This window comes from Lagenorhynchus albirostris, chromosome 5 (genome assembly GCF_949774975.1).
Source record: "Lagenorhynchus albirostris chromosome 5, mLagAlb1.1, whole genome shotgun sequence".
Classification (NCBI taxonomy): domain Eukaryota; kingdom Metazoa; phylum Chordata; class Mammalia; order Artiodactyla; family Delphinidae; genus Lagenorhynchus; species Lagenorhynchus albirostris.
This window is the reverse complement of record NC_083099.1, coordinates 105,725,821-105,869,999: the sequence shown is the minus strand read 5'-3', so window position 1 is coordinate 105,869,999 and position 144,179 is coordinate 105,725,821. Positions and strand designations below refer to the sequence as shown.

General features: G+C 35.4%; 2 protein-coding genes across 3 annotated transcripts; one reads left to right on the top strand and one right to left on the bottom strand.

Moving 5' to 3' along the window:
• Window positions 1-79,420: 79,420 nt before the first annotated feature.
• On the top strand, window positions 79,421-109,233 carry CHMP2B (charged multivesicular body protein 2B). Its single transcript, XM_060149395.1, has 6 exons — window positions 79,421-79,706; window positions 94,995-95,086; window positions 99,975-100,169; window positions 103,898-104,000; window positions 107,233-107,339; window positions 107,536-109,233. Exons 1-6 carry the CDS (start codon window positions 79,673-79,675, stop codon window positions 107,644-107,646), a joined length of 642 nt encoding a protein of 213 aa, XP_060005378.1. The 5' UTR covers window positions 79,421-79,672; the 3' UTR covers window positions 107,647-109,233.
• A 4,697-nt stretch (window positions 109,234-113,930) lies between these two features.
• POU1F1 (POU class 1 homeobox 1) lies at window positions 113,931-128,690 on the bottom strand. Of its 2 annotated transcripts, none has more exons than XM_060149393.1 (6): window positions 128,549-128,690; window positions 125,591-125,740; window positions 118,219-118,443; window positions 116,008-116,172; window positions 115,213-115,273; window positions 113,931-114,141 (listed from the first exon to the last, which is right to left on the bottom strand). In XM_060149393.1, the coding sequence occupies exons 1-6, from the start codon at window positions 128,688-128,690 to the stop codon at window positions 113,931-113,933; spliced, it is 954 nt and encodes a 317-aa protein (XP_060005376.1). The 2 variants fall into 2 exon arrangements, with proteins under 2 accessions (XP_060005376.1, XP_060005377.1); XM_060149394.1 differs by having other exon boundaries at window positions 125,591-125,662.
• Window positions 128,691-144,179: the final 15,489 nt, after the last annotated feature.

The window sequence follows — 144,179 nt, the reverse complement described above, 5'->3', positions numbered from 1 at the left end:
GATCTGCCGTGGGATAAAATTGGCAGGTTGTGCTTGGCTATGGTCACAGGTGCAACATAATTTTGATGGCTTTATCTACAATTCTCTTGAGCATTTTTTTCCACATCATAAAAATCTGGTTCAACTCAGCCTGACAGATGGCTATCTGAGTTGTAGAAATGTGGGAGCCCCTGTATCTCAGGACTAAAAGAGACAAGGGTCACCAGTCTTCCTGGAAACAAAGTCAGTAAGTTGTGACACAAGGAAATTGTTTCTTGGTTTCCTCTTTCTTCCCCCAGGCATGCACTATACAAACCATAATATACGCATCGCCCCCTGCAGTTAATCCCATTATCCTGATTAAGCTTAAATAAGGATGGAAGAACCAGATGAGTTGTAGTAACAAATTCTGGAATTACTTAATTGGGTTTTAAATCATTCTTTGTAACATATGCAGTGGGACATACTCTGTAGGTTCACTGTCACTGAGCTATAAGGGGAACTTGGCTCTGTTCTCCAGGATCAACTGAAAGAGTTGATATTCATGAAATGTTAGGTGAAAGTTACTTTTGAGATATGTGAAGTTTTTATTCAGAATTTGAAACTGGAAATATTCAATCATGAATGTCACAAAATGCTATCACTTTTTTCCTTTCCTATTGCTCCATTTTCTTGTAAATTGTGTTATCCCTTTATATGTTTGGAAATGTAAGACCTACAAAGGTTGATTAGAGAGATGTAATGGCATCGTAGGTAATGAATTATCTTTCAAGAAAGTTCATATTTAAAACCTGGCTGTAATTTTAAGACTGGAGATCTATACAAATTTGTGTGAGTACAAGTTTTTCACAGGTTTTTCTCTTATCACCTATATGGCCATATGTGATCCCACAGAAGAAAACCAACTCTGTGCTCAGCCTTTACTGAAGGGCTGGTAGCACTTTTGTAGTGATGTGCTCTCTGCTTGGAGTGTTCTTTTCCTGCAGCTCCCCAAGGATTTGTCCCTCTTTTGGTTCAGGCTTCTGCTCAAAGGTTACTTTATCAGACTTCCTTGTCACACCCACTTCCACTGCTTCACTTTCCACCCACGCTCTGTTTGAATACGAGGCACATTTTAAGTGAGAGAGTCGTATAGTTAGAAATAAGGGACTAGAGTTTCAGGGTTAGGGCAGAGCTGGAGACACACATGCATGTGCTTTCTTGGTATCCTAAAGGTATTCTGTAAAGCAAAATTGAATGTATTGGGATTTTGTTTGTTTTTTTGGGGTTTTTGCGATACGCGGGCCTCTCACTGCTGTGGCCTCTCCCGTTGCGGAGCACAGACTCCGGACGCGCAGGCTCAGCGGCCAGGGCTCACGGGCCTAGCCGCTCCGCGGCACGGGGGATCTTCCCGGACCGGGGCACGAACCCGTGTCCCCTGCATCGGCAGGCGGACTCTCAACCACTGCGCCACCAGGGAAGCCCTTGTCATTGTTTTTAAACAAATACTTTAGCAACCTAGTTTTGCTTGATTCTCAGAGTATTCTATCATTTGATTAATTATCATTAAGTAAAACTTTCTGCTGAACTCTCTGTGCCTAAACTCAGTATTATTCATTGAATTTGCTGTGGAAAATTTCACTTAATAGAGTTTCCTGCAATATGTTACCATTTTTTTTTCCCCAGCCACCTGTTCTATAAGTTCTGGAAGCTTTTCCTTTTCTTGGCTTAAGACATAAGTCAAACTCGCACCTAGTTAGGTGAATTTAAATGATGAAGTTTGATCAAAGACACATTTTTTTACTTATTTAGTTAAATATAATGTGAGGAGGGGGCAGAACAGCATTATTTTTTTCATAACGCTTTTACGAGCAATGACTTATGAAATCAAGGAGACCTCTAATCAGAACACACAAATATTTCATTTTAGAAAGAAGTACGTTCATCTCTGAGTAACCAGAGGGCAAAAAATCCACTCCAAAAGGCAAGTGAAATAGTAAGCTGACAAAACAGCCACAGCAGTAAGGTGTGGGGAGGGGAGGGCAGCAGCAACAACAGAAAGAACTCCCCGCCATCAGTGAGAACACCTAGAATGCTTGCGGAACTGATCTTTGTTGAACTGCTAACCCTGACCTTCCTCTAACCAGGAGGCCTGCAGGTAGGATGCTAGGACCTACCTACGCTTTAGTATCTAGGCATCTCTATAAACATATCTAGGCATCTATCAAGTCCATCTTTTTCTTGCCCTTTTTTCAAAGAAGAATTAGAGCTGTAAATGATTTTTTTTTTTTTTAATTAGAGGAAACAGGAAGAAAGAAAAAGTGAGGGTCAAAAAAATGAAACCAGAGATGAGGTTAGTACATGAAATACATGTAATAAGATCTGGTGAATTTGATCTAGATGGGCTACAATTTTGCCTCTAAAAGCTCTCGAGAAGCCACACAAAGTGGGAAACATAATAAATTATATGATTTAATGGTCCACAAGATTAAAACAAACTAGCTGCTCAGTACTTTTCCAGGTATGGAGAAAATGTTCCCCATAAATAGGACTTGTGTAATATCACAAATAATGTTCTCTCAAAAACAGACTTAATAATAAATATAAGATATTTTAAAGGGATATTTATTTTAATATGCTGATGATGTGATGAATCATTACAATGAAATCTGCAAATAACCGAAATAAGGGTCTTCCCTGGACAATTTAGTACCATGAGCTGAATGTACCAGAATAGTATTTTTTTCACAGAGCTTTTGGTAATATTGAGCTGTCCTACCTCAAAGTACATCCCTTGAGACGTTTCAGATATTCCAGGCTGCTTGTTATGTGCACACCTCTATTTTTTCACATTCAGTCACACTGAAAGCAAATATGACTTTTTATTTTTATTTTTTTTGCAGTATGCAGGCCTCTCACTGTTGTGGCCTCTCCGGTTGCGGAGCACAGGCTCCGGACACGCAGGCTCAGCGGCCATGGCTTACGGGCCTAGCCGCTCCATGGCATGTGGGATCTTCCCGGACCGGGGCACGAACCCGTGTCCCCTGCATCGGCAGGCGGACTCTCAACCACTGCACCACCAGGGAAGCCCGACAACTACTTTTTAATGACAAGGGTACTAGTGAGGAAACATGCCTTATTAAACATGCTTTTTTGTAAAGTACTTTATTTGAACTTGTAAAACAAATGGGACTTGCTTAAAAGCGACATAATTATATACTAAAGATAAACCATTAACTGACTTTAGTGAATAGTTAAAGCAAACCTGACACATAATTATAAGCATATCAGACAAGTATGAGTTTAGCTTTGAATAATAAGCCTGCTTCACAAAGAGTTTGTAAATATGGTCTAGCCATAGATGACTCCATCAACATGTCATTCCTGCTCTTGAAAAACTGTCTTCTACTTTCCTTTTCTCTTGAATCTGTGTATGTGTCCCCAGAGAATTGAGAACCCACTGTATTTACTCAATATACAGGTATGATCCTACTAGAGTCCTGCAGTTTGGGAGGTGAATACAGGTAAGCCTGCTTTCCTTTTTCTATACTTCCATTCTCTTCTCTCCCCTTTGCTTTTGTAGTCTCTCTTTTCTGCAGCTGCACCTTCTGGACAGGGTGGCACATTTCTACCGAGACTACCTCTCTCTTCTGAGTTTCTCTTTCGCGCTTCTCTTTCCACATATTTGGTCTCTGTCATGCGGTCATTGCGTTTCCTTCTCCTCCTGTGGTCAACTGCCCTGCATTCATCCCTCACTCTTTGTGCCCAGGTGACCCAAGGGGCAAGTTTCAAGGTATTGCTCCCCTGAGTGACTGACCGGTCCCCCACAGACTCCAACTTCCACGTTCAGACTTTTTCATCCTTTGCATTGAAGGAAGTTCTCAACCATGAGAAACTCAGTGTTGGTGGAAAGAAGCCTCTGAATTCTTAGTGAGAGTCACCAAGGAGACAACTGCCCTCTCCCTGGGAATCCAAACAGCTCGACACGTGATACTTTGCTTCTCCATTGGTTTGAAGTGCTCATATCACAGCTACGAGAGGAAAGCAAAGTGACTTTCTATCCCAAGGGCTGTGCAGACATCGGGAAAACTTTGATACTTAACGTCAATTCAATGTGTGTTACACCTGCAACTTTTTAGTTTCAAGAAGTGAATGCTCAAAAACACATGGATGGAAAAAAAAAAACGCTTTCTAGACAATTTTCTCAAGGCAGCATAGGCTTATCATCCACCAGCCTAGAGAATGAATTAACAACATTAATAGTATTTGCAGGAAGAAGCACACTACTGGTCATCTGAGGATATTTTTCTCCCCAAATGGCCATGACAACAAATTTCATGACCTCAGAAACTTCTCTTTCTAGCAATACTGGTATAACGGTTTTCGTTGTAAGAATTAGGCTGTCTTTGAAGTAAATTATCTCCATTAAACAATATGAAAAATGGTGAATTAATATGATATTCTCTCATATATATAGGAAAAATATTGTTCTACTTTTACATTAGTATTAATCACATATATTGGCATCCACTGCACAGAACATTCTACTGCTATATGGTGTCAGAAAGGGAAAAAAGTTAGATCCCTCTATCCCATTATTTCAATTCTGAGCAAAGTTCCCATAAGGAATGTTACTCTTTGAGAGCCAGTCAGGCATGTTGAGATAGTTCCTTCACATTGTCAGATCACATGGGTACTAATTAGTTTACTGAAAGCAAAGTAATTCCATGAATGGAATTATTCTCTTGATCAGATAATTAATTGAAGCTCCCACAGGTAACTGGCACCTGGTGAGCAGCTGACATGCTTGGAAGAGCTAGATCCTATACTCAGGGTAAAGGCCATAAAACAAGCCGGAGAGATATGGTACCGCTACCCCATCAAAAAGCTGAGACCAGCCCAAAAGTGCAATTTAACCCATTATTTTCTTTGATAAATAATATCCAAAATTGATAGATAAGCTAAAAAAAATCACAGTAAAGGATGAACTTTACCAAAGAAACTATGATTAACAGTAACTAACACATATGGTATTTTTTCTTATAAATGCTTTACAAATATGCATTTAATCCTTACAAATTCTTATAAGGCTGATGCATCATTATCATCCCTAGTTTAAAGATGAGGTGAACAAGATGGAGAGAAGTCAAGTAAATTGTCTAGTAAATCATCCAAAGATACACTGCTAGTGAATGGCAAAGGGATATGTGAACTTGGAAGCCTGGATCCAGAATCTGTGCTCTTACTGACTCTACTTTAATTCTTATTTAAAAAACAGAAAACCAAAAGTAAAACCTAATGGGCATAAACTGCACATGATCCTGAACAAACTGTGGTTCTAATGTATTTTGATGTTGACAGAGTTAGGGAGTATTAGTCATTAACAGTAGTAATAGTTCAGTTTACTGAGCAACTACTATGAGTTTAGCATTTTGCCTACATCACTTCTAACAGTAATTTTTCAAAGCAATTAGTTAATCCATATATATATAGATTATATATATCTAAAGTTCTTATATATATAAGAACTTCAGAGAAGTTGAGTCACTTGCTCAAGTTTTTATAGGCAGTGAGTGGCATCACTTGGATTTAAAACCAAGTCTCTCTGGGTCCAAAGACTGCACATATTCTATGCTTGGATTCCTCTCACTTAAGACTGATAAAAACTTATCTGGTGTCTATAGTCCATATAAGTCTTAGCAAAGTGCCACCAATATATATTTGTCAAACACATTTGGAAATAAACATAATGGAACAAGAGGGAAGAGAATGAAAAACAGCATGAAGATTTTAGTTTAAATTGCATTAAGCTTTCGTCAGCATGGACCAATGAACGGATAACTAGAACTTGACCCACCACTCCAATTTTAGCTAATGCCATATTTCTTTAAGAATAACTTCCAGATGCTGGCTTGGGTGTCCATTTTGTTATTTCTGGCAAAGAAAATTCTTTTGCATTTTGCCAGCCTAAGAGAGCAGAATCTATTAATCAGTGCCAGCCATGATTTGTTCTTCCAGCATAAAAGCACATGCCTTTTCTTTGGAATGCTTTTAGTTATAACCATCTTTTTCTCCATTTCTGCCTGCAAGGATGCACATTCATATTTCTACCGTGAACTGTGTCAGGGTTTAGTGCTCATCTGTTAATTCAGTGAATTAATTATCATGAATTGGTAAATGGCATACCCCTTAGGGAACATAATAGTCCTTTTAAGGCAATGGTTCTCGAACTTAGGTATGTAATAGAATTACCTGAAGTGTTAATGAAGCACACAGAGGCTAAGCTTATGGAGGTAACATAGGATCTGGGTCTCTGCATTTTTACTAAGCTACCAAGTGATTCTGATACCAAGAAAAGTTTGAGAACCACTGTCCTGTGGTTCATGTCAGCCTTGCCTTTTTTCTGGTTCTCAAAGCTGAGTCAGTGAAGCTTCCCAGATTCATGTCTCCTTCGCTACCCAGTTTCTGAACTGAAGCAGTAGAGTTTAGCAGACATTGCCCTTGCAGATGCAAATGCCCTCTAAGCTAGTTTCTGAGTCACAGCTTCTCCCTGTCCATGTACCCAGCTCCCAAGCCTAAACTTAGGTTCTTCTGGATATGGGGCCCTTCTTCACTATGCCAGCTCTGTGGCCAGAGTTACACGTTGCTCTGGCCAGTCCCACTGCCTGTGTCCTGAAATGTATCTACTGAAATCCACTTCCAAATAAATATCTCTAAAGCCATTTACCCAGCCTACTTGATTTTTTTCTCAAACTTTGGTTGGTATTTTAGGCAGCCTGAAAGATGGCCCCAATGATTCTATCCTCCCTGAATGTACACCATGGTGTAAATCCTTCATGTAGAGTGTTAGCTGAACTTATTGATTTACTTCTAATGAAAATGGCAGAAGTGATGGGATGTCACTTCTGAGATGAAGTTATGAAAAGACTGGGGCTCCCATCTTGGCAGTGTTTCTCTCCCACTCTCTCTGTTGGATTGCTCACCCTGGAAGCACACAGCTGCCATGTCATGAGGCGGCCTATGGAAAAGCCCACCTGGCAAGAGACCAACTGCCATAAAACAAGTTGTTGGAAGCAATATTATAGACCTTGTGTGAGCACAGAAACCCCAGTGCACGATTTAAGTCAGGAATCAGCACGATTTAAGCTCAATGAGCAGGGCTCACCTCTCATTCTCATTTTATGGAAGGACATGTCCAAAAGAACAAACCATAGTTAACATACAGCAACTACCCACAAAACAAACTGTTGGAAGAAATAAGATAAACCTTATGTGAGTGTAAAAATCTGTTATATGTATCTGCTGAAACTCCTTCTGGCTTGTTCTAAAATATATGTAGCCAACTTCCTGATTTTATACAAAGAGCTTCATTAGTTAAGGGCAAGGAACAGAGAATAAGAAGAGTGAAACACTGTCTTCTTAGGAGTTATTGAAGTTCGTTTGGCACTCATGTGTCTTGGAACAAGAGAGCAACGTTAAAACCGTGACCACACAGAAAGTGCTGTAGAATAAAAATAAAGTATAGCATATTGGGAATTATAATAATTGAGCTACAAATTTAACAGAGCAGGAAAAGAAGTTCCAACGTTGTGATGATATTGCACAGAACCCAACTTGTGGTTATTTCTAAGAAAAATATCTTAAGATTTTTCATATGTAATCAACTTTTTAATCAAGTAAATCTCTAAACCCCCAAAACCTTGCAATTTTTAGACTAACATATTTTAAATGTAATTTTATTCTTTTTTTACTTGTTTATAGGCTTAATTTATTTCTCAACTATCCTTTTCTAGCTTTCAGATATTTAGCAACTAAGCAATCATTTTTATAACAGTCAAAATTGTATTTTTTTCTATGTGTAAAAGCTAAATATTATAAACATGCAATTTCCCATTTCCCGACTGAATCCCACGTGTCTTCTAGAAATCAGAACAAAATTAAGTTTACTTCTAGGTCTTCCCCACTTCTGAATATCAACATACTTCAAGTATTCATCTACTCCAATACTACAAGTATTGAGTAGTGTATCCAACTACTCAATTGTATTGAGTACACTATTGTATCGAAATACTCTATTTGTGAAATACACAATTGTATTGAAATACACTATTTCAAGTGTATCCAACATGAAAATGGTAATAAAATCTTTTGGAGTCACTGAACAACTTCACAAAAGCAAATGGTATGGTTTTGAAAGCTGTTTTAACTTACTGAATCCTCAAGAGCATGTGTGGCCCCCCCAATCTCACCACTCTTAAAATATGGTTTATAGACTCATATTCTCTTCTCACTCATAGATTGGCTTTGTCCTACAAATGAAATAATATTATAAATACTGTTTTGTAATTTTCTTTTTTCCTCTTTAAAAGGTTTATCTCCTATCTTCCCATGTCATTAAATATATTGTATTTTATTCTCTGGATGTCTTATTACTTATGAAACCTATTTCTTACTATTGAATATTTAGTTTGTAATTTTTCAATACAATTAACTCCAGTAAATAGTCTCATGGACAAATTTTTGTGCATATTCAAGATTATTTCTTTAAAATAAGTTCCTAGAAGTGGAATTGATAAACCAAAGGCAGGAATATTTCTGAGTCATTGACATGTATTGCCAAATGATCTCCCAGGAAGCTTTTTAGCACTGTATCTTCTTGCTGACACTGTAGAAGAATGCTCATTTCCTTATTCACTTACCAATGGTGCTTTGTTGTTGATGCTGTATGCTTGTGTGTTTCCTTTGATTTTTGGCTAATTTTATAGTAGAAAATATAATCTAACTGCCCTTTGTTAGTATTCCTTTGGTTATCTGTGATTCTGAACATTGAAAAATTATAAATATTTTTAGTGGTTTCATAATATTTCATCCTAGGGAGGTACCAAAAGTGCTCAGTCATTCCCCATTTTTTCCTTACAGATCCTTCTAAATAATTCCATTAAAAATGCTGCAGGGTCTGTCATACAGAGTGAAGTAAGTCAGAAAGAGAGACAAATACCGTATGCTAACACATATATATGGAATTTAAGAAAAAAAAAAAACTGTCATGAAGAACCTAGGGGTAAGACAGGAATAAAGACTGTGCCCTACTAGACCTACCAGAGAATGGAGTTGAGGATATGGGGAGGGGGAAGGGGAAGGTGTGACAAAGCGAGAGAGAGGCGTGGACATATATACACTACCAAACGTCAGGTAGATAGCTAGTGGGAAGCAGCCACATAGCACAGGGAGATCAGCTCAGTGCTTTGTGACCACCTGGAGGGGTGGGATAGGGAGGGTGGGAGGGAGGGAGACGCAAGAGGGAAGAGATATGGGAACATATGTATATGTATAACTGATTCACTTTGTTATAAAGCAGAAACTAACACACTATTGTAAAGCAATTATACTCCAATAAAGATGTTAAAATAAATAAATAAATAAATAAATGTATGAACAACAACAACAACAAAATGCTGCAAATAGGGCTTCCCTGGTGGCGCAGTGGTTGAAAGTCCTCCTGCCGATGCAGGGGACACGGGTTCGTGTACCGGTCCGGGAAGATCCCACATGCCACGGAGCGGCTGGGCCCGTGAGCCATGGCAGCTGAGCCTGCGTGTCCGGAGCCTGTGCTCCGCAACGGGAGAGGCCACAACAGTGAGAGACCCGTGTACCGCAAAAAAAAAGAAAAAAATGCTGCAAATAATATTTTTGTATATAATAGTAGTTTACACTTCTGTTTACCCTCACGGTAAATTCCCACAGAAATTAGTAGAAGAAATAGTATTGCTACGGTGCTTTGAAGAAAGGCTTTACTAATTTATCAGAATGGGATAGTGTTTGCTGTGGGTTAAATTATGTTAAAAGATATGCTGAAGTCCTAGCCTGGGAACTATGAATGTGAGTTTATTTGGAATTAGAGTTAGATGCTATCAAGTTGAGATGAGGTCATACTGAATTAGGGTGGACTCTAATTCAATGTGATCTGTATCTTTATAAGAAGAGCAGAGACAGACACAGAAGAAAGATGACCATGTAAAGACTGCGGCATAGATTGGAGTCACAGTACCACAAACCAAGGAAGGCCTGGGGCTATCAGAAGCTGGAAGAGAAAAAGAAGGATTCTCTCTTCAAGGGAGCATGACCCTATCAACATCTTGATTTCAGACTTCTATTTTGTAAAACTGTGAGAGAATACATTTATATTGTTTTAAGCCATTCAGTTTGTGGTACTTTGTTATAGCAGCCTGGGCAAATAATATAGCAATATTCTCAAAATATTTGCTAATTTAAAAGATTTGTATTTACCTGTTCTGATTTTCAAAAATATCTGCTAATTTGAATATCAGAATGACATTTAACTGTTTTGATTTTCTTTGAATTTAAAAATTTATGATGTATTCTGGACATTTATGTCTTCTTTTATATATTGTCTCTCAATATTTTTTATATTTCTTCTCTTGTTTATTGTAACTTTAGTGTTCTTTTTCATCAATATATTATGATTATCACTTGTTATCTGTCACATTTACTATACATTTTTTCCTTTAGTTTTTGGTTTGCTATATAACTAAGTGCCTAAATGTATAAAATAAATAGAAATCATTTCATAATGTTTATGAAATATCTTTGCTTCATGAAAATAGATTGTCAAATTACAACTGACAACAACAAAAATATTTTTTGGTTTCCCTTATTTGATGATTCTGGCATGAGATTCTCTGGAAAATTATATCTAAATTCTATTAAAAGTCTAAAAAGAATGGTCTTTTAGGGGAAAGAGAGAATGAAAGGACTGCATATGTGGTTTTACTTTTGTGATGGGTAGGTTAGGGATAAAGAATATTTTTCCTCATCAGAGACCTTCACATTTACAGCAAAAAATATTTATTACTCTCAAATGAGTAATATGGAGTTAAACTTCCATTAAACAAGCAGAATAGGAAGCTGTGTGATTATTAACAAGGTTAAGAAAAATTAACATTTTTATTTCTTAGAAGAATTAACATTTTTATTTCTTAGAAGAAGGAGGAAAGAATGGAAGGGAGAGGGAGTAAAAGAGAATGAGCAAGAAAAGCTCCAGAAAACTTTGAAGAAACGAGTAATAGGAATATTTTTAGATAACAAAATAAGTGTCTTGTGATAAAGAGATGAAACTGAAGGTAAGTTGTACAAGATCTGCAGGAGTTATGATTCTGTCAGAATCCCCTCTCTACGATTAAAGCAAGAGGCCATGATGATAATCACTGTGGGAACCTCTAAGATAAGGATTTATCTCCAAGAATGGCAATAAAAAGCTGACAAGTACAATTTAATTATGATGAAGTAGGTCTTGAATGACTGTAAATCTATCTCTGGGGCCTGTATAAAAATTAAGATGCAGGAGTATATGTTTTAATTTATAGGATTCTTCTTTAGACTGCTTATAAATCAAAAGAATAGCAGAAATTTCAAGGGCAAAACACATGCTCTGATCATTTTCTGAAGACTTCTTGGGTGGGTTAGGTTTTTTCCTTTGATTCTATAAAGTCAGCCAGCCAGAATTCTCATGCTTACATTTTTCTTGTTTGCCTTACTATGTCCATATTACAAGGCCTAATGAATAGATACCATACAACGATATGGTGTAGAATCTTAAGATTTACATGCAATATCTGTGAACAAGGAATCAAGTAGAATCTTGCAAACCTACTTAATACATAGAACCTAACGTGAAATAATATGTGAACATAGGAGCTTTTTTAGTTATAGATAATGGCATAGATATTTATTCTGTGAAACATTCAGTTTTATCTACTTGACTTTCACAATTATAACAAGTAGTCTTAATTATGCCCCCCTTCTCTTAACCAATGCAAAAAAATGATTTCCCTTGATATAAGAAAAATAGAAAAACAATGAATAATTTGTTCTCCCCCTTGTCAAAGGAAAATGTTAATCTATAAATCTAATTATGGCTAATGATTTTTCTTATGTTACATTTGAGATAAATTGCTTGAGTATACATATTATGTTTCAATGTGGGTAAATAGTATAAAAATTGTTACCCAGTCTTTTGCCCAATTCTTATTCTTTGCTCACTCAAACCTTTTAAATAACTTTCCATGGTAACGAAATAACCATGTGACAACAAAGACTAGGTAATGTATTAGTGCAGAAGCTTAGAGAGAGCCTACACGAGAAAAGCAGGACTGGAAGACGAAAGGTATGCAGAAGACTCAGGTTGGGGTGTCTTCCTAGTTCACAATAAATTGAGGATTTATTCTTTCTCCCAATCCCACCTCACCACCCTGCTCTGATATAATGGGATCCTATATTTCTGACCACGGTGATTAAGGCAATGGTTTTCAATCAGGGGACAATTTTGTCCACCAGGAGACATTCGGCTACTAGCACTTAGTGGGTAGAAGCAAGGGATGCAGCTAAACCTCCTATTATACACGGGACAGCCATCCACGATGCGTAGTTAGCTGGCTCAGAATGCCAGTATGCCTAGGTGACAAACCGGATCTAAGGACAAATCAAGCAAGGTCAGGCAAACCTCTTTCTTAAGAGCTTTGATTTTGTTTTTTAAAACTTAAAGATGGGAGAATGAAGCTCAGTTTCCTTGCATGACAGAGCTTGGAATATGGAGTCTCGAAACTGCCTCATATGGAGGCAGTAGAGGGTGAGACTGAAGCCGCCACACAAAAGAAGCAGAGCTGGAAGCAGAAATGTCAGAGCCAGTGCGGGTTTCAGTTCCATTTCTGGCTGCATAGCCCCTAGTTACAATCCAGCTTCTCTCAGTTAGGTTAACCATTTTCTAAATTCTGTATTTAAAGTACCACACTCTTCTTTATAACCTGTCCCTGTGTACCGAGAGTCTAGGGCAAAATGTTGGCCCCAAAGTCACACCACCCAGGGTGGTGGACCTGAATGCCCCCTGTGTTTCCTCTCAATGGGGAAAGCCCTCCCACTGACTAAAGGGTCCTCCAAGCCTTTCATTCCACTGCCTATGCTTATATGGCATAAGGCATCCTCAGAGGGGCAGGGACAGACCATTGTCAGGCTACAGCAATTGTTAAAGTAGCAAATGTGTATGAGTTATGCTCTGTGAAGCTGGCTCCAGACCCTTATAGTTATGAGTCACATTTTTGTAACTCCTAAAAATGAACACTTCTGGTTCCAGCCCCTGCCACTTTGGGGATGCAAGGTGATATTGGAAGGGTTCAATCTGAACCCAGAATCCCCTCATACTTCTTTCTCTCCCGAGTTGGTACTAGGGCCAGACCACAAGTCCCATCTCCCTCAGCTTTCCTGAGGTGTTTATCCATCTCTAAGTTCCTCATACAAACTGAATGGCCTCATCTTAAGGGCCCTGAATACCGTGATTCCAGGCTGTTTTGCTAAGACAAACAAAAGACCCTTTCACACATTCTCTCTAGGGCAAGTTAGCCTGGTCTAGACGGCATAATTATTAAGGACCATAAAGATCTGCTCGAAGGTGAAGGATCTGGACAGTTTCTTTCCTTTCCCTGAAAAAAGCAAACCAATTATTTTCTCATAGGACATCCCATTGATAAGATGCTGTCACAATAAAAGTTCCTATCTCAATACAGTTTCACATTGTACACAGAAAGATAAATTATTAAACAACTGTCTCTACTGCTCTTTACTATAACTTGCTTTTATTAATTTTGTGATTCAGAGAGAATTTTTTCAATAGTGTGTTTAAAATACTGTAAAATCACACTGCTGCTCTTGGAGATTTATGCCTGAGGAAAAACAATACTCCAGGGAAGGTTGGCACACTGACCTGTACCCACCTGCTGCTAGCTATTCTCTTCCCTCCCTCCGTTTCTTCCCTTTCTCCTTTCCTTGCCTCCTCTCCTCCCTCCCTTCCATCCTTCCTTCTTTTCCAAATGATAATCCTAATGAACTGTTATACAAGTCCATATGCTCTCCTGAAATCACTTGTTTTAGAATTCTAACAAATTAAATGAAAATCCACTTAATATTTCCAGTTTAATTGGGCTTATGTGCAATTAGAATAAAAGCACCTATTAGCTGTCAATTAATAAGGAGTTATAATTTTTCTTGTATACTTTATAGCACTTTCCTACCCCAAAAAGAAAAAATAGAAAATGGGAGGGGAAGATTTAATTTCACTTCCACCTAGTCAGTTCCTTACGTGGCTTTATTTCCCCATAACTACCTTCATTTTATTTTTTCTAATTACCATTAAAGATGTTACATTGACATTATAGTTAAAATTTCACATCTTTAATAAAATGCACTGCTCTTGAAAATTCTTTGGTATGGCCAAAACCTTCAAATTTAAGTCCCCTGGTAGCAAGAAACTCCTATATACCAAAAGCACCATTTATTTAAAAAAATATATATTTTTATATCTTACTCATTAATTTAAGAAACCCCATATTTTTATTCAGCTGATATAAAATGCTAGAAGGGTGGGATAGGGAGGGTGGGAGGGAGATGCAAGAGGGAAGAGATATGGGGATATATGTATATGTATAACTGATTCACTTTGTTATAAAGCAGAAACTAACACACCATTGTAAATCAATTATACTCCAATAAAAATGTTAAAAAAAACAAAAAAAGCATTGTTGAATTGTTTCTAAGGCAAGGCAAATTTTACAACACATAGAGTTATTTCTATCTTTGACAAATGGAAATTTTACAAGAAAAATTATTGCTTTTTATGTTCCCTTTCTCAATCCATTTCCACGGGGATTCACTACTTGTGGGAGTTAAAGGTCAAATATACTTGAAATATGCTTGAGAGCTAGAAGTGCTTAGTGGCCCTGAGCAACATGGTTCTAGAATTGATGATGTCAATAACAGTCATGCTGATAAAGTTTCATTTGTGTGTATACACATAAAAGTCTTTAGAGCCACATATGCACACAAATTTTTTTTCTAATGTATCATGTAGTACTCAACCTTAAATGTGTTTTACAGCATCCTCTTCTTCCATCAAAATCCATTTTAAATTTCCTGAGCTGGACTGTAAATCTCCTTTCTCTATGTCCACAGACTATCTCACATTCTAATGCACAAGCTTAACATTTAATAAAAGCCCAAAGTAGAATATAATAAATTGTGAAAGTTTAGAATGAGGTGAACAGGGTCAACCCCACTGCTAACTGGGAGATCATCCATGTTTGTCTTCAACAATCCTCCCGTCTGCAGTATTCACTCTCTTCTCCTTGGAAGCCTCCTTTTCTCTGAATCTCTGTACCTCTGTGCTGCCTCCTAGATTCCTGGATCAGAGAACTCTCAGAAATATAGACCAGCATTCACCAAAGGAGACTAAAGAATCCTGAGATGTGCCTGCCCGTGTTCTCATTTTCCAGTGAAAAGAAGCAGGATAAAAAATAAAGAAGTTGAAACAACCTTGTTCCTTACAATTTATTTCAATGTATTTGTTCATTTACTTAAAAATTACTCAATTTACAAGGGAAGAATTGAAGCTTATACACATGATTTTATTTTGTGAGACAATATCCTGCATATATTTTAAAAATAACTCAAGAATTTTATTTTACTTATTTTTATAGTATATTTTAAGTTAAATGACTCAAATTCAGAGATAGGAAGAGATGGTATATCTATTGGCCTTAGCAGCAGATATATGAATGATTCATATTTTAACGACAATGTATACAAGTCAAATTTTAATTACGATAAAGCCAAAAATAGGCAGTTCTTACCCTCTATTGTTATATAAACAGCAATCCACAATAAATTAAGCTGATAATGAAGAAGCTAATCTCACTGTAACTTACATGCACACACACACACACACACACACACACACACACACACACAGGACTGTAAGAAATAAAGGACCTGAACCAACTGCAGATCAAGGTGATTCATGAAACAGTGTGCTTCCAGAGAACCATTAATTCCAATGGTCCATGAGTGTCTGTGATAGGAACTCTGTAATAGTTGGTAATCCTACCTTGAAGACCAGTAATTATCCTCCTGAGCTGAACATGTCTCTCTTAATTGCCCTTAAGAGTAAGTATGTTACCCTTAGTAGTACAAACAAATGAAATTCTATGGAACTTCTTTTTATTGGCCTATATGAATCAAATAAATGACTTAGAATTTTAGAGTTAAGGCTAACATTTTGAGAATCAAACATCTGAAGTCTTCACATTGATTAATTTTACTTCTGTTTTGGCTCTTTCTTTGAATCAAATTTACCTGTCCTGAATAATTTATTTAAGATCCTACCTGTTTTGTATAAAAAAAGATCCTTCTGAGAATACTTATTAATTGCTGGTTTGTCCTATTACCCTTCCCAGGTGACAAATACATAAGGGACAAGTAACACTTCTGAGGACATTATTTTCTTGGAAGGGACTTCAGCGCTATAATCAAAGCAACAAATTGAATGGTAGGATTTTAAGAGTAAGGGTAGAATGGTAGAAAGATATTTTTGCTGAAGAAACTTTTTTTTATTAAAATTACCTTATATGGACTCCAAGTTACTCTATACTTATTTCTTTGCTTGGTCACAACATCAATATAATACATAATAGATATCTGCTATCTCTGTAAAAGGAACTTAACATAGATATACTTTTTGGAGTAGGATCTTCATATCTAAATTTATTTAGTGTTATTGTATTTCATAGATTTAAATTTACTGTTAATATCTTTCTTCTTGATTTAAAAGCAATTAAATTTGAAGTGGAAATACCTCCTTTTTATTCTAGGTGGAATATATGGACCAAAATTCTTGGGATTAAATCTCAGCCCTTCACATTTTGGCTTTTGAGCCAAAAAGATTCTTGACCTTAAACTCTCCAATGTTCTGTTTTAATAAAAAAAATCCATACAACTTTTAGAGTTTTTGTAAAAATTAAAATGAGACTCTGTATGTTAAATACATTTATAAACAATGAAGATCATAAGTCATCATGTTTTATTATTATAATCAAGAGTTCAAAATTACATCTAGCATATCACTAATTTGTTTTCTTGCTGTTGTTTCTGGAACTATTTCTTAGTTAAGAAACAACTGATCTTCTTAAAAGGTTATTTTTTTTCTCTCTGTAACTTTTTTAATCATACTTTTTATTTTTAGATAATTATAGGATTACAAGGAGTTGTAATAAATAATACAGAGATGTCCTGTGTACCATTTACCTAGTTTCCTCCAATAGTACTATCTTGTAACACAATAGCACAAACTACAACAGGTATTGACTTTGATATAATACACGAGTCTTATTCAGATTCCCCAGTTTTACTTGTCTGTGTGTGTGCACATGCATGTGTGTATATTTAGTTGTATAGAATTTTATCATATCTGGAGCATCATGTATCCACCGCCACATTCAAGAACAGATTCAGAATACATTCAGAACAGTTCCATTGTCACAGGGATCCCTCCTATTGTCCTATCATAACCATGTCTACCTCCTGCCTGCCCCACTACCTTCTCTCCTCCTGGTCCTAATATTTGGGAATTGCTAATCTGTTCTAAATCTCTAAACTGGTGTCTTTTACATAACTTTTATATAAAAGGAATCATACATTATGTAACGTTGGAGATTTGGCCTTTTGCACTAACATTATTCCCTGGACATTCATTCAATTTGTTGTGTCCATAACTATATTTCCTTTTCATGGCTGAGTAGTATTCCATTGTATGGATGTACCACTATTTGTTTAACCATTCACTGATTGAAGGGAACCTTATTTCCAATTTGGGGATATTACAAATAAAGTGGTTATGAACATTTCTGTAAAGTTTTTGGTGTGAACAGAAGTTTTTATTTTTCTGCAATAAATGCCTATGAGTGCATTGGCTGGGCTATATAGTAATTGCAGGTTTAGTTTTACAAGAAAAAAGAAAATTTTCCAGAGTAACTGTACTACTTTGTATCCACAGATGCCTAAGTGGAAACATATGACTGGCATCCCCACCAGCATTTGATATTGTCATTATTTCATATTTTATTTCAGCCATTACATGCACACACACACACACACACCACACATACACAATTATTTATATATACATGAATATATAAATACATATATATATATGTACATATGTTTATTTTAGCTATTCTGATAGGTAGTTAGTGATGTCAAGTTGTGATTTTAATTTGCATTTTCCTGATGCCTAGTGATAGTCAACATTTTTTTATGTGTTTATTTGCCATCTATAAATCCTGTTCAGTGAAATGTCTGTTCATTGATTTTGCCCGTGTTCTAATTGGATTGTTTGTGTTTTTACTGCTGAGTTTTGAGAGCCTTTGTAAATTTCACATTCTAGTCCTTTGTCTGGTATGTGGTTTGCAATTTTTTTTCTTCATAGTCTCATATTTTTTTATTCTCTTAACAGTGTCTTTTGCAAAACAAAATTGTTTTTATTTTTGATGAGGTCCAGTGTATCAGACTTTCCTTTTACAGTTCATGCTTGGATATCAAGTGTAATACCTCTCTACTTAGCTCAGGATACCAAAGATTTTCACCCAATTTTTCTGAAAGTTTTATAGTTTTCAATCTTATGTTTAAGTCTATGGTCCATTTTGATTTAATTTTTGGTATAAGGTATGAGTTTTAGTTTGAGGGTCGTTTCTTTGCCTATGGATGTTCAATTACTCCAGCATCATTTGTTGAAAAGGTTATCCTTCCTTTATTGAATTGTTTCACAGTTTTTCCAAAAATCAGTTTGGCATATTTTTGTGGGTCTATTTCTGGGTTCTCTATCATCTTCATAGATTTATGTGTCTATCCCTCCCTCAGTACCACATAGTCTTGATTTCTGTAGCTATATATTAAGTCTTAAGTCTTAAGTCAGATAGAGTAATTTCTCTCACTTTATTTTTCTTTTCCAAGATTGTTTTAGTTATTCTAGTCCCTGTGCCTTTCCATATATATTTTATTTTATTTTATTTTTTATTTTTATTTTTTTCCTTTTGCGGTACGTGGGCCTCTCACTGTTGTGGCCTCTCCCATTGTGGAGCACAGGCTCCGGACGTGCAGGCTCAGCGGCCACGGCTCATGGGCCCAGCCACTCCGCGGCATGTGGGATCCTCCTGGACCGGGGCACGAACCCACGTCCCCTGCATCGGCAGGCGGACTCTCAACCACTGCGCCACCAGGGAAATCCTCCATATATATTTTAGAATAAGCATGTCTGTGTCTACAAAAAGACGTTGTGATTTTTATAAGAATTGTGTCAAACTTGTAAATCAATTTGGAGATAACTGACATCTTATTATGCTGAATTTTCCAATCCATGAATATGGTATGCCTCTTCATTTATTTAGGACTTCTTGGGATTTCTTTAATTGCATTTTGTAATTTTCATGTACTTTTTTTGAATTTATACCTAATATTTTATTGTCTTTGGAGCAATTGTAAATGATACTGTGTCTTTAATTTTGGCTTTACACACACTCATTGTAGTATATAGAAATATGTGTTGCTCTTGTATCCTATAACTTGCTGAACCACTTGTTACTTCTAGGAGTATTTTTATAGTTGCCTTGGGATTTCTATGTAGACAATCATAGCATTTGCAAATAGAGACAATTTTACTTCTTCTGCCTTTAACTTGTGCCTTTTAATTTCATTTTCTTGCCTCTTCGCAGTGGTTAGAACTTCCAGTACCATGTTGAGTGAGGGATGAAAAGGGACATCCTTGCCTTGTTCACAATCTTAGGGGAAAACATCCAATTTTTCCATTAATTCATTTAAAAATATTTATAGGGCATGAATATGAGTTTTTGTGTTGTTATTTGCATTTCTGAACTAAGTGTCTAAAAGCAAAAGTGACCCTTAAACAGATGAGTTAAATGAAGCCATGGCAAAAATTGGAACAAAAACTTTCACACCCTGAGCTCTAACCAGGTGTTAAAGCAGGTATCAAGGAAAGAAGGTATCATTGTGAATTATAAAGATTCATTTTACAACTTATGGATAGAATAAAAATGCATCTAAATGTATCAATAATATTCTGAGTTTAAATTTAAGATTAGCACCTAAATTATGATGCTCAGACATGTGGTAGTTAAATGGTAGCTGTTAAATAGGAAATACTTATACATATATAGATGTTTATAATTCTAGAATGACAAGGAGATTATACATAGTTTTTCACATGTATCCTCTTGTAAAACACTGAGAATAAAGGTATTTTTTCTGTATCTCTTAACTGAAATTCTATTACAAGATATTCAAATATAGTTCTGCCCAATAGAAAAGAGAAGATTTGTAAAAAGGAGTATTGAGCAGCTTTAGTAGATATACATCCTATCAAAATTTACTAACAAAAGTAATAAATATTCTCAGAAACATCATAGATAGAAACATGTTGGATATCTTTGACATGTACAACCGCATAGCTCTAAAACTTGGAACTTGATGGAGATTGGTGAACTGATTTACTCCGACTCATTTGCAAACATATGTAATTTTCAAATATATGAGTTATCCTTTTGAATTTAAAGAAATATATTTTTAGTATAGCTAAAATTTCCAGAAGTGTAAAATAAAAAATTATGCATATTAGAAATGAGACAGTCACGGTCTCCTGGTTTTCCATTTGAATTGGGCAAATATGGATTTGGTAGGTGGCATGTCTCCTGAAAATAGTGTTACATTTTATAAGAGTGATTAAGTCGTCCAGTGCTCAAAGAGAGAGATAGCATTTTGAAATCAGCCAAGAACTCAAGGAGCCTAGAAAAAGTTGATGAGTGTTCTTAGAAGGATCTTATGAGCAGGTTAGTTTCAATTTTCTGATTACTGCAACAGGGAAAAAGAGACTGCTACTGCCATCTGTTGGTCAAATAAAACATCGTCCACTCAGCTCAGCCGATTACTTTGCTGCTAAGCACAATCTTCCCCCAAAATGCAAAGGATTCTTGCTAACACTGACTGCATTAGTTCTGAAAAACTTATTCTGCTAGAATACCAAAAAAAGGTTACTGTTCAAATAAACTTCTTTCTGTCCTGTGCATTGCACCTTCCTGGTTCTTTCTGTTTAAGAAAGGGGAAATGTTCGTGTTCCAACAAAAATCAAGAGATCTGCAAAAACAGTTTCGCTCAAAAGTAAAGTAAGAGTGATTCACTGTGTTCTCATGTGCGGGGGTGGTGCAGGGGAGAGAGGGAGAGAGGGAGAACAGAAAGAGATGAGCGGTAGAAAAGAAGGGACAACGAAGAGAGAAGCTGTGATATAGCAGATATTCCTGGAATGGGGCACAAGTAGTTTGAAATACCTTTTTTATCATTCTGATGACAGCATTATATTTAGGAAACGACCCTTAGCTAGGATGTAAGAATTCTTGTGCCTTGTTCTCCAAGGTGTGGACCCCAAACTGGGTGCATTAGCATCACTTGCTTGCTTATTAAAAATGCAGAATCTCAGGTTCAATCCAAGAGTCAGAATCTAAGTCAGAAATTGATTTTTCTTAATCAAATTTGCATTTCAAAAAGATTCTCAGATGATTCTTATGCAAATCAAAGGATATTCTGTAAAGTTGGCTCCCATTAATGCATCAAAACAGATTATTTGACATGTTTGTCTACTACATTTATTGATTCTAAAATGCACATGTTTATATTTTAACATCTTTAAAAGTAAAATATGCATTATAATCTATAATATCTGATATTTTAGCTAGCAGAAGGGTTTTTTTCTTTTTTTTGGTACATAATGTAATGATGCACCTTGAAACTGATGGAGTCTTTGATTATGAGAAACACAGTAGGCATCATTTTGTTAAACAGAGAAAGAATCTAGAGGGATGAAGCATAAAGCAGGTAATAATAAAAATAGCTAATATTTCCTGAGCACTTACTACACACTACATATTTTGATAAATATGCATTTTATACTAAATCATAAGAGACACTATAATTGGCCCTATTTTGTACATAGAAGCTAAGACTTCAGTTAAATAAATTTCTATGTCACCATATGGACTACAAATGTAGATTCAGATACAAACTTAGGTCTATCTGATTCCAAATGCTCTTAACCATGAAGGCATAGCTTCTGATAGACTTTTTGTTAGTACAGGAAAGACTAGAAATGGGAAAGAATCTGACATTTTGGTGGGGGCTGGGAGGGGATGTTAAAGGACATGGCAATTTGAGGACCTAGAAATGTAAGAAAGGCATATATCAAAGGGAAGATGATATTCAAAACTGTTGTTATAGAAATAAGTTTCAAAACTCTGAGTATGAGGAACAGAAGAAGAGAACAGGCTGGAGTAGGGGCTGTGAGCCACGCCCATTATATCTCTATCATCAATTGAGTACTTGCTATTTCCCAGGTACCATAACAAGACCTTTACATGCAAGAACCACCATATCAGTACGCCCACTTTAAAGATGAAGAAAGAGATGCTTAGAGGACTTGAGATCTTAATGTTAATGTTGCACAAACAGTAAATGGTAGAGCTGAAAATTCCTAATTTGTATTCACATGATCAACTAGTAGGGGAGGCAGGTAAGCAGGTATGAATGAAGTTGTTTCACCCATAACAAAGGTGACCAGGAAGGTGTCTAGTTTGCATGAAACAGTCTGCTTTATAGTTCTCCCAGGTAAATTATAAATGGGACCCCCATGCACTCTAACAGTTGTCATGGGTTGGACAATAAACCATATGGTCAACCTGGGCAAGTCAAAACAGTGGGTTCCATTCAGGTTACTTAGTGCACCTCAGTCAAGTAAGTGGCTACCAGATACTAAAGTCAGAAAGGCAAACAGAGAAGTATTTTCATGACTTGGCCCAAACCATATGCAACTATGATCTCTAAGAATAACTGCATCCTACAACTAGATCCTCAAGGCAGGGATTCTCTCAGCTGACACCAGTTTAGAAATAAACATTATTTATTACACTATATAAATATTACTAATAATGATGCTGATAATATCTTCCCATTAAAGGTTGCACTCACTGCTGTATAAGCCTCCTCCTGATGACAAATGGCCCACAGATTAAGTCAAGTTATGTATAAATACTACAGCATGCCAACCGAGAATAAAAGTAGCACAACTTCAAAACAATTGTGGCAAAAAGCCATTTCCTATTGTCACTAAGTGTTTTAAAGGTTTTTATAATATACTAAAAACATGCCCACGTGATTTGTGGTTTCACAATATATATCTTCTTTCACAATTGGAAAATTTATTAAATATACAGTCCATCAACTTAATTGCTATGAAAGCCTGACTGAGTCCTGAGCAGAATGAATTCCCTCAGGTGCGCTTAGATCTGTTTGGTTTAGAGGCACTTTAATGCTAGGTGGATGCAGGGATCTCTCTGTTCCAATCCATTGATCTCCGAAAGTCTAGAAACACTTCCTGTATTTTCATGGACAGTATTTCTCCCGTCTTATTTGAATACATAGTGAAGGAATACAGTTACCAAGTGACTTTTTTAATTTATGCATCAGTGGGATGATATTTTTAAAACATAAAAGTAGAGAAATACTAGCACTTTAACGAGTGAGGAAAACTACAGGAAAAAAAAGGAAAGCAATTCAAAATTTTACAGCTGGAAAAAAGTTTATATTTCTAATATTTTGCTTGTGGAATTTTGATTTTGAAACTACAAATAAGGATCTTAGATTTTGTGGCTCTAAATCATTAGGGGTGAAGCATATTGCAAACCCAAACCTCTTTAGTCAATAGAGACAATTTACAATGCTTCATCTTTTCTTCTCAATAGTGCAAATTTTGCTTTACTTAGAGGAATATTCTCGCGCATAGCCTATATAACCACGATCTCAATCACTGTTTTTTTTCTTTTTTGCTTGAAAAGTGGGTAGAGAATATTAGACTAGTAGAAAAGTCAAGGAGGAAAAAAATGCATGATTTGTCTTGAATACTTGTATAATAAAGACTGGGTTACTAACAATTCTCTGGAAATAAAAATAGAATTTGGGTAATAAAATTGTCTAACCTTTTTTTTTTCCTTTGTGCTTACTCTTGTTTCAGTCGCTTATAGGCTGCCGCGTGCAGAGGCCTCACATCTGGCCCTCCAGACCAGAGTTCCCAGTGTGAAACGGCTGCGCTGACACCTCAGCTCAATCTGTGGGCAGAAGCACCCACACGCTGCTCAATTCAAGATGGCGGGGGGCCGTGTGCAGAGACGCTGCACCCAGCCCTGCAATCTGGAGCGTAAGCAGCGCAGCTGCACCTGCCCGATGAGAACTCCGCCCCTCCCCCCCCACAGGAGATCCCTATAAAGCAGCCCCGCCCACGGCCTGTGGGGAGATGAAGCTGCGTGTGCTCTAGAGTGGGAGCTCCCACCTCTCCATTCTCTGATCAGAGAACAAAGCTTTCCTTTGCTTCTGAAAAAAAAAAAAAAAAAAACCTGGGTTACTAAAAAGAATTCCTACCCTTGAACTTCATAGTTGATTTCCTATACTTTCTACTTTCATCACATAACTTTCTTTCCCTTTCTGGATTGTGTGACTAGGATTATTTGCTGGGTTGATTCGTTCATATTCTTATTGTTACAGCCAGCTCTGTATTCCAGGTGTTATTAATATATATTTGTTCTTATTGTTGTAAAAACTGAAATTAAATTAGGAATGATGAGTTATTTTCACAAGGTCATATATAAACAATTAATTACAGCATAGGTCTCTCTGATTAAAAGCCCATAATAAGACCTACCAGTTATTTAAGCCTACCATGTGCCAGGCACTGTATAAATTATCTCAACAAAGCTTCAAATTAGTATCATTTTACACATGAAAAAATTAAGATGCAGAGAAATGAAGTGATATGCTGAAGGCTACAACATAGAGTTTGGATTTGAACTCTTATCTGTGTGGTGCAAAAACTGTACATTTTTTATTATACCAATTTTGTGATAATTGATTAATTAAGCTGTTACATGAAAATACCAACATTAGATGTGCTGTTTCAGGCATTAGATAAGCTAAGGTGTGAAGACTAGTTACCGCTGAAGAAAAAGTGTTACATCTTTAAGGTAGAAAAGATCTAAATATGAGGACTAGTTTAGGCAGATAATAACCATGGAGATCCTATACATGGCCCAACTACTTATAAATGTTGTTGGAAAAGGTAGTTTTGCTTTAGAGAAATCACTGATATGATTTGTATTTCTCCCTGATGAAAAGGAATTTATTCACTTTCTTAGAGCAAAACAAACAAATATCAATTGATATCCTTACCTTTAATCTATTAGGAAATCATACTTATTTGATGCTTATATGACTCATTCCTCAATTTATTCCATTTTATCTTTAGTTTCCCTTTTGGAAAAAAAATTCTTCACAGTAGTTTAAACAATAACAGAACTTTAAAATTTTGAAATTCATCTCTATATGAGACATTTGTTCCCTTATTGTTTTTCCCCTATTTACACATTTTTTTACTCAAAACAATAAGAAAGTCTAGTAATGTGTTTATGGAATAAAAGTAAAAGGGAAAGTTCAGGTAATTATCCTCTGTATATGAATTCCCTCCACATGGAAGTGACAGGCAGAGAAGAGAAGCTGGGTTTTCTATAATGAGTTAACACAGTTGGCTTCATATACCAATTAAAAGCACTGTATAATGGCTCAGGTTTCCTCTCTTTGCCTGTAGCTATAATGAGAAGAAAGAAAAGAAGTTAATTTTACTAGTAAATACTCATGCTTTGCCTAATTTTGAATTGGGCAAAATTCAATTGTTTGAGCACATGGTAGAAATCATGTTTATTTTAGTCCTGAGACCCTAAGATATTTTTCTAGCACATGGTAGGCAGAGACCTCTATTTATGCATTTAGGTCATGTTTTTATTTATGCCTTAGTATTTTTAAAAATACCAGATCAAACTGTAAGCCAATCCATAATGCCTTCTGCATAACTGTGTGGGAGTTAAACCACAAATATTATCTATATTTATGTTGGGCCGCCCCACCCGTTGGCTGTCTTCATAGCCCTGGTTTACTAGGACTGACACTCTTGAGTAGCAGTGGCGCCACATCCATTTGGCACAGCTGTCTACATGGGACCTTCCGTCTGTTGTCTTTCTTTGGCACGAATCAATGAATAGAGTCATGCAAAAGTGTGTTTCTAGTCACTGGGGATGCCTGGCATTGTGATAATGGAGACTGCTCATCTGGCACTCTGTCCTACGGTTTCTGAATTATCTCCTTGCCATTCAGGTTTTTGGCTGGTCTGATAAACATGTGTCAAACTCCCCATACTCGAGAGCAGTGTGCACAGCAGCAGGGGACATGGAGGAGTGTACTTTAGTGGAGAGACGTCACCTCAATCTTCTGGTTGGTAAATTCTCACTGAGCTGCTCAAATAGCCCTTTAGTTTGGGTTTTAAGGGGCATACTTTCTTGGAGTTATAGAGTTGTACTCTGTGGTTTTACATACACTACTCTTAAGTCCCAGATATACTGATGACCCAGTTGTATCACAGTACAACAGTTTCATAGAAGTCTACAGATTTGTGACCTGGAAAAAGATTCAGATGTTTTCAGAGGAGTTACCAGTCAATCACAAATACTTATTATACAAGCTTGCAATGTGCCCACAGTCTTTAAAAGAAGGAGGCAGAGGGGGTGGGAGGGAGAGGGAGAGAAAGAAAAATTAATTGTGGTGACAAGAAAAAAATGAAACTGGCTAAAAGTATGAAAGAACTTTCAGATAATGTAAAGCTACTTTAGGCTTCATAGTCAGGCAAGGTCAAATGCAGCAGGCAGATTGGTACTGGGCATGGAAAGCTGAGCAGGAGTCACACAGGTGGTGAAGTTAAAGGACCATTGACATCATCAACAAATGTTCAGTGGGTATCTGTAATATGCATAGTGCAGGAGATTGTACAAGAAGTGGGGAAACAAAGTGATATAAGACAATCTCTTTACTCAGGATCTTACGATCTAATCAGAAGCACACATTACTAGAAAAACAAATAGTAATTCATGCCGACAAATTATAATGCTAAGGTGGAGATTCTGACAGTAAATGCAACCTAAGGTCAGAAACATGGGATTAGGTGGCCAGGAAAGAATGAGTGAATGAGGTGAAATTTAAAAGCCTCTCTAAAAGGTAAGCTGGTCTCAGATATGCAGAAAATACACCCCAAACATTGTTTTATATCCAACATGCATATTAATTAAACATAAACAAAGTTTGTAACAGGACTAGTGGGAATAAGTGAGAATTAAGGTCAAAGAGCTATGAATCGTAGAGTCATAAATTTAGAAGGGACTAGAATACCACCCAGCTTAAATGTGGCATTCACAACCATGGCTTTCACAACCAGGAAGCTTCTACAAAAACACTTTACAGCATAAGGGGTACTCTGGATTGCACCTGGATTGTGTAGGACTATTCATGCCAGGCTTAATAAAAGTTCATGAATTACTCTCTAAGAGGCAAAGAATCACTGAAAATCACTAAAAGTACTTGAGCAGGGAAGGTATGTATTAAAATATATACGCAGATGATAGGTATTAAAATCTATCAATCAAAATACCAGTTTTCTGATCAATTAGAAGATCTGAGCAAGAGAGATCAATGAGGAGACCTTTGAACTTGTCAAGCCATAAAGTGATATGAATAGGTGAAGGGTGGTGGCAGCAGAAATAGTGAAGTGATGGGTCAGTTGTTAGAATTAAGAGAGGTTGAAGAAAATGCTAGTTTGGTGGGAAACAAACATTGATTTCAGTTTTAGGCATGCTCATTTTGAATTAACAGTGGGACAGGACAGAAATTTAGCATGAAAAATATACAAGATTGACACCTTCCAGGATGCCTATAGATCGAGAGAAGACTCAGTTTGATCACTGAGCGTGGGGTGAGGTCTTCATCCTGCATCACAATGGAAGTTAAGATTGGAAGTATAAAAACAAGTCATAATTATCATGAAATTGAAAAAAATTCTAAATGTTTCTGTTTATAAAACTGACAAGTTGAGCTTTTAATTAATTTTTCTTCCCACATATTCAAAAATGTTTCAGGTCTGTTTTCTGTCCATCAATCTGTGTGGCAATATGCAACCCCAAGATGGAACTGAATCCTTCTGCTGGTCTATTATTTATTGGTAAGCCTCAGATACTCCTAGCAATTCTGCTGCTTTGTTAAATGGAGAGCAGTAGCAGAAGCATTTACATAGACATGTTTCTTCCTTGCAAAACGAAGTGGCCTTAAATTCTACTTTCCCCTCCTACCTCCTGACTTCCAAACACCAGGCAAAAAAAAACAAAAACAAAAAAACCATAAACAGTAGGGTTTCCTTCTATATCTAATTTCTGTGTCCAAATGAATACCAAAAAACTTGATGTGATAGCTGACTAAAGATAAACATAAAGCAAATAAGTGGAGCAATCAATAAACAATATGGTTAAATCCATTCCACGAATACTTTTATTGCACCATATTGAATTAATACAAATGCCTTTGGTACAAAAGCAAAATTATTTATGAAACAATAGAAAATCTGTTCTTGAGTAGAAGAAAAAGCACTGCACATGATTTCAGTGAAAAAAAGAACCAGATGTTACACATACTTTAAAAAAACACAATCCCATATGCAGTTACCCATGAAATATTCAACACATACATAAGTTTAGGGTTTACTGCCTTGATTTCTTTCTTCCCTCTCACCTTCATGCTAATCTTCCACATGTCAGCATTTCTTTGAAATCAGGGTGTGTCACTCAAGTAGAGAATAGAGAGCCAATTGAGGATTGATTCCAGTTAAAATTTTTGTTGAGTGCCCAGGGATGTCCTCATCCATAAAAGGAAGAGGGTGCAGTCACTGCATGTCAAGAATGCAGGCGTGCAGGCATCATGGTACAATTTGCCTTCTGTAGAACCAGAGTGGATAGACCTCTGGAAATGACGTTAATAATTAAGAGATGCCTGTGCAAGCAAAGGGGTTATTTAAATCGTCCAGATTCCTCTACTGCAGAAGAAAGGTCGACTTAAGATTATCAATTTAATTCCCACCACTAAAAGTGACCTATGTTGTCTCGGTTACAAAATCGAACCCTTGATTATGGTATTCCAATTGAAATTAAGTTTATATATGAAAGGTTTTTTTTTTCTTTTTTTAAGATAACACAGAATTGCAAGCAGCCAACTACACCAACCATATGTTTACCATCTCTTTGCTCTCTTTTCAACTGACACAAAAGCCCTAGGAATTTCCTACATTTGGGGTTTTTGTTAGCTCTTCTTTTTAAATTTGCTCTTAGACTTTTGACATTGATTTTATTTTTATTGTTTTTCCACTATTGGATCTGGTATATTATGAAGCCCATAGCCATCATTAGGAAATACACAGATACCATATCACCCATTCAAAAATGCAAACCCTTATGTTCTTATATGCTGGTTTCTCTCTTTATACGTTTAAAAATACTGGTACTATCTCATATGCCCACATTACTTCCAGATTTCTTCCTGAAAGTAAGAGTCAATCATTTGGCAAAGAATCTCAGGACCCCAGATCCTAGAAGTTTCAAAGGGCACTGGAGGCTGACAGTGTGGGTTTTCCCTAGACCAATAGCTAAGCCCCTGTAGGCAAGATTAGATGTCTGGGCTGGAGGAGAAGGTGTTCTAAGCACTCTAATTATTTCACAAATATATCAATCACGAGCTTTCCCTAATATTTTATAAAGCATACATTAGCAGCCAACATCCCTTCCTTCATTCAAAGTAGGTGAGTCACAGATCTAGATATTTGGGATTCATTAATTAACAAAGACAGAAAGACTCCCTGCCCTCCATAGAGCACTTATATCAAAGATAGTGTAAATTTAGAATTGGATATGAATATGGAAATACACATATAATGGTCATATTTTATCATATATATATACATATACTTATATAAATGCTATTTCTCTAGATAGATATATCTATATAAGTAAATACATACATATAAAATGAAAACACACCTATTTATATATATGCATATATGCGGCTGTCTTAACAGAGCATGTATGGTTTATACGCATACTCTTAGAAGGCAAACAGAGACTTGACTACATCTTGTTTGAGAACAAGAGTCATGGCCTTGTCAAATTAATCTGCCTTCTCTAATAAGGAAAAGCATGGCACAGGCAGAGCAAATACTCTCATGACACATGTAGGAGATTTTCCTGAAGTTTTGCCATAACGCTTTTAATCCATTTTAATCCAAAAAATAATTTGAGTTGGACCACAGAAATAGATCCCTCACAAGACAAAATAATGAAGAAAATTAAAAACAGATGGAGAAGAGTGCAAAAAATTCAAACCAGTACATCATCAGATACTATGAACAGAGGTAATGTATAAACTATTCCAATCATCAGGACGGAGCAGAGAGTCGCCTGTAGATAGTATTATACAATACCTGGTGATGTGCCATTTAGTCATCAGATATTCACCACTGGATGTATTACAAAAATGTTTTCCCTGTACAGTAAGAAGAGTTCACGTATTTGGAATTATTGGATTGGCCAAGAAATTCGTTCGGGTTTTTCCTGGAAGATGTTACGGGAAAACCCGAATGAACTTTTTCGCCAACCCAATAACTAAGCTAAGCAGAGGCTTTTTCTTTTAACATTGTCTCCCCTTAGAGAAAAAAAAAAAAAAAAAAAAACACTACAAGAAGGGCATTGAGGAAGGAAATAATTAAAAACTGTTTTGAGTGGGAAATTACCAATCATGATTGTTGATATTAAAAACTATAAGCTCTAATAAGCTTTCTCCTCTTTTCCTCTTTACCTCTCCTTCATCACTTTTAATATATCTTTCTTTCATTCCATACTCAGTCTTATACAGTTTCTCTTAAAAATAAGCCATGATCAGGAAATTCTTTAACTCTTTAAATCTATGCACATTTAAAGAGACAGTGGATGGTGTCAAGTGTAAAGTTGGGAAGAAGACATGTCTGCAAATGCCTGAATAAACGCCCAAGTGGAAACAGAGCCAAAGATTGGCATTTGAAATATCCCAGAGGGCAGAATGGTTGTTATGAGTGGGTTTGGCTATTAGCCTTTCTGCAGAGTACTTAAGTCATAGATGGTGATTTTCATTCAATACCTAGGTTTGAGGTATGAAGCTTTAGAAATGAGATATACCAGCAAGGTAGTCAAGCACGAGGATGGGTAATCTAGTTAGATGACACTTGGATGTCCACTTAGGCAGGAAGACACTGGCCTTGAGGAAGTCAGTCCTTAAAAATGGAAGCCCAAGTCACCAAATGAGTTCGGAGGCAACTCCAGCACCCACGTAAGGAGCAGATCAAGACAAAGCAAAAGTCAGCACCCCAGGGGCACTAAGAAATTAGACAGGCAATGAGAGCATGAATTAAAATAGAAACCAAATCAGAAGCTGAGGGCAGAGACAAGTACAGTTAGGACCTTTGGTAATAGACACTCTGGTGCCAAAAACATCTTCAGAGCAGAAACAACACAGAGAGTTTAAAAACTATGTGAGGTCCAAGTGTCAGCCCTATGAACCATGGTCTCAGGTCAGGTTTGCCACAAATGTAACCAGTGGCACAGGAGAGAGCCTGGGAGGATATCATGATATTAGTTAGTTTGGTACAAAGAGTTCAGAAAATAATACTACCATTGATCAGATTCCATCTATATGTTTGGCACAGTGTCAGATGCTATGCCTACATTTTTTCTAATCCTCACAAGCACTCTTTAAGGTAGGTATTATTAATCCCATCCATACTAATGAAGGATTTAAAGACAAGAAAGGGGCACACTTAAACTTTTAAGTCCAGATTGGTCTAGGAATTAAAGCAGAGTTGACTGCATGGATAGGGATTTCAAGGAGAGGAGGAAAGCGTGGGGAGACAATGAACAGATGGTCTTTTAGCTGATTTTCTGGGAGCATTATCTGTAGTTACCTGCCATATGTAGTAGTCATGAGGGTTTGAATATCTACTCAAAATTATAAGGTGAAACCCTATTATGTGCCAGATAATATCTAGGCATCTGGAATAGTCACGAGTTAGATAGTATACACTCTCCCTGAGTCCATATGCTAGTAGTGGATGCCCAAATGGATTTTCTAAACCAATCATGGAAATCCCATGTCCAATATCTAACCTAGACTGTGGGACATGAGAAGTCAGTTGAGGACATTTGAGGAAGATTTTCTTTCCATAAAAGTTACAATCCTTCCCTTTCATGTGCAAGCACAAAGAAAATAAGCTCAATGTGAAGTTGACACTGAGGATGACAGAATGACAGAGAAAACAGAGGTACCCAAAGACATTATTGAGTATCTGATCATACTATTCTCTGACCTGCTCTGTTTATGGACTTTGGTTATGTGAAATAATTTCCTGACTCCATGTGTAAGCCACCATAAACTGGGGTGTTCTGTAATTTGTAGCTAAAACTTCTCAACCTGATGCACAGACCAGGAACTGAATCAAAGTACCTGTCCTATCAGCTAATTTTAGCAAATAAATTAAGCCTCTGAAGGGACAGAACCAAAGAGTATTATATGGGTTGGGGTGGGGGAGGTAGAGAGACAAAATCCAAAATGTAACAAGTAGAGGAGTAATGTTGAGAGGATAGAAAGAAAATGACCAATGAAAAAGCAAAGCATGAGGTGTGAAAGGCCTTTTCTAAAAAACAAAACAAAAATATAAGGGAAAGAACCAGAATCAAGTACTGAAAAGACAAATCACCAAGTTGCCTTCCCAAAAGATTTTCTGGAATAAAATTTGCTTTTCCCAGAATTCCAGGAGCAGATTTAATACCCATCATTTCAATTTGTCCTTATTAATTTTAAAGATGCAGGTTGTAGAATCTCCTGCCAGAGTCAAATAGCATTGACCTTGATAATTTTCATTACAATGAACTCACTATCTTCTGTGAAGAGCCCTTTCAACCACTGTGATATTTCTACACTTGGCCCCAGTTTCACACTGGAGATATTAACTCAAAGGTAGAGCCAGTGTAGAAAAGGAGAAAATGAATTTGATGAAGAAGACTCTTAGATTTAAATCTCATTTTTTAAAAAATGGGCTTTTTAGTGAAACCAGCTATTATTAATATTGTTTTGTTCTGCTGATTGGCAGTTTTTACAATATTTAACTGAATTCTCAAGCTTAAGTGCAAGTAGTTTTCTTTAAACAGTAAAAAGAAATATTACAAGGAATATGTGCATTTAAAATATCAAAATATCCTTTAAAAGGATTAAACCTGAGAATGTTAGTAAACACTACCATCTACTATAGTAGCAATTAAGTATTACTTATATTTTGCAAGCTTTAAATACTGTTATTTTACAAAGAGCACAGTTTTACATAGAAACAATATAAAATTAAAACAATAGCTCATTGTTAAACTTCCATCTAAGGATACCACACATAATTGAGCTACATTAACTCTCACGAAATAGGACCCTGTGGTGACATCCTGATTACCATTCTCAATTAACACTGCTACATTTTTTAATGCCTATGTTTAATGTCAAAACATTAGAGGCTTACAAGATAAGAAATCTATTAGTGTTTCAAAAATATGTTCCAAACCAGAGAGACTAGAAACAGAATGAAACCATATGTCATTTGCACTAAGGTGATAATTCCAGCAATATGAATTAATCAAGTTTCTCAAGGGAAGGCTATAATTTAAAAAGTCGTAAAGAAATTCAGAACACTAGGCTGAATCAGCTTGTTTAAGATGCAAAACAACAAATCTGAAAAAAATTGAGAAGTATTACACATGGGAGAGAGAACATTTCCATATTTCTAACTGCCATGTGTGTCTATTCAAATCAAACAATGACCTTTCCATGTGTTCTTGTTTATTAATGATGACCCTCACAATACCAGGCAAAACGTTTGCCCTCAGTATATGGTTTTTAAATAAATGAACAGCTTAAAGAAAAAAAAACAGGGGAAAAACCTTCAAAATTTAGGATTATAATGGAAAGAAGCCTGAAGAACTGTAATCTAGATCTGGGTTCTAGTCCTAACTTTGCAGTTATTTATTTTTAGAAACATGTGCAAATTATTTGACACACAATTATTACATCTCTAAATTTACTTAGTGGATTACTAGGTCTCCAAAACTTCCTCCCAACTCTTCATTCTGTCACTAAAACTGTGACTTAGCTTTAAAAAATCAAGCCAATAAAATATCCCAGAAGTTGAGACAAAGAAGTATGGAAAATGGCCAAAAATTAGTAACGGTAAATGATTTGAAAGATTGTGTTTGTTTTTAAGACTGGAACCATCTGAATAAAATTAGATGAAAATGATCCCTTAGGGTCTTAATACATTTAAATAGAAACAACCAATCTAAAATACAAAGAATACAACCTTGAAGAAAAGAAAAAGGTAAATTTCCAAATAGAAGATACTAATATTTAGAAGTTGTTAATTTATACATCCAGTCAAAAAAAATGTATTAAATGTGCTCACCATGCCAGGTACCCTGCTAAGGACAGAGGGTATAAGGATAAAGGAGAGAATCTGTTCTCTAGGAAGTACTAGTCTGACAATGAGTTCACAATATATTCTAGAAATATAATTCTAAGGGTTGAAAAAAATGCCACAAAAAAAGAAGTTCAGACAATAATAGTGTAGTCCTCAGATTAAAATTTATGTATTTTTTAAACATACAAAATTAAAATATAATTATTATTTTCATCTTGGATTTGTTGGGAAAGTCAAATTAATTGAATTGAATATTAATTTTTAAAAATGACAAGTTAAATGAGAAAATAGGCTAAAACAGGACGTTCTCTTGCATTTGACTTAGCAAATGCATAAGCATTCTAAAACACCTCTAGAGAGACCTACAAGATGGTGAAGGAATAAGACGTGGAGATCACCTTCCTCCCCACAAATACATCAGAAATACATCTATATGTGGGACAACTCCTACAGAACACCTACGGAGCGCTGGCAGAAGACCTCAGACTTCCGAAAAAACAAGAAACTCCCCACGTACCTGGGTAGGGCAAAAGAAAAAAGAAAAAGCAGAGACAAAAGAATTGGAACGGGACCTGCACCAGTGGGAGGGAGCTGTGAAGGAGGGAAGGTTTCCACACACTAGGAAGCCCCTTCGCAGGCGGAGACTGCGGGTGGCGGAGGGGGAAAGCTTAGGAGCCGCGGAGGAGAGCGCAGCAACAGGGGTGCAGAGGGCAAAGCAGAGAGATTCCCGCACAGAGGATCGCTGCTGACCAGCACTCACCAGCCCGAGAGGCTTGTCTGCTCACCCGCCGGACCGGGCGGGGGCTGGGAGCTGAGGCTCGGACTTCTGAGGTCAGATACCAGGGAGAGGCCTGGGCTTGGCTGCGTGAACACAGCCTGAAGGGGGCTAGTGCGCCACAGCTAGCCAGGAGGGAGTCTGGGAAAAAAGACTGGACCTGCCTAAGAGGCAAGAGACCATTGTTTCATGGTGCGTGAGGAGAGGGGATTCAGAGCACTGCCTAAACAAGCTCCACAGACAGGCAAGAGCCGTGGCTATCAGTGCGGACCCCAGAGACAGGCATGAAACGCTAAGGCTGCTACTGCAGCCACCAAGAAGCCTGTGTGCGAGCACAAGTCACTAGCCACACCTCCCCTCCCAGGAGCCTGTGCAGCCAGCCACTGCCAGGGTCCCGTGATCCAGGGACAACTTCCCCAGGAGAACACACGGTGCACAAATCCAAAGCTGAACCCCAGGAGCTGTGGGAACAAAGAAGAGAAAGGGAAATAATCTCCTAGCAGCCTCAGGAAGAGTGGATTAAATCTCCATGATCAATTTGATGTACACTGAATACCTGGAGAGACAAAGAATCATACCAAAATATAGGCGGTGGACTTTGGGAGCAACTGTAGACTTGGGGTTTGCTTTCTGCATCTAATTTGTTTCTAGGTTTATGTTTATCTTAGTTTAATATTTAGAGTTTATTATCATTGGGAGATTAGTTTACTGATTTGGTTGCTCTCTTCCTCCTTTTTGTTTTTATGTACAGATACATATGTGGTTTTTTTTCCTTTTTCTCTTTTTGTGAGTGTGTAGGTGTATGCTTCTTTGTGTGATTTGGTCTGTATAGCTTTCCTTTTACCATTTGTCCTAGGGTTCTGTCCGTCTGTTTTTTTGTGTTTTTTTTCTTAGTATAGTTTTTAGAGCTTGCTATCATTGGTGGATTTGTTTTTTTGGTTTGGTTGCTCTCTTCTTTCTTTCTTTTTTCTTTTCTTTTTTTTAATTACTCTTAATTTTTTTAATTTTAATAATTATTTTTTTATTTTAATAACTTTTAAATTTAATTTCTTTCTTTCTTTCTCTTTTTCTCCCTTTTCTTCTGAGCTGTGTGGCTGATATGGTCTTGGTGCTCCTTCCGGGTGTCAGGCCTGTGCCTCTAAGGTGGGAGACCCAAGTTCAGGACACTGATCCACAAGAGACATCCCAGCTCCATGTGATAATAGTGAAAGCTCTCCCAGATATGTCCATCTCAATGCTAAGAGTCAGCTGCACTCAATGCCCAGCAAGCTACAGTGCTGGACACCCTATGCCAAAAAACTAGCAAGACAAGAACACAGCCCCATCCATTAGCAGAGAGGCTGTCTAAAATCATAATAAGGCCACAGACACGCCAGAACACACCACTGGATGTGGTCCTGCCAACCAGAAGGACAATATACACCCACATCTCCAGAACACAGGCACTGGTCCCCTCCATCAGGAAGCCTACACTACCCACTGAACCAAGCTTAGCCACTGGGGGCCAACACCAAAAGCAAAGGGAACTACAAACCTGTAGCCTGTGAAAAGGAGACCCCAAACACAGTAAGTTAAGCAAAATGAGAAGATAGAGAAACACACAGCAGATGGAGGAGCAAGGTAAAAACCCACCAGACTAAACAAATGAAGAGGAAATAGACAGTCTACCTGAAAAAAAATTCAGAGTAATGATAGTAAAGATGATCCAAAATCTTGGAAATAGAATGGAGAAAATACAAGAAACATTTAACAAGGACCTAGAAGAACTAAAGAGCAAACAAACAATGATGAACAACACAATAAAAGAAATTTAAAATTATTTAAATGAATCAATAGCAGAATAACTGAGGCAGAAGAATGGATAAGTCACCTGAACATAAAATAGTGGAAATAACTACTGCAGAGCAGAACAAAGAAAAAATAATGAAAAGAATTGAGGACAGTCTTAGAGACTTCTGGGACAACATTAAACACATCAACATTCAAATTATACAGGTTCCAGAAGAAGAGAAAAAAAAAGGGACTGAGAAAATATTTGACGAGATTATAGTTGAAAACTTCCCTAATATGGGAAAGGAAATAGTCAATCAAGTCCAGGGAGCGCAGAGAGTCCCATTCAGGATAAACCAAAGGAGAAACATGCCAAGACACATATTAATCAAACTATCAAAAATTAAATACAAAGAAAAAATATTAAAAGCAGCAAGGGGAAAACAACAAATAATATACAAGGGAATCCCTATAAGGTTAAAAGCTGATCTATCAGCAGAAACTCTCCAAGCCAGAAAGGAGTGGCAGGAAATATTTAAAGTGATGAAAGGGAAAAATCTACAACAAAGATTACTCTACCCAGCAAGAATCTCATGCAGATTTGACGGAGAAATCAAAACCTTCACAGACAAGCAAAAGCTAAGAGAATTCAGCACCACCAAATGAGCTTTACAACAAATGCTAAAGGAACTTCTCTAGGCAGGAAACACAAGAGAAGGAAAAGACCTACAAAAGCAAACCCAAAACATTTAAGAAAATGGTAATAGGAACATACATATCGATAATTACCTTAAATGTAAATGGATTAAATGCTCCAACCAAAAGACATGGACTGGCTGAATGGTTACAAAAACAAGACCCTTATATGCTGTCTACAAGACACCTACTTCAGACCTAGGGACACATACAGACTGAAAGTGAGGGGATGGAAAAAGATATCCCATGCAAATGGAAATCAAAAGAAAGCTGGAGTAGCAATTCTCACATCAGATAAAATAGAGTTTAAAATAAAGACTATTACAAGAGGCAAAGAAGTACACTACCTAATGATCAAGGGATCAATCCAAGAAGAAGATATAACAATTGTAAATATTTATGCACCCAAAATAGGAGTACCTCAATACATAAGGCAAATGCTAACAGCCATAAAAGGGGAAATCGACAGTAACACAGTCAGAGTAGGGGACTTTAACACCACACATTCACCAATGGACAAATCATCCAAAATGAAAATAAATAGGGAAACACAAGCTTTAAATGATACATTAAACAAGAGGGACTTAATAGATATTTATTATTATTATTTTTAATAATAATATATATATATAATATATTATTAAGGACCTTTCAACCAAAAACAACAGAATACATTTTATTCTCAAGTGCTTATGGAACATTCTCCAGGATAGATCATATCTTGGGTTAAAACTCAAGCCTTGGTAAATTTAAGAAAATTGAAATCGTATCAAGTATCTTTTCTGACCACAACGCTATGAGACTAGATGTCAACTACAGGAAAAAATATGTAAAAAATACAAACACATGGAGGCTAAGCAATACACTACTTAATAACCAAGAGATCACTGAAGAATTCAAAGAAGAAATCAAAAAATACCTAGAAAAAAATGACAATGAAAACACAACAACCCAAAACCTTGGGATGCACAAAAGCAATTCGAAGAGAGACATTTATGGCAATAAAATCCTACCTGAAGAAACAAGAAACACCTCAAATAAACAACCTAAACTTACACCTAAAGCAATTAGAGAAAATAGAACCAAAAAAACCCTCAAAGTTATCAGAAGAAATCATAAAAAACAGATCAGAAATAAATGAAAAAGAAATGAAGGAAAAAATAGCAAGGATCAATAAAAGTAAAAGCTGGTTCTTTGAGAAGATAAACAAAATTGATAAATCATTAGTCAGACTCATCAAGAAAAAAAGGGAGAAGACTCAAATCAATAGAATTAGAAATGAAAAAGGAGAAGTAACAATTGACACTGCAGAAATACAAAGGATTATGAGAGATTACTACAAGCAACTATATGCCAATAAAATGGACAACCTGGAAGAACTAGACAAATGCTTAGAAAAGTACAACGTTCCAAGACTGAACCAGGAAGAAATAGAAAGTATAAACAGACCAATCACAAGCACTGAAATTGAGACTGTGATTAAAAATCTTCCAACAAACTAAAGCCCAGGACCAGATGGCTTCACAGGGGAATTCTATCAAACATTTAGAGAAGAGCTAAAACCTATCATTCTCAAAATCTTCCAGAATATAGCAGAGGGAGGAACACTCCGAAACTCATTCTATGAGGCCACCATCACCCTGATACCAAAACCAGACAAAGATGTCACAAAGAAAGAAATCTACAGGCCAATATCACTGATGAACTTAGATGCAAAAATCCTCAACAAAATACTAGCAAACAGAATCCAACAGCACATTAAAATGATCATACATCATGATCAAGTGGGGTTTATCCCAGCAATGCCAGGATCCTTCACATACTCAAATCAATCAATGTGATGAACACATATTAACAAATCAAAGGAGAAAAACCATATGATAATCTCAGTAGATGCAGAAAAAGCTTTAGAGAAAAGTCAACACCCATTTATGAGAAAAACCCTCCAGAAAGTAGGCATAGAGGGAACTTACCTCAACATGATAAAGGCCATATATAACAAACCCACAGCCAACATTGTTCTCAATGGTGAAAAACTGAAACCATTTCCACAAAGATCAGGACCGAGACAAGGGTGTCCACTCTTATCACTATTATTCAACATAGTTTTGGAGGTTTTAGCCACAGCAATCAGAGAAGAAAAAGAAATAAAAGGAATCCAAATCAGAAAAGAAGTAAAACTGTCACTGTTTTCAGATGCCATGATACTATACATAGAGAAAGATTCTACTAGAAAGCTACTAGAGCTAATCAATGAATTTGGTAAAGTAGCAGGATACAAAATTAATGCACAGAAATCTCTTGTATTCTTACACACTAACAATAAAAGATCAGAAAGAGAAATTAAAGAAACACTCCCATTTACCATTGCAACAAAAAGAATAAAATACCTAGGAATAAACATACATAAGGAGACAAAAGACCTGTATGCAGAAAACTATAAGACACTGATGAAAGAAATGAAAGATGATAGAAATGGAGAAATATACCAAGTTCTTGGATTGGAAGAATCAACATTATGAAAATGACTATACTACCCAAAGCAATCTACAAATTCAATGCAATCCCTATCAAACTACCAATGGCATTTTTCACAGAACCAGAACAAAAAAAATCATAATTTGAATGGAAACACAAAAGACCCCAAATAGCCAAAGCAATCTTGAGAAAGAAATATGGAGCTGGAGAAATCAGGCTCCCTGACTTCAGACTATACTACAAAGCTACAGTAATCAAGACAATATGGTACTAGCACAAAAACAGAAATACAGATCAATGGAACAGGTTAGAAAGCCCAGAGATAAACCCACGCACATATGGTCACCTTATTTTTGATAAAGGAGGCAAGAATATACAATGGAGAAAAGACAGCATCCTCAGTAAGTGGTGCTGGGAAAACTGGACAGCTACATGCAAAAGAATGAAATTAGAACACTCCCTAATACCATACACAAAAATAAACTCAAAATGGATCAAAGACCTAAATATAAGTCCAAACACTATAAAACTCTTAGAGGGAAATACAGGGAGAACACTCTATGACATAAATCATAGCAAGATCTTTTCAGACCCACCCCCTAGAGAAATGGAAATAAAAACAAAAATAAACAAATGGGACCTAATGAAACTTAAAAGATTTTGCACAGCAAAGGAAACCATAAACAAGACCAAAAGACAACCCTCAGAATGAGAGAAATTATTTGCAAATGAAGCAACTGACAAAGGATTAATCTCCAAAATTTACAAGCAGCTCATGCAGGTCAATATCAAAAAAAAAAAACAAACAACCCAATCCAAAAATGGTCAGAAGACCTAAATAGGCATTTCTCCAAAGGAGATATACAGATTGCCAACAATCACATGAAAGAATGCTCAGCATCACTAATCATTAGAGAAATGCAAATCAAAACTACAGTGAGGTATCACCTCACACCAGTCAGAACGGCCATCATCAAAATATCTACAAACAATAAATGCTGGAGAGGGTGTGGAGAAAAGGGAACCCTCTTGCACTGTTGGTGGGAACGTAAATTGTTACAGCCACTATGGAGAACAGTACGGAGGTTCCTTAAAAAAGTAAAAATAGCACTTACATACGACCCAGCAATCCCACTACTGGTTATATACCCAGAGAAAGTCAAAAAGAGTCATGTACCACAATGTTCATTGCAGCTCTATTTACAGTAACCAGGACATGGAAGCAACCTAAGTGTCCATTGACAGATAAATGGATAAAGAAGATGTGGCACATATCTACAATGGAATATTGCTTAACCATAAAAAGACATGAAAATTAGTTATTTGTAGTGAGGTGGATGGACCTAGAGACTGTCATACAGAGTGAAGTAAGTCAGAAAGAGAAAAACAAATAACATATACTAACACATATATATGGAATCTAAAAAAAAAAAAAGAAGGTTCTGAAGAACATAGGGGCAGGACAGGAATGAAGACGCAGATGTAGAGAATGGATTTGAGGACACGGGGAGGGGGAAGGGTAAGCTGGGATGAAGTGAGAACGTGGCATGGACATATATACACTACCAAATACAAAATAGATAGCTAGTGGGAAGTAGCCGCATAGCACCTGGAGATCAGCTCGGTGATTTGTGACCACCTAGAGGGGTGGGAGGGAAACACAAGAGGGAGGAGATATGGGGATATATGTATATGTACAGCTGATTCACTTTGTTATAAAGCAGAAACTAACACACCATTGTAAAGCAATTATACTCCAATAAAGATGTTTAAAAAAATAAATCTATAAGTCATTGTCAGTGCTTGGGGTCTAAGAGAAATTTTTGCTCTCCATCAAAACTGTAGTCCCCTGGAATGTTCATAGGTACTATTTATTTATTTATTTATTTATTTATTTATTTATTTATTTATTTCTGAGTTAAAAGCAGAGTCCCTAGTAAGTGATTTGGAAAAATCCTGAATTAAAACTAAATGTTTCTTTCCTGCGGGAACTTTCAACACTTTTTACAAATGTATAGGCACCATTATTCTCCAAGAAGATAATACAATATTCAGTATTGTCTATGCACATTTCACCACAGAATGTCTTTTTTTTCCTGTGAGCCTAGAGATTCGTGGACTACTTTAAATAATATCAGATTACAAAAAAAATAATAATAATATCAGATTAACCATTTGTATAACAGTTCTTTATGGAAATAGCAATCAGGAGATTGGGTTACAAAAGCCCTTCTCACTAGTACTGCATATTTAGAAGGAGTTCCCTTGTTAAACCATTAACCTGCAGTCTTAGGGTACTCTGATAGAGGAAACTTCTGCCAAGGGAAAAACTTAGAAGAGAAATGGAGCTCAGAGAAGGGAAGTGTTTATGAAGGCCAGATATTGTATGAGAACTTTCAAGTGTCAGATGATATTCCAAGTTCTGGGGATAAGGAAGCTTAAAAGAGCCAGAGAGAGATTGCTAAGCAAACAATCACAGTACCAGAGTGCAAAGTTAGGATAGTGGTGTTCTGGGAGCATGGAGAAAGAACACTCAAAGTCCTCTTAGGAGCTGTCAGAGAAGGATAAGGGAGAAAGGCATTTTTACCTGAATCTTGAAAATTGAGCTGCTGTTAATTAAGTTCATAGGTGGTGACACACATTCCAGGAGTGGTAATAAGCAGGACAAAAGCATGGAACTTTGAAATGATGCATTGGTTGCTTGGGAAAGCAAATGATTTGGTAGACTGCAGGTAGGGTAAGTCATGGAGCTGGAACAGTAATCAGGGATCAGATTAGAAGAGCCTTGTGATATGAGCAAAATAATTTTTGAAAGATTTTAAGCAGGGGAGTGACATAAGAAGACAGGTCTTTGAGAAAAGGCTCCTGGGAACTCTGTGAAAATGAGAATGGGAGAGTGTGAGAATGTGGCAGCAATCACAGTTAGAGGCAACACAACAAGTTGTGAGAAAACCTGAGGATTTAGATTTATGCTAAACAGAAGAGAAGGTGGAGAGAGGACAAAGTTGGGAGCTGTTTAAAGATATTTAGAAGGTTACGACAGGACTTGGTGACATGTTGGCTGCAGATGCCTAGAATGAAGGAGGGATTAAAGATAACAGCTTTGTCATGGGAACTGGGACCCTAATAGAGTGTTTTTCTTCCAAAAAGATCTGATACCATTGCATAGTCCCAATACAAAAGTGAGAAAACTGCACAGTCTTCAGGATAAATAACATATTTGTGGTATTTTCATTCTTATGCCTGTTTGTTCAGATTATAAAAATAAAACAAGCTTACATTAAAATATTTTAAAAATATAATTGCTATAATATTTGAGAATATTTCCTTTCAGGCTTCTTTTCTAAGCATATGGAGAGGGGCAGTGAGTGAGGGTGCATATTTATGACTGTGTGTGGTGGACATCCAGTTTTTATACCATGTGCAGCCTGCATTTCTATTTAATACTCTATCATGAACATCTCCCTATTTGTCTTAGTCTGTTTGGGCTACTATAACAAAAATACCATAGAGTGGGTGGCTTAAATAACAAACATTTATTTCTCCCAGTTTTGGAGGCTGGGGAGTCTGAGATCAAGGTGTCTGCATAATCTGTCTAGTAAGAGCTTGCTTCCTGGTTCATAGACAGCCACCTTCTCCTGTCCTCACATGGTGGATGGGATGAGGGAACTCATGGTGGGGGTTCTTGTATAATGGCACTAATCCCATTGAAGGGGGCTCCACCCTCATAACCTAATCATCTCCTAAAGTCCCCCACCTCTTAATATCATCAATTTGGGGTTTAGGATTTTAGCCTATGAATTTTGGGAGACACAGCATTAAGTCCATAACACCATCATTAGAAATTATTCCTCAGCACCATTAATGTGTTTTTTAATGATATTAAAAAACTATATTAAATTCTGCTTTATAAGTGTCTTACAATTAATTTAATCTTTCCCTCTTTTTTGATATTTAAGTTGTTTCTTTATCTTTTTTTTCATTTAGAAGTTAGTGCCTTGATAAATACTTTTTCACCTAAGTGTTTTTAGATTCTTCTAATAATTTACTTGTCATAGATTCCAAAAGGTGGAATTATTTTGTCAGATGGTATAAACATTTCCAATATTTTATGGATATTGAAAATTGTATTTCAGAAAACTTGAAACATCATGTTACTTATTTAATTAACCATTAACCATATGACTTTTATTTAGTGTATTTAACCTATCCCCAAATTCTATTTTCCAGATATTATACAATTATTTTGATTCTACTGGTTTTAAGTTTTAAAAAGAGTAGCTAGATACTGTATAATTGCTAATCATAGTTCCTTAGAAAATGTATTTTCTTTTTCCTAATATAAACCACATAATTCCTTTATAAATTTAGATTTTTCTAAATTAAAAATGGAAAAATTGATCAAAAACAAAGTTATTTGTCTCTTCTATGTTTAATATATGTTTCTGCTAAAATCAATATTGCCCATGGTAGAAAATTTGGAAAATATGCTAATATCTACAGGAAAAAAATTACTTACAACACTACCATCCAAAAAGAACCATCTCTAATGTGTGTTCCACAATGGTACCTTGGGGATTTTTTTGTTCTCAGATCTGACCCAAGTTTAACAAACGTTTGTTGAATAATGAATAACTTTTAGCTTAATTTTTAATATTTTACATAGATATTTACAATAACTAACATTTATTGATCAATGTACCAACCTTCATTCTAAATGCTACATACAACGCCTCATTTAATACAACAACCCTATTTCGTAAGAACCAGTATAGTGCTCAAATGGTAAATGTAGAGTCTGTGTTTTAAACAGATTAAGTTGCCTGTAAAATGTCACATAATAGCCAACAGTTTAAGCTGTGGCAGGGCTTGCTTCTAACCATTACACAAGCCTGCTCCCTTGACAGGCAGATAAACCACAGTCATTTTATTAGGGTTTATTGTTTTAACACTGCTATTGTTTGTAAATCATTTCTTAAATCCCTGAATGTTTGATTCCCTGGATTTAGTAGCTTTTTAAAAAAAATTTCCATTTGTTGGGTAATTCCAATATTTTACTACTTTAATATTGTGATTTTTATCATTGCAATTAATATTTAGTCTGCTTTCTGAATATTACTTGAGCTTTGATTGTTATCAGTGGAAGTACTAGATCAAGGAAATGATTATTTTTAAGTACTTTACACTCAGAAAGGTTGTTGATGTGCTCATTACAACAATACATGCAGCCCTCAATCTTTTTAGTCACCATATCCTTTTAGATTCTTAAAACTTATTGAGGACCCCAGAGAGGTCACTTTCATTTATGTGAATCAGAGCTATCTATATTTACCATATTAAAAATTAAAACTAGAAAAAACTGTAAACAACAAAACACACATTCCATTAGTTATCAGAGTGATGACTCATCACACACTAAGTAACCTGTAGAAAACTCTCCAGTACACTTGTGAGAGAATGAGCGTGAAAGGGCAAGTGATGTCATGGTGTTATTATGAAAATGCTTTGACCATGTGGTTTTTGTAAGTTCTTGGGGATTCCTAGGGGTCCGTGGATCACTTTTTGATAACCACGGCACTATATCATACTTAGTATTTTAATTTACCATTTTAAAAATCTTTTCATTTTGATGGGCAAAGAACAATATATCATCCTGGTATTAACCTGCATTTACTTGGATCATTGTTATTTGCGCCTCACCTTTTATGATCTTCCCTCCTCATGTTGATATCTTTCCTTGTTTTTCACTTTCACTTTCACGTTGAATCGGAATTGTCCAATTCAAAATCTCTTTACATTTTCCCTTGAAATGTAGACAATAACTCAAATTAGGTTTTCATTTTCTTTCTAGCACGCTGAAGCAAATTTATCTTACTTGTGGTTGACTGTTCTGGCAGACCTTAAGCTCATAAGTCCTCAGAATAAGTCCCCCTGACTTGAATAAGTCCCCCTGACTTCATACAGGCTGCAGCTGATCTGTGTGTGCCCTACAGACCCTTCCAGAAAAAAGAGACCTCTGTCTTGAAACATCAGTAACCTGTTTAACTTCTCCATGTTTGTTATACATAATCTCCCTTAAAATTTACCCAACAGTAAACTTCTCACTTTTTCCTCCTCATTCTGTTGTCACAGGTGCAAAGACAGGAGAAAAGTCATAGGAAAAGAAACAGAAAAGACACTCACAGCTTCACCCACTGCTATTGTGCCACCAAATTTGCTTCTTACTGCTTCACCTATATGGGTCTTCAAACACTTGTTGACAGAATACCTGATATTCTTTAATACCAACTCTTTTGCTATTTAATTTTATTCTTGACTTTAAAAATAATTAATTTCTAAATGATGCCTACACTAATATTTCTAACTATCATCTGTCTACATATTCTGCTTTAACATATAAAATTTGGATTCATTTTAATAGAATATTGCAGAAATAATATTGTTTCAGCTGAAATTGTATTGTCTTGTCTGAATATTAATCATATGTCCTTCTATTGAACATAACTTCCCATGTTTAAAAAAGCTAATTTAATTTTTCCACAATATGGTTGAGTTTATCTCAAAAAAAAATCCCTTGCAGCATTTAGGTTTACAGAAATTATGTCCTGTCAAACTATCTTATAATGGCAGCATTAAATATTGCCCTAAGGAAAAATACAGCTAAAAGTTGACTGAGAAATAATATCTTGGTGCTATGCCACATTAGAATAATTTTTTATTTCCTGGAGATAATAGTTTATGGCTATAATTTGAAAGAGAATCTATATTTGCCCACAAAGTAGAATATTTAAATGGGAAAGTTAAGGAATCATGATGCATTGCTAAATTATGAACTCGACTGCCACCTCCATGCGTTTCTACTCATAAAAGCCCCCTTTCCACTTTGGACTAAATGAAGTGGTTAATAGTTTGGGCAGAGTACTTAGCTTCTGAAAATAGCCTGCAGATAAAGGATGACATTGGTGATAAATATAATATACAACTGACAATTTACATACAGTGCTTGTGCCTACAGTAGTACACGATAATTAGCAAGCACACCTGGCGACTCTATGTATCCTCCCCTCCATCTGTTGCTTCACTTTGAGTTTTAGGCAACTAGAATACTGAGTATTAGGAGTGTTTTTCAATGCTGTGAAATTTAGTTTTAATGCATATATATTATATAATTCAGTAAATAAGTAATATTATTGACTCAAGTACTCAAGAACTTTTCTATATCTGGCATTGGATAGGTTACATGTCAGATATTTGAAAGACATTTCCAGCCTTCATCTGTATATCTAGCATTCCTTTCGATCTTTAAGGATGGCAAAATTAACTCTGGGCATTGTGAAAGCAAGATCATACAAAAGATTACATAGAATAGCTGAAAATAGCCCATACCAGGGAAATGATCTCAATGGCTTAAGAAAAGAAATATTGTCTCTTTTCTGGGATATGAGACCAAACATTTAATCACATCAATGTGATAAACTCAGAAAGCAAAATTATGTTATAGAATAGTCATTAAAATATGGATGATAAGAATCAGACTTCCTGGCTTAAAATCCATATTCTGCTGCTTACTAACCATTTAAACTTGGTCAAGTTTCTTTACCTCTCTTTGTCTTAATTTTTCTCTTTGGCTCAATGTTTAGATTTGTAAAATGAACATAATAATTGTGTATGTAGTGTTGTTATGAAGATTAAAGGAGCTAATATTCATAGACACTTATAACAGTAACTGCCATAGAGTAAATCATGTAAGTGGCTGTTAAATGAATAAAAAGAAATAAACACACTATGCTTCTCTTAACTTGCTCATTTTAGCCCTGAAACTGTGAAAGATGCCCAAAGATTTGCTTGTGCTAATCAATCATGAAATTCTTATTGCTCTCATATTATTCTCTTAAAAATTATTTTAGTAAATGTTAATAATATCATGCCAGAATGGATTCAGTTGACTTCTATCTGCATTTTATCATGAATAAAATATAATGTTTTCACTTGAAAGATAGGATATCTATTTTCATACTGACCATTGCTCTTTGGCAGTGTTCCAAATGAGACATGTTAATTAGTATAATAACGAACTGTGCTTAGTCAATGTACCCCTACATTTTTTTAAATCTCAGACAGTCTTGTATCGCATGTGAATATTTTTAATTGAACAAGAGACCATAACTAAAACCCTGGAGGTATAGATTAGATAATTAGTCACAGTTTGCTCTTTGCTGATCCCAATAGAAATTAGCTGAATCTAAACCACTAATGATCGACACTATAATATGAGAGTAAATAGTGGTCCTATTACTCTTTATTTGCTGATATAGTCCTTTTAAAAATGTTTAAAAATAATTTTTTTTATATCTTGGTCTGAATATCTTTAATTTTAGGACGGACGATTTTACCACATAGTTGTAATTAGCGGTAAAATAGTAATGCGACATGGACAAAAAATTGCTCAACTCCCTCCTATTTTTGGTATAAGTTCTAAAATATAAGGCAAACAGTGAAGGAAACTATCTTTTGTTTCCTTTCCTGCTTTTAAAAGCTTAATATCATTAATATTCTTTAATATTCAAATAATCTTTCTAATATCATAAAGTTAGAAAATAATACCCTATTTAATCTATGTTATATCTGTATAATTTATAATAAATATAAATAAAACACAAATAAAATTCTACAGTTGTAGACAAAGTCTAGCTGTTTTGTTGCTCGTATAACTGTCATTTAAATACCTGCAGTCAAACCTCAGTAAATTTCTCAAAAAGTGGGAGATTTGAGCAAATTAAGCTTCTCAATAATTTATTAAGAATAGCTCCTGTCCCAGTTAGCTTTTGCTATGTTACAAAGCACCCATAAAAGATAGTGGTTTAAAACACCCACCATTTATCATTTTTCACGAGTCTACAGGTTGGCTGTGTGGTCCAGCTGATCCGGGTCAGACTTGACTGATCTTAATGGCTGGGTACTGGCCGTCTGGACTAGCCTAGCATACATGTCTGGATGTTGATCAGGTGACATCTGGGGACAACAAGGATAACTGGACCATTCTCTCATCACATAGCAGTTTAGCCTAGGCTTGTTCACATGACAGTAAAGAGTGAGAAAGGGAAGAAGTACACAAGGTCTCTTGAAGCTTGGATTCAGAACCAGTACATCACTCTGCCAAATTCTGTTGGCCACAGCAAGTTACAAGGTCAGCCCAGATTCAAAGAATGGAGGAATAACTCCATCTCTTAAAGGGAGTAGCTGCAAAGAACTATGGTCATTTCTGCAATTTACCACAGACACTCGGGGTAATTTAGTAATAAATCATATTTTTTTCTTTAACTGAGCTGAGGCCCGATCTAAGTACAATGTTCACATCATGAGCCCTGTAATTAACGAACTGAAGTTTGTTTCCAATTTTTTTTTTTTTTGCCTCTGAGGAGGTCTCTATATAATATTAACAAGGAGATGGGAAGCATGAAAAAAACAGCTAGTCCATTTGGCCTCAGAAAGCCCTGAATATTTTAGCCATGGTTCAACTAAACTATTTGATGGTTGATTCACAAGAAAACATTTCCAGGCTAAAGCTTCTTGATCTCATGTCAACAAGTCAAATTCCTACCCTTTCTTTACTTTAAATTAACTGAATGGGAGTAGCCATTACAATGGTGAACAAAGTTGTATTCATTTAAAAATACTTATTCTATCAAACCCCAGTTGAATTGGCCTCCCTAACTTCAGCATAATAGTGTAACATAAAGTTAGTATTTCAGCTATGCACCTATGATATTGTTAACTGAAAACGTATCTGTAACAATCTGAAGTTTGTGTTTTTCTGTTCCAAGCACCACAGTCCTGCCTGGGGTTTGCAATGGAGGCCACCTGATTCCTGTTTCTTTGTGAAAAAGTCTTCCAACCTGGATCCTGCTAAAGGTGGCAGAAAGGATTAGTTAAGAAGAATTTACATGATATATGTAACGTTAGCACAGATTACACGCACACGTGCGTAAACATGTATCTGTCTTTGCTGCATAACTGACAGGATCTTTGACACCGTCTTTCACCCATGTTTTTCCCCCTCCCATACGTCCTATCTCAATTAATGGCATCACTTTCTGTTTTGTTACTTAAGCCAGAAATGGAAATCCTTCTTGACGTCTCCTCTCATTTATTCCCTGTCTATAATGAATAACCAAGTCATACAGATTCGAATTCCTTGATACCTCTGCCATCTGACTCCACCTCACCATTCTTCACAGCGACTGTGTAACTTCAAGCCTCACTGAGTCTTACTTAGGTTCCTGCAACTGTGTCCTGACACATCTCCTTAAAATCAGTCTCCTTTCCTCCCACACATTGCCTGCTCTGCTGCTGAAGTGAACTCCCTAAACATAATTCTATTTATGTCATTCACCTACCTAAAGTCATACAGTGACAATTCATGGCCTTAAGGATAAAAGCCAAACCCACATATGCATGGAAAAAGATTTTAAAGCACAACTCCTTCTGTATTTAACTAAGTTCTTACTACAAGGTCTAAAACAAGGCAACAGGTACTATGTGCTGCCACATTCCAAAAAGGAGGTGGTGCACTTTCTAGATGGAGTGATTGAGAGAGTTGCAAAATCTGATTTGCAACCCTCCACCTATCACCCACTTCTCGGCTGAAGTTGCAGGGAAATTTTAAAGTGGTTTAACAGACACCTCCCTCCACACTCAGACACACACACACATATGCACGTGCACTCCCAAGCACTGGGTGAGGGAAAGGTGGTTCTTTCCTCTTGACCTAAGCTGAGTGGCAGAGTCTTTAAGAGAAACACTTGGCCACTGAAATTTGCTAGGTACAGAAGCCGGTACCGGAACCATATCTGAAAAAGTCCAGAGAGCATGGACTGGACGGCACCATAAAGAGGCTACGATGGGAGCAAACTTAATTAAAGGCAGAAGAAAGGGATCTGTTCCTCCTTGACTTGTGGTCAAGAGGTGCTCTGTGTTCAGGCTGAAGCCCTTTTAAATGTTACATAGATGACTGCCTGGTGGATCAGGGACCCCAACAGAGGGATGGCCCTCTGCGTGTCCAGGGTCCTGAAGGAGCAATCATAAGTAGAATGGACTGTTCGAGGCCAGCATTTCCCACATTAAAGGTACTGTAATCAGAGGCCCCCAGCAAGGCATGTACCTGAGGAACCCAGGGATAATCAGGGAGTATCAGTATGAGCAAACATTCCCAGGCATCGTCACTAGATGACACCTGTGCCTGTCAGTACGCTTTTCTATTTCTTACACCTTCCCAATTCTAGTCATTAACCCTGCAGTGGGCCAGAATAGCCCAGGGATGAATCAGGAAAACAAGGTGATCCTTGCCCTAGATAAGCAAGGTGATCCTTATGAGACAGAGCAAGGTGATCCTTACTCTGGACAAACTCTCCTTACCTTTGGCAAAGAAACTGGAGTTGGTATTGTGAAAAGTGGGAATGGGAGATAGAGGTGGATTTGGGGATCAGGTAAAGATAACACAACAATTTTCCCTTATGCAAACTTTCTTTCCCAGGAACTGACTTTAAACTTTTCTACAGAATGTATTTATATACAATATCCAAAGACATACAAAAACTTGATGACATACCTTTGCAGCATTTGGTTTCTTCTTTATAGAACTAACCTCTTCTTAGCCACAGATACACTATGTATTTGAACAGATAATATAAAATGCCTTAATGTGTCTCTCAGAAAGGGAAAGAAAACATCGAAACCTCAAAAGTTTCCTCAATGGTAACAAATAAATGTTCATAAAATTTAATGAACTCTCTGGTTAAAGGAATTTAAGAAGCTGGGGAGGGGCTTCCCTTGTGGCGCAGTGGTAGAAAGTCCGCCTGCCGATGCAGGGGACACGGGTTCGTACCCCGGTCCGGGAGTTTCCCACATGCCGCGGAAAGGCTGGGCTCGTGAGCCATGGCCGCTGAGCCTGCGCATCCGGAGCCTGTGCTCTGCAACGAGAGAGGCCACAACAGTGAGAGGCCCACGTACTGCAAAAAAAAAAAAAAAAGAACCTGGGGAAATATTCTCTGATAACCCGCTGGCAATATTTTAATTATAATGCCGTCCCCCTCCCCAGGCAATGAGTCCAATCTATTATAATATGAGCAACAATCTATTTACTACAACACATTAAGAAATCCAAATATCTGGAACAGGTCATATCTCATTTGCTATTGCTGATTAAAACAAATAATGGAGTAAGATGGTTTTCCATCTCTTTCTTTTTTTTTTAATCACCATTGTGCTTGTGTCCAAGATTGTTTTGAAAATAGACTAATACTTTAGTACTTGAATAAACATAATTTTCTAAATTGTATTAATCATATGATACTTAGTTTGAGAAATGTTCTTTTGAGTATTTTTCTTAGTGGTGATTTAGAAACTCTTACTTATCAGTACTTTATATATTTTGTTGAGTATTTCAAAGAGAACATTTCCACACAGGTCATTAGAGTGTGTCAAAATATCACTTCTTGAGTCATGGAAAAGTGAAATCCCCTCTATTCACTATCTTAGATCATTTCGTAATCATTTGCATGAATTACCTCTAGCTCCTTTTTTTTCTCTGTGAATTACAGAAATGGTACTTAAAAGATGGCCTAGAGCATGCCACTGGATTCTCAGCTAAATGATAAACAATGGGTAGAGCTGAGCCCATCCTGGACTTGTCACTCCGTGCCCCATGTTAGAGGACAGACCACCTTTCTCCTTCTCACTCACACCACAGTTGTCAGCTCTTTTCTGTGAGTTTAAGGATTTCTCAGACTCCTGTTGGTATATCATTAGTTCCACTTTTCATACAAAACAAAATCTTGAAAAGACAGATTATCTATGCGTATAAGAAATGATTTTCCCTGAAGGGCATTTTCTTTCTCTTTATCCAGTGTATTTTTAAATGTCTCAAGTGATGAGGCTGGCTGTTCAACCAAGTTCAAGAGCACACTTTTATTCAGCGCATTATCTATCATTGTGAATTCAAACCTGCTGTTCCTCTCTGCTGATAATCTATCATCTAACAAGAGCAAGGGTGGCTTTAAACCACAGGAGCAAAGAGCAGCCTTGGACTTGCCTTACAAGGAGATTTATACATTGAACTCTACACACAAAACCCAGATTCAATACAATATTTCCTTGCTCAAGTTTTCCACAATGCTCCATGCCCTCTACCCTTTTTGGAAACTTAGAGAGCTACTACAGAGAATTAACCAAATATTTAAAAAAGTAGAAGAATTAACGAATGAATCTAAAATGTATATCTAGTCTCTCAAAATTAATTTTCAGGATATTATTTTTTAATTTAATTTTTATTTTGTATTGGAGTATAGTTGATTTACCATGTTGTGTTTGTTTCAGGTGTACAGAAAAGTGATTCAGTTATACATATATATCCATTCTTTTTCAGATTCTTTTCCCATATAGGTTACTACAGAATATTGAGTAGAGTTCCCTGTGCTATATAGTCGTCCTTGTTGATTATCTATTTTATATATAGTAGTGTGTATATGTTAATCCAAAACTCCTAATATTATTATTTTTAATGGGACATAAATCATTATTTTCTGCACATAAATAAAAAACAGAAGGGATGGCCTACTGAAGGACTCTCTCTCCTGAATGTCCTTATTTTTCCTTCATTATGCTATCTATGTTCCCAGGATAGCAACATTAATTTGACATGGCTGACTTATGCTACCTACTGTTTCCTGTATAGCACTTTGAGTGCCTGAGGCTGGGTTTTCCTGCTTTGGGGATAGGGTGCAGAAAGACATTTCTAACTCTACTCTAGTATGAGAAGCAATTAAGCTACAAGTTGTTTAGCTGTAAGCAGTTAACCTCACAAACCTAATAAATTATTTGATTATATGGAATGTTTAGAACTTTGACCCCTTTTGGTAAACATGCATGAAATTGCAAAACTTGTATTATTTTCTTGGCTTTGGTCACTTAATTAATTTAACATTGCCCCTCTTATTCCATGCTTTGGGATGTACAAATAGCAAACAGGATAGATGCATATGCTCTTTCATTGCCAAATCATTTGGTTTATATTGTCTTTGCCACTGCTATTATCACTGGTTCAGCTGAAGATTGCACCACTTTATTTCTGCATTTAAGAGAAAGCAGCCTTTGTTATTTTGGTCCCCTCTACTCAATTAAAAACAAACAAACAGGCATAAAACCCTTCATGGACACTAATAAACCCAAAATAGTCTGTAATTAATTTCAAATTCACTGCTAGTTTCAAAAATTAGCTAACACTGCAAATTGCACTGACCATGATCAGGCCCTTAATAACAAGGCCTATTGTGTGAAATGTGCAAGTCAGCAGAAACACAAATGAAAGCCTGCCGGCTTCAAACACATGAGAACAAACAGAGCAAGCTGAAATCTGAATTTTCAAAAAAACTTTAGACCACTATACCTCACACCAGATCAATTAATAAATCACTTCAACGTGTCCTTTCTTTTCTGAATACTCATTTTTGTGAGGTCAACCCAAAAGAAGTATGAGAGCAAAATTCCACCTTTTTTTCTAAAACCTCAAAAATAATATACCGGGAAGTCTTAGGTCATCTAAGGGGCTCATGACAGGTAAGTATATAACTGGTCTTTATCTTTATTATGAGAATTAATTTGAAAATATGCAAAATTATAGAAGTTTGAACTGTTATTTAATCTAACACAAAGAAAGATAAAGTTGGATTATTATTTACAGCTGAACAATTCTCTAACCCTGTTTTCAATTTAAGCATTCCTGAGATTTTTTTCACTTTTAAAGTGCTCTGACAACTAAATCACGAATTTATTTTCATTTTCACTCTCCTATATATTATACTCACTGTTTATGTATTTAAGGTAATACAGACTTGTAGTAATCATTTCATATTATTTGTATTTGCTGTTCTTATTTGTTTGCTTTTAAAGCAATGTAACTTTGAGCTATGATTTTTAGAAACAGTCCAAATGTTTCAAATAGCCTACTGAATCACAGTACATCCTCAAGCATCATACTCTACGGGTTTAAATTCCAGTCTCATTATTTGTCAACATGGGGAAATCACTAAATCTATTTAATACTTGAATTTGTCAGTCATATAATAGGGATAACTACGTATTACATAGGAACAAAACTTGCAGGGGTAATCTATAGGACTGACTCAAAGAATATAAGAAAAATCTTTTTCTTTTTCCATGATTGCTCTGCTGATGACCAGTTTCCACTGAATTCACCCGCTCACCCTGTCTAGGCCTCCTCGGCAGCTCTGTAACTTACGGCCAATCTTTTTGTTCTTCAGTTCTCATCATTTGCTGCTTCCCGTCTTCTCACTATGAGAGTGCAACAATTTTCCCTCACTGAAACTCTCTCTTGAATGCCCTCTCAATGAAAAATTTATGCAAAACTTCCTCCTATCCTTTGAAAAATCTCATTCCAAATTCTTAACGACTTTCCCAGCAAAATAAAAGCAGATGCTCCCCACAAAACTCCAGATACCATATATATGACACCACACACAGCTAATCTCTTATAAACTAAAGATTCATTTTTTTCTCTCCCTTAATTTTTTTTTCTATAGCACATGTTCTGCTTATGAATGTTATACCTACAGTCAATTTTCCAAGCTAATGGAGGCAAGCTGTGGGAGAGTTAACTAAGAAGAGTAGATAATCTACTCTGCTATTAGTGCAGGTGTCAGCGAAGAGTCTAGCTTGAGACATCATTGTGAGGGGTGTATGGTGGAGAGAAAGGAGGCTAGTAGTCCCAAGACAGTTATAGAGTGGCAGGGAAAAGACAATAAGGAAGGGTGGGTGATCTAAGCCTGGAAAGGGAAAAGCATTAGGACAGGTGATCACTCATTTATATGAAAGTTGTGGATAATCTGGAATTTAATATTATGTTTAAATGCCTACTTGGAATATGATACTAATTGGTCTAAAGACCTATGTTTGATTTACACCATGAGCAGTTAATTTCCCCTACCCCATTGTTCATATGTTAAGATGACAGACCCTACCATCAGCCCAGAAGTCAATATCACAAATGTGCCCTTGTGATCAATAAAGGAACTGGAATAACCCAACACCAGCACTGGAAGATCATTTAAATTACATATTATATTGATTATGGGTCATTGCCATTAATTTTGTACATATAAGTCAGAATGTATACCCTAAAATCATGACCAATTGGTCTTTAATTATTTTGTTTTTCAACATTGTTTTAATCAAGTGGTCTGTTTAAATGTGCAAGAACATGTGAGCATCTCTTCACTAATTCAGGAACTATTAGCTAAAGGCCTATTATATGGTTTCCTGACCTAATAATGCTTATGTAATGGTACGAGTCTGTGTGTTCCAGAAGGCAATGAACTCTTTCCATATTGTAAAGACAAAGTAAGCATTTCAATACTCCACATATACAATAGAATCAAAATCATCAACCAGTGAAAACTAAAGAAATATTAAAATCTACATGGGAAAGTAGCAAGAGTAGCTCAGAGTGCTTTCTTTAGTGTCTTAAAAAAAACTGATAATAATGGAAATTCCTTGGTGATGTAAGAACTCCTGTCATTTTTTACCTTCAATGGAAGCCAAGAGTAGCAGATGCAGACCTTTCAATTTGCAGCCATCTTCCCCCCAGCTTATGCTGTGGTGTCCTTTGGGCAGAAACACTCCAGGGTCTCAACTAGTGTGTTTTCCCATGACTGATACTATCCTGCCCTGATAGCTAGGAAGTGATAAAACAACAAGTAAGAAATCATTTTTCATAATTCTTCAGAGTCCAATCTGGCCTCACACCTGCTTCTCTTGCAGTCCTTCATGCTGTGGAAGCTGAGTTTTAGTGGATTCTACAACCTCACAGTAGAATCACTTCACATATTTTTCAGTAGATTAGCCTCTGGAGTATTTCTTTCTTACTCTCAAAGTCTAGTAAAACGAAGTATGGCCTATAAGCATCCTCTCTGAGGAGACATAAATATGAAACAAAATATTAAAACAACCTTGCTTTCCAATATTTCAAACAATATATTTTCATTGAATAAACATCCCAATTTTTTCCCCAAACAGTTGAAGGAATCTGGAATATTTACAGAGACATTAAGCGTATAAATTCCCAGCTGATTTGTAAACCAGGAATTATGAAAATTATGAAATTTCTTTGCTAAAAAAAAGTTGAATGTCCAAGAAAATTAAACTGCAACTTGCCATAAAATAATTTCCTCTTTCAAAGAAAAGGATCACTAATATATTAAAGTATTAAAAATTAATATAAGGAGTCCATTTTAATTGGCTTCACTTTTGAGGTTAATAGGTATTAACTTTCATTTTTATAAAATATTTCCATGTTAATGACTCCAAGATCTATTGTTTCAAGGATTTTCCTGAGGCACATGAAGCTAAAGCTGAAAGCAGCTAAGGGTGCTTGAATTCCTTTACAAGCCTATTATAAGCCAATATTCAATCAAAACGATTATTGCTAGCCATTAAAAAATCTACTAAGTATCAAGGGTAATAACTCTTGCATGTTATTACTGGGAATTCCTACAAAGCAAAAGGCTTTTGTATTGCTGTTTGCAAAGACTGCTTGATTTATTTGATGTCCTTGACAAAAAAAATCTGCTGTTCAACCAGAAAAGAAAAAAAAAAAGAGTAGTTTTGTCCCCATTATCTCCGAACAAGAAGTATCAGGAAGCTTCAGGCTAGAATTAACATGAGATAGGCTATTACAGTTGTAAGAGCATTTAGCAGCCATCCCTACTGACTTCAGGGTGATAATATACACAGCCCCGTGTAATCTGTCTCTTCTGCTGCTCTTTCTTTGCTTCTCTCCTCCTCTCATTCTTTACTACTATACATGCCTTATTGTAAAGCATAATAAGCAGTAAACAGCAGCATTTTTCTACCAAAGTGACACCACTGGTTGGAGTTTTACCTTCAGCAAAGCCATATAAAGAGTCACTGCTTATATGTAACCATTTTTTTTTTTAAAGCCAAATACAACATTCAAGTATAGGAATATTCTACGACTCATGCTCTAAAGAGTAGGCTATATCTGGTAACCTTTCCACTAGAAAAGTTGTTTTCAAATATTGTTAATTTTCACAGGCAGAGAATGAAAATATAGTTAAATCGAAGTTCAAGAAAATAATTGTTTAGAATGCAGTATCATAGTTCATGAAATAAAATGCAGTAGTGTAAATAAGAGGTGAACAATGTTTCTTGATGCCTCAGTATATCCATAATTACTATTGTAAATAATATCATCTACCTGGAACTGAGTATGGTCCAAAGCACATTTAAATCAAGGCAGCCCCTTTCTTGAAACTTACAAGATAGAATGTATGAGAACTGATGTTTGCACATTTTTAGCTCCTGAATTTCTTCAGGTATTTCTAATTTAATTTCCCTGTTTCCCTAAATTTATATTATCCTCCCTTGAAATTAAAAATGGAAAGCAAGGGGCTTCCCTGGTGGCGCAGTGGTTGAGGGTCTGCCTGCAGATGCGGGGGACACGGGTTCGTGCCCCGATCCTGGAGGATCCCAGGTGCCGCGGAGCGGCTGGGCCTGTGAGCCATGGCCGCTGAGCCCGCGCGTCTGGAGCCCGTGCTCCGCAACGAGAGAGGCCACAAGAGTGAGAGGCCCGCTTACCACACACACACAAAAAAAATCCAACAAATAACAAGCTAGCATAAAGTCAAATTATTTCTATGGAAATTTCTTTTAAGGCAGATGTTTTCAGCCTTGGCACCATTGACATTTAGAGATACATAATTCTTTGTCGTGGGAGACCAGTCCATGTACCATAGTATGTTTACCAGCATCTCTGGATTCTAGCCATTAGATTTCATTAGCACCCTCCACACTACACCGTGAGTTGTGACAACCAAGAGTGTCTCCTGAGGGGCAAAATCACCCTCAGTGAGAACTACTGCTCTAAGTGCAAGACCTAATCTAAATTTGATAATGTTTAATTGCATCATTAACATTGGAAAAAGGAACTATTGCTGAACTCTCAGTTGCAAAATTTGAAAATGATACACATACCAGCTGTGGCAAGACAAAGCTTGGCTTCATGTACATTTCCTGTACACATTCTGGGAAACTGAAATACCATTATGCATACACAAGAAGCTTAAGGTCCAAATACCATGAACATTTGTAAATACCATTGTCTTAGTTTTCTCTGGCTGCCATAACAAAATACCATAGACTGGGTGGCTTAAACAACAGAGATGTATTTCCCATAGTTCTGGAGGTTGGAAGTCTAAGAGCAGGGTGCCAGCATGATCTGGTTCTTGTGAGAGATCTTCTCCTGGCTTGCAAAGGGCTGCATTCTCACTGGCTGCTCACATGACCTCTTCTTTGTGTGTACAAGGTGAGAGAGAGAGAGAGCGAGCAAGCTCTCTGGTGTCTCTTCTTACAAGGGCACTAATCCCATCACAAGGACCCAATACTCAAGTCCTCACTAAACCTAGTTACCTTGCAAAGGCCTCACCTCCAAACACCATCATACTGGGGGGTATCTCTTTCTCTGTTCCTGGAAGATAAATGCTTGTCAGCTACTTTTTAGTATCTCATACAAACTGAGTGTTCAAATTAGATAAGCATTATTAACACTACTTGACACTTTCATGGGCATAGTTAAATTTGAATTATTCTTGGTCTTGATCTTGTCATCAGTTTGTGTTTTTTATATATATATATAAGGGAAAAATAAAGAAGGTACAAATTTATTTGCCTCAAAATTACATAAAATCACAAAAACTATATAAAATAGTTTCTTACTATTTACTACAAAACTAATCTATAATGTTAAAAGTTTGAATGTGGTTACTACTGGACAAGGGGAAGGTTTTAGACTGAGGGGTCATGAGGGTAGTTCTGCAGGGTCCCCCTGAGTGAGAGGTGACTGAGAAAGATTCTGGGGTGTCATTTCAAGTTGTACACTTAGGATTTGTACAATTTTCCTTTATAATTTATACTGTTACTCAAATGTTTAAAGACTTGTTTTGAACTACATAGAATCTGAGTCACACATTTATTGCTTTTCTGGATTCAAAGATAAGTAAGACAGCCTCAATCCTCAACTGGATCAAAGTCTAAAGAAAGATTCAGACCTATAAACAGATTGCACAATACAATGTGATAAATGATAAATGACATACATGAGCAGAGTTGTTTGAGATCAGGAGGTAATTAACTCTGCCTGGGGAAATCAGGAAAGATTTTGTGATAAGTAGTCTTTGAACTGGTCGGGATGCATGATAAGAGCCCATCTTGCTTACATATAAAGTAAGTTAATTTTGAAGAAAATGTATAAATAGAGGTTAGCTAATGGGATAAGGATTTCAGTGTTCAGATAGTTTCTATACTTTTGGTTGAGACAAAAAATGTGAATCAGATGCAACTAAGTAAGAAATCTCTTGCCTTATTACCCAGAACTTTATCTAAATAGTAAAATATTAAAATAGTAGACATGGATATTTGTTTATGCTCCATCTTTGGAGGATTTTGTCATTGAAATAAGCTTTTTAAAAAAATGTAACAATTACAAGCAAAGGGTGAGAAAACAATAGAAGAGATAAAATAATAAAATATCACATAAAGGCTGATGGAGTACATTATGCAAATTTGTACTACGCAAATGCTTAAGCTTGGTCTTAGGAATAAAGAGGTAGGCAACCATGAGCACATTTCTTCAAAAATGATTGCCAATCTTCAGTGACTGATCATGAATACAAAGATTAACCTTTGAAGAAGAGCAATGGTTATTGTTCTCATAGATCCAAGCTTTAACCTTGAGGAAAATACAGGCTTCTAGAAGTAGATTAACAGCAGTAGCTGTTAACCAGAATTTGGGGTCCAATGGGTATTACTCTCAGTCCTGTGTACTAGTAGAAGGTCTGTTTTAGAGAGTGATGAGAGGAAAAAGGATCACTTTTCAGGAAATCAAAAGTTAGGCATAGGAATCTGTGTGTTTTTGTTAGAGCTGTATTCATGAGAATTACTTTTCTCTGTCAAGACAAATACCGTATGCTAACACATATATATGGAATTTAAGAAAAAAAATGTCATGAAGAACCTAGGGGTAAGACAGGAATAAAGACACAGACCTACTAGAGAATGAACTTGAGGATATGGGGAGGGGGAAGGGTGAGCTGTGACAAAGCGAGAGAGAGGCATGGACATATATACACTACCAAACGTAAGGTAGATAGCTAGTGGGAAGCAGCCGCATAGCACAGGGAGATCAGCTCGGTGCTTTGTGACCACCTAGAGGGGTGGGATAGGGAGTGTGGGAGGGAGGGAGACACAAGCGAGAAGAGATATGGGAACATATGTATATGTATAGCTGATTCACTTTGTTATAAAGCAGAAACTAACACACCATTGTAAAGCAATTATACTCCAATAAAGATGTAAAAACAAAAACAGCTGCTATTGAAAGATATGCTGGAAGAATTACGCAACCAGGAGTAAAATTCAAATTCTTTAAACTCTATTTACTTTACCAGACATGATTTTAACTTGGGGATTTTTCATTCCTCCTACTTCAGCAAAATTCTTTCAAGATGGAACACTAGGACTAGTCAACTCTCAGGGGTGATCCTGAAAGCTTAAACTCTGAAATTCTGGTGTTCTTCTCACAACCACCTATTATTTCATATTTCTCACTGTTTGTCTACACTGCATTTCTGCTTTGACACCAACTAGCAATTCTATAATTAACCACACCCTGCTTAGCAGCTCTGTGCTGATTTCACCCTAGTGGTACTTTCACCGCTTTCCTGAATTCTTTCCCTTTCTCATCTTTCTGCTGCACCCTCAGTAACCAGTCACTATCTATGGATCAATACAAGAACCACCTTCAATTCTCTTCTATTATCAATGCCTTACACACTGGTAATGATGAATCACACGGAAATGTTTATTGGAGTTCACACAAGTTATAGTTTCTAATTTAAACTGCACCAATAAAGTGCTTACTATTATAATTCTCTTATTTTCCAGTTCCTTGAGACATTTGTTGTAAATGTTTACTATACTCTTCAAATCCTCAAACATATCCTACGCTGTTAAAAAAAAGATGAGTATCAGTCAATAACTCCATAACTCCACTACCGTACTCAGTTATCTATATATAATGCTACACATTCTTTTTTCCTTTCCTTCTGTGAGTTCAGATTTTTCCTGTTCTCAGAGAGTAAACCTTTGACCCATGAACTAGAAATTTTATTCTTTCCTTCTCTGGGCTCTCATTCCTCTAATTATGCTCTTTCTCTTTTGTATTATTGAAACTCTGTTTTTCTTAACTAATTAAAATAACTCAAGTCGTCTTCAATCTAAAAACAACTCTGCCTCTCACCCCAAACCCCTCAAAAAAAAAAAAATCTTCCTCAATATTACTACCTCCTTCATCTTCTTCCTTCCTTTCTTTTGTGGTCAAAAGTCTTGAAACAATACTTTGTACTTACTTTTGTAAACATCCTAAGTTTCTATTTACTCCTTGTCAATGGTATATAAAGTAGTATAAACCTGGCTTTTGCCTTTATAGAAGGCTATAGAAAGCTATATGTCCTTGTGAGTTATGTAACTTTTTTAAGTCTATAAAATTTTAATACCTACTGTGAAAATTTGGTAGGGCAATTACATGTCATAATGTTACATAAGACTTGCACAGTACCCAGCACTTTGTAAAGTGCTCCATAAATATTATCTGTCATTACTCTTATTCTTTCATAGTCTTATTATTCCTACTATTGTTCTTCAACTCACTATAATCCACTTTTGCCCATGACCTCATCCCCAGTAATCCTATAGAACTGCCCTTTCTAGACTCACCAATGACCTCCTAATTGTCAAATCCAATGAATTATTTTAAAAGCTTTATCCTGTTTGAGTATTAATATTTGATACTGTTAGATGCTCTTGTCACTTGAAATACTTTCCTTTCTTGATGCTAACATTGTCTGTCTCTCTTTCTTTTTCTTTTTTTTTTTTTTTTTTTTTTTTGCGGTACGCGGGCCTCTCACTGTTGTGGCTTCTCCCGTTGCGGAGCACTGGCTCTGGATGCGCAGGCTCAGCGGCCATGGCTCACGGGCCCAGCCGTTCCGCGGCATGTGGGATCTTCCCGGACCGGGGCACGAACCCGTGTCCCCTGCATCGGCAGGCGGACTCTCAACCATTGCGCCACCAGGGAAGCCCCTCAATTCATTCTTTATCTAGTGGCTTTGCACTCCAGTTTACCTGCCACAAAATTACTGTCTCAAAAATCCAATGTTAGCACTACAACGTGAATATACTTAATACTATGGAACTGTACACTTAAAATGGTAAATTTTATGTCATGTATACTTTACCAAAATAAAAATAAATTTGAAAATAAAATGCATCGGGAATTCCCTGGTGGTCCAGTGGTAAAGAATCTGCCTTCCTATGCAGGGGATGCGGGTTCGATCCCGGGTCAGGGAACTAAGATCCCACATGCTGCGGGGCAACTAAGCCCGCGCCACAACTACTGAGCTCTCGTGCCTCAACTAGAGCCCGCGTGCCACAAACTACAGAGCCCACGCGCTCCGGACCCCGTACCATAACTAGAGAGAGAAAACTCGCACTCCACAACCAGAGAGAAATCCGGGCGCCACAACGAAGAGCCCTCGCCTCAACGAAAAGATCCCGTCTGCTGCAACGAAGACCCGACGCAGCCAAAAAAAACCCCAAAAACAAAAAAACCAAATAAATAAATAATTAATAAATCTTAAAAAAAATCAAATGCTGGAAAAAAAGTCTTCAGTGATTTCAATTACTACAATCTTCTCATTGCAAACAAAATACTTCAAAATCTGGTTCCAGTTTATCCCTCTAAGCTCCTCTGATACTGGTATTTCTGTCACTCTGATCTTCGCACTATTTGTTGAATATTCTCAGACACTTCACTACCAATGGATCTTTGCATATTTTGTTCCCTCTACTCAAAATGTGTTCCTTTTGTTGTCAAATAAAACTTACCCATGATTTAATCCCTAGTCTCTCTTCTGTTTTCTCAGAATCTCCAAGGCAGAGCCAGTGACTTCTTCATAGTTACTCCAATAATAGCATTTTTTGTAATACTTTAATATAGTGCTTATAGCATTATATTACAGTTATTTACTTCTACTTTTCTCCCCAACTAGACTATGAAGACATTAATCACAAGACTTTTTATCCCTAGTTTTTGTAGAATTCCTAGAACAAAATTGCTACTTATTATGGGTTGCACAAATGGATGAATGAGTGAGAATACATAGAAAAAGTGACAAATAACATTGTAAAAATCCCTATTATAATCCTTTATTTAATCTAAGATGCCATCAGTTCTCAGAAGTACCATTTTTTATGTGCAACTGAGAAGGAAAAAATTCTGTCAATTAAAATATGACATGCTTTCCTGAAACTTACGTATTTTTTTTTTATTTTACACATGTTGAAAGAGCTCTTTTAGACTTATTTAGATGTAAATTTTTTTAAAATATAATTTTATGCATGCATTTAAAGAAAAGTATAATAAACTATATCACTTTGGGGAGGACACATAATTTTCTAAGTCTCAATTTCAATTGGTATGGAATTCCTGAAATGTTCACTTTCAGAGCCTACTCTTTTGAATCTCTTTTTTGACTCCTTCATCAATGAGCATTTTTTCATATTAATTATCATCTTCCGTCCTGCTAACTGTGTTTTTGATGCATGATTATGTCTTACATCTTCACTATTTTCTTCAAGATTTTCATCTAAGTTCTTGACTCTCATTCGGCAGTTTTTGATATCTGACACTTCAGTAATCTTGCTAGCAGGTGCTAATAGATAGTTTTCTTTCAGAAACAAGGGCTCATGCCCTTTTTTAAATAGTCCTTAAATAGTTAATTGATTGAAAAATCATGAGGTTGCAGTTGTCCACTCATACTGGTAGCAATAACAACTGAGTCATTATAGTTTGGGGTAAGTTTACGTTTAAACTATTTCAGTGCATGTCCACTAAATAAGTCAAGAAGTAAAATATTGATACTCATTAGGAAAGGTTCCTAGGTGTCTCTTTCAGAAAACATATGCCCAGTCTAATAACTGTCATTTTCCAACCATCTGTGTGTGTGTGCAGGTGCATGTGCACATGCATTTATGTATGTGCATGAAAATATAGAGTAGCATTTTTGAGGAGATAATTTTCAGAAATATTTTGAGGTTAAAATGCAACATGGAGGGAACATTTGGCCGTTGGCAATTATGCAGAGCTTCATGGTGATACATTGCCTTTCTTCATCCAGGCTCATGATCTTCATCTTCTTAGTGCTTTGGTATTTATTGTCTAATTTGGGGACATGTCAAAGAGCTGCAGGATTCACCAGTTTATCCTGTTTGACTCAGCTGAATCACATGTTGTAAAAATAATCCTCTGTTACAGTTGCATTGGTCACACTAACTTCTCATTGATTTGAAAGTTCATTCATCTACGCTGAGGTACGTGGAAATTTCTCTTTCCTTCAGTTACATTGTCTGGTGTGTAATTGCCAATCTTTTTACAAACATCTCAGTAATAAAAATATGCATGTCTTATGTTCTTGGATTTCATTAAAACTTTTGGTTGTTCTTTGAAAGAAATTATAGAATTGTGTTCATCCCTCCTCTGATGAATATTTGCTTCATTAATATCAAATTCATGTCCCACTGCTCTGTTTCCATGCCTTTCTAAGTACAAAATAACTTATTGTTTCAATGCTGAATCACAGAGTAATCATCTTGATGACATTTTCAGCAATGCACATAACTCAATTTAAGTGACAATATGGATAGCCATGATAGAATTCTCATATGTGCTGGAAATAGGAATTACATTAAGACTTAGCCAGCACTGATTTTAAGTTGCCATCAATCGTTAGAAAAATTATGCCTTATAAACAACAAAATATTGTTGATTCCTAGGGAGTTCAGCAAGGTGACCATTCCAAAACTTCTCTATTTTTTTGTCTACTCACAATTCCACCCATTTACTTCTTTCTCAGTAGAGGACTTTACTTCCTCATCACTTAGAGAATCGAGATGTTATAAGTAAGCTATGTATGTGCTCACTTGTTCACTTTTCCTTAAAGCTCATCCAGCCTCTTTTTTTTTTTTCTTAAATCTCAGAGGCAAAGATACTCCTTTTCCTTTCTAAAGATAAACCTTCCTTTGATCTTTCTAGCAAATCAGTGACATAGATAAACACCACAAATGATTGTGATGCAGGTAGTCTTCAGCTCAGTTTGACAAACAATGGTGCTACCATCTTTCATCTCTGTCTCCACAAGGAGGTCTCACGTTGTTATAAATACACTCATTGGGGAATAGAAGTTTCCTGTTCCTTTTGTGCACTTCCTTCCTTTAAGATTGTCAATATTAGTAAAGAAATGTTTACCTCTTAGATGTTACACTGAAAAGAATCCAGATGCTCTAAACTATTCCAAACTCAGGACAGGATGAAACCCCAAAACCAAATTCGTTGCCCTGACTTCAAGGTACATTCTTGACCTTGGTCCTTGGAAGGTGAGGAGATGAGAAGGATGAAAAAGATAAGTTACGAATGATGAAAAAAAAAGTAAAAGTACTCATGGGCACCTATTCAAGGTTGATAGGGCTAGGACTACAGACAGCCGTGTACAAAACATGAAGGCATTTCTCACTTTTTCCATAAATATGCTTGGGTCCACCAACTAAAAGAGTTTTCCCGGACCTACACACACACCCCACCAGATGCTGTGAGGTTATATTTCAAGAATCTTGAAAACAATCTACTTCCTTTTATTTAACTCTCAAAATTTTGAAGTGTATTCTTTATTCAATGACTCCACTTTTTTTCTCACAATCATTTGCTCTTTATCTCTAAGCATTTTGACCTTTTGTTCCTAAACTAGTGAAACTGCACTTCTGAAGGTCACCAATGATGATCACAAAATCAAATGGCCCTTTTCTCTGCCCCATACTTTCCATCTACTGTATGTGATTTTCACAGATTTGACTACCCATCCGTGAAATTCTCTTTCCTTCTGACTTTCCTAACACTAAACCACAGATCCTCAACTTATTTATTTGTGTTGTTTATTTTATTTTTCTTGGATGAAGCTCAAATTTCACAAAAGGAAGAAGTTGAGGGAGAAGGGTAAAAAAAAAAAAAAAAAAAAGGTTTGTTGAGAGCAAAATCTTCCCAGAAAGTTATACAAAGAAAGGAATTGGAGACACACACAACCTCCACCTCCACATTTCTAAGCTCTGATTTTCTTCCATGGAGGGTAAAGGAGTTAAGAGAAAAAAGTGTTTATCAGGCAGCAGAGATAGGAAATGTTCTTTCAAGCATGAAGAGAAGAAAGTCAGCATGTTACCTTTCTCTCATATACCAAAGGATGCTAATTTGCTTTTAATAACATTTAGTAATATACATTTAGTAACATGCTTTTAGAAGTCAGCACCGGGGGTGATTCCTTGGTTCACAATGATTTTTCCTATATTTGCAAATAACCCACTAATAAGCAAAAATCGTGCTTAATGGCCATATGTATACTCTAACCTTTCTATTCTGAGTGTCTCTGAATATCTAGGGGTAAATATCTGCTCTAAATTGGAATATAGATTTGGTATCCTTGGAATTCAAAATTTAGAAGAAAGAAACACAAAGTCTTGCTGGGCATTTTGCCTGTGTCATGTTAATAAGTGCCAATACCTGGAATAAAAAGGCATTTCTTCAACTCCTAAGAGTTTCTCTAGTCCCTGTTCTTCAACTAAAGTAGTTCAATCTTTCAATTAAAGATGTAGTTCGATATTAAATACTGCATAGACTTACAGGGAGAATGTACCATTAGCTGATCCCTCATGTAAGAGATATCAAAACAATGTAGGGTTGGGCTGTGTTTTTCTCTTTTGTTGTTCCTCACAGACTTTGGAATAAAATGCCAAAGTCCAAATCATGCACATTTTGTAGATAAAATTGAGCCATATAAAAATGTTGGTAGGTAAACACTGTTAGAATATATATTTGTTATCGGGTTAAATGTGACTCTCAGAGTTTTATTAGAAAGTTCAACTCACTTGCTTTGTATCTCTTAACCATTTATTTTCCTTATCATCTGGGCTCTGAGAATGGTTATATGTTCAGAGTTACTTTTTATTGTCTATTCTTTACAACACACCTGTGAGTTAGAGAAATATGATTATTCATACCATACAGATGGTGGGACTAAGGTATAATGCCATCTAAAACCTGAATAGCAGAGTCAGAACCAGAATTTATGATTCCCCAAACCTCATGTAGAGCAGTATTTCCTGTGATATCCCTGCCCTCTCTTTATTGTTTGTGAACAAAAGGCTGCATATAATTGTAATCTTTATAAATGCCAGCTACTTTTTCAGAATGGGTTTGGTTCTTTCACTGTGATGAGAATATATTGTTTATTAAAATGTAGATAATGGTTATCAGTAGTACTCAGAGATAAGTTTTAGCTGATTTTGGAAATCATTATCTTCTGTGTTAGGCATAAGTTTAATTCTTTCCTCATTTGATTTCTTGTTTGGAGCGTGTTCGTTAAAACAAGCAGTGATCTCTGGTGGGAGAAATGTGTTGTTGGAAATAACATGGAGCTAAGCATTTAACCCTATGTACCAGGTTTGGAAACCTGTCAGCTTAGTCACCCAAGGCAAATGATGTTTTGTGCCAGAAACATAAGAAAATTCAGATTAAACTTATTTAACTACTGGTAAAGAAAAGGAGTACATAAGGAAGAAAATAATTTGGACTGATACATTTTTGGTCTTATTTATAAAGCAGCTATACATTAATATTAATAAAAAAGTTTTTTCCCCCTCTAAAAACTAGGTATGGGAAGAAAAGATATTGGCCTAATGTATGTATTTTTCCCATGCCTTTTTTTCTGGGGCCAATTTTGGAGTAACTAAATTAGAACATATAGAATAATATTACAGTTGATTTTCCATAAGGTAGAAATCAAAATACATCTTTGCTGTACTTATCATCTATATGATATCCAAATTAAGATTTCTTAAAGGGTTTTCAAAGTGTAGTTTACCATCCATGTCATTCAGACTTTTTTTCTGTCAGTTAATGAAGCGCAGGGGCTAACCTAATTCATATGATTCCCATCTGTCATCTCTGCAGCAGTGATGATGCCCAAAATGAAATTCCATTCTTCATTTAATTCCTGTAGCTTGATATTAGTCAGGTAATCAAGCACAACTCCTGGGGTCTTGCTTTTTCAGACGAGGAAACTAAGGTCAAGTGACTTGCCCTGGGTCACACAGCAAGACATCATAAGAACAAGGAAAAGATCCAGCAACCTTGGACTTTCTCAGACGTTAACAAGACCACTGAACCATACTATCTTCTCAGGTAATTGCCTTCTCTGACATCAAGTGGGTCACATTTTATTACCTCTATTTTTTCTTTTGAAACAGAATCGTTTTTTTCTTTCTTCTTTCTCTGCTTATTTGAAACAGGCATTTAGAAATGCTATTCTCTGCTTAGTGTTTCTGGTAATTATCTTCAAGGAAACCAGAATACAAATTTAAAGTACTCATTAGCATGCTGATTAGAAATTTCTCTCAAAGACTCAAAAGGCTGGCAGAGACCCCCAGAGATCATCTGATCCAGCCCCCTGACTTCAGGCGTGCTTCCCCTAAACAGTTTCCAGCAGATGGAAAACTATATTTATGACCCTCAAAGGGAGGGTCCCCAACCTCCCTTAGTAACACAACCCTGTGCTTAGATCTGCTTTATTACGTAATGGGTTATGAGCAAAATGCAGAAAAAGAAACTGCCCTCTCTTGTAATGTCAGATATTACTAAAATGACTAAGATTAAGCATAATTTATATTTGTATTCATATAAGTTATCTGACCAACATTTCTGACTTGATTTTGGAAAAGTCTTCCTTGTCATTTGGCATTCTTTTGACATAAAACTTTTTATTTTATGTCAAACCATATTCTGGAAGAAGCTTTGTAATTTTAAACCATATTCTGGAAGAACCTTCGTAGTTTTAATTGAGGTAAAATTAAAATTTTTTAATTTTTATTAAATTAAATAATTTAATTAAATAAAATTATTTAATTTAATAAATAAATTAAAGCCTTTTTATTTTTGTGCCTTTTGCTGCTTCTATGAAGAATGTGTCCCACAGAAATACTAGTACTTTCTCCCAATCTCTATTTCACCACCCTAACCTGGATAACCTTACATTGGGTTTGAGGGAACTGTGAGACTTAAGAACTGTTTCTGATGGCTTAGAAATTAAAAGAGGAGCTGGGTACCTGTGTACATCCTGACTTGTTCATGGGAATTGCCTACATCACTTTCTAATTTCTTTAGCAGATTGTAGATAGGGCTTCAGAAAATCCCATTTCCATAATCACAATCCCATTTTGACATCATTCCTTTCAGTGACCGATCGATCTCAAATTTGACATTTATGCTTCTGATCTAAAATCCTTTTGTCTTCATTAAAATCAGAATATACTTATAAAAATATTTACGAGTGCTCTCCTAAATCTCAGTTTTGAATGGCAGAAATAATTTGCTGAAAGAGAAAATTCCTAGCTCAAATGTACCTAAGAGAATGGGGAGCTTATCCAAAGGGCTGGTCTCTCATATTTACACAACCTGTTTCAATGAGCTACATGAATTATATCGTGGGCACTGAAAGTGGTGGGAACATTCTGTTATTTCTTCATAAGCCAAAATGTGTAAATGTATCAACAATGCCTGCAGATTTCTCAGAGACTGCCTTCCAGATTGTCTCTTTATTCTTCTTCTTTTTGCGGTACGCGTGCCTCTCACTGTTGTGGCCTCTCCCGTTGCGGAGCACAGGCTCCGGACGCGCAGGCCCAGCGGCCATGGCTCACGGGTCCAGCCGCTCCGCGGCATGTGGGATCTTCCCAGACCGGGGCCCGAACCCGTGTCCCCTGCATCAGCAGGTGGACTCTCGACCACTGCGCCACCAGGGAAGTCCTTACTGCTCCTTTATTAAGACATATCTATAGGATAGGACAAGCATTGACTTGAGATCTGAGTCATTGGGGTTCCTTGTAGAACTCCCACTGACGAACTGTGAGCTTCAGCAATTCCTTGTTATGGGGTCCTGATATCTATTTGTAAAATGAAGAGCTTGTAATGGATGACTTTTAAGATCCCTTTCACCTCTAAAAGTCTAGCATAAGTGAATGAACAAATGAACAAATAAATGACTGAATAAATTATTGAGCATTCTGGTCTAGTTCTACCTAATTTGTCTTTCTTACAATAAAATTGAGTGTCATTACTCCAATATGCATTTTTGAAATGTATTTAAATTATATGCTAAATGTTGATTGAATATTGTTGACTTGATGTAATACATGTTTATTGAAACCTTTTTTGCCAGACATATGTGGAAGATAAAAGGAAAAGGCTGTCAGTCATTTAAATATGTTGTCAACACTATAAATGCAGCTTGAGACCAAAATTAAATATCAATTAAATAAAATTTGATTAAATACATATGCACTATATCCATAAGGAAGAATTTGGAACAAAGTATTAAACCAAGTCTGTTCCAATGAAAAATCCCATGTCAGGATTTGTCCAATTGTCTTTTACTCCCTTTCCTAGAAATCTGCTACAGTTGATGTGAGAAAGCACCAAGAATACTCCCACCAATATATACATATGCTGTGTTGTGCTAGGGGGCACAAATCCTGTCTTGATTTACTCATGTGCAACTCCATTAACACTGTGAGAAATTCAGGGCAAAGTTTAGTTTATTTTTCAAAAAGGATCATGTTTTTACATATTCTAAATAACACACGAACTCTTTTCGACTGTAAAACCAATGATGTGCGGCCATACACATTTAGGCTACTCATTTAGCTTTTCATTGACTGAATGTCTGACTTGTTTGACTCATTCTCTATGGCAGATATTTTTAAAAGCAAGATTTGACAAAGAGAAAAATGAGGTGAATTTCTAGAACCATAAAAGCATGGAGGCAGAAATTATAGGAAAAAATTGAAATTTTAATGCCAAAACATGGTGAACATGCTAAAATATGGGAAAATGTTGCATACATTATTTGGTTTGAAATGGACAAAAATTATCTATGTTTGGGATAATCTCATTTGACTGCTCTCCTTTGTTTAGTCAGATGGAGTAAGTGCTGCCTCTTCTGCACTGAATTTGGAGAAGTTGATAGAGGGGGATCCACGTGTAGATGTTGAGCCCTGACAAGAGCTTGGAACCAGGAAGTAAAGGTAAAACAGGAGGTCCTTCTCTAACTTTCCTTGCCCTGAAATCAAACCTTGTATTTCTCTGTGAGCAAATGTGGGAAGTAGTAACCTTAGACAGTCCACACTCTTTGATGTCCTGCCCCCTGAGCACACACAACCTACTCAGTCACAGTCACATGGTAATTGACAAACAGAGTCAGCATCATTGACTATGAACTCACCAAAGGAGTCTGTCCTCACATTTTCTGACTCAACACCTTGTTAGCTATATGACTTTGAAAAGCCTTTTTATTTCTCTCAACTGTTTACATCTCTTAAGAAATAAGAGATTTTTTAACTTTGCCAATGACTCTTTTTGTCCTAAGTTTCTGTCTCTAAAATAATTTTTAATGCTACGTAAGTTGACATGTTATTTTTCCATAGCATTATTAAGTATAAGGCAAGATATAGTGTGTAAGAATATAGTGTGTATATTCTGTACTGTAGCATTATTAAATATAAGGCAGAATGTATTGTGTAAGGTAGTTAGTGAAATAGCAAAACAGCTAATGGTCTGCTCAAATTTGAACCTAAGTGAAACAGGAAACAAAAAAGGGGTTATCCACATTAATCCTTGGGTTATTTATTGACTCAGAACCAGGCTGTCTAGATCTATGTTGTTTATGGGGATGGATAATGTTGGCTGCTTTCAGATATATATAAAGCCTCGAAACTGAGTATGTCAAGTTAATACAAATGTACTAAATACACATTATGTCCCTTTGGCATTAAAAATACAGAAACACAGGTAATAGAAGATGCTACTGCATTATTAAGTTTTGACTAAATATTGATATATTTATATTCCAACAGGAAATGATTGAAGCATATGACAAGATAGTCTCTCTGAATCCAAGGAGCTTAGGATGGGATGCTGGTGAGAAGAGACGAACACAAGCAAACCTGTAATGGATCCTCCCAATATAATAAATACCAATGTTAGACACATATTCCTATAACAAGTCAACTTCTATAAATATAATAGAATCAAAGACAAGAAAAACAGATTTTTTTTAATTAAGGAGAAGGAAATTGGCTAATTGGGGGATAAGTAAGGTGTGGTGACTGACAGAGTGAAGGTAACCAGAATCAGAATTATTAAACACAAATCAAAGATTTAGATTTTCTCTATTACAGATTAGTGAATTTCAGAGTGAAGTGATTACTCTTGAGGAAACATGGAAAGGTAAGATGTAGGAATATTAACACAGAGACCTAATATCTTATAGTGCTTAATATGTGTTTGGCACTACTCTGAGTATTTACATATATTAGCTCATTTAATTCTTTCAACAGCCATTTGAAGGTAGTACTAATATTATCCCTATTTTACATGTGATGAAATGGACATGGAGAGGTTCAATGACTTGCCCCATGTCTGATAGCTAGAAAGTGTCTGAGCTGGTTATAGACCTGGGCAGTCTATGTCCAAAGTCAGCACTCTCAACCGTGATGTTGTATAACAGCCAAACGAGTAAAAGAGGGTGTCCATTAAAATTATAGGCTATGACAGCAAAAGACTGGAGAATGGCAAATATTCTGGTTCTCAAAGAGGAAACTATGTTATAAAATACTTCAGAAAATACTCTTAAATAGATTATTAAATTATGTTTTATTAATACTCGAAAAACAAATTGTTGAGCATGTGGAGTGAATGTTGTTTCCTCTGGAATAAATTACGCCAAACTCAACTCATCTTTTTTATCTTTATGGTTGTTATAACTGATAAAATGTGATATAACAGGCATATTGTACCTTGATATCAGCAGAAGTTTTTCTGTCTTAATAAAGATTACAAAAATCTTCAAAATGATCTTAAAAATGAAAATTAAATAAAATCTTGATGATTTTATATAAATAGATTCATAGATAGCTACAATGCCTCAGAAGTACTTATAAATGAATCAATACAAAGATGAATGGATGTCTCTAGTGATGCATGAAAACCTTTGTATTTGGGTTAATATTATCCATAATCCAGAATAGGATGAGTGGACTGAGTAGGAATTTATATTTTTAAAAAAATGCTAAAAGTTTTACTTGACTAAAAGTTTGACGCATTTCAAAGAACATGATAGTCAAAAATGGTAATGCAGTCGAAGAGAGTGCTATCAGAAATTCCATGTACAGAACAAGGGAGGTAATAGATGGCATAATTTTAGGATCTCATGTAAACAATTATTTTCCATGTGAGTGACTCATGATGAAGGGAAATAATTAGGAGGGCAATCTGGATGGTAAAATTTTGAACATATAACGAATGAATAACAGAAGTTCAATCTGTAAAACGTGTGTGTGTGTAGGCACACATTCACATATGTATGTGTGGTCCAGACATAAGTATTGAGATTATGTTGATCTCTTTCTGAGAAACAGATAAGCATCATCAGGATGCTCTGATTCCCATTTTAACAGGACCACTCTGTCTCTATATTGTGACAAAAGAAGAGTGAGGTAAGGATGGAAACAGAAAAATAACATAGGTCAGCGGTCGCCAACCTTTTTGGCACCAGGGATCGGTTTTGTGGAAGACAATTTTTCCATGGACGGGGGCGGGTTGGGGGGATGGTTCGGGATCGCGATGGGGGAGCGGCAGATGAAGCTTTGCTTGCTCGCCAGCCGCTCACCTTCTGCTGTATCGCCTGGTTCCTAACAGTCTGTGGACTGGTATCCCAGGGGCTGGGGAACCTTGATATAGATGGTAATGATCTAGAAGAAAGATGAAGGTTACTTGGATTGGGATGATTCAGAATGGTAAAATGCTATCTTTTTTTAAACAACTTTATTGGGGTATAATTGCTTTACAGTGGTGTGTTAGTTTCTGCTCTATAACAAAGTTAATCAGCTATACATTTATCCCCATATCTCCTCTCTCTTGCGTCTCCCTCCCACCCTCCCTATCCCACCCCTCTAGGTGGACACAAAGCACCGAGTTGATCTCCCTGTGCTATGCGGCTGCTTCCCACTAGCTATCTCTTTTACATTTGGTAGTGTATATATGTCCATGCCACTCTCTCACTTCGTCCCAACTTACCCTTCCCCCTCCGCTTGTCCTCAAGCCCATTCTCTACGTCTTTGTCTTTATTCCTGTCCTGCCCCTAGGTTCTTCAGAACCATTTTTTTTTCTTTTTAGATTCCATATATATGTGTTAGCATACGGTATTTATTTTTCTCTTTCTGACTTACTTCACTCTGTATGAGTCTCAGGTCCATCCACCTCACTACAAATAACTCAATTTCGTTTCTTTTAATGGCTGAGTAGTATTCCATTGTATATATGTGCCACATCTTCTTTATCCATTCATCTGTCAATGGACATGCAGGTTGCTTCCATGTCCTGGCTATTGTAAACAGAGCTGCAGTGAACATTGTGGTACATGACTCTTTTTGAATTATGGTTTTCTCAGGGTATATGTCCAGTAGTGGGATTGCTGGGTCATATGGTAATTCTATTTTTAGTTCTTTTGAGGAACCTCCATAGTGGCTGTATCAATTTACATTCTCACCAACAGTGCAAGAGGGTTCCCTTTTCTTCACACCCTCTCCAGCATAAAATGCTATATTTTTTTGGCTTCCCATATCTTTAAAGGTGAAGCCAATAAGATTTGATGGTATTACCTGTAGGATATGGGACACCATACGCCAAGATATTTGTCCTGAGCTATATTTTATTCATAATAAAATTCCAAAATTTAAAGGAACCTTAGAAACCTTCTAATCAAACCTTTGATTCTTCAAAGGAATTCTTTCTACAATAACCTGCTCCCTCTTGAACACTTCTGTGACAAGGAACTCACTGTCTCACATGGCACCCATCCTATTTTAGAGAAGCTCTGCTTTTAAAAGCTCTTTTTCTTATACCGAGCTAACGTCTGTTCCTCTGTGATGGACAAGTGTGCTATTATGATTTATAAAAAAGAAATATATATTTGGTCTCCCTCCTCATTTCTCACACAAAGCTTCTAAAACTCTTGTGAATTCATAAATGATAAGAGCAATAAATGTATGTTGACATTCATAACAAACACCTTTCAAACACACCTGAGTTTATGTTAATAAGGTGATTTTGGAAAGCCTCTAAGGATGGGGGCTGATCATGAAGGGAAACAACCATGTGAATAAAGGGTTGGAACTTCCAGTCTCCTTCCTCCAACCTCTGGAGGGGAGAAAGGGGCTAGAGATTGAGTTCAGTCACCATGGGTCAATGATTTAATCAACCATGCCTATGTAAGGAAGGCTCCATAAAAACCCAAAAGGACTGGGTTTAGGGAGCTTCCAGGTTGGTGAACCAGAACACATCCACATGCCACTGTGCCTGGGTCCCAAACTCCATGGAGACGAACCTGCATTCAGGACCTGGTCCTATGTATCTCTTCATCTGGCTGTGGATTCCTTTAATATCCTTTGTAATAAACTGGTAGTCTAGTGAATAAACTGGTTTCCTGAGTTCTGTGAGATAATCTAACAAATTAATTAAACCCAAGGAGGGGGGTCATAGGAACCTCTGATTTACGGATGCTTGGTCAGAAGCACAGGTAACAACCTGGACTTGCGACTGGCACCTGAAGTGAGGATGATCTTTTGGGACTGAGCCCTTATGCTGTGGATCTGATGCTATATCTCTGAGTAGATGGTGTCGGAATTGAGTTGAGTCGTAGGACACCCAGCTGGTGTTGGAGAATGGCTTCGTGTGGGGAAAAAAATCCCACATGTCGGAATTCGTGTCAGAGAGTAACAAGTAAATGATAAAAGATGAAAAACCTGGTAGGAAGGCGGGTAAGAGAAAATGATGGAGGAACTGTATTTGTTTCTTCACACAAAACATGGTATGTGTCATTAGGTATATAACAAATATATTTTTCACTGCCTGAGCAGTTTGGAAGACTATTATTGGGTCATAATGACCATAGGATATTAGTTCATTATTTCTTAATGAGGTTTAAAAAGAATAACATTAAAACATCTTCTCTATCCACTATGCTTATATATATGTCTTGTTGATTCAGTGAGTTTGTATGCGATGATGGTGGTTTTGAACAAATGAAAAATACCATTGTATTCTAATTTATGGTACCTTGGTGTCCTAAGTCTCAGTTATATTTAAGTGTACATGCCCTTCCATAAGGAGTGATCTACAAAATATAAACCAGTAGTTTGGTCAGCAACTAATCAGAATGGATGCCAGTTTGCTTATCAGCTGCATATCAGCCTGCTTCAAACCAGGGGAGAATTAAACTATTTGAGTGCTGAGCTTAAATACTGCATATTTCTATTTTGTCTTTATTGTAATGAGGAAGCCCTGCCTTTAGCTCCTGCTGTGCACTTTTGGAGGGTCTTCCATATGGTTGCTAAGTATTTTGGCATTTTCCCAACTGTTACAATTGGGTCAGTGGGGGGGATTGTGTGGGAGTAATAAAACAAGGGTGACTGCATCAGGGAGGAATACGATCACTAGACACTTCACAGTTTATTGCCTCTCAGGCACTCAAGCACAGCTCAATGCTGTTCATTACAACAGGCAGCCAGGGCAAACCGCCTTTTTGCTATAGAGCTTACCCCAAGAAAGGCTGGGACTTGGGGGCAGAGGCTGTTTACTGCTTATGTTTTTTTTTTTTTTTTTTCCTGTTTCCTTACTTCTTCACCTTCCCACAATATCTCAAATAACTTGAGAAGGAGTAAGATAATTATACCTTGCATACAACTATGTTATTCTCAGAAAGTTTTCATGAGCAGACTCTTAGCTAAATTTTAGCAGCAACAGCGGGATGATGACTGGCTCTGAGGGCTTTGATGTCTCAAGAGGCGGAAAAATGGGGAAGGAAAGTCTGACTACCCCAAATACTTAAAAATCCTTGAGACATGATTCTTAAAGCCAGAGGTGACTAATAATACTGATACTATTATTGAGGGTGTCTTCCTATCATAAATCACATCTTTGAAAAAAAGGTACTATGATTTTCATCCTGTGGAAGGCAGTGCTGCTTAAAGCACTAATAGATTGGGAGAAAAAAGTTCAAAGCAAAATTAAGATTCCAAATAGCAAAATAATATATTAAACAGAGATGTGTAAACACAGAAAGAGAGACACACACACTCACAAAATGAACGATGAACTCAAGGTCTTGATCCAGAGACAGTATTTCCCATATTTACACTTATACACAGGATTCTTGAAATAATTCATTATGCTTTTCCTTTTACATAATATGGAGCTTTTTTCCACAGTGAATACCAATGTACAGGTATGTAGCATTCTAATAGGTTCACAGTGTAGCCATAAATTTTCCTTGAGCAATTACAAGAAATTGAGATATTAAAGAAATAGAGTTGGAGACATTTAAACCGGTATACAACAAACGTGTATGGATTTTTTTCATGTTTCCAGCCAAGAACATTAAATAAAAAATGTTGCCTTAAGGAAGCTGCTCCCCATTCCCTTCCTCCCCCCGCCACTGCCAAGCCTAGAAACCTGATCCCCGGAGACCCACACCTGGTGGTCAGAGCCTCGGGCTCAGGGCCGCAGTGAGCGCCTCGGGTCCGGCAGGGGGCTGCGTGGGTGGCGTCGGAGAGACCGCTGAGCAAGTCAGGGCCCAAAAGAGCGTGAACTCCCGAGACAAACACCACCGGGGCTCGGACCTCAGCATTAACACCAGCCCCTGCACTTATGAATGCCTTGATACAGACAGCAAGGGGATGGTCGTAAATCAACTGGTTCCAGGACGACCCACGCTTGTCCTAGGATTCTGGGGACCCCCTTACTTCCAGCTTCTCCGGGGCAAGAAGAGCGCTAAGTAAGGCTCATCTCTGTCAGCATTCAGCACGGAACCCGCATCTAGAAGCTACCTGACACGGTCCGCAGTCTCCTACGCACTGCTACTACTCTAGCCTCGCATGATTCGCCACACTGGGACGCCGCAAGCAGGAGAGCGGGCAGCGGCTGAACTGAGGGCAGCGGCTGCAGCTTCAGGCGCCGCACTACGCAGGCGCGCGCGCAGATCGCGCAGGCGCTTCCTGCAAGTGACTTCTCCAAAAAGTGTCTTAGTTCGCGGTCACCTGAGCTGAGGGCAACTCCGCTGCGGCAGGGTTCGTGGATACCCGCCCTCCGCGGGTCCTATCTGGAGACCCCGCCCTCTTCTCTTGCCCATCCGCTCCGCCATCCCGAGCCCTCCAAAGGCCTGTCCTTTCCCTCCGGTTCTTTCCCAGTCGCGGGCCGGACCGGGCCGAGCCGGGCTGCCCGGGCGCGGTCCCTGACCATGGCGTCCCTCTTCAAGAAGAAAACCGTGGATGGTGAGTTCCAGGCCGGGCCGAAGGGGCCCAGCTCTGTCTTTCCCCGGCGTATTTTGCGGGCTTCCGGCCGCGATTCTTTTTGCTGTCCCTGGGGGCGGGGCTGGATCAAGTGGCCCCACAGGTAACCACTTGACCTACCTCGTGCGTCACTTTTCTGTTACCCTATCTCTTCTGACTCGCCCCACCTCAACCTCACCTGGGCAGTCTGGCTTCCTCTCTCTGATAACATAGTCCTTAACAGCCCCGCCCCCAGGTTTCTCCTTTAGCGGGATCCTGAGCATACAAGGAGGCAGGATGCGGCTGACCCTTGAGTGTCATTAGATTTGGTGATTTGATGAATTTCTTATTGGTTTCCCCTGCTTGGTTTACTGCTCCTTCAGTTTGGAGCCGTACTACTTCTGGGCATCCAAATCGGAAACCTGTGTTGAGGTGGGGGAGGGTGTAATAGGCTACTCTTACAAAATGAACTTGGGTACGGGCCGGTCTTGCCCTAGGAACACCCCATCAATAGAGACGTGAAAAAAATGCTTCTTGACTGACACCGGTAGAAAAATTAAAGAAATCCAGGGGAAGTGCCTGGATTTAGTTTTCATAGTAGATTTTTCTCCCTTATGATTATCTTTTGCTATCTAAAGAGATATGGTATGCATTATCTGCATAGAAGTTTATATTTTAAGATACTTGCATTGCTTCAGACATTTAGCTCAATGTCATGTTAAGGGGGAAAGAAGTGAATGTACAGGAATATACAAATGGGTATTTATAAGGAATGACTGTAATATGTGTTTATATAACTGTTTAATTAGTCTTGATACTTTCATTGACTCTACTAGGAATCAAATTCATTCAAGTTATTTAAAAATCGTGTTTCTCATTACATGTTGAATCTAGGTTGTTGTTGGTTCAGTCGAAGAATCACTTCTTTGTAAGGGTCTAACTCTGCCACAAAAGGAGCAGTGGTAGCTAGACAGTGATTGGTACAAACAGGGTGCTCAGTCCAGACCTGGGATAACTCCTTCATTCCTTTGTAGTGACTTTTCCAATGCCAGCACAATTATTTTGTGGAGGATGACAAAAACATCATCTTTACCCTGCCACCCTACCCTTTACTTCAACACATAATGTCATTTTACCCCTAATTTATCACAGAGCATAATAATATTTTTGCTTATTCTGAGTGGGTGAAATTGACCTTTTATTAACTGAGAAATACCACTTACAACACCTGAAATAACTACCAAGTTGGAATAGGAAGTAATACAATTATGTGAAATGAGTTTTATGTGTGTTTTACCTGAGACTCCTATTTAATCTTTAGCATGGCACTTTAGTTTTTCAGTGTTTCAGTACCAGTAATATGATTTTCAGTCATTGTATAGTACTCCAGGGGAAAAAAAGGTTCATTTTTTTTGTTTCAGTTTTATAGAGTGAGAATTTACTAAACAGAGGAAAAGGGTTGCATCTTTCTTACTGTGATGTTACAAATTAAATTTTAAAAATTAACGTTATAAGCCAAACAGCCTAGCTTTAATTGCTTGATATCTGTAAAATATTTACAAAGACATAAATATCAGTTCTATATTTTTAGTGCTGTGCTTCCTGGTGCTTTTGGCAATCTAGGGATTATTGTACTTGAAGTATAGAGCAGAAAAAAAAAGACAATGAGGATGTGCAGTGAGGGTGTTTAACTGTATATTTATTTGAAGTTGGGTTAATTCATCCAAGAAATAATGTTTTTGCTAAATACACTTATTTGCGAGAAAAAGATCCTAAGGACTTTTGGCAGGAACTATACTACTGTCTTAAAGATCTGTGTATGAAATTTCTGAATATAAATTTGGCTACTGTGTACATTTACTATAACTACCAAACTGCATACTTGATGTTTTCTTAAATTATCATGTCAGTTCAGATCACTTAATGACATCTTAACTGTCGACCTGTACTTTCATTATTTTGATCTAGATATTTACTGATGTTTTTATTCTTTGTTTTATCAAAAATCAGGTGTTTTGTTTAAAAGGTGACAGCATTCTTCTTAGCAATAATGAGGCTATATATTATGAAATTAAATGTATTCTTATGCATTTCTCCCAGATCCTTAGACTCGTTGATTATTGATCACAAGATCTTTTACTGTATGCTGTCTTTTTATCTGTTTCAGCAATAATGAATTCTGATATAAAAGAAAATATGTAACTGCTTATAGAGCTGGAGAATAATTGAATCTTTTTGTCTCTTTGGATTGGCTAGAAGAGTTGCATACTATATCATTAAAGAATACTGCACATGTAAATTAAAAAGGGAGACAACATTAGAGCACTTATTACTATTCAGAGTTATGTTTAATTCATTTTTGACATAAAGATGAACAAGTCTCTGCAGTGTATACTTTGTTACAAAAATTAATGAGAATTGTACCTCAGTGCTAAAGAAGAGATTCTTTTGAATTTGAAATTACAGTTGAGTACTTTTACTGATTTATAAGTTATACACACATATATATATAAGGCGTATATACGGCAATGTGTTTATCTACAGTGTTTTTTTGTTTTTTGTTTTTCTTTTGTTTTTTTCCTAAGTGGACTAATGGTGACCTATTTATTGAAGCTAATTATGAACCTGTGAATCAGGATGCCATGAGGACTTGTCATGAACGCACGACTAAATATGCCTCTTAAAAAGTGAAGTTCTTTAGGCACTATATACTTTTTGTCTGTTATCCTGACCAAAGACAAATTTGAGGTATTACTCTAAGCCAGCACTGTTAGCATTTTGTATCAGTATCTTATTTAATTCTTACAAAACCTATAAGTACTATTATTATCCCCACTTTATAGATGAGGAAACTGAGAGGCAAAGGACTAAGTAACTTGCCCAAGATCACACAGCTACTAAAATCACTTGGGTACGGGCCTACAGCAGAGCCAGGACCTCATCTCTTTGGGTATTATCATTGTTATTTCTTCTTATTGGAGGGCCTGTGGCAAAGTTTAATTTTGCTGTTCTTGCTAAGTACATGGAATTCTCAGCTTTTGGTAGGTACCATGTACACCTACCTTTTGTCTGTGAGGCAGACTCTTTTCTCTCAGAGTTAGTATTAGAACTTTAATTTCTAATGGTGGTAGAACTGGAAACAACCCTCCTTTTCCTGACTCTCCCTTAACCCAGCATTTTCTTAGGAAGTATTTTCCAGTCTCTTTTTGCTCTTCATCGAAACCTCTCGAAGGAGTGGTGGTGTCTCCTATCTTCACTTCTTTATTTCTCTGATGCCCCCCATTGTACAGCAGTTTGTTTTACATCTCATGTAATGAATGAGATCTTGCTAAGATCATCAATGACTTCTAGATCACCAAATCCAGTGGTCATTTTTTAGTGATCGTCTCTTGGGCTTATGCTTTGCATTTGATTTTGACAATAATTTCTTCCTTGAAATTTTCTTTCAGCTCGCATGACATAACACTGTCTTAATTTTCCTCAAATTTTTCTGACTACTCTTTTTCTTTTTCCTTTTATGTTTTTCTTTCATTTTTCCTTTCTTTCTTCCTTCCTTCTTTCCTCCCTCCTTTCTTCCTTTTCTCTCCTCCTTTCTTCCTTTCTTATTTGAACCTGCCCTTTAAATGTTAGTATTTTGCTTGGTTCCATCTTGAACTACCACTATTCTAATTGTACATTCTCTCCCTACATGATCTTATCTAAACTCTTATTATTTTAGATATAACCCAAGTGCTGATGGATCCCAATTGTGTATCTCTAGATATATTTTTCTGAGTTTCAGACCAATATATCCAATAGTTTTCTAAGTATCTCCACCTTGATGTCCCAAATACCTCAAATTAAAACAGATCCCAAACAGAATTCATCACCATCTCCTTCAAGTCAGTTCCTTTACTGGGTTCTCCTCTTCTAGTGTTTGGCACTTCTTGATTTTGCCCTGTACCTTCAATTCAATTAGCAAGTCCTGTCCCTTTTGCCTCTTAAATGTTTGGCACATATGATCTTCCTTGCTCTTATTCAGATCCCATTTATCTTACACTTTACTACATCACTTTTCTGTGTTTCTTTCCTGTAACTTCATAGCCTTTAAATCATTCATCTGTTGGGTTGGCCAAAAGGTTTGTTTGTCTTTTTCTGTAAGATGGCTCTAGTAGCACTTAGTTGTCTTTAACTTCATTCAAAACAATTTTGTTAGATTGTGTGTAATGGCTGTCATATCAGCGTGCATTTAAAAAAAAGACTTATCAAAGTTGGTGAATTTTTGTGTAGCCATTTTAATATTGAAGATGGAAGAAAAAACATTTTCGGCATATTATGTTTTATTATTTCAAGAAAGGTAAAAACGCAACTGAAATGCAAAAAATGATTTGTGCAGTGTATAGAGAAGGTGCTGTGGCTGATCGAACGTGTCAAAAGTGGTTTGCGAAGTTTCCTGCTGGAGATTTCTTGCTGGACGGTGCTCCACGGTCCGGTAGACCAGTTGAAGTTGATAGGGATCAAATTGAGACATTAATTGAGAACAATCAATGTTATACCACTTGTGAGATAGCCAACATACTCAAAATATCCAAATCAAGCGCTGAAAATCCATTGCCCCAGCTTGGTTATGTGAATCACTTTGATGTTTGGGTTCCACATAAGTTTAATGAAAAAAAACTTCTTGACTGTATTTCTGCATGTGATTGGCTACTGGAACGGAAGAGATCATGGGGCAAGCGAAATGAACCACCACCAACCACACCAAAGGTCGGTCTTCATCGAAGAAGGTGATGTGTATATGGTGGGATTGGAAGGGAGTCCTCTGTTATGAGCTCCTTCCAGAAAACCAAACGATTAATCCCCACAAGTGCTGCTCCCAATTAGAGTTAACTGAAAGCAGCACTCCACAAAAAGCATCCAGAATTAGTCAACAGAAAACGCATAATCTTCTATCAAGATAACGCTAGACTGCATGTTACTTTGATGACCAGGCAAAAACTGTTACAGCTTGGCTGGGAAGTTCTGATTCATCCGCTGTATTCATCAGACATTTCACCTTCGGATTTCCATTTATTTCGGTCTTTACAAAATTCTCTTAATGGAAAAAATTTCAACTCCCTGGAAGACTGTAAAAGGCACCTGGAACAGTTCTTTTCTCAAAAAAATAAAAAGTTTTGGGAAGATGGAATTATGAAGTTGCCTGAAAAATGGCAGAAAGTAGTGGAACAAAATGGTGAATACGTTGTTCAATAAAGTTCTCGGTGAAAATGAAAAATGTGTCTTTTATTTTTACGGAAAAACCAAAGACACTTTTTGGCCAACTCAATACAAAGTTGCCTGTGTGATTGATATATATGAAATCCAAATCTTACTATGCTACTCCTAGGTATATATCCATTTATTGAGTCTCTAGCACTAAAAGGATCAAGTGAATGCCCTTTAATAAGGTATGTATGGCCCTGCTTGATCTGGTCCTTGTCTTCCTTTCTAGCCATTTCATTTTACTCTCCAAGAACACTTCTCACATTCATCTGCATATACCATACTCTTTCTCACGCTGACATATTTTAAATTATGATGACTTTTTGCATAGAATTCCCATCTGCTTCCCGATTTGCATTCGCCAGAATCAAAGTAGATCCTCACGCACTTCCAAAGTTGGATTATGCTTTTTCTAAGTTTTTCCTTCATTCCACATTTGCAAGGTTGCAGAGAGTCTTCAGCATAAATGAAAATAGCTGCAGCAGTTTAGAATTTAGAGAGTAAATTCCAAAATAGTAGCATTTACTAACCAAAAGTTGTGTTTCCAGTATCCAGAGCTTACTATAATCTACATCCATATTATCGCCACTCACCTCGAACCTTAGTACAAGTTTAGAGATAATTTGAGTAATGTTACTGACAGTAGAGGAACAAAGCTTCTTGGGTTTTGCCTCATTGGGGTGGTATCCATGTATGCTAGTTTTCCAGAGTTCAGAACCTGAGAAGTTTTGACTAAGTTGGATAAATCTGTCAAGAGTCAGTTGTGATGCCACATTTTTTATAGCTCAAGAAGGAATAAAATTTACCATCTATATAAATTAGATCCCCTTCAGAAACATTCTGCTTTCTTCCAAGTAAAATACAAAATTCTTATGGTGCTACCTACAGTAAGTACCGAGATCTTTCCTAGCGTGTTCTGTGTTCCCAGAGTGATTATTATTATGAATATTTAAAAACTCAAATTACTTTCTGTTTGGTCCCTAAATTCTTGGCACACCAAAGAAAAATAATTGAATAAGGAATTCAGGAGCACCATTCTCTCTTCTGAGCATTTTTCTGAGCAAAAATTGTTCATACTTTTATTTATTTATTTGTTTATTTTTAGGAATGTAGACTATTCTCTTTTTATTTTGAACAATTTCAAATCTACAGAAAAGTTGAAGTGACAGTATTCAATGAACACCCATTTTCGCATTGCCTAAATGCACCAGTTATTAACATTATGCCACATTTGCTCTCTCTCTCCCTCCTCTATGTTTGTATGTCTTTATATGTACTTATATACACACATGTGGGTTCTTGTTGAACTATTTAGGGTAAGTTATAGACATAATGAAACTATCTCTGAATAGTCCACCAAATATTTTCCAAGAATAGGATGTTCACCTGTATAACCACATGCCATGATGACTCTCAAAAAATTTAATAGTATACAATAACATTATTTAATATGGAATGAAATTCAAAATTTCCTCTATTGCCCCCCCCCAAATCCATTATTGCTGTTTTTGTTGTTGTTGTTTGTGTGTGTGGGAGAGTGGTTACCTGAGTGATGAAAAAAGATTTCCCTACTTATGTGGCATTTGAGGGAAAAAGAGAATGTTGAGAAGAAATAGTCATGTGATGATCTGGTACGTGAACCTCCTAGGCATAGAGAACAGCAAGGCAGGAGGCCCTTTCAGAAGCCTAGGAACAGATATTTCTGTAGGAAAATATCTTTCCTCTGTATTTCTCCATCCCAAGCGTGATACCAAAGACTGGTATTTCTTTTCATGCTACCATTTTTCTACCTTCAAGTCCATCCATATATCTGTGAGACTGTTCTTTCAAAGGGTCATTCCCTCATTCCCTTACTTATCTAAGCTGAAAACTGCCCTTTGACAGTTTTCTGAAGCTGTTATTGATGATGATGCCAAAGGCTGTGTCTTTGAGAACCACATAAGACCCAAAGATGTGCCAACAGCTGACATCTCAAAACCTTCCTTCAGCTCTTGAAAACACTGATATTTTAATAATAATGAACAAATTCATTTCAATGAATTCCTCAGGGCTTGAGTGACTTTTGAGACTTTACTGGTGGGGGGAAAAACATTCCTTATTGCTTCCTTTTATCCTACCTTAGGGCTAGACTCCTATTCTCTTCTTAGTGTTCTACCTCTTCCTCCCAAGTGAGTCCTGCTGAGTTTTTCAACTTCAACCTTGTTCTTAAGTGGATCTATGTATAGAGTAAAGCTGTTGGCATGATTCTCTACTGTCCTTTCTGTTGCCTATAATTTATTTTTGTTTTTTCTTTTTCATGTGTTTAAAACTGGTTAATTAAGCTGATACCTTTTCTCCCTGATTTCTCATATATCATGTCCAAAGCCTGAGAAACAAGTTTGCTTTGCATATCAAATTCTGATTTCTCCTCACCCACTCTCTCATTGTCATTGTCCTTCTGCCTCTGAGTAAATTTGGCTTTTAGAGCTGGTATTTTCTGGTTACTGGCCTTTAGTATTTGTTTCTTACCCCTTAACCTTTGCGTTTGGAGCATTTTTGCAGTTTTTTTCTCCTCATCAACCTAAGAAAATGGTATAGCCCCAAATGGCCAGGACCCCCATCCCCCTTTATTGTTCATTGGTGAGCTCCACCATGACTGCTTTAGCTGAACTCACACTCCCAGCTCTTCTGTTCATAGCCACGGTCAGGGTTTATCTAATATCCATTGTCCCACTATACCAGTGCCAGAGTACCCACTATTTCCATTGATACTAGCTTGCAGAGCTTGCACATGAAATCTGAAGAGGAAGCTCACTTTCCCCTGGATCTTGATTTCCAAAACCCAGTTAATGGAGGTGGTAAAGCAGGATGTGGGAGCATTTTGTGCTCCTTTCTCAACCCATGTGATCATTAGACTCAGGGTAATTGGTAGGCAATAAAGTTGCATAAATCAAAATGATTTTTCTCTGAAGAAATACATTTAAAAGCAGAAAAAATATATTAGATTAAAAAGTCCATCATGACCTTATAGTAAAGTGGCAAACCCAGTACATGATACGCGGATGCTGTCTAAGAGAGCAGCTTGAATCCAGCTGAGTGGTACAGTCGGTGAGTTGTGCCTTAGCGCTCATGGGGCAGTAATCCTGAACTATCCGGAAAGCTTGAGACAGGCCCCCTCCCTTTTCTCAAAAGATAGGCACTTTAGAGGGTATTACTCACAAATTAATGAATGTCTGTATTTGCAGTCGGTAACCACTTTTTGCTTTAAGCCTCAGATGTGCAAATAGCATGTAAATGAGCAGGGTCTAGAAGGACAGCCATAGTTCAAGTTGGGCCTTGGCCTCAAATCCCAGTAGAGAATTCTAATGAGCTAGACCACATGAGAGGCTCTTTTAGATTTTATTTTTTGGCTTTTTTCTTTCTTTTTTCTGTAAGCAGATAGGCCTTATTGGCTCAGAACCAAAGAGTACAGAATGAGCTTTTCTGTCTGTATCTTCTTAAGTCCAAAATTTACATCAGTGATCTTATCACTCTAATGTATACATGCCTTCTTTTGTTCAGTTAAAAAGAGCCTGAAAGGCTTGAGACAGGCTTTAGCTCCCAGAGTGGAGCGGGCCTGAGTGGCTTTTTCTCAGTGTTGTGCTGGGTGTGGGTGAGGAGAGGGTGGTGGGTGGGGGAGCTCCCAGACCCTTTGGACCTCACCAAATGGTAACAGAGAGAGCACGCCACAGGCACTCCCATGTATTTTCACATTGTGCAAGTTCCCTATAGCCACCTGTTACGAAACACTTCACAGTGCCCCACGAGGTAGAAGAAGTGCTGGCATATGAGAGTTCAGGGAGTGATCTTTACTAGAGGAGGAAATGGGATGGACAGGGAAGCACAGGTTAGGCAGAGCCAAGCACTCTGTCTCTCCTAGGTCAGCAGTACCTGCACATATTTCTGTCGTGGTCATAACTCAGAAGGAGAAAAGGGGACAGCAAAAAATTAGAAACATCTGATTATTTCAGTGTTATATTTTTCCATCGTAGAAAGGTATCTATTGTAGTTCAGATCTTACTATGATAATTTGTTAAATTATCAGCCATCTTTCTTGATAACCAATAGATTTTATTATACATTTTTAAAGAAATGTGTTAAATTATGACTATAAGGCAAATCCTTTTACATTTTGATATGTATGTTTGTGCTGCCTTAGATTACCGTTAACTAATATATTGGTATAGTTGTTGACACGAAGTAAAATGGGAATACAGATAGGTAAATAAAATAAAATGCATTCCTTGCTTTTAAAGAGCTTGTAATCTTAGGAATCAATCAGACCTACTAAGAAATAAATATGATTGGAAATAAACTTGGCCTTAAAAACATTAAAATTGTCTCAGAATCTTTCTCATGTTATTCCTTCTGAATTATCTAGAAGACCAACTGGGGGTTTAGTGTAGGGATTGTTTTTAAAGAAAATTAAAGAGTAATTTGTTTTATAAGATATACCTGTCATCTCATATGAAAAAATATTTTACTGTCTTTTCCTACTTACCTTAATATGTTTTAAAGCGTTATGACTCTGTTTTAGTATAACATTAGATGCTCTTGGTTTATAGCCTAGAACTGTTTAAATATTAATAGGTCTATTAACAATAGGCTGTGGAATATGCAGTAGTTAATTTTCTTTATTTTCCTTCTCTTATATACAGTGACAGTTATGGTACACATAGTTCCATAAAATTAAGAAAAGTGAAGTCAAACTATTTAAATTATGTTTTGTTAAAATTTCATGTCCTACTTGTTTTTCAAGAAAGATGGCTATATCTGTTCTTTACTCTGATTCTCTGACACCAACTGGGTGTCTCCAGCAGTTCAGTTCAATATTAACACTAACTGTCTAGAGTTAGCACAGACCCCACACCACAGGTTAAGGGCTCTGTCCACAAGACTGTCCTCACTTAAGAGGCCAGTCACAGTCCTAGATTACCACCAGTACTTCTGACCGACCAGCTATAAATTCTAGTGTCACCACAACTCCCTCTTCAGGTTTGGTAATTCACTAGAACAACTCATAACTCAGGAAAGTGCTTTACTTAGTATTACCATTTTATTATAAGGATGCAACTCAGGAACAGCCAAATGGAAGCAAGTTATTATGCAGGGGGGGTGGGGTGAGGGGTGCAGCTCAGAGCTTCTCTGCCCCTCTGGACATGTTACCTTCCCAGAACATCAATATGTTCACGAACCCAGAAGCTCTTCCAATCTCTTTGTTTAAGAGTTATTATAACCCAACCTCTGGCCCCACTCCCCTCCCCTGAGGGATGGGGCTGAAATTGCCCACCTTCTAATCAAATATTTGGACTTTCTGGTAACCAGCCCCATCCTGAAGCTATCTAGGTGTACCCCTCTCTGAGTCAAAAGATGTTTCTATCACTCAGGAAATTCTAAGGGTTTTAGGACCTTTGTGCCAGGAACTCAAGCCAAAGACCAAATAATGTATTTTTCATTATGCCACCCAACTAATGAAACAAATGTATGTGGATAACATTCTAGATCTTAGCAGTCAAGGCTTTCAGTAGTGTTTCACAGTGCTTTGCACTGTGCCAATTACCTGGTCACAATTCAACTTATCAATACAGTGACTTCTCTTTCAGCCCAGTACTTTTGTAACTTTAGGAGACCGTCATCATTATTTTAATATTTCATCTTATCCTAGTTGAGTTCAGGGAGTTTTTAGTATACAAAGGGGCTGTACTCTAAAAGTTCATTTGTAATTTCATAGTTTTAAATTTAGGGCATATTTTCTATTGAAATAGTAGGTTAAGTGGTGAATGCTTTCATACCAATCCATTGCCTTTGGCAAAATAGGGAACTAAGACCAAAAGATAAAAATTTGGAGGGTTTAAATGTTGAGGATGAAAAGGCTAATGACTGTTTTGAAAGGGGAAATGAGCGCTTTCTTTGTTATTTTGTTTAGTATGAATCTGTAGATGTCAGAGGAAAAATATCATGTGTTGTGGACCTAATTATGTCCCCTTAAAATTGGTATGTTGAAGCCCCAACTCCTAATGTGACTGTATTTGGAGATAGGGTCTTTAGGGAGATTATTAAGGTTAAATGAGATCATGAGGGTGGAGCCCTAATCCAATAGGACTGATGTCCCTATAAGAAGAGGAAGAGATACCAGGGATGGGCACACACAGATAAAAGGCCATGTGAGGACACAGCAAGAAGGTGAACATCTGCATGCCAAGGAGAGAGGGCTCAGGAAAAACCAACCCAGCCAGCACCTTAATCTTGGATTTACAGCCTCCAGAACTAGGAGAAAATAAATTTCTGTTGTTTAAGCACTCAGTCTGTGGTGTTTGTTATGATAGCCCTAGCAAACTAATAAGTCATGTTATTTTAAAATAAGATCCCAACCAATGCTCCATGAAACATTTGTATCTGAGAAATTTTCATAGAGATTTCTCAAAAGGGATCCTTGGCTTAATAAATTTGGGAAACAATCTATCACATATTCTCCCCTTAAAGATTGACAATGTATATTCTTATGTTAAATGTTCTTAGAAGCCTTGAAGCAAAGAAATCGGTTTATTTTTTTTTCCAACTTGAACATTTCCCAAATATATTTGTCTATAGAATATCTCCTTCCCTCTTTTTTAAATGAAACATGTTTCCCATCCAGAAGAAAGTTGGTGGAGAGAGAGAGCTCCCTCTCTTTTTGCCTCCCATATAGATATTTTATGGTTTCATATTCTTATATTTAAGGAACGTATAGAATGTGTTCTTAGTAAATCCTGAGCATGAGATGTCCACCAATATAACTTCATTGAGAAACAGAGTAAGAAAAGGAAGAGAAATAGATGTCTTGTATGTAGGATATAGGAGCTCTGGCATCTTATTTTAACTTTTATTCAGAAAGTCATTGTAGTTGATTAGTTATATTCTATATAATAACATGAAATGTTTTTCATTCTGTTTTAACAGTATTTTTATTGATATGGATCTATATTTATAAGGATTATGTCTCTGATAACTTTACTTTTTGTTTTCCTAAAAGCTTCACAGTGTAATAGCATATTTAAAATCAGAGGCCTTGGAAGCAGAATGGCTGTATGTGAATCCTACCACTTTTTCTCCCTGGGGCAGATTACCTCACCAAATATCAATTACCCCCTCTGAAACAAGTGAGATAATAGTACTTACCTTTGGGGGTTGTTGTGAAGCACTTAGTATGGTGCCTATTACTCAGTGTAATTAGTTATTTGTATTCTGAGTAAAGTTTCATTAAAACAGAAATGTGTAGAATATAAGTTGTGATGCTCCATCACTAAAAAGGATAACGGTTGCTGGCTTTGCTGCTGTTTTAATTGAGATGAAAGTCCCATGACATTAATCATTTTAGAGTGAACAGGTCTGTAGCATTTAGTACATTCACAATGGTGTATAACCATGATCTCTAGTTCCAAACCATTTTCATCACTTTAGAATAAAACCTTATATCCATTAAGTAGTGACTCATCCATCCCCCCTCTCTCCAACTCCTGGCAACTATCAATCTGCTTTCTGTCTTTGTGGACCTGTTCTGGATATTTCTTATGAGTGTAATCATAAAAGACCATTTGTAACTGGCTTCTTTCACTTAGCACGCTTTTGAGGTTTATCCATGTTGCACTATATATCAGTACTTCATTTTTTTAAATAACTGAACAATATTCCATTATATTATATGTATATACCACAGTTTGTTTATCAATTCATCAGTTCACGGACATTTGGGTTGTTTCCACCTTTTGACTATTGTAAATAGTGCTGCATTTGTGTAGAGAGTATTTGTTTAGGTACTTGTTTCAGTTCTTTTGGGTGAATACCTACGAGGGGAATTGTGAGGTGATTTGGTAATTTTATGTTTAACTTTTTGAGGAACCACCCAACTGTTATCCACAGTTGCTGAAATAATTTACATTCCTACTGGCAGATCAACACTTATTTTCCTTTTTTTGATTATAGCGATTTTGGCAGATGTGAAGTGGTATCTGGTTTTCCTAATGACTAATGATATTTTGCATCTTTTCCAAGTGTTTATTGGCCATTTGTGTATCTTTGGAGAAATGTCTATTCAAGGCCTTCACTCATTTATTGAGTTGTTTGTCTTTTGTTTTTGAGCTATCAGAGTTTTTTATATATTCTGGATACTAGACTCATATATAATTTACATATATTTCGTCCCATTTTCTTTCTTTCTTTTTTCTTTTTTTTTTTTTTTTTTTTGTGGTACGCGGGCCTCTAACTGCTGTGGCCTCTCCCGTTGCGGAGCACAGGCTCCGGACGCACAGGCTCAGTGGCCGTGGCTCACGCAGCATGTGAGATCTTCCCGGACAAGGGCCCGAACCCGTGTCCCCTGCATTGGCAGGCAGACTCTCAACCACTGCGCCACCAGGGAAGCCCATATTTCCTCCCATTTTCTACACTGTCTTTTCATTTGGTAATGTCCTTTAATCACAGTTTTTAATTTTCATGAAGTCCAGTTTATCTATTTTTTCTTTTGCTGCTTGTGCTTTTAGTGTCATATCTAAGAATCAGTTGCCAAATCGCAAATCATGTAGATTTTCTCCTGTGTTTTCTTCTGAGTTTTATGATTTTAGCTCTTATATTTGGGTCATTAATCTTTTATGAGTTAATTTTTAAATATGGTGTGAGGTAGGGGTCCAATTTCTTTGTGTGTGTGTGTGTCATGTGGATATCTAGTTTTCCCAGTGCCATTTGATGAAGAGACTATTCTTTCTATTGTGGTGGTGGTGGTTTTAAATCTACCTCTTTACTAAAAAGGTACTCTAGTGAAATGATTAAGATCACTGATTCAGGAGACAACACTTGGATTCCTTGGGCACATTATTTAAACTTACTAACACTTAGTTTTCTCATATATATAAAATAATAGAAAAAAACAACTCCATGGCATTATTGTGAACATTATACTGTATACTGTATGTAAGCACTTAGCAAGATTCCTGACAATGAGGGAACAGTTTTGGCAAGCATTACTATCCATATCTGTGATCCTTTGAAGAAATCACTATTTAGTAACAGTTAACCCAAATGATTGTCAGTCTCAGACTAATATTTTAATTCTTCAAAAGGTAAGGCTAGGACTTCCCTGGCAGTCCAGTGGTTAAGACTTGGCCTTCCAATGCAGGGGGTGTGGGTTCGACCCCTGCTCGGGGAGCTAAGATCCCATGTGCCTCACAGCCAAAAAACCAAAACATAAAACAGAAGCAATATTGTAACAAATTCAATAAAGACTTTAAAAATGGTCCACATCAAAAAACAATCTTTTAAATAAAAAGGTGAGACCGGTGGATCCAGATGAATTGAGATAAATGAGAAAGACATTAACAATAACTGGACACTTCAAATATATCAGGGCATTGTGTATGTTATTTACTCCTTAACAACAATCCTAATTTTGTAAGAAACCTGAGGTTTAGAGTGTTAACTAACTTTGCAAGGTATCATCATATAATTATCAAGTGGCAGAGGTGCGATTCAAATCCAGGTCTGCTTCATTGGAAGGTTGGCTGCTTCACTCTGTTATGATGACTTAGTGTAGAAAAAAAAGATTTAATAAACACATTGCTTGTCTTCCTTCTTGGAATTTCATGTAATACTGGAGTAAGGAGAGATAAGAAGGGTGTGTGTGTGTGTGTGCATGTGTGTGTGTGTGCACGTGTGTGTGTGTGCATGTGTGTATGCATATGAAATATATATATATGCCATATAAAACATTGTATAATAATCAGTTCTCTAAGGGAGTATTTTACTGTGATTTATATATACTTTTGGCTAAACTATAGCATATTTGCACTTCTGTACTTTTTTATATAATCGATATTTATAATTTGTTTTAACATTTGATTAATTTTTAGTATATTGAATTGAAACAAAAAAAATTAACATCTTGTAATTTAAGGTTTTTTTGGTTTTTTTTTTTTTATTGAGGTTTCTGAGTCCAGTATTTTAAATGGTATTGAAGAAGATTTTACAGCTCATACATTTAGGTTTCTTTTGTGGTTCTCTTAGATGTAATAAAGGAACAGAATCGAGAGTTACGAGGAACACAGAGGGCTATAATCAGAGATCGAGCAGCTTTAGAGAAACAAGAAAAACAGCTGGTAAGTAAAACATTAAATCTCAGTTTAACTTTTCAAACAAATTTAGAAATCAGTGTTGGAATAATTAGCTAACTAGGAAAAAGACACAACAGGTGGTAAGTGATTTACTTTACTAAGAAATGACGTTTAACGTCTTCCTGCAATTTCTGCTTACCTTTGTTTACTGTGTCATTCTGCTGACTTTTATCAGGATTCTGTGTATTCTGCTGATTATATTCTTCAGTTTGTGAAAGACATGAATGCCTAGGAAGAAATATTGCTTAAAGCAGCCACCTTCTTGTCAGTTAACAGCAAAGATAAAATAGTCCTAGAAAACAAGAGAGTGTTACAAGAAAATAATTATGTTAACTCATAGGTGTCTTACTTGATATTTTAACTGTTATTGGGTCTGTGATAATAAATGTACTTTTTTAATAGATTGGCTATCTTTCTGTATTTTTATGTTATGCTTTTAAATGTATGTTGCTTAAAATATTTTTTAAAACCAGCATGTTTGAGGTATACTTGATATGCAGTTGACTGTACATTTTTAAAGCATACAATTTGATACATTTTAACATATGTATTAACTCATGAAACCATTACTACAGTCAAGATAATGAACATATCCATCATCACCAAAAGTTTCCTTTTTCCCTTTGTAGTCCCTTCTACCCATCCCTCCCTGTTTCCCTCCATAGTTAGGCAACACTGATCTGTCATTGTAGATTAGTTTACATTTCCTAGAATTTTATACAGATGGAATCATAAAGTGAATTCATTTTTATATGGCTTCTTTCATTCATAATTATTTTGAGATTAATCAGTGTTGTTACATGTATGAATACTAACTCCTTTTTATTGATGAATATTATTTCATTGTGTGGACATTTCACAGTTTGTCTATCCCATTCACCAACCAGTGGACATTTGGGTTATTTCCAGGTTTCAGCTATTTTGATAAAGGTTGTTATAAACATTCAGTTGAAGTCTTTGTTTGAACATATGTTTCCTAGGGGTGGGATTGCTTGGTAGATCACAGGTTAAATGTATGTTTGACTGTATACGAATGCCAAATAATTTTTCAAAGTTGTTGTTCCCACCAGTTATATATGAGAGTGTATATATATAACTATAATATTTTCTGTTCCCACCAGTTATATATGAGAATAAAATTGTTTCACATCCCAGCCAATAGTTGGAGTTTACAGTCTTCATATTTTAGCCATTCTAGTGGTGTTTAGTAGATTGTCATTTTAAATTGCATTTCCCTAATCACTAATGATGTTCAGCATCTTTTCATGTGCCTGTTCACCATTTAAATATTTTCTTTGCCAAAGTGTCTATTGAAATATTTTACCTATTTTTTTCATCAAGTTTTCTAATTATTTAGTTGTGAGAGTTCTTTATATATTCTGAGTGCAAGTGCTTTATTGAATACATGTTTTGCAGTTATTTTTTCCAGTTCTTGGCTTGGTCCTTTATTTCCCTAAGAGTGTCTTTTGAGGAACAGAAGATTTTTATTTTGATCAAGTGAAATTTATTTATTTTTTTTCTTCTGTGATTTAGTACTTTTAGTGTCCTATCTAAGAAATCTTTGCTTAACCCTAAGTCACTAATATTTTCTCTGAGATTTTCTTCTAGAAGTATTATAATTTCAGTTCTTACATTTAGGACTGTGAATCTTACTGAATTAAATTTTACTGTGTTGTCAGGTAAGGGTAGAGGTGCATGTTTTGCTTTTGAATATTCAGTTGCTCCATCATCATTTGTTGGTGACATCTTTCCCTATTCAAATATCTTGTCATCTTTGCGGAAAATCATTTGTTCAAATACACGTGGGCCTCATTCTTGACTCTATGCTATTCCATTGACCTATATGACTATTCTTTTTTTTTTAACATCTTTATTAGAGTATAATTGCTTTACTATATAACTATTTTTAAGCCAATACCACACTGTTTTTACTAACACTTAATAATTAAGTCTTAAAGTTGTATAGCATTAACCCTTAAGTTTTGTGCTTCTTTTTAAAATTGTTTTGGCTATTTTAGGTGCTTTGTATTTCCCTATGAACTTTAAAGTAAATTTGTCAATTTCTACAAAAAAGGATCAGATTTTGATTGGGATTACATTGAACCAATTTGGCATCTTAACAATGTTAATCTTTCAACCCATGAGCATGCTATATCTCTCTATTTATTTAGATTAAAATTTTTCTCAGCAGTATTTGTACTTGTAATTATACTGATCCTGTGCTTCTTTCATCAGATTTCTGATTTTGTGTTGCTGGTATTTAGAAATACATTCATTTTTTTGTGTATTGATCTTTTATCCTGTAACCTTCCTAAACTCACTTATTCTAGTAACCTGTTTGAGGATTCTGTTCTATTTTATTATCTCTTTCTACATAGACAGTCATGTCATCTGTGTAAATAAAATTTTTCATCTTCCTTTTAAATCTTAATGCTTTTTTTTTTTTATACCTTATTACACTGGCCAGGACTTCCAATGTTAAAACTGATTTATAACCTCTTTTTACTGATTTTAGGGGAAGACATTTAGTCTTTCATCATTAAGTATGATATTAACTGTAGGCTTTTTGTAGAGGCCCTTTCTCAGGTTGAGGAAGTTCCTTTTGTATCTAGTTTGTTGAGAGTTTTTATCAGGAATTAATTTTGTCAAGTGCGGCTTTTTTTTTTTTTTTTTTTTTTTTTTGCATCTGTTGAGATGATGATTATGTAGTTCTTCTTCTTTAGTCTGTTAGTATAGTGAATTACATCATTGATGAATTCCAAAGTTGAATTCCAAAGCTGAATCAAGCTTTTGCTACTGGGATAAACTTCATTGGTAATGATGAATTTTTTAAAAATACTTTTATTTCTATTTGCTGAAATTTTCATAAGAATATTAGCATCTCTGTTCATAAAAGCTGTTAATTTGTAGTTATCTTTTTGTATAGTGTCTTTATGTGGTTTTGACGTCAGAGTACTGCTGACCTTAAAGCATGAATTGGCAAGTGTGCCTTACTGTTTCATTTACTGGAAGGGTTTGTGTATTTCTTTCTTAAATGTTTGATAGGTTTCATCAGTAAAGCCATTGGGAGGGAAGTTTTCTTTGTGGATAGATTTTAAGCTACACAAAAATCTATCTTTGTGGATAGATTTTTAAATTCTAAAATTTTCAATTTTTAGAAAATAGATATAGAATGGATCACGCTATCTACCTTTCTGAATGAGATTTGGTAGTGTGCATCTGTCAAGTAATTTGTCCATTTCTACTAAATTTTAAAAGGTAATGACATCGTGTTTATAATATTTTTTATTATTCTTTAACATCTTTAGGATATAAAGTGATGCCTCCCTTTACATTCCCAATATTTATCGTTTGTGTGTTCTCTCTGTCTGTCTCGGTTTTTTTCCCTCTTCTGACTGGCTAATGGTTTATCAATTTGATCAATTTCCTGTAAAAAAACAACCTTTGATCTCATTAATTTTCTGTATTTTTTTCTTTCCTAGTTCATACATTTCTTGTTTATATTATTTCCTTCCTTTTGTTTACTTTATGTTTTATTTGCTCTTCTTTCTACTTTCTCTATTTTGAAGCCGACGAGATATTCATTTTTTTAATGTAAGCTCTAATGCTATACATTTCTAAGAATTTTTTTTTAACTGCAGCTCACACATTTTGATATGGGGCATTTTCATTTTATTAATTTAAAATATTATCTCATTTCCCCTCTGATTTTTTTCTTTAACCCATGACTTATTTCAAACCACATTGTTTGATATCTGCTTCTGTTTTTCCTTTCATATTTTTCTTACTGCTTTCTAGTTTAATTTTACTGTAGTTAGAGATCATACCTCATATGATTTCAATCTTTTTAGATTTGTTGAGCCTTGTTTTCTGTTACAGAATATGGTATATTTTGGTGATTTTTATTTTTAGTGTACACTTGCAAAGAGTGAGTATTCTGCTGTTGGCGATGGAGCTTTTAGTAAATGTTGCTTAGGTCAAGTTGGTGATAGTGTTTTTGTAAATCTTCTGTATCATTACAGATTTTCTGTCCACTTGTCCTAACAAGTACAGCAATATACATAAGAAAGGAGCTGTTGATACCCCTCATCCTAGTTATGTATTTGTCTGTTATGCCTTTCAGTTCTATCAGTTTTTGCTTCATAAATTTGGAAGTACTGTTTTAGGTGTGTACACATTTAGGATTGTTTTGACACCTTTATGTATTAATTCCTTTATTATTATTGAAATGCCCCTTTTTATTCTGGTAATACTCCTTTTTCTTAAGTTTTTTTGATCTGGTTAATGTAACCACTCCAAATTTCCAGATTTTAATAAGTATTTATATAGAATATATTCTTCTGTCCGTTTACTTAGCTCTGTTTAGCTTTGTTTTGGTAATTAAATTTGGTTTCTTGAGATAGCATATAATTGTCTTTATGTTCTTATCTAATATAACAGTCTGCCTTTTATTTGAGATGGAGATGGATCTTTTCACCTAACATAATTGTCTATATTACTAGCTTTAAATATACCACTGTGGTCTTCTATTTTGCTATCTCCTACCAACTCTTCATTTGATTTTTTTTTTTTTTCTTTTTTTCCTACCTGCTTTTGGGTTGAGTTTTTAAATTCTCTTCTGGGCTTTATGTGAGTACTGTTCTGTAGACTTGTTTTGTATTTCTGGATGAAGGTACTAGTTCTCTCTTTTCCATGTAAACATGTAGAATAAATTTCCCTCTCATATTACTATTTCTGTGACTTTATACTAGCCTCTTTCTTTTTTCATAATCAGGGTGAAATGGTATATTGTATATGTTCAGTCTATTCTTCTTAAATCATTGAGGACTTCCCCTTAATGATTTTGTTCCCCTCTTTTTATTTCCTCTCTTAGGAATTAGAAATTAAGAAAATGGCCAAGATTGGTAATAAAGAAGCTTGCAGAGTTTTAGCCAAACAGCTTGTACATCTAAGGAAACAGAAAACAAGAACTTTTGCTGTAAGTTCAAAAGTCACGTCTATGTCCACACAAACAAAAGTGATGAACTCCCAGATGAAGATGGCAGGAGCAATGTCTACTACAGCAAAAGTAAGTGGGAACCTTTATATCCATAGCTTTATGATTTTATCTGAGATATTTAAATGTCAGTATTCAGATTAGATTCAAATTAAATTTAAAGCACCCTCTGATATATATGTTACAGAATCTTTCTAATTTTTAATAAAATGAGTTATAATACTACATAATCCAGATAAATATTTCTAGATTTTTTTATTGATTTGTTTTAATATAAAAGTTTTTGTTCCAGGGCAGTTCCACTGTTCCAAGATTATATGTAGCTTCTAAATTTTTAAAATTGACTTAAAACATCATTTTAAGATTTTGGCCTTATTTCATTATGCCGTAAGTTTTGGTATAATAATTTGAATAATAATTTTCTCTTGATTCATTTTCATGAATGTGTCAGAAGGACACATGAGTATCGTGAGAAGAATTTATCAGTTAATTTTTATCAGGAACTTAAGTTTAACTTACAGTCTTTACATTAAAAAAATTAGTGTTTTTACTATAGACCTTAAAGGACTGTGAGCCTTTCAGACATTTAATAAGTAATGAGCTCTTTGATGTATATTAAGAATTGTGAGAAATCAGAAATTCCAGACAAAGGCTCTGCCCTCACAGATCTTATATAGTTCAGTCGGGGATGGGAGGAGGTTAAGATGTGTCTGACAGGGAAACTCACTATACATCAGTCTATGCTAGGTTTCAGTAAACTGCACAGATCCCTGAATAGTACTTACTGTACATAAGATGGACACATTCTATTTCCATGTGTTCTGCAGTTTAAAAGGCAATTATACTTGATCTGAAAGACTTTGCAGAAGACCTACGTCTTAAATATCAATAGGCTTTAAATAAAGGGAAGAAAGAATATGAATGTGAAGAGCAAAAGGAAAAAAAGTTACAGAGGAGAGAAAGTACAGGTTTATATTAGGAAAATAGTACATAACAGTTGATTCTCATTATTTGCAGTAGTTATGTTCTATAAAGTCAGGAATACTGAATTAGGGAATATCAAACCATTGCTCCTAGGGGAAATGCAGGCTTAGGTTCCTGTGAGCCTTTGATCAGAATTTTTGTCAACCAGTCTATACCTAACCCTGTTTTATATGTTTCTGTTGAAAGACACCTTACTTATCATAGTTGATCATTAACATTGAACTCATGGTCAGTAGCACTGTAACGCATGCCTGAAAAAAGCTTATCTAACAAATGTATTTTTTCCACATTTGTATTTTTTCCAATTTTTCCACATTTGATCCAAGGCACGTCACAGGCTTCTTGCACTTAGAAACGCTAGACCACACTTCAGTACATTTTAACCCTCAACCAACCAAAGGCACAAAATAAACCACAAAGAAAACACTAATTTACAGTATTAGTTCTGAGTCAAGATGGCAGAGTGTCACCTTGCTTGAACAAAGCTGGAAACGTGTGTTGGGTGACTCAGATGTTTTGCAGCTCTGCGCATGTCCACAAGTGAGCACAAAAGTACTGCAAGTGTTGACTTGTTACAAATATATTTTAATGAGTAGGCAAATTCAAAACTAAGGAATCCAGAAATAATGAGGATCAAGTATAATTGCCTTTTAGACTGCAGAACACATGAAAATAGAATGTGCCTATCTTATGTACAGTGGCACATTTGTTCCTTAAAAAAACAGAATATTTCAATATACCTTCGTTCTGTTAGTTTTTACTCTCTAGGAATCTTAGTCATCTTACAGTGAAAAACACAGTTAAAGGCAAAAACTTTTTTTTCCTTTTTTGGTTTTACCAAATTGACAGAACTAAATGTCTGTCTAATTTGAGGAAAAGGTCATATCTGAAGATCACACACCTGGACTGGATAACATTTCAATAATGTTGAGGAGGAAGACTACTCATTTTGCAATTTTCTGCAGGTGACAGGGGAGGAAAAGGTACCTAATGTGGTCCTGCCATATAGCAATGTATGAATTAGTTTTCACTTAAACTTCTCAGAAATTTATTAATTCAGGAAATATTTGTTTAGGTCCCCTAAGTAGGAATTATAATAAGTGATGGAGATGAAATGGAAAGCAAAACCAGGCAAGGGCTTAACCTGTAATAGGTTAAAGTCTATTTAAAAGGCAGCCTGTTTGAGATGTAGTTTAGTGCAGTGATTAAAAACATAAGCTTTGGAGTCAGATTACTTGGGTTCAGATCTCACTTGGTAGCTATGTGACCTTAGCAAGCTATTTCACCTTCCTATACCTTCATTTTCCATTTGTAATGGAGGGGAAATGGTAATACCTAGCACATAAAGACTTGTTAGGTTTAAATGTCAATTAACTTTAAATATTGTACGTAAAGTGCTTAGAACAGTGCCTGGCACACAGAAAGCTAATATATATAGGCATTAGCTGCTCTATTATCACTGTCAGCATCCTTGTTGTTTTTAGTATATTTTTGTAACAGTAATGTAATTTGCGAGTAAAGTAATGTAATTTACACCAATAAATAAAATTTTATCTATAGTGAGTAGGATTTAACAGGGGTATCTGTTCTAACCTAGGGTGTCAGGGACTACTTCCCTAAGGAAGTTGTATGTAAACTGAAATCTGAAGTATTGATAGTGAAAGCAAATAAAGAAGAGCATTCCAGGTGAGGGACAGTATATGCAAAGGTCCTGTGGCAGGAGGAAACATAGCACATTTAAGGAAATGTTAGATCAGTGTGTCTAGAGGACAGTGGTGTAGAATGAGACTGGCTTGTTAATCAGAGTTCAGATGGTGCTTGGTATCACAGGTCAATTATGGAATTTGGCTTTTAATACTAAAAGCAATGCAAAGCCACTGGAGAGTTAGGTATGTGTGGGCTGGTGGGGGTTGGGGGAGTACAGTGTCATACTTGCAAAGATTACTTTGGCTGCAGCATGCATAAAAGACTGTGTTTGCTTTGTATCTTTGAAACTGACATATTTCATATAATACACACATATAATATATACACAGACACATATATAATAATAATATATAAAATATTTTGGCCTTACTAGGTGGCATTAATTTCTTTTAACAAATGTTGTTGTGAATATAAAATGTAAGAGAATTCTTTTCATGTATTTTTGCAAAACTCAATGTTTTGAACATTTCTTGAAATCATGGTTTAAAATGAATTAATAGGTTAAATATGTATGCTAGTATATCCTTTAATTTAGACATTAAAACTTTTGAAATTTTTTGAAAAAATTAAACAATTCTTTTTAATTTAGACATTACCTGCTTGCCACATTATAGGCAAATGTAGTTTTCCCATTTGAATAGCAGTGGATTTTATGTTGTCAGTGTTTTTTTTTTTTTGCGGTACGCGGGCCTCTCCCGTTGCGGAGCACAGCCTCCGGACGCGCAGGCTCAGCGGCCATGGTTCACGGGCCTAGCCACTCCGCGGCATGTGGGATCTTCCCGGACCGGGGCACGAACCCGTGTCCCCTGCATCGGCAAGCGGACTCTCAACCACTGCGCCACCAGGGAAGCCCCAATGTTTTTTATTATATAATTTTTTGCCTACTGTTCAGATGAGGTTTTTCGCAGTTGTCTTTATTATATAGATGTTAAGCAGATGGTTTCCAAATGAGCATTTCATTTTTTTTCTAGAATACTAACGCTATTATGTTTGATTATGGTAGAATATCTTTAAGAAACCTGCCTTTTATTGATGTGCTCCCTTTGGACTTACTCCATAGTAAAATTTTCATAATTATGTAGCTAACGTGAATCTTTTCATATATTTAGACAATGCAGGCAGTTAACAAGAAGATGGATCCACAAAAGACATTACAAACAATGCAGAATTTCCAGAAGGAAAACATGAAAATGGAAATGACTGAAGAAATGAGTAAGTTTAATAACTTGTAATGAAATTTACAGGTTTTTCTCTTTGAATTAGCAAGTTTATTTACTAGCAACCTCATATTCTCATCCACGAAGGCACAAATGATGAGAAAAGAAATGATACAGCTCCCTTCTAGATAGATGACTATATTGTAATTTCATTGTATTTTTATATAAGGCTCAAAATTCTATTAACATTTAACTGAAGGAAAAATATAAAATATGTGATGCCATATTTCTATGCCATATTGGCCTCAGCAGTCTTACTTTGTTGATTAGAGGACCAAAACCAACTTGTGAATAAAATAACTCTTCCTGGTATAAGTTAGATAGTTTAAGAGTTGTGTTGATTCTTTCATACTATAGAAGATCTATAAATATATATAGAAGATATATTTTTATTTTTTCATACTGTAGAATATCTAATGTATATCTATCTATATATAAATTTAATATATATATTTCATGCTATAGAAAATCTATTTATATTGGAGGTAGAAATAACGGAGTTCTTTCTTTTTTCTTTTTCCCTTTCCAGAGTCTAAATTTAATATTTAATTTTCTTCTTTTTGAGTATAAACTACAGGCTGTGGTGGAAATATGAGGAATAAAATGAACAAAGTTATAAAAAAAATTTATCATCACACCACCCAGATATAGTTAGGGTTAACATTGTATATGTCTTTCCTATATTTTTCCATATCTTATAAAATGAGATAATATAACATGGACAATTTTGAATCTTACCTTGCCTTTAAAAAACAGTAGTATAACATAAACATGTACTCATAACCTTGAATTTTCTCTGAAGTCTGTTTTTTTTAATGGCTTTAGTATTATGTAACATCAATATACCCTAATTTATTGAACCATTCTTACATTGGTCAATAAGATTGTTTTAAAATGTTCAATGTATTTGATAATCCTTTGATAAATATGTTTCTTTGTCTGAATTTCTTCAATGTTCTTAGAGTATTAATTTTTATAAAACTTTTGATTCATACTGCCAGACTTTTTCCAGAAGGACTATACCCATCTTTATTTCACCGATAATAAATGAGTGACCCTTCACAACACCCTGGTCAACATTGAATCATTATTTGTATGATATGTCAAAGCTGGCATCATTATTTCGCAAAGATATTTTCTAATTGTTTTACAACTATGTCGGGATATGCCAGTTTAGTTCTGCTTATCTGCTAGCATTTTAATTTAATGGCATTTATTGCATAAAATAGTATCTAATTAAATTACTAGGATTACTAAATTTACCTTTGTTCTAGTATTCTATTTCAGAGTATCTATTTTCCTTCTAAGGTTTAATGATACTGTACATGTATCTTTGATAGTTGCAAAAATTATTTACTTTAGTTTTTACTTTGAACCTTTACTTTTAAAAATATAATTTTTCAAAGACATCATTAGTGAATTTTTAATGACTGAGGGAATTGTCATTTATATAATGATCACAGTATCTGATATGTTTATGTGGATTCCAGTGGTGGCACAGGTGTGAGCAGATCTTAACAGAGGGATTAACTATTCCATTAAGCTATAATGAAGAGAATCAATAAGCTCGTACTTAAAACTTGTATCTGTCACAGTTCTTGTTTGTGTTTTAGTAATTTGAAAGTGAGTCTGAAAGAATAGTAGTTATTGGTGGTTACTTGTTTTTTCAGTAAGGTATTTTAACATTAGTATTTTCACCCAAAGATAAATTCAAGGTTTAAATGGACATGTCTTTGTCCAATTAGAATTTATATTGTACAGTGTTGCTCCAATGCTTGGTCACATTTAGATTTTGGAAACAAGATCTTTGGGAAATTTTTATTACATCCTGATTACACCATTCTGGTGTTTCTCCTCCATCCTTTTCTTTCATTTTTTCTGCAAGTCTTTTTGCATTCAGGCCCTTATAAACTCTGACCTGGACTCCCCACCTCCCTTGTTACTTCACTATAATCTGAGTATCACTGCTAAATAATTTTTCTAGAAGCTTACCTCTGAGTGTGCTGATCATATTCCCACAGTGGCTTCTTTCTGACTACAAAATAAAATCCTACATTATAAATCAGAAACAATTTTCAGGTCAAGCCCCTTTATTTTGTCAGTGCGAATACTGAGGCCCAGAGAGGTAAAGTGACTTCCCCCAAAGTTGCACAGGTACTAAGTGGAAGAATTGAGATTGTAATTAAAGTCTTAACGTTCATTTTACTTCTTCGGAGATGATATTCCACTTTTTTGGCCTTTAGCTGTTTAGCTTTTTCCAATTGACTTTATACTATTAAACTAACACACAAAATTAAATTATCAAATCGTGCTCATACAAATCAGAGATCTTAACCAATATTAAGCTTTAGTAGCAATGTCAAGGATACAAGCTATTAAGATGCACATGCAAAACAAGGAGGGTGGTGGACATCCCAAATGACTCTCCAAATCTTTTCTTTCCATATCAGACATAAGCTCTTTGACCTAGCATAAGAGATGATGTGTCCAATAGGTTTGCTTATCATCTCATGTTGAAAAGAGCATTTTAGGAAATATATTAAATTTATACCTCAGATGGTCACCTACCTTTTATGTTATTTTCTAGGGAGTCATGGATATAAACCCATAGATAGTAGCTATAGCAATACCAAAGCAAAAACAGCCTGCTAGGAGCATTCCATAAACAAGGACTCTCTTGCTAGCAAATATTAGTCTGTTTACCAGGAGCCCAATTTGCAGCGTGCGTACAGAGAGATCAGACTAGGTTACTTGTCTTCCTTTCTCTGGGGGCATTCCCCGGTGATCATGTTAGTAATGATCACAGGCCAGTTGCTTTAATTCTTTCCTTCTCAACTATTTTCCATTTATACATCTTAAATAAACAGAGGAACTTACTCTTTCTTATATATATTCCCTATTGTCCTTGCTCACACTATGCTATCTCTGTTTGGTTAAATCCTATGTGTTCTTCAAGGACCATCTCACATTTTACTTCCCCCCAGGTGGATATACTCTCTTCCCTTTGAAGCTTTATAATCATTTACCTTTCCATTTATCACAAACTGTTTATTTTTTTTTTCTGTTCTACTTAAGTGTAAACTACCTAAGATCTTTACTTTTCTCCATCTAGTCATAAATTTTATTTGTACTGTGTAAATTACATAGTTGGGCCTTTTTCTAAAAATATAAACCTAACCTGAAATCTGTTTGAAAGTAATTGCTTTGTTTCCTCCCCTCCTCTCAAGTCAATGACACACTTGATGACATCTTTGATGGCTCTGATGATGAAGAAGAAAGCCAAGATATTGTGAATGAAGTTCTTGATGAAATTGGAATTGAAATCTCTGGAAAGGTATGAATGTCTTATTCTCTCAGTTGGAAATATTTTGTCTACCATTTGTGTCACTTAATTGTTCTAAGTTTTCCTTTATGTTAGGTTGTATATTTTTAATATTTGTTTGAAAAGTAAATTACACCTGTTTGCAGCACATCCTTTATGTCCTATCCCAAAAGTTTGATAATACACATTTTTTCTCTCTTTAATATAGATGGCCAAAGCTCCATCAGCAGCCCGAAGCTTACCATCTGCCTCTACTTCAAAGGCTACAATCTCCGATGAAGAGATTGAACGGCAACTCAAAGCTTTAGGAGTAGATTAATCAAAAAAGCCATTATATTTTGCCTATTATAATTATTTAGTATAAACCAGGCACAGTGCAGATTCCTTTTACAAAACACATTTATTTTGCAAAAATGAAGACCATGAGTAAACAGTTGTTTCCTAACCCATGGCTGTTTTGAATCTTTTGCCAAAGAATGACAATGATGCAAAAATGGGAACAGTTTGGATTTTAATTAAAACTGTTTAGGAGTGATGATGTGTAAATGTTGACTTCTGCATGGCATAGAGAAATTATATTCATTACTTAGCGTAGTTTATGTTCTAAATCTTTTTCACTGAATACAAATCTTGTTAAAGCCACTAGGCACCAGCTTAAAGAGACCTGTAAAAATATTAAAAGTATATCATTAATTCTGTATCTGTTAACTTGTCCTTTGTAAGCGATATGTGTTATGACCATAGGTGGTTTACCTGCCAAATTATTTTTAAATTACCTAAAAGAAGAGTGCTATTTAAACATCTGTCTTAAACAAAAACTGTTATGAGCTTTTCTTTTCTTTTTTTTTCCTTTGGGAGAACATTCTAGTTGGTAAGTTTCTTACCTTTCAAAATGTGCTTGGCACCTGCCTTAAATAGCACAAACATATTGTGCACATCTTTAAATCATTTTAACTGACAGAAAAGAATTACATTTTAAACTCAAACTGAAGCCTTTTACAAAAATTATCCAGGCTCTTTTTTGTAAAGCTTATAAAAGTGAATTAAATATAATTAGCAAAAAGAGACACTGAATTAATAACATTTTTTAGTAATAAAACAATATATTTTGATCTTTCTTCCAAGAACTTAGATTTTCTCCATATGAGTTATAATTTAATCTCCTTAGTTTTGAACTGTATTAATGTGTACACTGAACCCTCTAAATTGAAGCCATCATTCTCAGTTGAATAACACTACTATGACAGTACTCAACCTAAATTTTAAAAATTAGCATTTTTTCTTGGTAAATAAACTATAACTTTGTCAGAAATTACTGCCTGAATGTGTATTAATGTATTAGCTGCATTTTTTAAGGTAAAGTTGCTATGGTATTTAATGTATGGATAGAAAGTGAGAATAAGTGAAGAAGTGGCAGATTAGTTAGAATTTAGAATTAGGTTAGCTTTGAAAAATGATGTTGTCATATATGGGTTCTAGCACATCCCACCATAAAAACTCTTCTGGAGGAGATCAGATAGGTGTAACCTGGTTAATTTCGGATAATGGATATTTTGGACTAATATGGACAACATCAATACATTTTAGGACTAGTAGACATGTGGCATATGGATTGGTGGGAAAAACAAAAACCTAAACTTTCCAGTTTATAATCCATAAACCATTTTATAATGTTCAAAGATAAGATTCCGTTATTGATAATATTAAATGCAGTTACCCTGAACATTGATGGGTCAAAACATTTTACTGGATTATGGAATGTTAACCCAGAACTTGTTTTGATTCTTGGATGTACATAATAATGCTAACTAACTTTCTTGTTTACTTTCTTGTTTACATGTGGGGGGTTTTGTTTTTAAAATTATTTTGTTAAAAAAAAAATCCCAATAAAGGTTTATTGCTGTTATGCTTTTTTTTTCCTTTAACTCTATTTTTGGTTTCTGCTAAAGTTAAACGTTTTATGCATATCTGGTAATTTTTCAAAAGACTGATTTTTATTACTTTCTTGGAAGGAAAAATTAGATAACTCTGCTACTTACATTTTAGCAATAATTATCTTTTTAAGAATTAGCAGCTGATACAAGACTGATGTCTGTGAATAGAGTAAGTAAGAATTGGTGGTTTTACATGACATTTATTTGACAGTTTCTTTCTTAGAACTTTCAGGGGATAACCATTTTTAAACAGATAGGTCTTAGAGCTTATTTTTTAAATTTCAGTCAAAAATGGATGCCACAGAAGACTTTGGGATCCAAAGGAAAAAGTAGAGTCATTCTGATTTGGCTACATTTATAAAATGCTCTAGTGGCAGTTTTCACAAACAGTCACTATAAATTTGTAATGTTACACTATCCTTTGCTAAAAATAAAATTTCCTTTTAGACCCTTAAGATTAGGAAACAAGGGTTCTTACACACTGAGTTTAATGAAAATACTGATTTTTTTTTTTTAAACTTGATTTCCCTGATTTCCTACTTTTGGCAAAAGGATTTCTTTAACAGCTGTAGTCAAACAAAAGTTTGCCAGTAGAAAGAGCAGAGGAGTATAGCAATTTCTCTGTTACTGAAAGGGATGCAGCCCAATGTCCTATTCTATTACTGGATGTAAAAGTCATGGATGGAGGAGATTGCTGAGTCTCCGAGAAGTAGAATGTGGTACAAAAATGTCAATACGCAACTTAGAAAACATAAAATGACCATCTGTCACATGACTGTGTTGCACAGACTGTACTCTGTGCTCTGAGAGGAGCACCTGGTCATGGCAGGGATAGTGGAAATGGGCTCAGGAAATTAACACAATATTGAAAATCAACTATACTTCAATAAAATAAATTTAAAAAAATTTTTTAAAAGATAAGTGACCTTGTAGACCAGAGTGGGGAATCTAGTAGCCTGTGAGCTTTATGTTATTTGACCTGCACAGTGATGTGTATTTTATTCTTTGTAATGAATGCCTTTAGGAGAAGCCTGCCCTTGCCCCTTGGCCACATGTCCATTCCTTACTAGCCCAGTAGCGACACTTCTAGCCTGATCCCAGTGGGCCCAATTTAAACATGTACTCCTATTTCAGACACTCCCATGTTAAAATAGTGTATGTGCAGATCTGAAAAGAGACCTGTGATGACTTTCTCCTTTGATGCCATTACTCTACATGAATAGGGTTTTGCAGCTACAAAAAAATAGATCTTTTCCAATTTCCTTTCTGTAGAAGCTGAGTCCCATAAAGGTATTTAAGACCATTCCTGTAACTTAGTTCCTTCAAGAGTCAATTGGATTGAAGCCTGAGGAACACACACACACACACACACACACACACACACACACCCTCTGTCCCCAACAGACACACACACACACACACACACACACACACACACACACCCTCTGTCCCCAACAGACACACACACACACACACACACACACACACACACACACACACACACACACACACACACACACACACACACACACACACACACACACACACACACACACACACACACACACACACACACCCTCTGTCCCCAAACACTGAAAATGTTTCCTTTAACAAATACTTCCACCATTAGATATGGAAAGGTAAATTACATGAATGAGTTTCTCAACCACCTCTACAGGGTAAAATTGAGTATACCAATAGCTAAGTGACAGATCTTTCCATTTTACTGGAACTCTACTGAATTCCTGAAGATTTACCACAGAAGAGCTCACAGAAACATGAGCTGGAAAGCCTGTGTGGCTAAAGTCAGCCTTTGACGTTTATTCCCAAATGTATGAACATGTAGATACTGCACAGCAAATCACATTTGTCATTTGTTTAATTGCAGTTTAGGATTCTAAATAACATTAACCATTTTCTATTTTTTAAAAAGGCCAGTATCTGTTAAAATTCTATCAATATAGTTAGAAAATATAGTCTCAAAACTCATTTATACAAATGAGTTAATAGCAAATACCAGTGCATTTACAACCAATGAATAGCTAAATAACTAAGGAATTGCTATTTCAATATTATTGATTCAAAATATTTTTAGGGAGAAAAATTGGTTTCCAATGCTAATTGTATCTAAAGTTGCAAAGAATGACCTTCAAAATGAATGTCTGATAATATGATCTAAACATACATCTGTAATGATGACTAAGCATGTATACATGCTTTTTGCTATATAATGTCAGATAAAACATTCCCAGCAGTTTCATATTTTAAGTGCAAAATGTCTGGGTTTTAAGTGCAAAAACTATTCTAGATTTATATTGCATTACATTTGCTTCTATTTGAAAGTTTCAAAGGCATGCATATATGTATTTTTAGGTGTGTATATATGTATGTACATTTTGCCCTGCCTTTTGCAAACTAAAGAATCACTCCCCCCAGCTAATGTATGCTTTAAGCAGGTGAATTATCAAGAGAAAGTACTTGTAAATCCACATAGCTGAATAATTTGGAATTTACTCTCAAATAAGAAAAACCTTTATATATATATAGTAAATATATATATAATATATTAAATATACAGTTATATATATTATTTAACACCTCCTGGGTGCTAGATGTGTGCTTAAGCATGGACGATCAGGCCACTGAAAACTATTTCTTTTTAATTATTGGGGTATAGTTGTTTTACAATGTTGTGTTAGTGTCTACCATACAGCGACATGAAGTAGAGTTCCCTGTGCTATACAGCAGGTTCTCATTAGTTATCTATACATATCTGTATATATGTCAATCCCATGAAAACTAATTTTTTTTGTTGTTCATGATATATCAAAGTTTCTAGCCATCCAGTTAATGCTGATTATATGTGCACAAACATAATCTACATAGATTATGACCTGTATAATGCTTGGTCTTTATTAATATTATAAAAAGCAAGAGACAGGACAGTATAGTTTATTTAGTAAGCATTCTAAATAAAAAAATTTAGTCTAATTGTTCCATAAAATAAGTTAAACATTGCCAGCAGATTGACATTCAAAATGCAAAACAAAGTCATTATTTGATAGTGCTATCACATTACAGTCTACTTCTGCCTACAAGTTTTAAAGAAGTGCATTCTATTTTTAAATTGAAGTATAGTTGATTTACAATATTATGTTAACTTCAAGTGTACAACATAGCGATTCAATATTTTTACAGATTATACTCCATTTAAAATTATTATAAAATAGTGGCTATATTCCCTGTGCTGTACAGTGCACATTCTTATAAATTAAATAAATATGTCCCTCAAGTTACAACTCTCTGAATTGAAAAGCTCAATATAGTAAACTTTTTTATTAATAATAAATCATATTCTAACCAATTACATAAAAAATGATCATCTTTTCTGATAGGACCCCAGATGATTTTCTAGGTTGTGAGATTTCAAAAATAAGTTATGTTATTAAATTAGACTCCATTCAAGTTTGTAGCCATTGTTAAGAGCACACCCCTTTGTTCATTTAACAAAGACTGCATGCCCCTTGTGAGCACAGGCTTTCCCAGACACTGGAGAAACAACAGCAAACAAGCCAGACATCTTCCTTGCACTTTTACAGCTTACAGAAATAGCAGTGTGGGGCTCAAGAATCAATAAAGCATGTTTTCTAAAGCTAAACATCAAAAAAGCTAATGTCTGGGAAGAATAAAAAGAACATAACAATATTTCTACAAATTTCTTTTGAAACTTCTTTGGGCTCTATGCCCTAAATGTTAACTTCAGTGGTGTCACTTCTAAGATTTATTCCTAAATGCAATAATAAAATTCAAAGGCCCCTGTGGTTCTTAAGTGCAAAACTTTTAGTTCAGGACTTCCCTAGTGGCGCAGTGGTGAATCCGCCTGCCAACGCAGGGGACACGGGTTCGAGCCCTGGTCCGGGAAGATCCCACATGCCGCGGAGCAACTAAACCCGTGCGCCACAACTACTGAGCCGGCGCTCTACAGTCCGCAAGCCACAACTACTGAGCCCACGTGCCACAACTACTGAAGCCTGTGCACCTAGAGCCCGTGCTCTGCAACAAGTGAAACCACTGCAACGAGAAGCCCGTGCATCACAACAAGAATAGCCCCCACTCACCGTAACTGGAGAAAGCCCGCACACAGCAACAAAGACCCAATGCAGCCAAAAATAAATAAATAATAAAATAAATTTTAAAAAAATTTAGTTCAAACAAACTATTAGAGCTGATGGTAAGCAGGACATCAGTTAAGGAATTTTCTAATTGGATCTTCTCTGGTGATACTCTTTATGTGACATTACTAAAACATTAAAAAGCAAATACACAGCCTTTGGAAAAGGAAACTTTAAACGACCACTCCCCTGTGTGTGTGTGTGTGTGTGTGTGTGTGTGTGTGTGTGTGTATAAAGAGAGAGGGAGAGATATATTGAGAGAGAGAATCACTGTTTTATTCCTATTAGTCTCTGGCTTAAAAAGTACAACGTGGCTTCTGAGAATAATTCATCAATATAATTTAAATTGTATTTATTTTTAAAGTAGAAAAGAAAAGCTTCTGCAAAAGTTACTGATAGGATTTTTTTGAAGCTAACCAAAAAAGGAATTTGTATTTTGGCTAGAGAAGAGAAAGGAATGAAAAATAGAAAAACTGGCTATTACACAATAGGAAATCTTATCTGCATTCAAGATGCTCCTTAGAAATAGTAAATAAACTCTGATTCAGACTTGTTTTCACCCGTTTTTCTCTCTGCCTTCGGTTGCAAAACCAAACCCTCACTACTTCTTTCTCCAGGTTCAGTTCTTCAGCCATCCGCAAGATCTCTTGAGAGGAAGGTTTATTCTGTTCTCCAAAATGTCTCTCCAGAGAGTCTTTAGCAGCAATACTGGGAGGTGGGGAGTTGACAGGAGAGAAAGGGAGATAGGATATTTTTAGGGATGTTTTTGGCAGATCAAAATTGTTAGGTTGAATTTCCTAAATATTAACATAAAAAGGAAATTTAAAGCCTCCGAAAACACCTTCAAAGCTCTTCAACAAAGATAAATGTGCAGTTTGTTGAACATTTGGATGCTTGCTAGTCTTACGTAGGCTACCTATACCAGAGTCACAGGAAGAAATAAGTAGGGGAACCCAGACATTGTGTTTATCCCACTTTGTGCCACAAGAGGGCACTGACTTACTGAGAAGGAAATAATTCTGTAGGCATTTCTAAATGTCCCCCAGAAATCATTTATTTACAATAAATGAAATGTTTTGTGTACAACTAACCCACTAAAACAAAAACTGTATTTTAGCAATTCCTCTGTGAGCCTCATGGAAATTACAAAAAGATCAATGAACAATCTGGCTTGAAATGCAAGGAGTTACCTTGAACTTTAAGCAGCTAAAATACTGATGACTAGTTTTGTTATTTGTAATAACATAGATACCATACTGCCAGAGCAAGAATTATGCCTAAAAGGACAATAGAGGGCTTCCCTGGTGGTGCAGTGGTTGAGAGTCTGCCTGCCGATGCAGGGGACACGGGTTCGTGCCCCTGTCCGGGAAGATCCCACATGCCGCGGAGCGGCTGGGCCCGTGAGCCATGGTCGCTGAGCCTGCGCTCCGCAACGGGAGAGGCCACAGCAGTGAGAGGCCCGCGTACCGCAAAAAATAAAAAGGACAATAGAAACGGTCACTCTATTTAGAAGTGATTGTCCAGTTTCTGTTTTATCCAAAACTTGCAGAGTAAAACTGTTCTTGAATCAAACAATACACATTTTTCCATCAAATTTTAAATTTTCAGCTTTATCTCACCAGTAATTTATTAAATGTTATGCTTTTTCACCTATCTTATTTTCTCAATTGACACTATTCATTTTTATGTTATATTGAATCTATATTATGCTTAAATGCTCATTCCATTTGTAAAATATCTTCTTCTTCTCCAGTAACTCTTAATATCTCAAAAGTATACCTGATAGTTGTTCTCCGTTTCCTTTTTCTTTCATTTGCACCCACTTTCTCATTGTATAAAGCTGTGATGGGGAAAAGATGAATAATTACAAAAACAAAGTAAGTCTTTTTATTTTAACTATCAGATTTGGATTCAAAATTTTCTTTATAAAACAATGCAAAATAAAATTACCACACATTTTTGTTTTAAAGTTTTGCGGTCTACATCATTTTAGATTACAAGCCCTAGATTAAAATGTTAACACAGAAATAAATATTAACTTAGCAAAAACAATTGTCTTTTAAATCGTATCCCTACTTTTGGTTGGAACACTTGCTCTGAATGCTCTCAAACCTTGCTCTTTATCCAGCCTTGACATTAATATAAGTAGATAATTTTATCACAATAAATTGCTCATCTAGCAATTGCTTGTGTGTGCAAATGCTCTGGCTACACTTATATTAGGTTATGAAAATGATTCATGTATAATTACTACCGTATATAGCCCAGAGGCAAAACAATCTGGATGTGTTAAAAAGAATCATTTTACCACTTCACACCTATGCCATATTGTCTAGAAGTTCTCCTTATACCGTTTATTCTCTCACAATTTACATTCCCAGTAAGCTTATTTCTACACTCGCTCTGGCCTTGCTTTTTTTAGTGTGATGAAACAAGATATTTATTTTTCACGTCAAAGAGAAAAAGCAAACCCAAACCAAACTTCAAGCCTCTCACTTTAGCATTAATCCAACCAAGGGAAGGCATTGTGTTCAGGTTAGAACATCACTGAGTCTCCAGAAACAACTTTAGTACCTCCTACTTGCTCGGCTTCCTCCAGCCATTTGGATAATATTGCTTTTAGTTTGCATGCATTTTTGAAGCTGAGCTGCAGGTTTTCAAATCGGCAGATAGTTGTTTGACTGAATTCAGAGCCATGCACAGCTGCCAGGGCTTCCCCAACATTTGTTTGGGTGTATCCTGTGAAAAAACAACAAAGGCCATTAACTTGTTTTTCAAGAAGCATTCATTTTGGTCCATTATTGTACAATTTTGTGTATCTTTGTCAATTACCACTTTTAACCATATATTTGTTGGCAACTTAGAATAACAGTAAGGTTCAGTGTAGAATTGTTCAGTATTTCAAAAAAAAATTCCTTCTAGTTAATAAATTACTTTTTTAGAAGTCAAAAGAATTCAGGTAGGAACATCTGCCATTCATAATATTTAGCCAGATTGGTTAGATGTGTCATAAACACTTTAGAAGACATTTAAAAATTCTCTTAATCATTTTTATTAAACATCTGATGATATATACTCAAAATCTATAGTATATTAAATATAATGCATAAAATACATGGTGGTATATCATAAATATTTTTATCTCAACTTTAAGAGTGAAAGATTCAACATGTTGAAGATAAAACTAAGAATTGTGTTTACTTTCCCTAAAACTAAGAATTGTGTTTACTTTCCCTAAAAACATGTTTATTATGAGACTTTGATCACACAATATTTTATGTATACCTCCAAGCATATTTATGATATCATTCAGTAATACTTCTATCTCCAGGCAAAAAAGTTCTCATAGATTGTCTCAAACATTTTTAGAATACAAGTTGATATAAGCCATCAATATAGAATTTGAAACATTCACAGCAATATAAATAGCAAATTGAAAATGAATGTTATAAAGATGCCTACTGCGTGTTTATGACAAATAGTTACTACATATTAATTCAGGGCCTAAGGCTATATACCTGTATGCACAAAATGATTACATATGATGCCCATCAATAAATATCATTAAAAATTACCAGTGGCTCATTTCACAAATGCAAAAGTTTGCACCATCATTTCAATCCATTAAAAAATACATTTCATGCATTAAAATCAAGGTTAATTATTATGGTTATTTACATTAAAAACACTTTTCAATAGAAAGTGAGCAAAGGCTGAGAACAGACAGTTCACAGAAAAGGAATTACACGTGACTGTCAAACACATGAAAGAACATCTTTCACTCTTCACTCATAATAAGAGAAATTTAAAATGAAACTACCATGAGGCACCACTTTGACCTATCTGATTTGCAAAGATCCAACAGATTTAAGCATCTTTTTCCTTCAACAACTATTTTTTTATTCTATGTGCCAGTCACTGTTCTAAGTGCTGAGGATATGCCCCTAAGGAGAAAACAAAAAAGAAATAAATAAACAAAGTACAAAAAACTCCTGCTTTCATGGAGCTCATATTCTGAAGGGTGGCAAAAGAGACACCTATGGTGGTAGTAAAATTTGGTACAACTTCCACAGAGACCAATTTGACATCTATCGAGATTCCAAACACACATACTCTTTGATCAGGCAATTTTGCTTTTAACACTTTCCCTTCACATGTATTTATATAGGTGCAAAATGACATTTATGAAGTTAATTATTGTGGTATTGTTTTCAGTAGCATAAGATTAAAGGCCATATAAATTCCATCAGCAGGAGACTGGTAGTATATTCATAAAATGGAAATTGGCAGATGCATTACAGAAAGCTCTCTAAAAAACTAATATTGAAAGCTCTCCAAAACAAATAGTTAAATGAAAAAAAATCTGTATGAAGAAATATATGTATCTGCTTGTATGTATATGCATAAAATACCTCTGGAAGGCCACACAACACTGATAAACAGGAAAAACAAGCAGAAGGGATATATTTCACTTATACCTTTTTAGCCTTTGAATCATACAAAGGTATCTCTTCAAATAAAATATAGGTAAAAAAGGCACTTCAAAACTTATCTCTGAAAAAGAGTACCATTAATTTAGAAATCTATGTATTTTGGCTACTAAGAATTTACAGGGAAATGAAAGTTTTTGTAGGTGTGTCATCATTCGAGTAACTTACATCCACAGTAGATATGTAGAATGAGAACTGTCTTGGACTTTTGAGCAGAGTGTAAGAGACTGAACAGTAACAGAGTAAGAATTTGCAGAGCAGGTTGTGTGCCCCACTGCTCATAACAAGCACATACCTAGCTTAATTCTTCTCACTTTAAATTCATTGGCAAACTTTTCAAGTTCTCGGATTTCCGGAGAATCCATGTCTATTGGCTCTTCAGCCAACTTGCTTTTCCGCCTGAGCTCCTGCTTGAAATCAGCGGCTGTGAGGTCCTCTGCCAGGAGAGGCTGGTGCATGGGAGGAAAGCCATGACTCAAGGTGTGGTCGGGAAACTTATAAAGACAAGGGGCTAAGCTCCCTGTAACAGCAAGAAAAGGAAAGGACCGTTTGTAATTATCCCCCATTTCTATACATGCAGGAGTTTGGCCCATAAGATTATTGTGACAGCCAGTCTCAATTCTGAAAGGTTACCTGACATTCAGTCTTCTGAAATAGAAGAGTAACTTAGTATAAATGTGATGATTTATTTTCCACCTTCCTGGGAGCAGCAAAAACAAAGATACTGCGAAGCCAAAGGGAAGAAGCAGGGACTTGCAAATAATTAAAATAGAAATAAGCAAATTTCACAGAAGTGTGAGTTTTCCATCATGTTTTTCTCTTAAAAGACATCTATTCCTGGGAATCTGAGGTTCAACTTTAACCAGAATGTACATATTCATCTCTGTTTTCTTAATTCATTGAACAAATAATCTATGATGTTTGTTATAATCAGGCACGTGGTTAAAGGCTATGCTGGGAAGTTTTCGTAGGATTGAAAAATTGATTTTACATTATTAAGAAACCCCACTGATTTTTCAGTAAATGCTTAATTTAGTAAAGGCAGGTAAAAATAAAATTATGAGAACACAAAATGCATTAATATGTTTAAATAGATTCGACGTTAACAAGCGACAGACATTAACAAAAAGTAATTTTTAAAGTTCTATTAAAAAGTCAGCAACAAGAGTTCTTGAAAAGTATAAAATATAATGGAATCACTTCTTGACAATTATTTAGGAAGCAAAAATAAGTGGCAAGGAAAGGTGCAGTTCTAGATATGATAGGTAATCACCCATAAATGATGAAGCATTGAATCCATTTAGTGAGTTAAATAAATCACAAAAAACTAAAAGATTTAATTTTTTAATTGCTTCTAGATTTCATTCTTCATTTGGAAAGAAGAGTCTGCCTCAGTTGTGGAGCGTGGGTGAGAGGATGGTATAAGCCAAACTCCCGCACATTTTATTTTTGTTTTCTTCATCAGTACTTTACATTTTTATTCATAGAGATTTAACTTTAATTTATATTAAATGACACCTGTATAACCAAGACATTTTGATGTAAATAAAATATGCAATAATTAATAATCTTTCTTATGAGTACAAATAAGTATTTAAACTAAAAATAAATGACTACAGAATACCTGCATAATCATTCTTAGAAACTTACTGAAAAAATACATCGAGTTTATGCTACCTATAATTTCTCTATAAATACATTCACAAGTCAGACATGAGTAATAGTGTATTTTGCCAGGATATATAAAGCTTACATTAATATATCAACACGTAATGAGCAAAGAATAGTGTAAGTCAGCAAATTGTTGGCTTATATTATTTACATGAGAATATGTAATTATATAGTGTACCCCAGTAGACTATATTACTTTTCTGAAGCAAAATACACACGCAATTGAGAAATTAAACAAAATAGCATAAAATAAATTTAGCCATTTCACAGATGTAAAAAATATACAAAAGAAACTATTCCTGTCTAGAGCAATTAATGTTACTTCTAAAAATCAAAATTATCCAGTTTTATTCTTTTTTTAATATCAATTTTTAATTTATTACATAACTCAATTTGTTAATGTTTATTACCTTTAGGGTTCATTTTTAGCTTTCTATTAGTTTTAGATTTCTGCTAGTTGAACTAAAAGAAAGGACTAATATATAAAAAAGAAAACTGATCACTTTTATTTTCACATTTACTTAATATTTATCTCAAGACTTTTCTTTTGCTTTGCTTTCAGAGTTGAATCTTACACATATGAAAAAATCTTCACTTCTTTCGTCATTCAGAAAGAGCAATGCCACTTAATACACTTAATGATGAAATACTCTGAGAAACAGTAAAAACAGAGACAAATCAGGCTGCTGTTTTATTTTGCATATTTAATGTATTTTAAGGCACTTTGGATAACTCATGTAATCTGTGTCAAATTATTTTTATTTCACATAAGTAATTTGTTGCGTATCGTTTACATGAGATGCAGAAAGGTCTGAATTTGTTAGCAATCTTGATCACTCTTTTCAATTTTTCTTGCTGATAATAGTTGCACTGCTACAAATCTCCAAATGTGTTCATTTTACATTTGTCATCTTCTTATCCTTATATAAACAAATGAAGTAGAAAAGATATGTATTTTTTACCCACAATTTAAAATTTGAATGAAAACAAGTTAAATAACTCTCTCTTGGGTGCTATGATGAATTCACTACACAGTTGAAACTAGAAGTGAATTCCAATGAACATTGCAGTAAACCACATCAAAATAATCAGTCCATTTTTCAGGTAGTCTGTACTCAGGGAAATCAAATGACTTTAAGGATTTCTGCATCTTAAACATATTTGGTTACATTAAACAAACGCTTTCACACAAAAGTATTATATTTATTTAATAAAATATTGGAAGTGTGCCATCTCTATTTCTGGAAAATTTTAAAGCTAGTTTATACATTATAAATACTCTGGAGAAATGCACATTTAACAAATAAATTTGAACATGAGTCCATAAGAAGTACACAGAAAATACCATGTTCAAAAGTCTGGCATCCAGAGGAAAAAGGAAAGCACAATGTGTGACATGTTTTTATTTTCCGTTAACTGAAAGTATCCACAATTATCTACAAGGACACGGTTTTCCTGGAGCTAACCTTAAACAGAAATTCATGACAGTCACAAGCACAGCCAAACAACCTGTGGTTTCTATCATATGATCCTATATTTGGCAGAAAATGGGGAGTGATTGGTATGGTATACATGACAAGATATTTAAAATTTTTTTCTAAAGCCTGGATTATTGAAAAGTCAGATTGGGGAGGAGGAGAATAAGATACATTGAGTCGTGTGCCGCAGAAGTTTCATGAACAATTTCCAAAGCATTGCTAAAGCAAAATTGTCTATAAGCCTAGAACAAGTGCACACCTAAATATCTTGGAAGTGTTTGTACATTCTTTACAGCCCAAGATGTATTTTCACACTGCAGATTAATCCACCACAGCCTTTCTGAACTGCTCTGCATGTACATCTGGGTGGCGGAGGAGGGAGAGGAACAGAGGTGAGTCTTTTAAAGCAGGTGATGGGGAGGCCATGGTCTTGCCTTGCGGGGACCTGACTCAAGGTTCTGTGATACAGGGCAGGGGGCTCTTCTGCATCACGTGGCTCAGCCAGATGCTAACTGACAACATCTCTGAGGTTATGAAGCTTTGAAAGAACAAACAGGGGAAGCAGAGGGACACAGTAAAATGCACCCACCTTGCTGTAGACTGGAACAGCAAAGTACATTTGAATATCTCCATTTCTTTTTTTTTTTTTTTTTGTCCTCATGCATGACAACATGAAACAAATCATAAATTTGAATTGGGATTTTTTTTTCTCTTTTGTGCATTTGTACATCCTATTCATGTACAACAGGGTCCTTTTCCTGGTTTTATAAATTAGGTTGATTTGAAGCATAGCCATGCCTGTTTGTTTAAATATTGCCTGTGGCTGCTTTACAATCACCGAGTTGTGCAGTTGAGACAGAGGATACAAAATTTAGGGAAAATACATAGAGTCAGTGCTACTGAAAGTCCTTTCATGATCCAGAGGCAAAAGATGGTCAGAATTACTCCTTCCCTTATTGTCAACACAACCAGAATAAGTTAGGGAAAAGTAAGACTAAATAAAAGAAAAAAATGAAACAGAAAAAAAAAAAAAAAGACAACTTAAGAATGAAGAGATGGGCTCCGAAGTAGACTATTTCTCCATGTCACTGTCAAACAGATTTCTGTTACCCTTTGCCTTAGCCCAGGTGTAAAGGGCACTTGCAGCCATACTAGTCTTTTCTCTTATTATCCACTTCTCATAAGAAAAGAACATCCATCTTCTTGATTAATTCTCCAATATCAGCTATTTTGCTTTCCTGATAAAATTCATTTTTAAGCAAGGACTCTTACAGCACATCTTGGGTGGCCATTATGTCATAACCTTGCTGGATTTAGCAATCATTACCATGTAGCTGATTTGCCCAGTTTCCACAGGACGGTGGACAAAGTACACAGCTCATTAAGCTTGTTTTCTAAGTTGGACCCAACTTTAGAAACTGGAGAAGAGACACAATGTCAGATACCCAGGAATCAGAGTTTTGAAGGGTTTTTGTTGTTATTTTGTTTTATTTTGTGTTTTTCCAGAAGAGATTTTTGAATATCATTTATAATTCCGTTTCCTATTATCTATACTGTAGGCTGTTGAATTATCTAAGTTCTCAGGAGAAAAGAGACAGAAGAAGAAATGTAACTGAGAATGTATCTGAAGAGAAGATCAAGGAGAAAGCCAGGTTGAGTTGGTACAAAGTTGCCACAACTCAACTCTGATAGACCTCTGGTACCCACTGCAACTTGGATATGAAGAGACTGACACTTGGAGATGCTGACTTGAACAAGGTTTGTAATTAGTTCCTGGTGTGGCTAATTCATTTCATCCAATCAGTCATTCTCTTTGGTATGCCCACACCTGGTCTATGAAGCACAGTGAATTCATCTGATGATTAGAGTCCTCCCTACCAACCTTAACAAAATATTAGCTATAGCTCTTGTCTTCCGATGGGTTATTAATTTAATGAAATGCTCAAACTAAATGTAAGCATCAGAGTATAGTGACAAAATAGCCGTATTCAAATAAAGCAATTTCACACCCTTTGAAATATGGTTCTTTCTGCAGCTTCGCTTTTATATGGAGTATGTGACAATGCATCTGTCTTTGTTGTTGATGATTAAACACTTCTGTGGATTGTGTGGAAGCAGCTGATCTGATGAACGCCTTGAGACTTCTCAGAAAATTCAAATGACATTGCCAGGTTTCTCTTGTGTTTCTTATACCTTTTCTGAATTCCTGAATACTTCTGAATTCTTGTGTTTTACAACTCAATTTGTGTAGCTTCTCTGGGGATGACAGCAGAAAGGTTCAGATTCTCTGAGATCTAATCGGCCATGATGCAAAGGCTAATTACCAAATATATGTCAAAATAGTGACATTGTAACAAATTATAAAGCACACCATATTTTAATGATATCCCTCTCAAAAAATATTCAAATATAATCTCTATGCTTGCTATGGTGAATATTTCTTTCAGTGACAAAATATATTTAACTTTGGTTTAAGACTACAACAATACCTCCAAATCTTAGGGCAAGTTTTCTCGTGATTATCACCAAGCCAGGCTTTGAATCATTTTAAAGGGCTTTTCCAGGGGCCTCTCCTTTTTAACTTTTAATGAGGAAGAGAGTTTGCTGAGCCTGCCAGGGAAACTTGTACCAGCACAATCTGAGCTGCCTGTGAACTCTCAGTGTGAACCTGGGCCTGTTCTCTCCAATCCTGGAAATTGGAAGGGTGTTAGATTTCTCAGGCCAGCTGTGAACTCCACAGACACTGGCCTAGATCTGGTGAGAGGGAGGTGGTAGCAAAATCTGTCTAAAAGTATTTGGTCTGTGGCTGGTTTTATCTTTGTGCCAACCTCAATCCATTCCTGCCACTTGCTGGGTATAGAGGGAGCCTATAGTTGTACCGGTGTTCCTGGAACTTACTGTGAAGGAAGAGCAAGGCCTTTTTCCTCCAAGAAAGGGCAGCACGTGGCCATGAGCTTGTTATTTCCAGTCTCCATAATCAAAATGTGGTGGAGGCCACAGAAAGAATTCTGCCTGCACCTCTAGTGGCTAAATGCATATTATTCTATTTTACAATGAAAATAGTTCATCATCAAGAAGGGCTGTTCTCATTAACCATGAATACTGATTAACTACTACGTATATGAATCATAAATGATCTGTTTTCAAAGAGGAAGAAAAAATATGGCTTTCTTTATTTTTTACTTATTAAAGAGAGACATCAGGATTTACAGGTAACCATTAAGAACATCAGTTTTCATTTTATATAAAGGTGAGGATACTAGTTTATTCAGAATGCTGCCTAATAGAAGGTAAAAGAAGCTAATTTGTTCTGGAATATTTTATTTTAAAGTTTTAATGTTTTATTGAGTCTTAAACTGAGAAATTCTGAGAAATGAAAGGTTGGTGAACTAAATTCTTTGTTCAATTTTATTTCAAATGTATAAGCATAAATCCATATTTGATGTTTTATTACCTACTCTGGATGACAAAACACAAGAAAAGATTTCCCTAATATGTGATTTCTCTATCCAGAGTTTCTCAATATCACACAAGCGTGCACACAAACACACACACACACACACACACACACACACTCACATTCTCCCATAGATCCTTGGTAGTTTATTTCTCTCCCTGCTGCAGAAATAAATATAAAAGATTAAGGGATACCCCCAAAAAACTTCTGTGCCCAGCAAAATTGTTTCTATGGCCATATCCTAAAATTAAGTCATGAATTTTGTAATGAGTGGATCTCTTAGGTCATATTTTCTTTTCCTTAAGAAATGTGCTATCAATATCTTCATGCAAGTGTCAATAAACAAGTAGTTTATCTTGATCTAGTGATGTTTTACTTATCCAAAGGGAAAAAAGATATGTAACTTCAACTATTTCAATCTCATCTAAGACCCAGAAGCATCTCAGACAGGGCTGCCAAAGACTCAACTATTGCTAAAGCAGCTGCAAATCACTCTTAGCCTTCAATGTCTTATTTATCTTTATGGACCAAATGGCCAGAAGAAATATTGTGGTGAGGAGAATGCTCTAGAAGTTGGTCTATCTGCTTTGGTAGCCACATAAGATTACTGAGCACTTGAAATATGAAATACTAGTGCAACTGAGGAACTGAATTTTAAATTTGACCTTATTTTAGTTAATTTACATCTAAATTTAAATAGACACATAAGGCTAGCAGCTACCTTATTATTACTGTAGGCAAGCCCACTAATGGCATAAACAAGTGACAATGAGCAGTTTGGCAGTAGAGAATTAAAATAAAAATCACACAAAGCAAACACAAGAGTTAAGAAGCATAGCAGCTCAGAGCTGGGTAGAATAGGGGCAATCAGGTATAACTATTATGGTCTCTGAAGACATCACAGATCAGAGAACATTTCAATAAGCGGTGGTTTTACCAGCATTTCCAAGGTTAAGAGATCTGAAATTCATGATATACTCTGGTCAAGATTCCCTCAGACCCAGGAAATCCATCCAAGTGTCCCCAAACTCAATCTTATATGTAAGGACAATTTTTCTTACCTGCCATCACTCCATAGGTCGATGACTGGTTTCCATAATGACAGGAAGGAACAGAATAATGAAGTCCTGTTGCTGTGTTTCCCAATGTTGTCACCAAGAAATATGTGCACAAACATTTAGGAGTTTGGATCAAAGACAAAATAGACGGGACTGGTAAGAAAATGTACGAGGATTCAAGACACATTCATTTCATTTCAAAAGTACACGTTTAAGCTATTCTTAAAGTTATATGCCAATAATTTATTCTCATTTGGGGGCGGTTCTCTGATGAGTAGGTTAAAACTAGAGGTTGAAATTTGTCTCAAATAATGAGATCATGAATCATCAAAGTGGACTAGAGCCTTCATTAATTATATCCTGTGCTCTGTGTTGGGGTGATTGACCAGTTTGAAACTTGGCTAATCGGAAGTAGCCGAATTCTCGCAGGTTCCACTCAATATAGACATTGCAAAGAACTGACGAGAGGATACTTTCTTAAAATTCTTGTATAACATAGTATAATACTGGTCTTTTTCTGGAACAATGAATACAGAAATCAACTCCTGATCAGTCTTTACTTCTGCTTATTCACCTAACAAATTTTTTCTATCAAAGAGGAAATGGCAGAGCCACTAGCCTTTTACTGGATATAATAATAAAAAACCCCACTAAGTTCAGAGGCTTATGAAAAGCCTGTGACAATGTACGATGTATTTAGGCTGGTGTTGAAACCTTGAGGTTGTAGGTTTTCTTCATGCACACAATTAATTCAACAAGTCTAATGATGAAGCTGGTCAAAAAATAAGTTCGTTGATTGTTGAGTAACTTGAGGTTTATAAAGGTTGAACCTAGCATATAAACTTAGCCTCATTTATAAATAGTTATAGGTTTCATTGAATTAATGTATATGTTGAAAGTATAAATTTGAATTACTAAACTTTTATCAAGCTTTAAAGATGAATAACAATGGACTACTGACAATAAAATCACTAGCCAACGTTTTCTTATGTATTTTATTTTCGCTTTTTTTTCATGATATCCTGAATGTAGTGGTGGATTTTCATAAATAAAGTTTTATCTTCTTGAATAATATGAGATATTATAAAGAATAGATTTAGAATCCTTTGAAAATATATGGTCTACCGATTAAAGACAAAATTTCTTCAGAACGTAAAACATATTTTCTCTAACTATAACTCAATTTTTAATATTTTAAAATATCTGCATAAATTTTCATTTTACAACTGACACAGAGAGAGAACTGAAATCATTTTACTTTATAATGATTACTATGCATTCCAAAATTAAACAAATAAACATGAAACGCATTCAATATCTAAGTGCTCTTCTCATTATAATCACTATTTTTAATTCCTTACTTAGAAAATTAGATGTATATGATTACAATTTGATGGAAAAATTATAAAAATCAATGTTATTGTTATTTAAAACACGTTAGGTCACTTTTATTGATTATGAATGTTTTTACTTCCAAGGTTTAAATACCTTTTGTCTTTCTGATGTGGGGAAGTAGTGTAAAAGGGTAGGCTAACTTACTAAATACACTATTTATTTATTTTTAAATTATTTATTTATACATAATTATTTATAATTATGTATAAATTAGTTATAAATATTTATAACTTAGTTATAAATTATTTATTTATACATTATTTACTTATTTTTAAATAAATAGGGTTTTGACCTAAACTTGCTTAATTTTAACCTCAATTCCAAATTTTACTTTTATTCTAGCCAAATACTATCCACACACAGTAGATTAAGCAAACAATGCATTTTCCTTCTCATCACCAACCTATATAAATGCCTATTATGTAAAATATACAATTAGCTATGTGATGGTTTTTTAAATTTATTTATACCACACCTCTTTGATAAAAATACTTTATTACATTTTCCAAAAAATATGTTTGAGGATATTTTCATTAGTACATTTTAAATTAAATTCTGAGAATGTTTAGTATATAAAAAATCACTACATTAATAATTTTCCCAGAGTCTAAATATATGATCTCTAGATACTTTAAAATTCAGCTGAAGATTAATGCTAAACTTACGTATAAGTTTGAAAGCTGCTTAATTATAACAAAAGATAAGGCTAAAATACTTTAAATCAGCATATAAATGTATCAACTCAAATTTTGATTTTTAAATGTATAAAATTTAGTTCATATTTAGATTGCTTTTAAAACAAGTGGAAAGTGCTGTTAAACAGAAGACATTTACTCAACTCAAGACTGTTTATAAATCAACTTCAAAACACTTTGTTACTGCATAAAAAATGGACACATTAAAAAAATATACTTATTTGCTTGGTTGTGTTTGAGACAATATATTTGAATTCTCAAGTTTAATTTTCATTTAAGAAAGTTATATAAGAAAATATAAAAACTTTGAAGTCTCTTCAGAACTCAATTTTGAGAAAATTCAACTCAGTCCATGGGCTCTAAATATTATATTGCCTCTAGATTTGATTTCTGAGTTTTTAATTATGCTAAAAATTAAAGTATTTAAAGTAATACTTTAAAGTATTTAAGTAATTAAAGTATTTAAGTAATTAAAGTAATTAAGTATTTAAACACTTAATTATTTTATTCTTTGAAACCCATTGTTGTTGGTATTTGGAATCATTCAGTTGTGTTTACTGTGAGGTGTATGACTGTTTTTAGACATGGTAGTAAATGTAATCTAAAAACCAAATAAATCTCAGACTCACTGTTTACTTATATAGAAAACAGATCTCTTTTTATAATAAAACCAACAATAATAGAAATTACTACACTTACTAATATTTCTTGAAAATTTTCTTAGGCATTTTGACCTCTTCAATATCCTGAATATTTAACTTAACACCAATGAAAATAAAAGAAGCAATGAGATTCTAAACTAACAAGATTCAAAGCGTCCACCCTGACATGTTAGGCCCAGCCACACGTAGACGGTTATTGGAGTCAGTACCTGTGGACATCACGTTGGTGGCATGGTTGGAGACTGGTAGGCACTCGGCAGCGCTGTGATGCATTATCAGAGGCAGAGTTGCAGAAGACTCAGAATTCAGAGGTATAAAGGTATCAGCCGAAGTAAAAGGTTGGCAACTCATTCCCACAAAAGAGTAGAAAAATGAGGAGAAGTCTGCTCCTCAAGTCAGAGTTTTATTATATCACCATCTCAAAGGGCCGTTTCAAATCTCACTACCTGCATATATACATCAGGGAGGCTCTGAGCACCAGGAGGACGCGTGCTGGTATTTATACTGCAGGGAAATCCCTTTATACATGTTAATCGTCTTTTCCCAGGGGTATTGCTTCATCAATCTGGACAGTCTTCCTTCTTACCCAAACATAATCCATGCCCAAGTGGGGAAGCTGGTTCTTGGGTACAGACTGAAGGCCAAGGAGAAATATGAAACTTTATTTAACAACTTCAGTAATTCAGACCTTTTAGAAAGGAATCAAGAGCTTAAAAAAAAAAAAGTGCCCTCAAAGAAATAACACTACAATGAATTGAAAAACACTAGGTGTGTTTTTGCTACTAACAAAATGATAAATTTATACATATGAGATATTTTTCTTTTTTTCATAACCTCATTAAATCTGAAAAATAACAAAACAAGAGAAGTACATGCTACATAATTTTAAGAAGCAGAATTTTAAAGTTTAAATTGAAAGAAGCATAAAAGACTAAATGTGAGAATGAATATATTGCCAACTAGTGATTCACACTCAATATAATTCTGAAAAACAATTGAATTTTTACTATATCACAAATAGAAAATGATAAAATATTAAATAAAATTCTAGTAATTTGTAGAGAAGATGAACATTAGTGATAGTATCTTTCCCTTGGTTTCAATTTATTCAACAAGAACATACACTTAGTGAGCTCTTACTAGATGTCAACACTATTCTAGTCACTTTCTACAGTTATGTCAGCAAATGTCACATCTTTGTGAGATCTGTACCGTTCTCACTAACCTTGATTGTGCCAGAGCCTCTGATCTTTGCCATTCCACTCCAGAACCTGCCCTGGGTGCAAACTTTCCACACAAAATATATTGACATTATAAGACTATGAAAAAAATAATATACTATAAACAATTGATTCAAAGATAATTATCAGCATAATGATTTCACAATGATCATGATTTCTACATATAAATGAATGAATGCAATACTGCCTTTATTATGTATACTAGGGATAATATAGGAACCAGAAGTAACCTGACAGGCAGAGATATTACTGACATAAGCAAGGACTTATGCTCCATTAGATATTTTTGAAATTTTATATTATGGAATATTTACCTTGGAATTGGTTGCTTTGTGCTAAATTTAATGTTGATATTGATGAGAATACACTTTCAAAAACTTGAAATTTGAACGCTTGTCATTAACCAGTAAATATTTTGTAGGAAAAAGATGTTATAAGGTTGCCCAAATCATGAGATATTGCCTGAAAATATTTATTGTAAAAATGACATATTTTCCATTCTGAATTCTCTTTGAAGCTCCATTTGTCTTCTCTAATGAGAGAAGAAGGTTACAGATAATCAAACGTATTTATTTTACTTTTGCAGAATTCTTGTAATTTTCAGACTTCACCTATACAAAAAAGTATTTTTTGATGTGTTTATAAAGAGAATTTTTTTATAAAGAGATTTGCTAAGAAAATTAAAAGTTTATAGGGCATCAATAATTGTAAAAATAAACTAAATGATATTTAGAGAGAATAGTACTTGAAAATTGCCCCTAATAATTTTGCTATAGTTTGAGTCATTGGAATATGTCGGTAAAGTATATGAACCAAATGATAAAGAGGAGCACTGTAAAACTTGCCTGGAAGAGCAACAAAGAACTTCACCAGTATTTGCCATCTAAAATTCTAAAATTGCAATTTTAGACATAATTTCCTTAATAATGGTTTAAAAATTTTTAACTATTTATGCTATGAAGTGGAAACCAGACTGTTACAGTTAAAACTGTGTAAAGCCAGGAAGTAGATGTTCCCATTATAATCTTTACTTAGCACTGTAAATTATTAATTTATCAGATTTTTAAATGAGTTTTTGTACACAGTTTTGCTTTTGCATAGTATTGAACTATATAGCTCTATTACAATTTAGCCATTTATTGTTGGGTGTTTGTATTGCTTTTTGCTTTTCACTTTTATAAATAACAGTGCAATTAACTCTTTGTCCAAAATGGTTTTTTTACACGATGCATTTTTACAATTTATCTATATGATTGTTTTGAATATCCCTCCTTATGATGGGTTCTTAGAAGTGGGATTATGAGTTTGTCTTATGATATTTTTAAAGTTCTTGAAAACATTCTTTAATTGCTTTTCAAGGGACTTTTTTTAAAATTATTTTTAGAGCAGTTTTAGGTTCACAGCAAAACGGAGCAGAAAGTACTAAGAGTTCCTATATGTACTCTGCTCCCACACATGCACGGTCCACCTCACATCTGCACCAGAGTGATACATTTGTTACAATTAATGAAACTGCAATGGTACATCATTATCATCCAAAGTCCACAGTTTACATTAGAGTTCACTCCTGTGTATTCAACTAGTTTGAACAAATATTTAATGACCTATATCAACTATTGTAGCATCAAACAGGATAACTTCACTGCTCTAAAAATCCTCCTTACTCTGCCTATTCATTCTCCCCTTCCTCCTAACCCCTGGCACCATTGATCTTTTGACTGTCTCCATAGGTTTGCCTTTTCCAGAATGCCATGTGGTTGGAATCATACAGTATATAGCTTTTTCACATTGGCTTCTTTCACTTGGTAATATGCATGTAAGTTTCCCCCAGATCTTTTTAGGGTTTGGTAGCTCCTTTCTTTTTAGCTCTGAATAATATTGCATTGTTTGGATGTACCACAGTTCATCCATTCACCTACTGAAGGACATCTTGTTACTTCCAAGTTTTGGCAATTTTGAATAAGGCTGGGGTATACACCTGTGTGCAAGATTTTGTGTGGACATAAGTTTTCAGCTTCTTAGGATAAATACCAAAGAGCAAGATTGCTGGATTGTATAGTAAGAATATGTTTAGTTTTGTAAGAAACTGACAAACTGTCTTCCAAAGTGGCTGTACCATTTTGTATTCTCACCAGCAGTGAATGAGAGTTCATGTTGCTCTACATCCTCCTCAGCATTTAGTGTTGTCAGTATTTTGGATTGTGATCATTCTAGTAGGTATGCAGTAGTATTTTATTGTTTTCTTAATTTACTATTCCCCGATGGCATATGATGTTGAGCATCTTTTCATATTTATTTGCCATCTGTATATCTTCTTCAGTAAAGTGTTCAGATCGTTTGTCCGTTTTTAAATTGGGTTGCTGTTTGTTCTTATTGTTGAATTTTAAGGGTTCTTTGTATATTTTGGATAACAATCCATTATCAGATATGTCTTTTGCAAATATTTTTTCCCAGTTTGTGGCTTGTCTTCCAAGTTTCTTTTTCAAACAATTTGTTCTATTATGATTTGGTTTCAAATACCAGGAACAAGTTGAGCAAAAAATAATTGTTTATTATTAGGTGATACAGAGGATTCTTGGAACTCACAGAGGTCAGGCCATAGGGAGGGACTGAATAGGAAATGAAAGCCATCTGCCACATCTCTCTGACTCTCCTATCTCTTTACTCTGTATCTCTCACTTTTTAACTCTCTACAACACAATCTACGTTGAGTCCATCTATGGCCACTTCACAGATCTCCAGATCACACCTTAAGCTCTTAACCAAAGAGACTATTTTGCCATTTCTCAGTCTACATTTATGAGAGAAACATTCTGATTGGCCATGGCTTTTGTTGTGTTCCAGAAGCACAACGTGGTTCCCTGTGTCCACATTTGTGAATGGATTGGGTTGCATTAGAAGCGTTCAGGCATTTGTAGACAATGAAGGATGGATTGCTACCTGGGAAGACACCCTTAAAATGTGACTGATGCTGTTTTGCAATTTCATAATAGCCTCAGTAGAGTAAAACTTACATTTTTGTTGCTTTCTCAATGGTATTAATAAACTAACTTTTAAACACTTAACTCTATTAGTCACTTAAGACAATAGCATTTTATTAATTTAATTTGCATTTTTATTGTTAATATGCTATATTTTCATATTTATATTAGCTATATGTATTTGTTTTGTTAATAAAAGATGTTATGTTTTACCTTTTTACTTAATATTTATTTTTATTATCAATTTGTATGTGTTTTTTAAATATATTAAAACATTAATTTAATTATCATCGTTTACATCATTTCATGATTAAATTTTTTAAAATTTCTTGTTTGTCTTTTAAATTTATATTGGATATTGACATACATAATGTTTTGTCCATGAACTAAATATGTTGATCTTTTCCTTTGTGCATTTCTTAGTGATTTTAAGTTTTAAAATTCTCTTTTGTCTAGAGGTTTTGTTTGTGTTTTTGTTATTTTTTATTTTGGAGCCTTAAAAAATTCCTCTCAACATTTTAAGCTGGTGTATGCATTATGTTTCTAGAGTTGATTTATTTAAAACTTTTTTCTACTGAGATATAATTGATATACAGCACTGTATAAGTTTAAGGCATACAACATAATGATTTGACTTATATACATAATGAAGTGGTTACCACAACCAGTTTACTTAACATCCATCATTCCATATAGATGCAATATTAAAGAAATGGCAAAAAAATGTTTTTCCTTATGATGAGAACTCTTCGGACTTACACTCTTAACAACTTCATATATAACATACAGCAGAGTGAATTATCTTTATCATGTTGTACATTACATCCCTAGTATTTACTTTTCTTATAACTGGAAGTTTGTACCTTTTGACTACCTTCATCCAATTTCTCTTTCCCCTAACCCCCACCTCTAGTAGGCACAAATTTGATCTCTTTTTCTATGAGTTTTATTTGTTTTTGAAGTATAACTGGCCTACACCACTATGTTAATTTCTGGTATAGAACATAGTGATTTGATATTTCTATACATTTCAAAATGATCACATTGATAAGTCTAGTTGTCATCTGTCACCATACAAAGATACTACATAATTATTGACTATATTCCCTATACTATATATTTCACAACTGTGACATTTATTTTGTAACTGAAACTTTGTACTTCTTAATCTCCCTCACCTATTTCTCTCCCTCCACTCACCTCCCCTCTGGCAACCACCTGTTTTTCCTCTGTATTATGACTCTGTTTCTGTTTAGTTATGTTTGTTCATTTGTTTTGTTTTTTGGATTTCACATCTCAATGAAATCATACAGTATTTGTCTCTCTCTGCCTGACTTATTTCACTTAGCATAATACACTCTTGATCCATCCATGTTGTCACAAATGGCACAATTTCATTCTTTTTTATGGCTGAGTAATATTCCACTGTATACATACACCGTATCTTATTCATTCATCTATTGATGGACACTTAAGTTGCTTCCATATCTTGCCTGTTGTAAATAATGCTGCAATAGAGTTCATTTATAATTTCTTAGATACTAATGAAAATTATAGCATAATTTGAAAACTATCAGATAAATAAGAAGAAAAATCCACTTCAAGTTAAGGTAATAAAAGAAAATATAGCAGACATCTTGGTGAGGCACATTTGTTAGTTTGGTTCATTCACTGTAGCTTCTGTTCAATTAAGTAAACAATTATTTTTTAAAAATAAGCTGAGTTTTGACAGAATAATCACATTTTGACAAAAATATATAAACCCAGAAAAACTGCTGTTACGTTATTAGGAAATAATACTCAAATCTATTTGTCTCCAGATAATAGAAGTGAAATCTTTTTTCCTTTTTCACATCATTTTTCTTAATTTTTCTACATTTTTGCATGAGTTGAGAAATAAAGTAATAGTTCAGCATGTAGATAGATTTTGGAGCCAAAATCTTTGGGCTTGAGCTCAAGCTTGACACCTTAATAGCTATGAAGTGACAGGAAAGTAACTTCACCTTACAATGTCTCAGTTTACTTTTTCTATAAAATGGAGATAATACTAATAAGTTCTCTATAAATGTTAAGAATGATTAATATGTGAATTTTAAAATAAACATTTATGCTTATTAAGCCTATGTGCTTTATGGTTATTATTTTCTTTGATCCTCACATTAATCCAGCAACCTAGGCACTGTTTTACAGACTGGGAAACTGAGGAATAGAGAGGTTAAAGACTTACCAAAAGTCATACAGTAAGTAACGGAGATGGTATAGGAATCCAAGCCATCCATTTAAAGCCTAAACAAGCTACATAATACTGCCTTTTATTGTATAAGGAAAAGGTGTATTGATTTTGAGATTTATTAACTATAGTTCCCTGACTCTTTCTATGTATCTTTATATTTAGACTTTTTGCTTGTCACATGACTTCAGGGAGAAAACATGGAAAAAGAGCTAATTCTCTACAAGATGTAGTATTCTCACCTTCTCAGCATATGGGTCTCTGTATAAACCTATATTAGTTCCCAGGTGTATTACATGAATAATATAGATATTATTTCTTGTGGGGTAATGGACTGGCACTACTAAATAATTTAACCCTATTCAATATGTTCAAATAATGTTAATATTCTTTACCAATTTGTAATTCAAATCACTTTGAACTAATTAGAATTTATATATATACATATATATATATATATATATATATATATATATATATACATATGTTCTCTCTATATATAAACAGAGAGAGAGAGAGAGGAGAAGGAATTAAGATGGGGGATTCCCATCAGGATATGAAAATGAACCTAAATTAATTTATTCAGTTAGTGTAAGTGACAATAAAATGTAGTATTCCCACAACTCAACATTTGAGAAGATGATAGATTTTACTCAAAGCAGTTTTTAAAGAAAAGATTATACAGACATATGGCTTGAAAAGAAACTCTGTTACATTGGAAGCTGACATTATTCAAAACATGCAGCAGTCATGCATGTCATATTTAGCTCTTTGTTGATTGTGAAAGCAACGAATGTGTGCATTACGCAGTTTATTCTTGCTTAAATTCTTTCATATCCAGAAATCAAGGTTCTTTATTGCCCAAGGAAGAGATAATGTCAATGACTTGCAGCCTTGCTGAAGATGAATGCTTTCTTAATGCTGTCTAAAGGGTAAACTTGGTACTTATGGAAAATAAATGTCAAGGTGAGACATTGACTTAGGAATGATGCTCTTCCACAAGGGCTATATCCCTGTTGTACTACAGTTCATGGGTAGATTTATTATTTGCTTCACTCACTTAATAGAGTAAGTCTTGTCTAAACAATGGACTGCTGCACTTGAATTAACTTAGTTGGAAAACATCTTTGCTCCAAGTTTCATTAGACAGCGTTAATACATGATGCATAGAGGTACATTCTGGAGTGAGTAAATCTTTCACAAGAGGTGTTTGCTATTTGAACCTAAATTAGAAATTATATTGTTATTCCTTATACTCATGGTGTAAAAAAAAGATTAGCTCCTTAGTAGTCTTATTGGGTGACACAAGGATATCATGTGGTATAACAAGAAATGTATACAGAACACAGCAAATTAATTGATACTGTGCCGAGTGAGTCTGACTCCTTTTTTCATTTAGGTATCTCTGAAGATGAAAGAAGCAAATGCTTTCCTTAGTTACTGCAGTGAGATTATTTAATTATAATCATCTGGCTGTGGCTTAGTTCAGGACACAAGATAATCTAATGTAGGGGTTGTAGAAGGGGGACAAGGTAAACAGGGGTGCAAAGTAGGAGAAAGAAAGGTGTTTCATTTCCTCTGATAGAGATCAAAGGCTAAGTTTGATTATTTGGGATTGCCTCAGTATTTTGTGTTCTTTTAGAGGCGGGCTGGAATATGTCAACTAAAAAATTAAGTTATTTATGTGTGATTCCCAACATTTGCTAAAAAATATTTCACTCAAGTTAATGTGGTAATCATTTCATGATGCATATAGTCAAATCATTATACTGTACACCTTAAACTTATACAGTACTATATGTCAATTATACCTCAATAAAACTGGAAGAAAAACATGTTCTTAAAGTGACGGTAAGCAAGGCATTATAGATCATAATGAAGAATTAGAAGGCTTTCAGAAGACAAATTAATACTATGTTCTGCTTTAAGACTACCTCTCCTGAAATGTTATCTATACCATTTACTCCTCTTCTGCTTATCCTAGGCTTTGTTTTTTGTTTTTTTTTTACTACAATGTTTATGCTGCTTTTATATTTCCTACTTATCCGGCAGCAATGTCATGAGCAGATAAAGTGTTTTTAAATTTGTGTGATCATTTGAGAAACAGATCTAATAACCTAAACTTTCATAAATCTATATTATTCTGAATCAGATGTGACTATATTTTCAGTCACTGATTAAAATGGGGGAAAAATGAATGGCTTGATGAATATGGGAGAACTAAGTAGCAGCGTATCTAAATTTATTGAAAACCCCCAGTGCCTGGGGGTCATTATTTAAGAATAGTTCTGAGGGCTGCTCTTGGCTCACAGGCACACATTTCTGGTTAGTGCCCAATTATTAGGAAAGAACATTCTTTTATTGTAAACAATGTTTTCTAATTTGAATACAGATTCAATTATTGTTTATTGAACATCTACTCTGTGACCCATTTGTGCTGTTTTGAAATATACCATGTTACCCCAGCATATGTTACTTAAGAGTGTAATTTTAACAATATCCAAGTGATTGTATGCTGATCTCTGTTCTATATTTTCCCGACATTGTTAGATATATAAATTTTAAATGTAAATTTGTTATTTATGTTTCTTTAGTTGAAAATACTTCCTTTATGTTTCTTGTAGTGTTACTATCACAGAAATATCTAAATATTCTGACTTGTACTTACTTTAAAAATCTTAATCTCTCCACATATATTTTCATCCAGTACAAGAACTCTTTCAGTGTAGTAAGTGAACAAGTCTGTGGAGGTAATTTCAATTCTTTCTTGGGTGTCTTATTAAGCAAGTAAAGTGCATTTGTTTCTGCAGGGGAAAATGGAGAGAACAGATTAAAACAATTTAGCAATTAACCATATACGTTTGTGTCCTGTGTACGTGTATGTATGTGTATACATATATATTTTTTATGAATAATTAGCTGCCTAGATCTTAGGTCTCTGAATAAAAATGAAGGTAATTACATTACTCCTGACAGGAGCCTAGAAGTTTAATTAAGAAAAAATGAAAGGTTCAATAAAGGGTAAATAAAATTAGAATTTCTTTCACTGAGACACCTGCCTTGAACCAGATTGATTCTGCAAATGAAAACCACTCTGTTGTACATTAAAGAAAGGAACTATCTCTGAGGATAAAGCTGTTCTTCCCACGGTTCTCAGAGAACATGTAGAGTGTAAACAAGGTGTTTTGACAGAATTTTTTAAAGCTAGATTAGCTAAATTTTGAATTTTAAATAATGATAAATAATGAATCTTAGTAAAACAATAACTGACTTGGAAATGTTTATGACAATAAAGTTGAACACATAAAATAAATAAAACCAATAAATGTCATAAAACCAAAGACATTGATATTCTTAGGATCATGGAAGAATGAAAATTAAAAAGTGAGTTTTAATGGAGTCATCTATGAAAATGAATATGGTCAGAATCACCTAATTACTTCACTGTATGAAATAAGATCATTTAAAAATACATTATATATTAAAGTGAATAAAATAATTCTATTTCTAATGAAAAATTGAGTCAATGAATCAGACATCATGAATGATGAGTGATTAAAATATTGATAATATTTACAAAATATAAAAAACACATGACAATTATTTTGCAAAATACATTTCCCTTTAATAAACAAAGGTATTGACTAGTTGATACATAGTGAAATAAACATGTTTCTTACTTGCCTTACTTTAACTCTACATATTTTCCAAGGGGTCAAATAGGTTGGAGAGGGTGAGGGGAAAAGTGAAGGGGAAAAGCAAGAGGGAGTTGTGGGAAGGGAGATGAAGGGACCAGAGAGGGTTAATGATATGTCATGTGTTTAAAAGATCCACTGAGAATCTTGTGTAATGGTAGGTAGGAACAGACACATGAGACATATATAGCAGGAAACTCTGGTCATGCTTCACATGTGATAGATATAAAAGATAAATATAAATATACCACATCATCTGATTCAAGTAATTTTGATATAGTAAGCACCATGTAAAATATTACAAAGAATTTTGTCTTTTTAAATTATTTTTCTTAGTACATCCTTTACTTGTATTTGATATCCATAATCTGGAGAGATAACTTAGGGAAATAAGAAGGATGAAAATAGGAATAGAACAAGTTCCTAGAATTAGCCAATTACGTAAGTTTGTAAAGCTAACTACAGAATTCCAGTTTAAAAATGATTAGTAATGAGAACAAAAGTTCTTCAGAGTTCAGGGAAGCTTTGTAATATTTTAATTGCTCTTTTTATATTGAAGAACAAAGTACAAATCATAAAGATATTGAGAAATGATGACCTAATGGAGATTAACATGTAAGCACCAAGAAAATCCATTTCATTTTTATTCATACCTGAACTTTGGACACATACTTCTGTTTAATGAATATTGGTGCATTAAGCAGAAAAACATCATCTGTTCAAACACAGTTGGTAGTTTAAGGTTTCATTTTTTTATCAAACATCTTGCAAACCGAGCGATTTCATCAGCATATTCAAATCAATACCCATCACCTGTAAAAGGTCACTTGTAACACTTTGAAACATAAAACAGAGAAGGTAAGATTGTTAACTTAAAAACATTAAAACGAAATTCTTTTCTGACAAGACAGTTTTTAATCTTTTATATTTACAATAATTTGTCAAATTCTACTAATAATTTCAAAATAATTTATACAAGTATCAATGTGAGAATTTTGTTTTTGATGTAGGTGCCTTTACGAATCAGTAGGAAAAGAAAGAGTTATTTAATAAATGGTCCTGTGACATTTGGCTCACTTTTGAAAAATACGTTGGAAAAAGAGCTTCACTTTGGAGCATATATCAAATAAGTACATGTGGATTAAAGTGTCTATTATTTTTAAAAATGTTGTCTTACAAGTAGAATTTATAGGTGATTTTTTAATCTCATGATGGAAATTTTAAAGAAAAAATAAAAGGTTTTTTTAAAGAAAAGACTTTCAGATTTAGCTTTACATACATATATAAAGGTCTGTATATCAAAATCACCATAAATACACTAATTTTAATACCTTCAGTTCTGAAAGAATGGCACTCATATAACCCAGAAAACTTTCTGCAACAAATGGAAATGCTGCATAAAATAAAGAGTTTTCTAAACATATATAACTAAGAAAGAGAGAAGAAAGATGAAATAAAGGAAAAGAAAGAAAGAAAGAAAGAAAGAAAGAAAGAAAGAAAGAAAGAAAGAAAGAAAGAAAGAAAGAAAGGAAGGAAGGAAGGAAGGAAGGAAGGAAGGAAGGAAGAAAGGAAGGAAGGAAGAAAGGAAGGAAGGAAGGAAGGAAGAAAGAAAGAAAAAAAGAAAGAAGGAAAAAGAAATCTTTAGATAATAGAAACAAACAATGATAAATACGTTGGTGAATCTATACCAGACCTGTGTTGCTGGTATGGTAAAGTGAATGCTTGCTTAGTAATAGTCGGGACCTTGGGTTTAGTGACCACACTAAACTATATATATTCACACAATTAACAAAAGGTGTAGCTATCCAAAAAAAAAATTGAAGCTTAATTAAAGAAGAAAATAAAGACATTGGGCAGGAAAAATCAACAGTTATCCAATATAAAGCTGGATCACTTAGTAACAGAGTAAAAGAGAGACTGGAAATTGGAAGCTGAAATTCAGACTTTTTAAAAGAAATTTGGAGTAGAGGAAAGCAAAGAAATTGAGTGGTAATTGGTGTAGGTAGTGATATTCATAAAAAGCAAACCTTACAGAGACTGCTCTGGATGGGAGCCTACAAATCTTTGGGCGGTCCCTGTTCCATGTTTCCCTTACTCTCTACTCTCACCACAAGGACCCATCTCCACCTTGTGCATTTGAAGGTGTCATGCTCCAGGAGACACTTGCCTGCTACATAGAAAAACAGTACCTATGACATTGGGAATGGAGCATCTACAAGGCAAAGCAAGTTCTCTCAAAAACAACAATCACATGCCAGAGCATAACTTCAATGAATATTTCTTCTAAAAGACTTCCTTCTCCACCCAACCACCTACCAAAAGTGAAGTTGGAAAACACAATTCTGGAGAAGGGATCTGAGATTTCTGCCTTATCTATGTTGTAGAGAACAAGAGATCAAATCCAACAGGTCCAGAGAGGTTAGACAGCTTCTTCGAGTTCTCACAATGAGGAAATGGCAGACCTGGAATTACCACCGAGGTGTCTGAACGCTAAAGCTGATGTACGAGGATGAGACTTAAAGCATCAAGAAATTTGTAAGAAACTGCTTCCCACCAGCTCTACTTTAATATGAAGAATCATGATAGGGCATAATTTCTTCCCACGAGGCTCTATAAAACAATTTCAAAGCATCTATACATTTCCATTCAGAAATTCAGCTGTACAAGAAAGACTATATTTGTTAATTTCTATAAGTAGTGTCCTTTTACACTCAAAGATCCCCATCTCATAAGGCTTGTGGGAAATGTAATATAAGACATTCTTGAAAATCCACATCCCCGCTCTTTTTTCAGGGGTCCTTAGTCCCTGAAGATGTGATCACACTGGTTACTGTTTAGATACTTTTTGTTCCAATCTACATGGTCACTTCAGGCCTTCATCGTTACACTTCTGCCATTATTGAGAAACAGAAATCTTTGGTGCAGAAGCGCTGGGTGTGAATTAAACCTCTTCAAGCACTTGTGTCTATCCTTCCTGAGGTCCTTGGCTCCTGCCAAGGAGTTGTCTGCTAGTCTCCTCTTCAATACCGACACCACTGTATTCTCTTAGCCCAAAGAGTTTGAAGGCTCCCATCTCCCTTCCCCCTCAAGTACTTAGATTTTTGGAAACATAACCTAGAAAGCCTTGCCATAAAAGTCATGGAAGCACTTGAAGAGATGGGAAGAGAAGACGGAGAAAGAAAATATGGAAAAAGTAAGAAGAAAAATATAAATGAACTTCTTCAAAAAGTATTTTAGCCTAAATTCTAAGACTTACTTAAAGGAGACTGTGAATATTGTTCAAGTTGAAGTCATTATGAAAATTATTTATGGAAAATTTGAGGCTGGAATCCAGCTTTGAAGAATAAGCAGTAATTGAACTGGAGGAAAGGCAATTAGGCTGGCAGAACTCTATGACCAAATGAGAAAAGCAGCAGAGGATGTTGGAGGGAAAGCAGGGAGCAATCGGGACAGCTTTCCCTCCTGTCTGCATGGCCACTCGAGCAATATCCTAATTACACTACTGTTTTCAAATATTGCTTCTTTTAAAAATCCCAAATGTAACTTTATCCAAGTAAATAAGCAAAGAAATATCTGAGATGTGGAGAGGAGCTGGAGCATGTTGAATAATTCTTTTAAGAAAACTAAAAAGAATATTACTATTATATAATCCTTTTAAAATGTCTTCATGTGTATTTTTCTTTAGAATAATGGTTTTTCTACATTTTCTAAATTACACCTTTGAGGTTTGCAAGAATCATGTCTGTTTCCACCTACTCCCTGCCCCCTCATCCGTTGCATTTGGAGGAGCTAGATGCTGGCATAAGGACATCTGTTGGTTTTAACTGTTCATTTGTGATGCTGTATTATCCCATTTACTGAATGCATAGCTTGTAGAAAGAACATCTACACCTTCTTCAATTAATATTTAGTATTAAAATCTAAAAGATTATATTTGAAAATGAAATGAATAATTTCATGGGAAGTTTTTAAAAAAATCAAACTTAACCCCTTTGGTTAGAAGGAAATCAGCCTTCTTAGGAAGATACAGAATAAAGCATAATGCTTCATGAAAGTACAAAGAATGAGATGCATTAATTAAAAATAGAAGTAACCAGAGTAGATGTGACCAAAAGAGGCAAATCTTTGTAAAATAATGTTGCATATTTTCTCTTCCAATGAACTTAAGGTAAATAATTTACTAAATTACACAAACCATTCTGGGTAATTGGTATGGGAGATATTAGTCTTGGTTACAGATGAGGAAATCAAGTTCAAAAAGTTACTTTTATCAGTGACAAAAATAGGATGAGTAAATCATCATGATGCACCGAGCAATTCAATTTCTGACACTAAGTCATATCGGGACTAGTTCTACATGAAGGCTAATTAATACAGCTGCTTACATTATGTTACTGACCACACTTTTCTTACCCCCTGATAATTATCTCTACTGACAGGTCTTTGATAATAAGCACTGGTTATCTCTTTATTCAAATAGTCCTTTTCTTTTATGAATAAGGTGACCATATAATTTATCATCCAAATATGGACGGCCTTTAGAAGCAAACAGATTCTATTCAAAATTATCCTGGGTAACAGGTGTGAACTGGGTAAACTGGGATATAGGGCTCTATGTGATGCATCTCGGGCATGGTTGAGGAAACATAATTATAGCCCATCATAACCATAACTTGTCAGATTTATATAGAACAGAACCCCAAGTGGACATACAACAGATATATATTGACTTGGACTTTAGGATTGGATGGTGGGAATACTTAATTTGGGCATCCTGGTGGGACAGCTTGTGACTGAGAGGCTAAGAACACAGGCAAAGCATTGAAGAGGGCAATGACATTCACCTTCTAAAGCTTAATGGGAACAAAATAAAAACAACCTAACCATTATCAAGAATTGCCTGTGTTACCTTAAGGATTGAAGGATTTTTAGTATTGTTTTGTAAAATATTGATCAAAATGAACAGGTATGTTTCTTCCTTTTATTAACTAGATTGTGATAGTTATGTAAATTTTTATTAAATTTAGTATTTGAGATCTAATTTTAAGTCTACATAAAATTTTAATTATAACCTATTTTATTTGCCCAGTAATTTCAGGGTTTCACACATCCTTAACAAAGACCACCTCTACAGCACAAGCCTGCTATCTCTTAGACAGGTATACTTTCTATCCCTGGAGAGAAGGGTAGTATAGATTTTATATACATGTGTATATATATATATATATATACACACATGTACATAGTTTATTAAGAGTAAAAGTAAATATTATTATTAGCAAACAAAAATGTTAAGGATAAAGGAAAATAACAATCAAAGAAACTAAAACCCCTTAGTTATTTTTTACAACCTTAGATATACATGTATAGCTGCAATATACATATGTGTATTTATTATATATACTATATATCTTATATTGTATATTACATATCTTATATGTGTATATATAATTGATGCAAAACCACTTAACATAATGCTTTTGCATTGGTTTCTTTCTTCTCTGTGCAGGATTAGAAAGTCAGGTGCTTGGTTAAAGCACAAGGTCTGGCATGTTGGGAATAATAGCAACTGTTTTAACCATGGGCCCCTTCTCTGGCGATCAGAAAGGCTATTTTTAACTTCTTTCATTCCAGTCCCCTGTCTCATAGCCTTTTCTTTTCCAAATGACATTTGCCCATATAACAAAGGAAAG

Coding starts and splice junctions, on each gene's coding strand:
- CHMP2B (XM_060149395.1), top strand. CDS start 79,673: ATGGCGTCCCTCTTCAAGAAGAAAACCGTGGATG. Junction 79,707..94,994: donor CAAGAAGAAAACCGTGGATG/GTGAGTTCCAGG, acceptor TGGTTCTCTTAG/ATGTAATAAAGGAACAGAAT. Junction 100,170..103,897: donor CAATGTCTACTACAGCAAAA/GTAAGTGGGAAC, acceptor TCATATATTTAG/ACAATGCAGGCAGTTAACAA.
- POU1F1 (XM_060149393.1), bottom strand. CDS start 128,690: ATGAGTTGCCAACCTTTTACTTCGGCTGATACCTTTATACCTCTGAAT. Junction 118,444..125,590: donor GACCTATGGAGTGATGGCAG/GTAAGAAAAATT, acceptor TTGCTGTTACAG/GGAGCTTAGCCCCTTGTCTT. Junction 116,173..118,218: donor AGTGAGAAGAATTAAGCTAG/GTATGTGCTTGT, acceptor GTTTTTTCACAG/GATACACCCAAACAAATGTT.